The sequence below is a fragment of the Zootoca vivipara genome, chromosome 11 (genome assembly GCF_963506605.1).
Source record: "Zootoca vivipara chromosome 11, rZooViv1.1, whole genome shotgun sequence".
Classification (NCBI taxonomy): domain Eukaryota; kingdom Metazoa; phylum Chordata; class Lepidosauria; order Squamata; family Lacertidae; genus Zootoca; species Zootoca vivipara.
The window spans coordinates 45,236,888-45,372,632 of NC_083286.1; the positions used below are offsets into that span (position 1 = coordinate 45,236,888).

Below are 135,745 nucleotides of genomic sequence, written 5' to 3' on the forward strand. Positions count from 1 at the left end.
CCTATTCAGCATAAGGGAAAATCCCTTTAAAAAAGGGATAACTTGGCAGCTATGGTGTGTGTGTGTGTGATGTCATGTGCGTGGTGTGCATTTCACGTTGTGGGTCCAGTGGCCAGCTACTCTGGAGAGCTCATCCTCCTCTGTCGCACACGCATTGTGCCTGTGATGTCTGTCACATGCATGTGACATGCACTGGGGCCCCTCAACCTTGGAGGCAACCTGGGGCCTACACCAACCCAATGGAGAAGTCTCTTTCCCATAACAGAACAGCCTAGCTCTAACAGTCTTAGCTGTCATGCCTTGATGGCTCATCCTTGACCGCCCCTTCCCCCTGCATGCCATTTCATTAAAATGCAACTACTGCTACCCAAGTTGCCCTTGAGAGTTGAATTCCCAGTCATTCTGAGAAAACCCCATTTTCCTTACAGAAGCCTCCGGCTTGTGCCTCCCGGACTCTCCAACCTCCCCCCTCAATCTAGCTATTCATCATTTTCTCTTTATATCCTAAAATATCAGGAACTGTCCTTGACCACTATGTTTCAGTCATGGTCCCCTGTCAGCAGCTGGAGCGACATTTGGCAAAGAAGATCCTTAACTAGGTCTCCTTTTGCTTTAGATTCAGCTTTATCTAAAAGAAGGCACTCGGCTAGCCGGTCTTTTTAATTGGCACCGGGCCGTGGTGATTTAGATTTCTGGAACCCTTCCAAAGAATGGTCTTAGCGGATCAGACAGGTGTCTCCTAAGTGCAGCAGCCTGTTGCCAGGAGAAATCTCTCTGGCTGGAGAAAGGCAGTTGTTTTTAAGAGAGATAAAGTTGAAGATGGTTTGGAAGAAGCACCGCCTTCTGTGTTGTGTACGCTTTTTTGGGGGGGCCTGTAAGTCCAAAAGGATCTGGGGAATTATGAAATGATACAACACCCCTGCAAACCCTGTTTACCAGAGGCCGACATGGAGTGTGTCTGCTGCTCAACTGTGGGCTTCTGCTTCTAATTGGTATCCTGCTTTCTAAGTTCAAGTGTGTGCTGCCTCTGCCCCCAAACACCCGGCCAGTTCAGTTTCTCAGCTTGCGATTAGGGCGAAAATCAGATCAGTAGAGTCAAATGAAAGTGTATGCAGGTCCCCACTATCCAAATGCTCATTATACAAAAAACCATTATACATTATACATGCACACCACAGATACCCAAACAGCCAGATCTGCAAGTGATACTGTAAACAAACAAGAAACCTTAAGCAAGTCTTACATTTTTGTGCATTGCTGGTCTGAAGTGGCTGTTTTGCCAGAAACCATGGTGTGAGTGAGTATTGGGCGGGGGGGGGGGCAACATTTTTTTCCTTCCTTGTTTGACTTTTGCAAAGTTTCAAAGGGTTTTCCTGGGGGTCCCCCACCATCATTTTGGGGTCAAAATCCTGTGGTATGGAACTTATTAGAAATTTCCCCGTGGGAATTGTTGATAACCGTTGACTTGTTATGCAAATGCTCACCTAACAAACAGTTTCCACACAACGCATTATGTTCATGTAGCGAGACTTCAGTGTATACCAACAGTTCTGAAACATGCCAATCACAGTGGTGATGAATGGTGGATTATTTCTCTTAGTAAAAAAACACATGCCTGATAAGCTCTAGTTTCAACAAAGACAGCGGGGCGACTCCAAACTGTCAGTATTTTGTGGGAGGGATTCAAGCACGTACTGGAAATTTAGGTTTGTGCCGCTGAAGTGGTTTAAATGCAACATATATACTTAGGGAGCCAGTGTGGTTTAGTAGTTAGAGTGTTGGACTAAGACCTGGGAAACCAGGGTTCAAATCCCCACTTAGCTGTTTACTTATGTTATTTCACAAAATCTATACCCTGCCTGACTGTATATATATATAAAACCTACCTCAAAGCAGTCCATGAAGAGAACCAAAACAGTTTACAAAGAGAATTTGGCCAGTCACAGTGCCTCTCAGCCTTTCCTACCTCACAGGGTTGTTGTGAATATAAATGCAAAGAAAGAGGAAAACATGTTCTCCTTGGAGGAATGGTGGGATATAAAGGAAATAAATAAAATAAGAATACAAACTGACTTTTGCAGCTGGGGAAATGACGGGACCCAGTGAGGTTGCAGGGGTAGGGAGAGATAAAACTGCATGGTCTACTGCAAGCACAGGTTAAAAGCAGCTACTGAGAGTCTGGAAGGCCAGAGTCAGGCGTGTATAACCCAAGGGCCAGATTTAGGGTGCAAAAGCAAAGAAGCCCAAGATTTCAGAAGGCAGCAGAGGCAAGACAGGTGGAGATTACCCATAAGAGCCTATACTGGCTACTCTGGCAGCTAAGGAGCTAGGTCAAGCCTAACTTCATTCTTCTATAACAGGGGTGGCCAACTCCCAAGAGACTGCGATCTACTCACAGAGTTAAAAACTGGCAGTGATCTACCACTTTTGGGGGGTTCAGGTCAAAGTTGTTGAGCTTTTTTTTTTAGGAAGGAAAGCCCTATTTTGGGGGGTTCAAGTCAAAGTTGTTGAGCTTCTTTGAGGGGAGCCAGTGATTTAACACAGACATGCAGTGATCTACTGGTAGATCATGATCTACCTGTTGGACGTGCCTGCTATATAAGGTCAGAAGGGCCTTGATTGGCTCTGTAGGTCACCTGATCCCTCTGCGCTTGCCAGCTGCCATCTCCTTTTCTGTCAGTATCAAGGTGGTGCCGAGGAGCAGCGAAGCCCAGGCCAAACATTCTGCCTGCCTACAAGCCGTTCTGGTGGCGCAGAACAGGAACATACCTGGACCCTGCTGTCAGATTCCCTGGTTCAAGCCCACCATCACCTTGCATAGGTAGTCGTCAGTGGATCTAGTGAAGACTAGATGTTATTTTTTTCAGACACTTACCATGCCTGCCAGAGGTGTGAGCTTGACTATCCTGATACAGATACCTTAGTGTGGGTGAAGCTTTTTAATATCGTACAGGGTTTTTATTATATTTTAAAGGTTATTTGCTAATGATGAATCATCCCTATCTAACACAGAACAGCCACTTATATTATTTCCCTGCCTTTGCTTCGTTCCTTAGTTGTCAAGCATAACTACCCTCTAAAATGGCTGGCTACTGCATATGCCCAAGGTCAATAGTTACACATCACTGTGAACAATGTCCCTCCCCCCCCCCAACCACCAATCCTTGATGAGTGGTGGAATTCTTCCCAGCCTCTGCTGTATTATATATAATACTTTACGCCAGTAGTTCTTACAACACCGCACAGTATCAATATCGGGGTGCCTTCAGGGTTCATGCTTCTTCCATTTCACAACAAATAAATGTTGGGCCAAGTGAAGCCCACTGAGCTCATCTTTTCACGCACTCTTATTTTGTTATTGTCAGAGGCTGTTGTTGCGACTACTCTAGAGTATCGACGCTCCACATTCTTGTCTTTAGACAGTTTTATTTAGTGCAGTCTATTTACAGTGAAATGGGGGTGCAGAAACATGTCTGCTTAGTCCGAGCCAGAACTTAGTCCGGTATACCTGAAGGAGTGTCTCCACCCCCATCGTTCAGCCCGGACACTGAGGTCCAGCTCCGAGGGCCTTCTGGCGGTTCCCTCACTACGAGAAGCCAAGTTACAGGGAACCAGGCAGAGGGCCTTCTCGGTAGTGGCACCCACCCTGTGGAATGCCCTCCCACTAGAGGTCAAAGAGAACAACAATTACCAGACCTTTAGAAGGCATCTCAAGGCAGCCCTGTTTAGGGAAGCTTTTAATGTTTGATGGATTTCTGTATTTTAATGTTTGATGGATTTCTGTATTTTAGAATTTCTGTTTTGTTGGAAGCCACCCAGAGTGGCTGGGGGAACCCGGCCAGATGGGCGGGGTATAAATAATAAATTATTATTATTATTATTATCCGGGAATGGTGCGCCCCTCGTCTTCTTCCAGCATAAGAGTCTTGGGACGCCAAACCTTCTTCCCCGCCTTCTCCTGCGTAATTCCGGAACCGGAGGAAAAAGGGGCCTGCACTCCATGTTTTTCTTCTCCCCCTTTCCCCCCTCTCTCTCTTCCTCCCTCATGTGTAGCAGGGGCTCTTCTGTGTTGCCGGAGCCCTGCATCCCTCTTCCTCCTTCCTCACTGGACCCCTCCCCCTCCCCGCTGGCATTGCTGCTATTGGAGGAGCTGCTCTTGATGATGGGAGGGGGATCTCTGTATTCCCTTCCCCTTACAGTTATTATCCCTTTTGTATTCATTTGCCACTCATTCAATGCTGTGTTTGTGTGTGTATCTATCTTATCTATACATCTGGGTTACTCTTTATGGCAAGCGGAACAACTGATTTTGGTGCATGCTATTTTATTTTCCCAGATTGCTTTGAATATTTCTTCATTCTTGGGGCGTTAGGCAGGGAAAAAATTGGTCAGTAAGGGATATTATGGGGAAATAAAACGCTATCTGACAAAATCAGCTCTGCTACTGCCAGTAGCCACCAACCAATTTTATGGAACTGCCTTCCAGCTGAGGTCAGACGGGGGGGGACGCTCTCTACTGAATTTCCAGTGGCTACTTTTTTAATTAGAGCAAATTTATAGTTTTAGCTAGTGTCCAGAGCACTGTGTAGTCCTGTTATGCTGGATGAGTTTCAGTTAGTAAGGCTCTAGGATGTCGACAACCGCTTGGGTCCCTTGAAGATTCCCTAGGACAATACGGGGACAACGACGACAGAGATAGTCCTAGTAAGCAGGAACCGTTTGCACAAACGTTATTCTTATCTTCCTATTGCAGACTGTTGGTGGTATTGGAGGGGAGAGGTGGCCGAGGCACTTTGCCAGAGATGGTGCTAATCAGTTTCAGGGAAATGCTGGGCTCGTATTTTGAAGGCCGTTCTGTAAACTGTGATAGCGCTCTGCGCACCATGCACACAGATGTGGGGTGTGACTCAAACTTCATTTTGCAAAGAAAAATAGCAAGGCCATTAAAAAAAAAGAATAGTGACAAATGAAGAGGAGGTGGCAAAAGCGGTCAAGGGCTGCATGTAGTCCAGGTTCAGAAGCTATGGCCTGGTGAATGAGAGCAGCTGTCGGGGACAGGTCCTTCAGCACCCTGGACAGATCTCTGAGAGCTAACGACACACTACTTTTTCTGGCCTGCTCCTAAATTTAAGATCTAACATGGGTTCAGGGGCATTTGGGTGAGTGACTAGTTAAGGTGAACAGGCCAATGAGCTTTAGAAAGAAGAATCAACTCTTTTCCCTCCTCTCGGGGACATCACCTTTGCATTTTTTATTTGTATTTTGGGAAAAGGTGGTCCCCACAGACAGTGAAGCTCCTTCCCTGTAGGGACAAAAGAAATATATTTGGGGACCAAAGAAACATATTAGTCACTGTGTTTGTACAATGTGTCATAGCATTTCCCAGATTAGAGAAGGGTTTGTTATGTTACTGCTTCACTTATGTTTCTATTTTCTCCGTTCACAGCAATAGCACGATTTGTATTTATACTCTGAATCATATTTTCTCCTCACCTCTCTGAAGGGTGAAAGGAAGGGGGGGCACCGGAGCCAATTTTGGAGTGAGAAATAAGAAGCAGGTATAAAAAGGTGGGAGGGGAAGCTGGGGTGATGAGTAAGGAGGGGGGGCGGGGAAGGAATTCACGGGTTATGCCTTTTGATTCCTGATTCTTGGTTTCTTTAAAAACATACTATGGAAATGAATAATACAGGCAATTTGCTTCCCATTCGGCATGTATTCTAGGTTTTGGGAATCCACGCTTGGGAGTATGCACAGTTTGCAAGGGAACAGAACAAGAGCTCTTCTGGATCAGACAAAGGACCTGTCTAGTCCAACATTCTGTTTCATGCAACTTTTTTTTTAAAAAAAATGCTTCTTGCAACAAGAGCATGCAAAATTTTAACATGCTGCATTAAAAAAGACCCACTATTTTTGTTTCTTTCCCAGGAGGTCTGGCCTCCTCCACAATGGCACCTATGGCTTGGCCACTGGGAGAAGAGGATGCTAAATGAAATGGGCCTTTGGTCTGATCCTGCAGAGCTCTTATGTTCTTCTTAGGTAAAAGCAAAGCAGAAACGATCTTTTTATTCCTTGCAAATGTACACAATTAGTTGGTGTGAGCTTGTTATGCTTTATTGTCCACAATTCTGTCAACGGGGTGACAGACCTGCTGTTGAAAGCTTTTGAACATTTCAGTATTTGGGGAATTTGGACCACACACCAAATATGAAGAGCACCTGACATCAGCTCTTGGTTTTAAACCAAGCTACGGCCCTTGATTGTAAGGGGATTTTATTTGGCAATAGGTCAAGCCTTCTGTACGAGTGTGTGTGTGTGTGTGTGTGTGTGTTGTCAAAGTTGTCATCCATCTCAGTATAGCTCACCAAGAGGATACTTTTCTTTAAGCTTTTTAAAATCCCCATTGAAGTTTCTCCATTCCTAGGCTGCTGAATGCAAAAGGTCACTTGCCACAAACTGTATTTCTTCTGCAGCTCATGGAACACAAGGTGTTCCCCATGAGATCTGGCACTTACCTTTGCAAATCCCTGGCTGCTGCTATTTTCTCATGAGCAAATAAATAAGGACACAAGCTAAGTTAAAATGCATACATACATAGATAGATAGAGTCAGGTCTATAATTTGCTGTGCCAATTAATATACTGCTGACTCCTGGAGGGAATGCAAGAGAGCCGCTGTTGCTTTTTTAGCTTTGTGTGTGCAATCATTTATTGTAGGAAGGTGCTATAAATAGAGTGTGGATGGAATGTATGAATGATTTAATGAGGAGAAAGTAGGGTTGATCCAGAAGCTGGGTCAAGCCAATGCTTGAGACTTTAAGAAGTTGTTGTATTCCACTCATTAAACAAAAAACAGCCTCAGCTTCACAAATATCTAAACAAACAAAGCTCACAAATAAGAATGCTAAATACTAAAATACACTTCTGATGTTGCAGGACTATAAATCCCATCACCCTTGGCTTTTAGGTATGCTGACATGGGCTGATGGAAGCCCAACCACACCTTGAGGCTCCACAGATTTTGCACAAAAGTGACAATAGACCAATGCCTTTTAAAAGGCCAGATAAAAACCGCACAAGAAATGAACAAGATTTTGAGTTCAGTGGGCATCTTATAAAACTTAAAAATTGGAGTGTTTTTTTAAAATAGCTTTTCAGTTGTTTGACAGGGAAAGTGTCTATTTTGTGGGGGGGAGTGTTGCCTACTTTTTTGTCTATACTTTTTTTTCTCTCTCTCTCTCTGTGTGTGTGTTTGTGTGTAGGGGCTTTGCTTGCTAATTAGAAAAAAAAAACCCCCAGAGCATTGCCAGTTTTTCTTCAGTGAAATGAGTATTTTGTGGTGCCCACATCAAATTCTTAGATTTCCAGATATGACCTGGGCCCAAAAAGGGCTGTGGACTTCTGCGTTAACATACAGGGAATGCCAATCTAGCATGAAGATCATTTGGATCATGTGGCTAACTCCTCCCATGGGGCTTTTTTCAGATCAGGAGACATGGGCAGCTGGGCAGGATGCAGAATGTTGAAGAGATCTTTACTGGAAAGAAACACCCACACACACCCACACACCCTCTAACCTTGGTCACCTTGCAACAGTAAGGTAAAGCCCGCATCAATTCAATTCCAAAGAAATGAACTGGGGATGATTTCGATGTTGCAAATAATTTCAAAGTGATAATTCCATCTGGCAAACATTCCAGTTTACCAAACAGAAGAACCTGCCCTCTCCTTCCTCTGCGAACTGTTTCAGGGGTTCTCCTGACCACCCCGAGCCAATTTTGTGGGTTGCAGGGGTGCATAGGGGAATGAGAGGGGGGAAAGCCCTGTTGTACCAGTGGCAGCCCTTGCATAGGGTTCCTGCAGATGCATCTCTTTAGCTGACTCCTGCCCTGAAAATTAGCCAATGCAATTCTGGGCTGCATCAATAGGAGTATAGCATCTAGATCAAGGGAAGTAATAGTACCACTGTATTCCGCTCTGGTCAGACCTCACCTGGAGTACTGTGTCCAGTTCTGGGCACCACAGTTCAAGAAGGATACTGACAAGCTGGAACGTGTCCAGAGGAGGGCAACCAAAATGGTCAAAGGCCTGGAAACAATGCCTTATGAGGAACGGCTTAGGGAGCTGGGTATGTTTAGCCTGGAGAAGAGAAGGTTAAGGAGTGATATAACCATGTTCAAATATATAAAAGGATGTCATATAGAAGAGGGTGAAAGGTTGTTTTCTGCTGCTCCAGAGAAGTGGACACGGAGCAATGGATTCAAGCTACAAGAAAGAAGATTCCACCTAAACATTAGGAAGAACTTCCTGACAGTAAGAGCTGATCGGCAGTGGAACTTGCTGCCAAGGAGTGTGGTGGAGTCTCCTTCTTTGGAGGTCTTTAAGCGGAGGCTTGACAGCCATCTGTCAGGAATGCTTTGATGGTGTTTCCTGCTTGGCAGGGGGTTGGACTGGATGGCCCTTGTAGTGTCTTTCAACTCTATGATTCTAAGAAAAAATAGGGGGGCTTTTGAAAAACTGGAGGACAGATTTTAGCAAAGCACTTGGGGGGGGGGTATGTGGGAGAGAACAGGAGGGTGAGTGGATTCAGCACCTGGGTCAGCAACATATTATGGTACGGTAAATATGCCTTTTAAAAGGATGTGCTTAAAAGGGGTCATGGCCATTTTCATTCTGAAAAAAATGCAGGTGTAGGGCACCTAAAGTGATGCATTCCTGATCTTCATTGGGGGTCAGCATTGGTTGCTTGCAGAAATCTCCTCGACTGTTTCTTGCCCTCTTGGGGGCAAAAGCAGCACCTTCAAGGGGATGGTGGTAGCAGAAAACAGCCGGTCAGAGCAGATAATATTAAGCTAAGCTACACCAATCGTCCTTCCTCTGGTCCTCTGAAAACAGAACTACCACCTACCAATGTTCATTCAGGAAGCTCAGAATAGTTGGTCTAATTCATTCAAGCTGAGCCAAGAGATGTACTCCCAACACTAACGGCGAGTTTGTTTTTGGCACGAATTTCCGGTGCTTCTCTCCAGATAGGTGAGCAAGTGAAGAAAGGCGCTGCATGTTATCAAAGTACCGGTAGCTATTTACACATGTGAGTAAAATAATTGCAGAGCTATTTCTTGCCATTTCCCTACAGACATCGGGTTGACCACTGTGATGCTGGACTAGACGGGCCATTGGCCTGATCCAGCAGCCTCTTCTTATGTTCTTATGGCTAGTGGAAAAGCATACCAAAAATGAACGAAATGAAATATGCAAACTTGGGATTCATTTATGGAAATGAAGTAAAAGAGGGATCAAGAGAGGTTGCTATGCAACTGGGTGTTTTCATTAAATTAAAAAAAAGGGAAAGTATGCTCTTGATAATATATTTGGCCTAAAAAGGAGCAAGTTTAGAACTGGTAGTAATGAGGGATTCCTGTTATAATTATATTATTTCTAGCTGAGCTGCGGAAAGATTTGGCCATTATTTTACAAAATAGAACTAGTGCTATAGTCTTTAATTACAAGAGCTTTGGCAGCCAGGAATGAAGCTAGCCAATGGAAAGGAAAAGTAATAAGTGGATGTATTTAATCCATTGCAAACACAAGGGTAATAAGCAGTGTGGGAAGTATCCATAGCTCTCAACCTTCAAGATCTGCTCTTATGCAACCCTAAGAAAAATGGTTTTGAAATGTGCTGCAAAACCCTTTGGAAAGGGACTTGCAGCAGGGGAGTTCCCCGGTGGATTGGGCCCTGTGTTAATATTCTAGTCCTAACACATTCATCTCTGTCAGGAAGGTGTGATGTTCAGCAGATCAAAGAAGAAACAGCAGCTGCTTTGCATGAATAACAACAGTTTTAAACATGTTTTCATTCAAAAACTGAAAAGACTGATTTAGTATTCCGTTGCAGCTTTGACTATACAGCACCAAAAAATGAGAAGAGAGGCAAGAGAATTAAAACGGAGCAAGGCTTTGGTGTCAAAAGGGGTCATGACAAATTTGCTGCAGGTTTAGATTGACAGACTAACAGCAGAATCCAAACCAAGTCAGAAGTAATGCTTGTTGGACTTAATAGGGTCTTGCTGCCTATTTTAGCTGGATTTCTGAGATGCTATTGCCATTGGAACAAATGGAATAAAATGCATTTTTAAAAAAGCATTTTTTTAATCATTGGGTGTGTGTGTTTGTACGTTTTCAGAACTAGAGAAGAGTAATATTGCTTTCTGAACATAAGAAATGCCTGCTGGATCAGGCCAGTAGCCAATCTAGTTCAGCATCCTGTTCTCACAGTGGCCAACCACTGTGCCTGTGGGAAGCCTGCAAGCAGGAGCTAAGCAGCCTCACTTCCTGTGGTTTTGAAGCAACTGGTACTCAGAAGCCTTCATCATAGCTAGGAGCCATTAATAGACTTATCCTCCATGATTTTGTCCAGTCCTCTTTTAAAGCCATTCAAGTAGGGTGGCCACCCCTGTCTCTTGTGGGAGGCAAGTGAAATACTTAGAGAAGTCCCTTTCAATTATATTCCTCTGTTGGGTGCAGCCTGGAAGCTGCAGCTAGAGAAGAACCCCAGCTGCTGACTGAGATGTCTCCCAGACAAAATAAGACACCTCTGCTGGGAGAATTGCACTGGCTGCCAAGATGCTCCTGGGCTCAGTTCAAGGTTTTCCTTTTAGCCCTTTACATCTTGGGGACAGGTTACTCGACAGGCTACCTGAGGAAGTACCTTGCTCCATGTACCCCAACCTGGCAATGCCATTTCTCTGATGGGGCATATTAGGAGTTCTTTATGCCCCAGAGGTACAACTGACACCAGCTGGAAACCAAACCCTTAGGCTTGCACTCCATATCGATGGAATCAGCTTCCGGCTTAACACAGAGAATCACTGCTTTTAGGTAGTGATTAACAACTTGAAATCAGCCCTGAGCGCTCACTGGAAGGACAGATCATGAAGGTAAGGCTCCAATACTTTGGCCACCTCATGAGAAGAGAAGACTCCCTGGAAAAGACCCTGATGTTGGGAAAGATTGAGGGCACTAGGAGAAGGGGATGACAGAGGACGAGATGGTTGGACAGTGTTCTCGAAGCTACAAACATGAGTTTGACCAAACTGCGGGAGGAAGTGGAAAACAGGAGTGCCTGGCGTGCTCTGGTCCATGGGGTCACGAAGAGTCGGACACGACTAAACGACTAAACAACAACAGCAACTTATTTTGGGTTTTTTTAAAGGACTTCCCCTGAAGAAACTCAGCCATTTTGTATTGTATATGATATATAATTTTGGAATTTGATGCTTTTAAGATCTGTGTTTTAGACTGTTACGTATATTTCACATTCTCTCTCTTTCTCGTGTGTGTCTGTCTGTGTCTGTGGTGTGTGTACCTGTTGTTTTGGAATATTTCTGTTGTTGTTCAGAAACACTTGCTGGGAAGAAGTTTATAAATCCTTAAAATAGATCGATAGCCACACATACCATTATGCAGACTACAGAGAGTTTTTTTAAAAAAATTCCTATGTTTGTCTGGCTTATCTCTTGGCTAAGATGCTTAACACTGAACGACATCCCCTCAAGGAGCCACAATATCATGTAATTTGTTGGGTGTCTCACATTCTCTCTCTCTCTCTCTCTCTCTCTCTCTCTCTCTCTCTCTCTCTCTGTGTGTGTGTGTGTGTGTGTCTGAGCACCATCTTATTCTGTTAAGAGTTCCACCCTTGGCCCAGAAAAAAAAAGTGCAGGGGACTGGTGAATTGTGGGACCTGTAGTTCCTTAGCACTCTTCTTTATCTGTGTGACTGAGGGAATGAAAAGACCACACTCTTCTCCTTTTAATTCCTCAGTTGCTGCCACCGCTGCTTCTCTGCCACTGACAAGGGCAATGCAATGCTTGAGGGGAGAGCATTCTGGGAGCCCTGCAGGGATGGGTCCTCTGGTGCTATGCAGAAGGAGTGGAGACCTGCAGGAGACAGGTATTCACCCCTCAGTGCTACAGTTTTAGATCTGAGCAGAGGAGCAGTACCAGGGATTGGGAGATTTCCCACTCCTTTTGGGACAGGCTTTCCAAACTACCATGGTTCTTCTTCAGGCAAATTGTCTCTAATTCTGAGATCCTGCTGCTTTGGAATGGGGATGTCCAATTTAGCTACTCAACACGGACAAATCTATATTTGCCTTTATAAAATGTGTGGTGGAAATAGGGATTATTGGGTTGTCTTTTGTGACGGATTGGGCTGGCTTGAGTAGAACTCCAGGGTGTTAAGTGTTAAACCCAGCCTCTTAGTTGATTGACGGCATTCCATTCCATGAGGGGCGGGACAGCCACAGGTTTAAAGAGGATGGGTAGCCGTTAATTCTGGGGGAGAGAGGGTTTTGGGAGCGTGAGCGTGTGGGAGGTTGTGGAGTAGGTTACTAGAGCAGGTGTAGATGAGGAATTGGTTAGTGCACTGAGAGGGGGAGGAAGAGGGAGACTGGTTCAAGGGAGACACAAAGTTTCCTCGGGAGGGAGGAAAGCTTCACAGTAGGGAAAGCTCAAGTGAGGAGAACCCCTTACTGGTGTGTACAATAAGAATAGTCTCATATTCACCCCAGAGCTTAAAAAGATATCGGGCCACGTTTGGGCTGGAAAAATACTCTCATTTTGTTTGTAAAACCCACAAGGGATAGGGGGATTACAATAAGGCTATAGGAAAGAGTGGAGAGGTTTAGTGTTACCTCAGAAATCCCTATTAGTGTTTTTTTTTATAATTTGAGAGGTTTGGAAACAAAAGGCGTAAGGTGGAGACTTCTTATGTCGCATCTTTGTTTTTATTATGTGTTTTCTATATTGTGATTTTATGTTGGGAACCACCCTAAGATCTATGAGGACACGGTGGCATACAGAATGAATGAATGAATGGAAATATTTTTGTCAAAAACAGAAGGCAAAGACAGTTCTAAGATAGTGACCATCTGAGTAGACAATTCCATGAAATGAAGAAAGACACAAAGCTTGTGTGAATGATACTTTCCCCACTCTTGCTAGTAGAAATTTAATGGATCATGTATTCACTGAGCACAATAGCGCTACATGACAACAGCTTCGTGCTGTCTTTCTTTGTTGATGCTAAATGCTCCCTCACTCAGCTGAAACACATTCTACCTGAATGGAGAGACCGCTTGTTATTCATCACTGTCAGCAGGGTATAGAGAACTGTGGGGTAAATTCTAAAGTGACACCTCTAAAGAATGTCAAATGTCCCGATTTCGCTTTTGTGTTTGAGCCCAGGGAAACGTTTTCAAAGAGCAGTCCCCAAGGACAAGCATATTTCTTGTATTATTATTTTTTAAAAACCAGACTTAAGGGAAATTGCAGAGGGCATCCAGAGCACGGAAATTACCTTTATGAGTTGCATTAGGCTTGCCACTTGAAAGTGACTGTCCTCTCCATCCCAGATTGACAAAACCGGTTTAAACAAAACAAGACAAAAAAGAACCCTGGCTCTTATATATGCGATTTGTACTGTTGTACTTCCTACAGCTGAAGGGACAAGCCCTATTTACTCTCTTCTGTGGCTTGCCTCTTCAGCTGCAGGATCACTCTGTCACCAGTGTCGACAAAACTCTGGCTATGCCTGAGATTCTGCCCCATCTCTCACTTCTTTGGATTAAAACTCTTCTATTTTAGCCCTTGGATATCTTTACTCTAGGATTGTCCAGATATTACACTGAACACAAGCACAAACTGTTGCTACACATGCAACAAGCATTTGTGTGAAAGGGTTTACACTTGTTCATTTGTACAGCTCAACTATGGTGTGCAGACACTGTACGGTTTTTGAACGTAACATGTAAAAGTACAAGGGTTCAAGCTATTTGTGTGCACAGCTTGTACGCTACTGGACTGCAGACACCCCACAAGAGATTAATGCTGCCATTACCTCTAGTTTCCAGTGGTCTGGCTGCATCCCAAATGTTTATTTAGTTCATCCTCACACCAATTCTGTGGATTTCAATAACTCATGTTAAAAATAGGAAATGAGGCCAGGCAATCATGTATGCTTATGGTCAGTCACTCAGCTGTTCATGATGCAGACTCAATTTCATAGAATTTTAGAGTTGGAAGGAACCATGAGGATCTTCTAGTCCAGCCCCCCTGCAATGCAGGAATCTTTTTGCTCAACGTGGGGCTCAAACCCATGACCCTGAGATTAAGAGTTTCATGCTGTTACCAGCTGACCACAGATCCATAGCAGCTCTTAATAACCATGCAGCACGACTAGAAACATTTGACGAAGACAGGCTGTGAAACAGCATCTGCCAACCAATAGACCTTTCTCTGCCCTTTTCACCTGAGATCGATTTCACCCTTAATAAAACAAGACACTGTATGATTCCATGGGGTATCTTTTGAATGTCTCTTGGGGGAGACATCTAAATACAGCAATGACATCAATCAATAATGGGCATCCATTGATATGATTTGCTAAATGAGGATGTGCGTAACAGAGAAGGTACAATATTAGCTTAGTAAATGAATACAATGTTATTGACTACTTGGGCTAGGACTAATAAGAGGCACCTGTGCACAGCTCTGTGCCTTTTGACAAGAGGATCAGAAAGGAAATTATTCCTCTCTTGTGTTAAAAGCACAGATAAATGGGCCAGTTTAGTGCATTTATTAAGACTGTTAATTAGATGTATAGAATTACAGGGGCAAAGAAGGATGCTTTAGTGCTGCCCAGGGATATTTTAAGCAGAGCCTCTATGGCCTTTTACTGGCTAAAGTTCTGCTATGGGTCCTTGTTCTTACTACAACTTGTTGTCGTTTAGTTGTTTAGTTGTGTCCGACTCTTCGTGACCCCATGGACCAGAGCACGCCAGGCACTACTGTCTTCCACTGCCTCCCACAGTTTGGTCAAACTCATGTTCGTAGCTTCGAGAACACTGTCCAACTATCTCACCCTCTGTCGTCCCCTTCTCCTTGTGCCCTCAATCTTTCCTAACATCAGGGTCTTTTCCAGGAAGTCTTCTCTTCTCATGAGGTGGCCAAAGTATTGGAGCCTCAGCTTCAGGATCTGTCCTTCCAGTGAGCACTCAGGGCTGATTTCCTTCAGAATGAATAGGTTTGATCTTCTTGCAGTCCATGGGACTCTCAAGAGTCTCCTCCAGCACCATAATTCAAAAGCATCAATTCTTCGGCGATCAGCCTTCTTCATGGTCCAGCTCTCACTTCCATACATCACTACTGGGGAAACCATAGCTTTAACTATATGGACCTTTGTTGGCAAGGTGATGTCTCTGCTTTTTAAGAGTACTACAGCTAGGGGACAATAAAACTAGGTAGGATCTGATTGCTGATGGCTGCAGAAAGCTGTAGCTGATGGATGAATTGACAAAATGCATATGGCTTAAAATCTGTTGCTGTTGTTATGAAAGTCACTGTTTATTCAGGCACAGGAGTCAAACCTTGATGAGAAAACCCCAAAGCAATTCACAGTCAGCATGCAAACAACAACAACACACAGTTAAGAGGACCCCATGTGAGAGGTGGGTAAGGGGAGATCTCTCCCTCCTTTCTTTCTTTGCCAGTGTTAGTGCTGGGTCTCCCTTTTGTTCCCCTCATTGACTCCATGATATGGCCACAAGGAAGCTTGCGCTCGGAATGGCTTTCTTTGCCCGGAGTGGGGGGGGGGAAAAACCTCAAGACACTTTATCCTTTCAACCAGCAGTCTTACAAGACTGCACTCCACTGCTGTTTATACCAAACTCCCAACAGTGTGGAGGGCTAGAGGCAGGGCCGGTGCTAGGGTTTTTTGCGCCCTTGGCGAGATCACCTTCTGGTGCCCCCCCCCAATAATGATAAATAAATAAATATAGAAAATAGAAAAAATAAAAATAGAATGTAGAAAAAATAGAAAATAGAAAGACCATAATTCTCAGACCTGATGATTAGCAATTTAAAGGGGGGCGGCTGGAAGAAGGGGTGGTCTAAAGTAACAATTCCTAATAATTAATTAAGCCCAAAATGCTGACAGTCTGTTTAGTTAAAAGTACAGTGAAAACACAAAGAGACTGCATCACATGAAGCTAACACTTGTAGATGTGTTGACTCAGAAGAAAGACTCATTAAGTTTAATGGGACTTACTCTCAGGTAAGCCTGCCTAGGGTTGGAGCCTAAGGGGAGTGAATCCCTAAAGAGAGCGTGGAAGGTGTTAGCCAGTGCATGGAGCGTGTTAGCTTGCACTGAAATGGCAAGGGGTTCAATTTCACTCTTTGCTCTTTGGTGTTTTCCATGGCTGAATGAAGCACATGCAGATAAAGAGGTAAGATAGTTTTGTTGCTCATTATTAAGGAGGAGGGTCAATATCAAGCAACAACCTTTATCCCAGCACAAGCACGCTTTTAAATGCTGAGATCTCAATGGAACTGGGTCTCCTGAAGCAGCCAAAATATATCTGGCTCCTCTCTTGGTATGCTCACCAAACCTCCGAAACAACACTGGTTGAATGTGGATCTAGTTTATATGAAGGGTGATGAAGACCACCACCTCTTGGGAGTTCTTTGGGCACTCTCTATTATCACTTAATCATTATCACATCTTTTTAGTGGGGGGAGGATTATTCTTACCTTTGAAGACTAGGCTACCTCCTAGCCATGCAAAAGCTACACATGGACATTTCTCCACCCAGACAGGCAAGAGGCATTATTGCAGCTCAATGACCAGCGAAAGCACTTGAGGGCGGTTGCTTATGGAGAGCTACTGAGCCTGAGTTCCTCTGCCCCTGCTTCAGACATTTGCTCTGGGCATACTGACACCAATGGGAGGGGCTGCCCTGTTCGTTTTTTTCTCTCTGGAACCTTAATGTCTGAAAAGGGGCTTTTGTCTTATTTGGATCAAGCTCTACATCAGGCCCAGTATCAGGGGAGTTCACTGCGCATGCTGCAAGCATCGATTTATAACTCCCTCGTGCAGCTTTTTGTGTAGTTTAGGTACAAATCTGTTTTTATAAATATTTCACTCTCATCAAACAAAATCCCCTTAACTGTCTCTTTCCACTATATCACTCCTACCAAAACTCGGAACATCTTAAGGCAGTAATCCTTCAAAGCGCGCTCTGTAAGCCTCTGTTTCAGTTTGGGGAGCTGTCCTTTACCAAAGAAGAAGAGAAAGGTTCTGAACACGGAGAGAAACTGTGTTGTATTTTTCCACATCTGCCAGCTGGATTAATAATGGAGTGCTGTGGCATTTTTTCAGAGACCATGTGCTCCATGAAAGATACCACTAAACCATATCAGTCTGTCTTGCTGATTGAATTGTTGCTGCAAGTTTCGATCCAAGAGCATTTGAAAAAAAATGCTTGCAATTTGCCACTTTAATGGGCCAATACCAATGAATGGTCGCTTTAAGATAAAGGCACATCATAGATCAGGAAAGCACCGATTCTCTAGCACAGCTGCACAGACTCCCTCCAATATATATTGCTGTGGGTTTCACTTTTGCTTATTACTCCTGACTTTCACTTACACTCATGCCTTCTACGTATTATCAGCCCAATGTCTGCGATGGGCCCAAGGCCACAAGAGGGCAGGAAAATGGAAGCCTCTTTTGTGAGGGAATACAGCTTTTGAGCAATTTTAGGACAGGTTGCAGCACAGCACCAGGGAACTATCTTTCCCTGTCTTGGCTAGCTGGAGGTAGTTTGGGTCAGGAGAGCAGCTAATGCCTCTCCCTTGAGGAAATTGTAGTTCCATCAAGCCTTAAAGTGCCTCTGGTTATATCTATATTGTGTAGACCAGGGGTCAGCAAAATTTTTCAGCAAGGGGCCCGTCCACTGTCCCTCAGACCTTGTGGGGGGCTGGACTATATTTTGAAAAATAAATAAAAATGAATGAATTCCTATGCCCCCAAAATAACCCAGAGATGCATTTTAAATAAAAGGACACATTCTATTCATGTAAAAACATGTTGATTCCCGAACCGTCCGCGGGCCGGATTTAGAAGACGATTGCGTCGCATCCGGTCCCCGGACCTTAGTTTGGGGACCCCTCTCCATCTTGAAGAATTTCCTGCCAGTGTTGAGTATTCCATTTTTGGACTAGGTGCCTGGCTATGTGGTAGCAAGTCAGCGTCAGAGGTTCTCAGATGAAACAGATGCACATTCCAGTCCAGCTTCAGGAATGATTTTTTGGGGGGGGGTTGGGGAAGAGACAACTTCAGCCATCCTGGTAGATGACCTCCGGTGGGAGAAGAGAAGAGAGCTGTTGTATTCTCCCTTCCCAGTGCTCCCCACTTTTCTCATTTCCAACTGCATCACATTTATTGGATGCAAAGGCAACATTAAGAATTTATGAAGGAACAAATGAGAAAACTTGAACACACAATTCTTAGATAAGGAAATGCAGAAATGAGAAAAGGGAAATACAAAGGCCAAGTGAAATAAGGAATGCAGGAAACGGTCTTATTTCAAGTCCATCTAACTCAGTAACAACTGCACTGACCGGCTGTGGCTCTCCAGGGTTTGAGACTCAGCAGAGATTCCTAACCCTACATGAAGACTCTGAGGACTGATCCGTGGTCCTGAGGCAAGTTTGCTCTCTTCTGCCATCACTTCTCTGCCATTATTGACCTTCTGATTGGGAATAGACTTTTAAAGCACCTCAAAGACATTAGGAACATGAGCACAGGAATTTCTCTTATATTGAGTCAGACCGTTGGTCTCCATGTAGCCCAGTCTTGTGACTACAATAACTGGTAGCTGCTCCCCAGGGCTTCAGACGGGATGCATTTCCAACATTGCTTGAGGGTGCCAGGTTTCGAACCTGGGACCTTCTGCATCCAAAGCAGATGCTCCACCACTGGGCAGTGGTCCTGAAGCAAGGGTGCTCTCTTCACTGCAGCCATTTCAGGACACTGCAAGATAGGCAAGTCAAATTATTTGTTCATATAGCCCAGTAATGTCTGCTCTGACTGGCAGCAGCTTTCCAGGGTCTCAGGCAGACTTTTGCCCATCACCTGGTCCTATTAACTTGTGGTAGCCAAGGTGGAACTTTCGATCTTCTGCATACCAAGATAAATAAGACTACAAAAGTTCTGCAGGATCAAACAAAAGCCTATCTAGCTTAGCATTCTGTGCCCATGGTGGCCAGCCAAATGTGGATTGGAAGCTCACAAGCAGGATATAAGCACATAAGCCCTCAGTGCCCCCCCCATCACTTAGCTATAGTCTCTCCCATCCCTCTCCCTTCATTGCAAAGGTTTGATTGATTGACAGAGGGACCAGAGGACCAAACTAGACATAGCATTGGGGTTCATTTTTAGGTTGCATGTGCGTGCACAGATTCAACCTGCCATCTCAGTTTGTTCTGAGATGGCATTCAACTGCACTGCACTCTGCCTTTCCCTTTTCGCTTTGAAAGTGAATGCAAGGAAGCCTGGGAGTGAAGCCTGCCTCTGAACTTGCATTGCCAAATTGGTCCCCGAACATCTGTTGGAATTTCTGATGGCTCAAAATTCTGCAGAGTATATTTATTGATTTAACATGTCTGACACTACTCTTTAGAGCTACACTTTAACTAAGCAAAGTTCAAAGGCGTGAAAGACAAGGGGGGAAATTCAATGTAGCACTAAGGAGACCACTCCATCAGTGAAAATATTTCTATTTGCCTGATGGTGTGATCTCCCCTCTCATACAACCTGCACCCTGTTCTGGAGGTTCCAGGAAAAACTCTCAAGGAGGTTACATATTCAGGCCAGTGAAGGGTGAAAATAGGGAGGTTCCACTCCACAATGATAATTTTACTTTTTATACCCCACACATCTTACTGAGTTGCCCCAGCCACACGTGGCAGCTTCCAACATATATAAAACATAATAAAACATTATTATTATAATTTTTTATAAAAAAACTCTATACAGGATTGCCTTCAGATGGCTTGGGAGTCAGATAACTCCATACCTTCCAACATTTCTCCAATGAAAATAGTGACATCCTAAGGAAAAGTGGGACATTCCGGGATCAAATCAGAAACTGGGATGGCTTCTCTAAATCAGGGATGTCCCTGGAAAATCATATCTTGGAGGGTCTGGTCCCGAGGGACAGAAAAAGAGATTTGCAGAGCCACTTTTGTCCCCTTGGTCTGAGGTTCAAGACTCTCTGATTTAGAGCTTTGAAAAGTTAAGTCCAGCACTTTGAAATTGGTTCCAGAAACTACTGGTAGCCTGTGCAACTGGCACAAAATTGGAGTTGTGTGTTCGGTATCTCCTGGCCTCTAACAGCAGCCATGTTTTACACCATCTGTAGCCTCCGGACCATCTTCAGAGGCAGCCCCACAAACAGCTAAGGCCATTATCCACTCTACATTATCCACTCTAGCCAAACAAGTTTTACAAGTAACCTTTGGATGGCCGCTCTCTAAGAACGCCCAGTGCCTCTTTTTTTTACACATGCTTCCATTACATACTTGAACTCTGTGGTGGAGATGACATGGGCAATATTCATTCATTCAGTTAACATGCACTTAAGAAACTGAATGCCTTTAATTAAATGAAGGTGCTATGGAATGTCATTGTAAAGACAAGCCTTTTATTTTCTGATGATTGCTGCAGAGAGGACCTGAGCTTTCAAAACAGTGTGTTAGAAGAGCGCTTTATAGTCTGCAAACCATCAAGGACGATGCTGTTGTCATTGTACAAGAGAGCCTTCTTAGAACTATCAGAAATAACAGGATTCTTCATTTGAATTGTTCTGAACTTACCATGAGCCATAAAGATAAAACTTTCTCTACAAAACTGAATACAGTGGTACCTCTGGTTAAGAACTTAATTCGTTCCGGAGGTCCGTTCTTAACCTGAAACTGTTCTTAACCTGAAGCACCACTTTAGCTAATGGGGCCTCCTGGTGCCGCCACGCAGCAGGAACATGATTTCTGTTCTCATCCTGAAGCAAAGTTCTTAACCTGAGGTACTATTTCTGGGTTAGCGGAGTCTGTAACCTGAAGCGTTTGTAACCCGGGGTACCACTGTAGATCTTACATCATCATGATGCGGGGGCAGGGGAGAGAAGTAGTTACTCTGAAATGCATATAATATTTTCAGTGTATAACACACCCCCCCCCCACGTATAACACGAGCCGTTTTTGGGGACTCAAATTTAAGAAAATGGAGGGAGGTGCCCCAGAGTTGTTGAGCTGCTTTGGGGGGGGGGCAGGATGACGAAAATCACCAACCCGATTGACAAATGCTGACAATTGCTTGCATCGCCGAAACCAGCAAGCCACGCCCAATTGTCACAGCGGCAGCCAATCCACAGCAGCCCTTGCCGCAGCAACCAGCCACCCACCAAATTACCTCGACAGCCGCCAATCAAAAGCAGCCCTTGCAGAACCCACAAGTAAACCACCAAATCACCGCTGACAAGCTCCTGCTCATGGCTGCAACCAATCACTCGTCCCCCCCCCCCCACTATCCATGTATAAGATGACCCCCGTTTTTTAATGTTATTTTAGAGTAAAAACCCCTCATCTTATACATGGAAAAGTACGGTAATTTGCCCCCCTCCCCAAGACTTGTATCAATATGGGTAGCCATCATGGTGGCTTCTCAGTGTTTTAGACTACAACTCCATTCACCCCTGAGCTTTGGGCAATGCTGGCTGGATCTGATAGGGACATAAGAATATAAGAAGAGACTTCTGGAACAGGCCAATGGCCCATCTTGTCAAGCATCCTGGCCAACAGGATGCCTGTGGACAACCTGCAAGCAGGAGCAGAGCACAGAAGCCTTGCTGCCTCCATTGTTAGAGACAGAGCATAGCCATCAATAGCCCCTTCCTCCATGTATTTGTCCAATCCGCTTTTAAAGTCATCCCAGTTGGTGGTCATCACTGCCTCCCATGAGAGTGAGTTCCACAGTTCAACCATGTGCTTTGTGAACAACTTTCTTTTTTCCTGTCCTGACTCTTCCCACATTCAGCTTCTTTCGATGTCCAGGAGTGCTGGTGTTCCAGTCCCTTAGAGCAGAGGTGGAGAATTGCTCCAACATCTGGAGAGCGTACCATTGACTACCTCTGATCTAAGAGTTAGCTAATTTGTTTTTGATACTCTACACTTGATGCCAGTATTGGGCTGTATCCAGCTGGCCACTGTGAGAATAGGATTAGATCAGGCATCCCCAAACTGCGGCCCTCCAGATGTTTTGACCTACAACTCCCATGGTCTCTAGCTAAGAGGACCCAGTGGTCAGGGATGATGGGATTTGTAGTCCAAAACATCTGGAGGGCCGAAGTTTGGGGATGCTTGGATTAGATGGTCCACTGGCCTGATCCAGCAGGCTCTTAGAATCATAGAGTTGGAAGAGACCACAAGGGCCATCCAGTCCAACCCCCTGCCAAGCAGGAAACACCATCAAAGCATTCTTGACATATGCCTGTCAAGCCTCTGCTTAAAGACTTCCAAAGAAGGAGACTCCACCACACTCCTTGGCCGCAAATTCCACTGTCGAACAGCTCTTACTGTCAGGAAGTTCTTCCTAATGTTTAGGTGGAATCTTCTTTCTTGTAGCTTGAATCCGTTGCTCTGTGTCCGCTTCTCTGGAGCAGCAGAAAACAACCTTTCACCCTCTTCTATATGACATCCTTTTATATATTTGATCATGGCTATCATATCACCCCTTAACCTTCTCTTCTCCAGGCTAAACATACCCAGCTCCCTAAGCCGTTCCTCATAAGGCATCGTTTCCAGGCCTTTGACCATTTTGGTTGCCCTCCTCTCATTATGCTCTTATACAATGCTAGTCCTACTTAGAGTACACCTGTTGAAATTAATGGATTCATTTCAGGGGCTCTACTCAATAGAATACTCCATCTCTACCTGTTGGCTTCCTAGGCCATCATCAACTGTACATCCACATTTTATGGCTACTGAGCATGGCTCAGTCAATTTCTCGCTGGGTTCCCCGCCCCCAGAGGGGGGATCATGGGCGTACCCAGGATCAAAACTGGGGGGGGGCAAGGGGAGGGGCCAAGGCACGGAAGTGGAGGGGCCACAAAGTGGGTGGGGAAAGTGCAGTCAGAGGCGCCGGGCTGGTGGGCGGAGACAGAGCCCAGCCCAGCCCAGCGGAGCGCGAGTTCGGCGTTCCCGCCCGCCCCGCCGCGCTCTCTGGTTCCCCGCCGCGCTTGGCCTTGCCAGAGGGCGCGACAGGGAGCTGGAGGGAGGGCGCAGCGCAGCAGGCGGGAACGGCGAACTCGCGCTCCGCCGGGCTGTGCCCTTCCCTAGAAGCAGGGCTGGTGGGCGGAGGCGGAGCCCAGCCCAGTGGAGCACGAGTTCGGCGTTCCCGCCCACCGCGCCACGCTCCCTGGTTCCCCGCCGTGCTTGGCCTTGCCTGAGGGCGCGCCGGGGAGCTGGAGGGAGGGTGCGGCGCGGCGCGGCGGGAATGGCAAACTCGCGCTCCGCCGGGCTGTGCTCCGCCTCTGCCCACCAGCCCTGCTTCTAGGGAGGGGCAGCCTGCAGCCCCCACTTGCCCTGCGGTGGGTACGCCCTTGTGGGGGGGGGCAGCTGGCTTCTAGAGTAGGGCAGCTGCCCTAACTTGCCCCGTGGTGGGTACGCCCTTGGGGGGGATTCTAAGGTTTCTCTCTACTTCTACAAACTTTGAGGCTTCTCAAAGCCTGCTGATACCCCCTTTTTGGCACAAATGGTGCTGTGCTGATCACTTAGGTATCCACAACTGGAGAATGAATTTGCTGTTAGCTTAAGATACGGGTTCTTAGTTGACCGGTGCTGTATTATTCATCGTGTAGCTGCTGAGTTCTGTTTTCCTCCTTCTGTTATTTTAAAATTCCAAACAAGATTCTTACGCTTCCAGGGGAAAGCTTGAGATGTCTCCAAAGGTTAACTTCTTATTTAATCCATGCCTCCTAATAGCGGTAAGTTTACTTTGCACGAACCGATAGCTGCAATTTGTAGCTCAAACTGAGAAACAATAATGAGATCCAATCCCATGGGGACTGAGCTCTTTATTAGCAATTCATCCCTTATTTTGTACAATGTTATTACAGTTTCAACACCTAATTATCTGTATAATCCAAAACTATTCTGCATGTAATGAAAATATTTTAACATATTCATCGGAGCTTTTGCATATAACGACAACATCCCCCCTCCCCTTTCTTGAGAAATGCAAAAGGAAAAGTTCAGTATGAAATGTGCACATAAATTATTTTTAGGATGAACAGGCAAATGTTATTACAGAAAATAAATAGCCAGTTTTTAAGGAAACAGGATTTAGAGTCAGGTGAACACAGCTTTATCATTAACCATGGTTCAGGAAACAGGGAGCATGGAAATTTCTGCTAGAGATGAAGCTAGCAGAAGCTAGAGATGAAATGTTTGCATCGGTGTGGTTGGTCCAATTTGTGGAGCACAAGAGATATGATGACAACTGCACAGAAGCCAATTGTTAGGGTGCCAACAGGTTGGCGCGCTGACGGCATCAGTCGGATGCAGAGGGAGCCTAGGTCCACAGTCCGGGTCAGGAGAAGCCAAAGTCAGGAGCAGTCCGAGTCGGGAACCAGCTGAGGTCAGGTATCAGTACCGGGAGTCAGGAGAAGCTGAAGTCAGGAACACTGGAATCAGGAACAGGACGAGCAAGGACAATCACGCGCTTCAGCACAGCAGTTGCAAGAGCTGGCGAAGGAAACAGCTGGCCTTCCTTAAGTAGCTGGCTCATCACCACGCCTCTTACGAGCTGCAGCTGCCTCCAATTGTTCCCTACGTTTCTCAGCTCTATGCTCTACAGCTGTGAAGGGAGGAGGGGAAGGGCCCCGCCGGCTCCTCTCCTAACAGGGGCCTGATTCTGGCTCGACTCCTTCCTCCTCCTGTTCTGCTCTTCCCTCTTCCCTATCTGATTCGTCCTCTTCTGAGGAGTGCCGCCACCAGTCTCCTCCAGGTATGAACTCCTCTATTTCCCCAGACTCTCCCGTGGTTGCCGCCTCACCTAGGGGCCCTTGCCACCACTCCTGCTTGTCCGGCGCAACCCTGACACCAGTGTAGTGTCTGGGTTTAAGTGTTTAACCTGAGAGACCAGGATTCAAATCCCCACTCGGCTATGAAGCTCACTGGGTAACCTTGAGCCACTCACTGCCTCTCAGCCTAACCTACCTCTCAGGGTTGTTATGGAGATTAAATGAGGAGGGGTAGAACCATTTATGCTGCCTTGAGCTCCTTGGAGCTAGGGTTGCCAGACTCAATAGAGGACAGGACTTCTGTGCCTTTGATTGCCCTGCTCTCTTTTGAGTCTGGAAACCTTAAAGAGAAACCAGCAGACCCTTTGTTTAATTTCCAAGCAAAGGTTTCTCTTTAAGGTTTCCAGACTCAAAAGAGAGCAGGGCAATTAAAGGCACAGAAGTCCTGTCCTCTATTGAGTCTGGCAAAAACAAAAAAATGCAAAAACAAAAAATGTAGAATATAAGTGCAATAAAATAAATAAAAACAACACCTCGATATTTCATTAGTAAATCCCTTTCTTTTATCCATTTTAAAAGGTTTGAGAAGGAATTGTTGGGAAATAATGTGAAATTACTTTCTAAAATGTACAAATTTTTATTGGAATGGTATACTAAAGTGGAAGAAGTCCCCCCCCCCAATTTTTTAAATTCATTTTATAATAACACAACACAAGCAAATAAAAACATAATACAGCACAATGAATACTAACAAATAAACAATACAACAAAGAAAGAACCAAAATTTTCTTAATTATCAATCTTTTCTTATCATTGTAGGGTGACTTCCTCAGGTCCCCCCTTTCTGTGCTTCACTGTAAATCATCTTTAGTAATCTCATAATCATCTTTTTACCATATTATATATTTTATCCTTATCTCTTTTCTTACATTGTCCTTATAATTCATTTCCATGAATTTTACTTTCTCAAAAGATGAAGAAGTTAAATTGGTAATGATCCAACGGGCAAGGTATTTTGGATATAATATATATCTGTCAGCATGGGAAAAACTATGGAGAAAGGATTTAAAATTTACAGCATGTTATACATTAAAAGAAAATTACATGAAAATGATGTACAAAATGTCTCTCAATAAAGTGGAATACCATTGTAAACATTTGAACTCTTTAGCAGGTCTAAAATAACTATTGTAAGGTAACATAGACTTTGGATACAATGGATAACTGAAAAATTGGAGCGACACATGATATGCAGTAGAAAAGGTTAAGCAAAGAACCCATGGAAGGAAGTCTAAAGATTCAGAAGAATCTTGTTTATTTGTTCTTATTTATGATTGTGAATGTAAACAATTTGTAAAATTGAATAATTTTTTTCTGAAAAAAATAAATAAAAATAATAAACTCAGGGGACAACCAGAGATGCTCCTACAGAAGATCTCAGTGACTCAGCTGAGACATAAGGGTTCAGGAGTCTAGTCTCTGCATTCTGCACCAGCTGAAGCTTCTGTGCCAGCCCCAAGGGCTGTTGCATGTAGTGTGTTGCCATAATCCAGCCTCGAGGTTGCCAAAGCACGGACAACAGAAGTCAGGTCCCCCATTTCCAGGAGTTGGATAGATGCATATATTAACCACCACAACCACCACGAACTACAGTCTTGCATAATCAACTTGATTAGGTCCCTCTGGTTTTCAGGGCTGCAAGATGTGCTTTGTAGATGGTAACATAACCCGCAAACTGTGCTGTGGACCGAAACCAGCATATTGATTTAAGTAATTTTCATAAAATCTCATTAGGCTCATTGACAGCTCTCCAGACCTTGGGGGAGTGCTTCATTACCATGTAAATAGAGATAGATCCTTTGGGCATCCAAAATTAAGAAACAGTGGAAGCTCGTCAGGCGAGAAGGAAAGCTTCTGTGGAAAGGTACCAATAAACCAAAATGAGATTTATTGCAGCAATCTGTGTTCCCCAGCATTTGCATGTGTTGCATTTTGAATTTCCCGAACTCTTTACGATCTTTACGTTGTTTCAGAAGAGATAAGAAGGAGCTGTCTCTGTAATGTTTGATACACGTGGGTGAGAACTTCCAGGGAAGATCCTCAGGGGTCAGTTTCCTCTTGGAGGAGAGAACAATAGAGACTTGTCTTATTATATGATATATTTGTAAGAAGAGGAGTTGTCATGCGGCTGGAGCGAGAGAGTGAAGTGAGCAGCCTGGTGGCATGAGTGAGCAGGCCAGCAGGGTGAGCAGGTGAGCAGGCAATTGGATGGCCCAGGCAAGCTTTCCCACTTCCCTGAATGAAGATGAGAAAGTCTTTCTTCCCTTTGCTCTGTGCCACCAACAGAAGGAAGTGTGGCAGGAATGGGGGGTGGTTAAAGGAGTTGTGAGGTGATAATGGGTTTGGGCGAGATATAAAGGGAGAGGGTTGACAAGGTGGTTGTGTGGGATAGCCAGCCTCATATAAGCAACATGCTTAAGTCTAATTAATGCATGAAGGAGTTAAAATCATAGAGTAAGCTGTCCTGCCAGGCTTAGCTAGGCCACTTCCTCTTACCTTGGGAGGAATTAGGTAGTCAGGTCTATTGCTTACTGAGAAACACAGCATGTGAAGAGACTTTGTGGCCGTCCCACAATGAGTGGATACCTGCCACGGAAGTACAAGAGGAATTTTTAGTGGAAGAGTTCCACGCCCTTTTCCCCCACAGGCCCAAGCCCTGGCACATGGAAAGGGAGGGAGAGGGGGAGGGGCGGGAGGAAGGGATCGCAGGAAGCAGCTCTCCATGGAGATGGGAAGCGGAATTTGAGGATACGGAAGAAGAGGTGTGGGTTTCACCGAGGTCGACTACGTCAGAGGCAGGAGAGGACTGGCAGCACATTTTTACTCCCACCAGCTCTGACGCCACAGACTTTTTGGGATTCCCGTCTTCTCAGGGGGAGGGGGAAAGATCGCCGGATTGGGGGAAAATTTTTACACCCACAGACTCTGACACCACGGACTTTTTGGGGTTTCACTCGTCCCCAGCAAGCGGAGAGCCCCTAGGGAGGGGGGAAGGGGAGCCTGGGAGGGGGGTGGATGTGAGGGACAAGGGATACAGGGAAGTCCCTCCCATCTTAAGTTCCAGCCCAAGCGCTGGGGAGAGCAGGGAGAGCTCTGCCTCCAGCGGAGAGTCAGGAAGTGGTGTCCGAGGCTCAGGCAAGGTTGCGGAGCCCATGCCCCAGGTAGGACAGGAAGGTGTGAGCACGGGGGGAAGGCCAATTCCCCCAACTCCGGAATTGCGACGCAAACGTAGGGGGAAGAGGTTGGGTCTCCCAAAGCTTCTTTGCTGGAAGAAAACGCGCCAATCTCCATTCGGAGGTTCTGACACCTCACCGTAAGCATGTATATAGATCGTTCTGACCACTGTAAATAATCAGCACTTAATAAAAGTCTAAAAAGACTATGCTGCGAGGAGTCGTTACTCTAGAGTAGCCACATCAGCGCCTCTGACAGCAGCATTTCCTGGTTCTGTAATATCTGACTGCAGTACGGTATTTGCCAACCTACAGGTTGAGCAGGGATGAACAAACAACGATAGTCCCCAAACAGTAACATCAAGGCCAAATAATGGCATCGCTCAAGCCTTTAAGGCTCCTATACCTTATACATAGTTGAGACCATTGCTGCCTCTAGCTCAGTATTGTCTGCACTGACTGGCAGCAGTTTTCCAGGGCACCACAATCCCACTTCCTGACTTTTTTTACCAGGAGATGCTGGGGATTGAACCTGGGATCTTTGCGTGCAAACCATGTGCACTTCCACTGAGCTATTGCCCTTTCCCCTAATGGGCTATGACCCTTCCCCAATCAATTGTCATCTGTAGCAAGAGCTTTCCAGCTTTTGTTGAGCGCATGCAGCTGCCTGTAATGGTCTGCATCTATTTTTACCAGAGGGTTGATCTTCACTTCTCTGAAAAGTACAAGGCAGCCTTTTCATTAATGGACCTTCAATCCTGCCTCAAAAGACCAAGAAGAAAGAACAATCCATTTTGTTATTAATTAAGCGGCCTTTTGGGTGTGCCATTTTGTTCAATAACATTTAGTAGGTATAAGTGAATCCCATGTCAAGTGTCTTTTATTGGCACCAGTGAGACTCCATCTGGCTACGCCTCCCTCCCTCCACAATTTCACAACTAAGATAATAAAACAAGGATTTCTCTGGAGGTTTGGCACTGCCTTTCCAATGACCCTCCAATAAAGCAACCAGAAATGCATAAATAATCACTGCTTAAGTAGCATTCAGCCTTAATTAAGATAAATTACAAGGTGTGGCAGCAAACATCTTGTGATAAAACCCACAATGGCTCTCGTATATCAAGAACGCCACTTCCATAAATATGGAGAACATATCAATTTTGAGCTTAATTTAATAGGAGAGAAATCCTCTGTCTATAGCAAAGTCTCTTCCTAAAGGACTTTTGTCACTTAAGCTTTAATGTTATAGATTGCAGCTCTGGAAAATGGGGCCCAGTGGATCAATCAGAGCATAGACTTAGGACACTTGAACATAGACTTAGGGTATTTCCATTTGCCTGTTGCTGCCGACCCAGGACATTTTGCTGCCTGAAGCAGACCCCAGATGGCACCTGCCCAACCCTTACCAGGACCAACCCTTAAAAAAAGTATTGAATGACATGCAGGTACCAATTCCTGTTTTCATTTATTCATGGTGCAGCCTGAAGCACGTCTCTTTACTGCATGGCAGGCAGGGCCAGCCCATCCATGAGGCAAGGTGAGATGGCCCTCTCAGGTAACAGAGCCACAGTGGTGGCAGATCTGGCCTCCAAGGAACACATCGTCCACCACTGCTGCCATAGTGGCAGTGGTGTCTGCAGCACACTCCTTGAGGCCGGGTCTGCCTCCTCCTCAGCAGCCCCTCCATGCCGCCTTCACAATGGCCTCTCGGCAAATGGGAAATGGGAAATGGCAGGGGTCTCCCTCTTAGTCTCCCGGTGTCAGGGACTGTGCTGAAGAGGGCTGCACTGAGGAGGAATGGCGGGAACCTCCCCCTCCCCCTGCTCCTGATCAGGATCCTGAATCTTCCCAGGAGCAGGAGGACAGTATAGATTTGGAACAGTGGTTTGCAGAGGGGCATAGTTCAGAAGGCAGAAGCTGGGAAGAACTGGATGGGGAACAGCTAGGAGGAGGAGAACTGAGGGAGAGAGAGAGTTAACAGACTCACAGTCTCTGGAAAGCGTTCATCCACTCAGCCCATGGTCAAGAAGAGCAGATAAGGAAGGTGGCAGCCATTTTGAGGGTGGTGATGAAAGGGGTACATTGGGGGAAGGAGAGAGAGAGAGAGAAAGCCTCGGTGCACAGATAGAAACCCTTGCGAACGGCTTCCGCTGATGTGGTTCACTAGGTAAATCCCATCCCATTTATGTCTTTCCTTCAAAGGTAAATAGCAATTAAGAGTTGGGGATGTGTGTGGACTTGATGGAGAAAACAGGTGACTAGGGAGGAAGTGGGTGGAACCCTTAATTGGGAGCATCTTCATTCCTAGGAATGGATTCTTTGTTCTTTCTTGCTGTGATCATTAAAAATTCTAACTGGTAAGAGACTCCTTTCTCTTTGTTCTGCTTATCTACTGCCAAAGGGGGGGGAGGCCAAGTGCCTGAAGCCGGACACCTGGGCCCTGCACTTGCCCAGTGTGATTCAGAGTGCCCCCCCGATTAGCTTTGATTCCCAGTTCAACCATCGGGTAAGGTTGATTTGACCACCACCACTGTTCCTAATGTAGATCTTTATTCTCCCTTTGTTCCCGATGTTGATTTTCACTCACCCCTTCTTTCCTGGTGTGTGTGTGTGTGTGTGTTTTTTGGGGGGGGGAAACGACACACATACCATTTTATGGTTTGCCTCAGGTGCCAAAATGTATTGGGTTGGCCCAGATGGCAGTGCTGTCCTGGCAGCTGTGAATAGTAGGCCTGATCTGGATCAGGACCATGATGGTGTGGGCGGGAGTTTTGACTACTGCCCCCACCAGTCCTGTGTCATTTACCAAGAAAAATCAACCCCCCCCAGCTGCTTTTGCCTGGGAGGAAAACAACATCAATGACAACACCACTGGAGGAATTCAGGAGGGTGCTGTGGGATGGAACACTGGGGCAGACAAGTCACAACAGTTCCTAGAGTGTCCACTAAGAGGAACTCACCTGGAGGGACACCTGACTAAGTTCAGTTCCTGTTCCTCCAGATATGCAGATGAGATGGATTAGCTGGCAGAGAAAAGCCCCTAGCCAGCAGCCATTCTCTCTCTTAGCCATTTCTCCTTCAATGGGAACACATCTCCAGAGAATCTACAGTTAGGATGGTTCTCCCTCTCGGCCTGCTGCCAAGAGAGAGGCCAGTGGTGTTGTCTACTAAGAAGACTCCAGATGTATATATTTGTAACTTTTCTACGTAAGCCTGCCTTTCTGAGATTATGCTGTTAACTCAGGATGTCATGTGAGTAAACTCTATCTTATTTCAATACTATTGTGTCGTGTATTTCTTTTAAGAGGGAAAAAGGGGATTTGCCAGGAAGTATAATATTGAAGTATAATATTGTTGCAGAGGTTCTAACAAACCTAACACTCACGTTTTGCTGCGCACAAAAGGGGAATGTTACTCTGCTGATATTGGAAGCTTGCTAACACAAGCTTGGATAGGATCTATCTAATAATATATCCTAATCCACATGCCTAACATTCCCACAGGTGCTATGTTGAATGTGCAAGCATATCAGTTTTCCAAGGGGAATGGTTCCTCTTCCTTCCCTGCTGTTATAGGGGTTCTCCTGACTCCCTGGAGCCATTTTGGGGGTGGTGGTGAAAGGGATACATGGGAGAAGGAGAGAGAGAAAAAACCTCATTGCACAGATACAGTAGAAGCCCTTGTGAACGGCTTCCGCTGATGTGGTTTTCTAGGTAAATCACATCCCATTTATGTCTTTCCTTCCAAGGTAAATAGCAATTAAGAGTTGGGGACGTGTGTGGACCTGATGGGGGAAAACAGAGGGAGGAAATGTGAAATCTTCCTTCTAGCTGTGCCATGGTCCCAGACTGGATCCAGGTCCCCTCTAGCTGATATACACATATATTTAGAAGTCTAAAAAGACAGAAATGGAGTCACATATTTCTCGTCTGATGTAGTTTGGCCCTCAGACTACAATGCTAAGCATGCTTATGGAAGGATGAGCAGATCTGGTACTCCAAGTAAGCTTAGATCTGGTTTGGGATATTTAGGTGATTGCTTTAGTTGCCACCCATTCTCTTCTTCATGGCTTCCTTCTGCTGCTTCACTTAATAAATGCACATTATTATTATTATTATTATTATTATTATTATTATTATTATTATTTTAAAAAAGAAATCTGGAGTGAGCCAAGTGTTGCAAACCTCCCTGAAGTATTGACATCAGAGTTAAAGTGAAATGTAAAACAGACAGAGTGGAGAGAAAAAACACACATAACCTCCTCTAAGTCCCATCTCACACATCCTCTTGGTGACTGTTTAAATGTGACACCTTCATGTTTAACCGAACACTTCGGAGATAAAAATACTTCATTGGGTTCCTTTTAGCTGTGCTGAACAACACTGCTTTTAAAAAAAGAAGAGAGAGAGAGAGAGAGAGAGAGAAAGAAGAATTCAGATCATTGTTTAGTAACACCCAAATGAGGTTTGACTTTGCCCCCAAACGGCAATGAAGACTAGCAAGGACTGGTGTTTGTGTCAGAGTCGAGATCCATAGCATCTTCTCGACAGGTGCAAGAAGGCGGTGGCTCTAAGCGCAGGGTGCAGCAACAATAGCTGAGGCAAAGTGGGTGTGGGTCTGGTCAGGGCCTGGATGATGCTAGACCTTCTGGATACCCCATGTATATAACCCAGAATTCCATCATGGAAGAAAAGTGGGGTATAAATGTTTAAAAGTTGAGGTGTTTGAAGTGATTCAGAGGAGAACTATGGGCAGTGTAAGAGTTTAGATTTTGAGAAGTGGTGTGGTGTCGTTGTTAGAGTGTTGGGGCCAGCACCTGGGAGAGCAGGGTTCATATCCATGCTCAGCCATGAAGCTCGCTGGGTAACCTTGAGCCACCCTCTGCCTCTCAGCCTAACCTACCTCTCAGGGTTTTTATGGGGATTCAATGAGGAGGGGTAGAACCATGTATGCTGCCTTGAGCTCTATGGAGTAAAAAAAAAAAGTAGGATATAAGTACAATAAAATAAATAAAAAACTGGGTGCTTTCAGAAGTAGCTGGATGCTCAAAGACTCAGAACAGGCAAAGGAAAGTACTTCACCAAGCAGCACTTAATTAAACCATGGAACTGGAGTGACAAATTCATGAAGGATAAGGCTATGAGTAGCTACTGGCTGCAATGAATATGTCCTTCCTCCATTATTGAAGGTTGTATACTCTGAATATCAGGGGATCACAAGAGGGGAGAATGTGGTTGCACGGTAATTCTGCTTGTGGGCTTCCCAGAGGCACCTGGTTGTGAGAACAGAAACTTGGACTAGATGGGCATTTGGCCCGAATCAGCATGACTCTTCTTGTGTACAGTCATACTTCGGTTTAAGTATGCCTCGGTTTGAGTACTTTCAGTTTATGTACTCCGCGGACCCGTCTGGAACAGATTAATCCACTTTCCATTACTTTCAATGGGAAAGTTCGCTTCAGGTTAAGTACAGACTTCCGGAACCAACTGTGTTTGTAAACCGAGGTACCACTGTATTTAAAGTGGCTGAAGGCTCGGTCTTGTGTTGATGTCAGATGAGCATTGGCAACTCAGGGGACAACCAGAGATGCTCCTACAGATGATCTCAGTGACTCAGCTGAGATATAAGGGTTCGGGAGGTCCCTAAGGTATCTTTTTCCCAAGTTGCTAAGGGCAAGGACCTTAGACTTGGCTCAGTCAAACGTGGGAAGTTAATGCAGATGCTTAAACAATTGTGTCACACATTTGTGGCTGTCTGCTGCCATCAGTCGTCTAGTTCAGCCATGAAGCTCACAGATGCCAAGGGAAGCCCATGAGCAGGACCTGAACTCAAAATCGCTCTTCCCACCAGCCGCTCCCAACATGGGGTATTCAAAGGCACACAGGCTACATAGCCACTGTGGCTAGCAGCTGCTGATAGATTTATCCTCCATGAAATACTAAGACACATGGATTATATATATATATAATATATATTAAGCAGGCTAGAAATAAATGTCACGTCAGATGGAAGTTGCACTGCACATCTGTCCCCTCACTGAAAAAGGGGGGTTGAGATAGATGTCCTCCAACCTTTCTCAATGATCCCATTGGAATTCCCACTCCGGAGCTGTGATTTGGCCCGGGGGTGGGGGGTGGCAGGGAAACAGGCTGATCAGAGGGGCTTCAGCCTTCGTTGTTTTGCGACCCGGGCCCTACTCAAAAGAAGAGCGAAGTCTCCCATTTCCTGGCTGGGTTCTCTCCCTCCAGCCCAAAGGCTTTTGCGGTTGCTTTGCAGGTTACCAAAAACAAGAGAGGCAGAGAGACAGACAGAGAGCTTAGCAGCAGCAGCGCTCCAGCCCGCAGCTTGTTTCTCTCGTTGCGCGCAGCCCAATTCGAATTCGCCTGTGTCTGCGCCATCATCGGGTGGGTGTGGCGCAGCGTGGCGCGTAAACTCCCGAGCGCAGCGGAGGCTGGCGAGGAGCGAACAGTCTGGGCTTCAAGGAGTCAGGTGGAGGAGAAGGAGGAGGAGGAGGAGGTCGCTGTTCTTGGTACCTCTGCCGCCGCCGGCTGGGACCAGAGAGCAGCCGCAGCTGCAGCTTGCGGGGTTGAGTGAGCGAGTGCGTTTTTGCGCCCCTCTCCGACCTGCAAGCATGGCTTCGTCGCAAGGCAAGCTGGAGCTGAAATTCGCGGACTGGATGGCAAGTTTGCCCGAGAGCATCCACAGCGTGCCCCTGACGAATCTGGCGATCCCAGGTAGGCGACTCGAGGGTTGGGATTTGGGGAGGACTGGTTGGTTTTGCCTCAAAAGTCCTTTATAAAATGTGGATGAGCTCTTGAGCAGCCACCAGACATGGGAAAGGTGACATTGCCAGAGAATCTCTTCGCTTCGCCTGCAGGGAGATAATGGCTTTTCTTCTGGGGAATGGCTGGCGTGTGTGATGGAGGGCTGGGAGAAACTGGCTTGTATGTGACCCCCTCGGCGTTTCATGTGTGTGTGTGTATTGCATGCGCATCTGTGCACATGCTTTCCAGAAGGGTAGCTGGTATCAGTCGCGTTGCACCAAGCAAACAACAAAGACTCTCGTGGCTCCTTGAAGGCGAGTGCATTTGCAACGCCATCCCGTACATTGTTTACTCAGGAGTAAGTTCCATTGTGGCCAACGGGACTTACTCCCTAGTAAGTGTGGTTAGGGGTTGCAGCCTTGCTGAGGCATAATCTTTCACGGGCTGGAGACCGTATATAATATATATGGCATACGGGAAGAAAGTGGATTTGAGTCCCAGAAAGCTTATGCCGCAATAAAATTGGCTTTTGCTTAGGGTGCCACAGGCATATAAAGGGTTACTGCAACAAGGAATTCACTCTCTGGAAATGTTTGTGTGTAATACTAAAAATCCTCACCTTCTCCACCTGCCTCTGTGGCCAGAAGATCTGTGTTTGACTTGCATTGGAAGGCTTATGGCTTCGGATAATTCCCCTGCTGCCTGGCATCCAGGTTCTTAATATTCTCCTCAAGTCTCTAAAAATGAATCTCTAGTTCCAAGAAAAGGAGGGACAAAAGTTCAGACTAATGAAACCATTTCATTCTATTCTCCCTCCCTCTTCCATTCCACCTTCTGTTAGAAGCTCTATGGCATCTTGATGTGTGTCCCATATAGATCATGCATTTCCATGATCTAATACATGTGGCAGATCTACTGTATCTGGCTTGGTTCACACATGCATGCCCCTCTCTTCATTCCCTGCCTCTGACTGCTGCATCTTGATAAGTGACAAGCAAGGGTCAGTTTAGATCGGCACCACCAACTTCTTGCTGTTAAAATCGGGCACACATGGTTGTTACTACATTTTATTTTTTTATTTGACTTTTCTCCAAGGAGCGCAAGGTTCTACCTCCCCCTGTTTTGTCCTCAGAAACAACCCTGTGAGGTAGATTAGGCTGAGACACAGCAGCTGGCCCAAATTCAGCCAGTGAGGTTCATGGCTGAGTGGGGGTTTGAATTTGGGTCTCCCCAGTTCCTAGTCCAACACTCTATAACCACTAAACCTCACTGGCATGCATGCATGCCTGACCCCATCCCACCCCTTTGTTTGCATAGTTGAGGTAGTTATCATCTTCAAGTCCACAGAATGGCCACCATCGTGTCTAGTGGTCCCAAGCTTGTGAACTGCCTAAATAGCAAAGCATTGCACCTTTCAGGTGATGCGAGATGAAACCAAAGTTTAGCCTGGGTGGTTTTTGCATCGTTGACGTTGCATGCATGCAACAATATGTTTCCTGGCATTGCATGAGCTGACTCTTGTAGGTAGGAGTATGTGTGTACATGTGTGAGCAACCATCAGAGAGCCATGGAGAATGGGCAGTTCAAGACCAAGAACTAAGATCCAGGGGTCAAGATGTTTGCATGCAGCAGGTAGAGGGAAGTCTGTTGGGGTTGATGTGCCTCACTCTCCATTGCTGATAGCCTTGCTCTATAATGGGCTGGGTAGCCCTAGTCCTAGCGGATGTTGGATTCTCAGCTCTCATCAGCCCCAGCCAGAATGGGCAAAGGGCAGCGATGATGGGAGATGGAGTCCAGCAACATCTGGCCACAGGTTCCCCATCCCTGCTTTGTAAAGTGGGAAACTCATCTATCATTTGAAATCTACCCAAGAACAGTGCAACTTTTCAAAATGATCTGCCTCATTCCTCTGTTGCAGAGTCAATAGTTTGTAATGGATGGCAGAATTGGGGTTGTAATAGGGAAAATTGAAAGGTCAAAGCCTATCTCAGCCATGCCTCTCATCTGGTGTGTGTGTGTGTGTGTGTGTGTGTGTGTGTGTGTGTATTGAGCAAGTTGTCTCAGCCTTGACTTTGCCTCTCAGCATTGTGACGATAAATTGTATAAGTCTTTGATGTCCTTGGAGGAAACAGCCACTGGCACTACTGCAGAACACATGAGATATTTCTGCCATGCCCCCCCCCCCAAAATCCAGTTTAGAACAAGTGCCTTTCTCTGGTAAAGCAGAATAAATTTATTTATTGGGATTAATAATAAGCTTTTTTAAACAACAACAACCCTCCATTGTCATTTACTATATTGGTGCTGTTTTCCTACTCAAGACTGACATTGCCTTTCAACTTCTTTCATGCTGTTTGTGTGAATACCTGGAAGCTTTTGTTGTGCAAGACGAAGCAGATAAACATTCTAGCCAGGGTAAGATTTCATATTCCCATTGCAAAGGGAGAAGCAAGGAATGTGTTTAACCATTCAGCCCTATTCCTATTCAGAAGCAAGCCGCACTGAGTTCAGTGGAATTTGTTCCCTAGTAAATGTGCCAAGTCCCATTGAACTCCGCGGGGCTTACAGAGAGGATTGCGCATTTTGTGAAACCGCTCTGTGCACATGTCGCTAGACCAAAATGCCAAACACATCCTAATGCCTGTAGTCTTGGGAGTGCAAGGTGTGTGTGTGCAAAGGAAGCAGTTGTGGGGACACCACTTGGCTCTGGATGACCTCGGACAAAGGACACGACTTGAAAATGTAGAGTTGCTTTGTGGAACAAAAGATATCTTCTAATTTTGGGATATTGTTGAAGCTGCTGTGCGAAGGAGAGCCTGTGCAGATTGCCAAGGTTATTCGGAATTTTCAAGAGCAAGAGAGAGGTGGTGCCTGATCATTGCAGGAATCAATGATCAATTTGTCTGCCTCTGAACTCCTAGCTCAGCCTTTGCAAACCTGGTGCCCTCCAGATGTTTTAGACTACAACTCACATTGTTCCCAGTGAGCGCAGCTCCCTGGCTGGAGCTGATTGGAGTTGCAACCACAACATCTGGAGCATCCTGGTTCATGAAGGCTGCACTAGTGTTTAGGGTGTCAGCATGAGACAGAACAAAGGTAAAAATTAGGCGGCTTCTTGGGAAAAAAAAAATTCTAATATGTTCTTTCCATAATTGTCTGAAATGAAAATAACTTGCCCAAAATAACATTTTGGAGAGGAGGGGGAGAAAGGGAGGGAGGGAGAGAAATCCTTTGTATTCTCTGCAGTACAAAGAAATGGATTCTCTGCTAATTGCTAATTGAAATCTAATATATGCTAATTGAAAACTAATGCATGCAAATAGGTTAATTGCTCTGACATAGAAAGTGGATGGCTTGCTGATTGGAGATGTGTTTATCCGGCTAGTTAAATTTAAAAACAAGAACACACAATTATTGCTCTCTTTACACACACACACACACACACACACACACACACACACACACACACAGTTTTTCAAGCACCTTGAGTGCTGAGCAGATCTGCCATGGGAAGTGGGTTGGAATGCCTGTGGTTAGATAAGCTTTCTTGTTATACTGAGCAATTTAAAGGCAGAAGCCAGAACCCATAGTGGAGGGCCAAGATTATGGAACAGCGCAAACTGCTCTTGCAATAACAGATGATGGCTATCTGTGGGTGGATGGCATTTAATCCTGCTCTAGATGCTTCATAGCACAGTGGTCGATTACATGCTCTGCATGCAAAAGGTCTTGGGTTCGTGCCTGAAACCTTAGAGAGCCTCTGGCAGTCCGTGTACAATACAATGGTGAGCAAGACGAACCAATGACCTCAGTACAAAGCAGTTTCCTAGAGCTGTACTGTAGGCTTGATCTGCCTTTGGAACAAAGTGCTTTGCAGCTCAGTGGTGATCTGATTTAGTATTGATAAGGGTGGGCGTGTGAATCAAGCAAAATTAAATAAATGCAGGGGATTGCTTACTAGTGCTTTGCTGTTTGCTTTCTTGTTCTTCTTGTGGACCAATTTCCCCAGCCTTTCCTGCACTAGATTGACTGCTGGCTCCATAATTTCTGGGGGGCTTACTTTGGACAGGTAACCTTAGGGAACATGCGGGGTCCTCTTGTTGCATCTGCCAACCACATGCCCATGCGAAGCTCTCCAGCAGCACATGAGCATCCTCACCACTTGCATTCCCCAGCAACTGGTATTCAGAGGCATAATGCCTCCCAAACCAGTACAGGTAGAACATAGGTAAAGGGTAAAGGGACCCCTGACCATTAGGTAGAACATAGGGAGGCTTTTAATGTTTAATAGATCACTGTGTTTTATTTTTCTGTTGGAAGCCACCCAGCCAGATGGGCAGGGTATAAATAATAAATTATTATTATTATTATTATTATTAATTATTAACATCATGGCTATTAGACATTTATAGTCTTGCCCTCCAGGAATTGGTCTGATCCTCTTTCAAGGCCATCCAAGTGGGCGGCCATCACGACCTCTTGTGGGTGAAAAGCCTTTCCCTATCTGCTTTCTTTGCACCGTGCATAATTTTATGTGCCTCTGGAACACCCCCTCTTACTTTTTTCCTACACTGAACAGCCCCAAATAATGGAATCACAGAATTGTAGAGCTGGAAGGGACCCGGGGGGGTCATGTAGCCCAATGCCCTGGAAATGTAGGAACTACAGCAGGCATCACCAAACTTAGCCCTCCAGATGTTTTGGGACTACAGTTCCCACCATCCCTGACCACTGGTCCTGTTAGTTAGGGCTGATGGGAGTTGTAGTCCCAAAACAGCTGGAGGGCCAAGTTTGGGCATGCCTGAACTACAGCTAGAGAATCTCTTTGCATTGCAACTTTTTCTCTTAAGGGAGCTGCTCCAACCCCCTAGATCATTTTGCTTGTTCTTTTATGGACCTTTTCCAAATAGTGGGCCTCACAGAGGCACCTAATTGAAAGAGATTGGTGTGTGTGTGTGTGTGTGTGTGTGTGTGCAAATGAATTCCCCCCCCCCCTCGTGTTGCCTTTGACATTGGGTTTTCTTTCCATATCTTGCCAGGGACTGTTGGGACCCCTCCTGCAAATCCCAAACATGCTACCTTATAGAATATAGAGGTAGCTTCTTTTTCTTTCAGTGCCTGCCACTAGGGTTTGATTTGCCACCGCTTGATCTGAAACGACCTTGGCAGTATTGATTAACGCACTCCAATTCCCTTTCTTGGAAGGTGGCAAAAGATAATATTCTTTTGTTGTAGGAGTTGCAAGGGGATTAGTATCCCCAAATGCTCAGAACTCTTGGAACTCCTGCCATTAAAATGAGAGATAGAGAGAGGAAAGGGAATTAGAAATGCACCAGGGCTGCTTAGGCTGGGGCTGAAATCATATATACAAACCTCATGGAACAGAGTGGCACTTACTTCTGAGTAAAAAATGTACAGGGTTGCTCTGCACATAGATCTAAATGCCCAAACATGCTAAGTATATCATTCTGATTTGGCTCGGATCCACTGAGTTTAAACCCAGCGAGAATCACCAAAGGTTAGGTTAGTTGACCAAACTTAGCAGTTGACAACTCATAATAATAATAATAATAATAATAATAATAATAATAATAATAAATTTATTATTTGTACCCCGCCCATCTGGCTGGGTACAACTTCCAAATACATCAAAATGTCACACATTAAAAACTTAATGTCAGTTTAGGAAAAGCGTTCCGTCCTCATTAATTGGTTAATTAATACACTAATCAGTTAAAAGCATGGCAGGGTAATCTCGGCAGCAGTGTATATTTTTGTGGCTGGATATGAGCCAATGCTGTAGTACAGTGTTCCCCAAACTTGGGTCTCCTGCTGTTTTTGGACTACAACACCCATCACCCCTAGCTGGCAAGACCAGTGGTGAGCAATGACGAGAATTGTAGTCTGAAAACAGCTGGAGATTCAAGTCCGGGAAACCCTGCTGTAGTAGCTTGTGTTGATAGAGAGCCACAGGCAGAGGCTATCAAGTTAGATGAGCTGCTGGCCGGACTCAGTTTTAAGGCAGCTCCATATGTTAATTTCAAAGACGGGCTAATGAAGCAGTGGACAATATGACCGGCGTAACCCCCAAATTCTGTTATGTTGCGCTAGAGCAGGGTTTCCCAAACTTGGGTCTCCAGCTGTTTTTGGATTGCATTTCCCATCATCCCTGAACACTGGTCCTGCTTAGCTAGGGATGATGGGTATTGTATTCCAAAAACAGCTGGAGACCCAAGTTTGAGAAACCCTGCTCTAGAGCAATGCTGCAGAACCTTTTCCAGCCTGAGGGCCACATTCCCTTCTGGGTAACCTTCTCAGGGCCACATGCCAGTGGTGGGTGGGGCCAGATGCAAAAGAGGGCGGGGCCATGAGTATGAATGTAAGGTTGTGCAGTAGGCTAGTTTCTGCACACTGATTCCCCTGCTTTCCTCCATCCAGCGATGCAGGTGTTATCTGAGTTCAAGGACACATTCCAGACAGGCAAAAATGTTTAGGGTTGGGAAGGGCATGGGACCTGGGTAGAGTTCAGACAGAGGGTCCCATTGGGCTCTTGGACCTGAGGATCCACATCCCTGCCATCAAGAGTGCACCTAGGGTGGCCACATAGCTTGACAGAGCTCTGACAGCAACTCCGTGTTTCTTTCTCTCCTCTGAAGCCCTGAATCCAGCTTGGTGAGTTGATTGCCAGGCCCACTCATTCCTCTCATGGTGACCCTTCTCAAAATTGCTTCAAGGCACCATTTTGGGGAAGTCAGTGAGTGCTGTATATTAATTGGGAACACTGCGTTCAATTCTTATGTGTAAGCCTTTCTCCAGAAATAAATACCTCTGCCCGTGGGTAGATTTTTTTGTATAACTTGTTCTTATCACCTTCATTGAAATATGAATCAGTCTGGACCAATGGCAGAATTTAAATTTGTTGTTTCCTCCCCACACTCCCGGTAGGAAGAACGTTGATCTTGATGTTGGCATAGCAAGAGTTTGAGCTCAGAATGTGTGTGTGTGTGTGTGTGTGTGTGTGTGTGTGTGTGTGTGTGTTCATATAATAACTTATCTTCAGTTTCCTAAAGGGCTTGTGCGCTTGACCTTGCTATGCCGTCGTGTGTCATCTGTCATTGGGACAGGGGCATGGCAGGAATTTTCCCCACTTGGCTGATTGACTGGTGCCACTTGGGTTTTGCTTGCCGCATAGCAAATCGTCACAACTTGTAAGGTTGCGGATAGGGTCTGGTTCAGGTGATAGGCATGGGGGAGTGCTCTCGCCATCCCTATGTTAAGGGTATTTCCTTAAAGGAATCCAGGGACTCTATGGTTTGGTCAACCCTGTGAGGGGGTTGTGCCCATGCCTGAGTCCAGGGGGACATCTGGGTGGTGGACATAGCATGTCCCTGGCTTTCCGCTTATCCAGGTGTTCACCCTAGGCTGACCTATGGTAGAGCCCTGGGTCAGCGCTACCTGCAATGGTGCAGGGAGCTAGTCAAACCAGAGCCTATGAACCACTCACTTGCTCTAATCAATAAAGTTGTGGGCTAAATTCTGCCAAAAATGAAACCAAAATTTGAGTCTTGTCGGAATTTATTTAAGGGGGAGGTTCAAAGGTCTAAACACGCAACATGTTTTGCTTGTTCTTTGTGCATAGAATGAGAAAGAGTCACGTGGCTCGAGCTAATGTTTGCTTTTAGGGGCAATCTGCTGCTAGTGACACTGTGGAGGCTCGTAATTAGCCCAGCCGCACTGCACATCTCGCCTTTTCACAATTCCCATACATGTAACAAAATGTGATTTTGATGCGCCCAAAATATAATAGTCTTGCAACTGAGAAATGAGATTTATCATGAACTAATTTGATTCTGTGCTCCTGTGTGGTTTGCTTTGGGACTGGCATAACGAAGCAGCCCAGGTAGGCCAGGCTGAGAGACAGTTACTCATCTATGGTGAGCTTTGTAGCAGAGTGGAGTTTTGATCCTGGGAATCCCTAACCCTAGTGTAATACTCCTGCTACTACATCACACTTGACTTGAAATTCAAACTTTACCGCAAAAGAAGAAGAAAGAATATGTTTCATTTCATTTTTATGTTCCAGTTGCAATGATTATGCCAATAAGAACTACTTAGAGCCTATTTCTCCCCAATGTGTCCATTTCTTCTGCCTGTATTATCTGTTAATGGATCCATTTCTGTGATGTCCAGTACCTTAATTGCCCATTCAGTTGATGCAGATGTCAAGTGCTGAGCGGGAGAGGAGTAGATTTGCAGCTCCTAGGAGAGTTTTTTTTTTGTGCATGTGTGCAATAAAAATAATTTGATTGGCTCTTGATAATCCTCTTCGAGAGAGTTCAGTCTTAAAGTTAATACATCAGACATCAGCCTTGACACTCATCATTGAAACAATAACCTCGGCAATCTGGATCCAGGAGGCAGTAATGGGGCGGATGACATCCTCAGCAAAAGGTTGATCCAGTGCAAGGACCAGTCACTTGCCCAGGATTAGGGCTATGATGCCAGTGTGGTTAAGAGCAGTAGACTCGTAATCTGGGGAACCGGGTTCGCGTCTCCACTCCTCCACATGCAGCTGCTGGGTGACCTTGGGCTAGTCACACGTCTCTGAAGTCTCTCAGCCCCATCCACCTCACAGGGTGTCTGTTGTGGGGGAGGAGGGGAAAGAAGATTGTTAGCCGCTTTGAGACTCCTTCGGGTAGCGATACAGCGGGATTTAAAATCCAATCCAAGCTCTCTTTTGAAGGGGCTTGGAAGCAGGATGCAGAAAAAATGGGAAGTGGGCAAGCAGGCAGGTAAGGAAGGAGATCCTGGATCGGGCTGGGGACATTGTGCCAAAGACTCAGGGCATGGTACCCCTTGGGCTGAAGTCAGAGAGCCCTACAGTAGGTGGGCCCAGAGTTAATGACTCTCAGAGCTGACTGATTTGAGATTTGACCCCATCTTCCTCCCAGCTGAGTTCTTCAAAGGGCAACACTCTTTTTCCCAGCTGAGTTCTTCAAAGGGCAACACTGAAACTAGTCAAAGGGCAACCACTGAAACTATACCAGTGTGGTATAGTGGTTAAGAGCGGTGGACTCGTAATCTGGGGAACCGGGTTCGTGTCTCCGCTCCTCCACATGCAGCTGCTGGGTGACCTTGGGCTAGTCACACTTCTCTGAAGTCTCTCAGCCCCACTCATCTCACAGAGTGTTTGTGGTGGGAGAGGAAGGGAAAGAAGAATGTTAGCCGCTTTGAGGCTCCTTAGGGTAGTGATAAAGCGGGATATCAAATCCAAACTCCTCCTCCTCCTCCTCCTCTTCTTCTTCTTCTTCTTCGAATAGCATAGAATAAGAATAGAATAAATCTTTATTGTCATTGTCCCTTAGTGAGAACAACGGAATTTCTCGATTGCTGTATCAACTCAATTAAGACACTCCACATGAATTAAAATACTAATAAGCACAATACAATACAGAACAATAAACAAATAAAATGAATTCAAAGTCCAGAATTTCCATTTAAAGCCAAAATTGCTCTAGGAAAGAATCTGTTCTTGAGACGGCTCGTTCTCGCCTTCATTGTTCTATATCTCTGTCCCGATGGCAGAGCTCAAAGAAGCGATGACCAGGATGTGATTAATCTCCTGATATGTCTAGTCAGTGCCTTTCTATGGCACCTGATGGTAGAGAGAGAACAACCAATGATACCCTCTGCTGTTCTGATAATTCTGCACAACACTGTCCTATCCCGACAAGTGCAGCTTCCGTACCACACGCATGAGCCATACGTGAGCACGCTCTCAATGGCACAGTGATAGAAAGCAAGCAGCAACTTTTGCGGAAGGTGATTTCCCCTTAAAATTCTCAAAAAATACAGTAAGGAGAGGAGGAATCTGGCAGGCAGTGCCCCTTGCTGGAAATGGTCGTAAGTAAAAAGACAGGAGTTGCTGGCTGGGGGTGGGCAGAAGTTGGTGGGGCAGTGCCCCCTTTGCCCTGATTCGCTAGCTTCTTTTGCAGAAAGCAAGGTGGTTGCTAACTGTCGCCCTGCAAATGCTGCTTTACTAGATAACCAGCAATGTAGCAAGAGTGGGTGGAAAGTGGGTCCTGCCATGGGTGCCACCTGGACAGGGCAGAATGAGCACCAAGGATGGATTTCTGGACTATCAATTTTTCTTTTAAAGCAAAATTATGTAATCCACCCCCCCTTCAGGGTGGAAATAATTACAAATGTTTTCAAGTTGCTTGATATCAGGTGTCAGCTTATTCCGGGGCTTAGTGGGGGCAACAGGCTTGGAAGAGCAGCATGTGCAGCTCAGAATGGACTCTGTGACTGCAGCCTGACACAGGAAAACACATTCAGGGTGCTATCCAAGTTAGCAATTTGGGGCAAGTTTACCTGCAGGATCATCTTTCTCCTGTATCCACTCACTTGACCACTTCAGTCTGTGGAACTGACACAGCAATTGGTCCTCATAATACCTATTCCGCATTTGTAAGAAGAAATCAATCTTTCAGTGTGGAAGAACTTTCCCTCCCTGCACCAGGCAGACACATGCAATGTACTCTTTTTAGTGCCTGATAAAAACATTTTGTTTAGACGAGCTTGCCTTGACATGTAGAATGTTGGCGTGTGTTTTTAATCTGCTTATTGCTGATTTTGTCTTTTGACTGTTTTAAAGAGTTGTTTTTACTGTTTTTATTGTTTGTTGTTTTTATTGTTTAATTGTTGTCTTTATTGTTGTGTTTATTGTTTTGTTCTCTTTGTAAACGGCTTTTGGGTCCCTTTCTTTCTTTCTTTCTTTCTTTCTTTCTTTCTTTCTTTCTTTCTTTCTTTCTTTCTTTCTTTTACAATCAAGTGATGTATTAAACCAAATGAAATAAACAAATAAGTTAACTTGGGAGTTCAGTGGGTCTTCCTCCTGAGCAGGATTGTGCTGTTTTGCAGTCATTAAATACTGCTGACCGGGGAAAGGAATGTGGAATTCATTTTAAAGTAAGGCAACCTTCCTTTTTGGAATGCGCCACATTTTTTTCAAGAATTGCTGTGTCCATGGATAAGATTATGGGTTTGCTAAACCAAAATGGGCATAGATGTTACTCATATGCTGGACAGCTCCACACTGCTGATTTTCAAGCAGGTTTCGCCTTGCTGCTATTGCAAACAAAATGAACCAGAATGAAAAACTGCTACACAATGTGAATAATGGGTTATTTGAATGCATCCTCTCATACCAATAACTGTGTAATTTCATGAGCAGCTTGAAATGCCAGTGAAATGTTCAATTAGCCACCAAATAGCAGCCCAGGGTTGTTGTTGTTTTGTGTGTGTGTGTGCGTGTGTGTGTGTGTGTGTGTACGGTAAGAGATTTCAAAAATGTGAAGCATGTTTGGAAGTCGTCACAAATCCCAGTATTGTTTGCATGATATTAACAGCATTTTGGAATTCTTTCCTTATGTTCTTTTCTGGCTGCATCTCCATAATAACATTTCAAACTGTGGGTTGTTTTGAGCAACTCCTCTTGAACGTCTGGGAGATTGGGGGGTAGGGCATCAGAATGATAATCCAAAAATTGAACAAACACGAATCAGTCACACAGGTTTCTCTGAAAAGAGGCTGCATGAGATACGTTCCTGCAATTCTAGCATGGAACCACTGCTGTCTCTTCTGCAAAGCCTTTTGCTTAAACCCTCCGCCCATGACAGAAACACGTCTGCTTGCACTTATCTCTTACTATTCTTCTCTCTCCATTGTCTTGCTCCTACAATCTCTTCTTCACTGTCTAAATTTAGTCTGTAAAGCTCTTTAGAGCAGGGACATATATTTGGCTCCTGTTGCTCTGTAAATCAGGGGCCGACAAGGCTTACCGGGCATGGGCTGGATCATTCCCACGGAGCTCCTCCATGGGCCGGACTGGCGCAGTATGACACCGAAAATTGCATCTGCGCATGTCTGCGGCGCCGAAAATTGCTTCTGTGCATGCCCAGTCGCTGAAAATCATGCCTCTGCAGAAGCGATTTTTGGTGTCTGGGCATGCGCAGAAGTGATTTCTGGCACTGTGGACATGTGCAGACATGATTTCCAGCGTCTGGGCATGCGCAGAAGCGATTTCCAGAGCCACAAAAGAGAGTCCCCACACCGCACCGGTTTAGCACAGCTCGCAGGGACTCGCCAAGCGGGTGGCTTGGTTTGGGAGCAGCTCGTGGGCCAGCCAGATGGGCGGGGTATAAATAATAAATAATCTGTGACAATTATTGAATTATTATTATTATTATTAAATGGCCTCCGTGGGCCACTTCTGGCCCATGGGCCACAGGTTGGGAACCCCTGCTGTAAATCAAAATGCACAGTGATGGCATAATAAATAAATATCTCCACAATTTGAAGGGTGGCCTGTGGATATTCTTATGAGCCCATTCAGAGTGAAGGCAATGCTGATCCAGGACACTGTGCCCTCACTCTCAGTTGCCTTTCTGACATAGCCAAATCTTATTCGCTCTGTAGTCTTGCAACGTTGTTCACTTCATTACATTTTAGATTGTGTTATGGCTGATGTGTTTGCCTCCCCTGGGCTCCTTTGGGAGGAAAGGCAGGGTATGCAATGAATGAATGAATGAATGAATGAATGAATGAATGAATGATCCTTGCTTGTCTGGATGGATTAATCTTAGCAAGAAGGGCTGTAACCCAAAAGGCCAAAGGGCCTCAGGTGCAATCCTTGGGATATCTTGGTATGGTTGGAAAACTCTCTTGTTTAAAATCCTGGGGAGCCAGATGAATCAATGGTCTTCCGAGAGAGAGAGAGAGAAAGTTTGAAGGAGTTCTGAAAATAGCCTCCCCTGTGAAGCATTGTTCTCCCACTGGCCCCTAAAGAAAAAGGCAAATATAGGGTCCAGCCTTACATTTGCAGTGGTGCCTCGACTTACGAATTTAATCCGTTCCGAACATTACAGATTTAAGAGCAATATTTGGCTGGTAATGCTGAATTAGTTGGTATGGCCCATGCTAAGCATGTACAACATGTCCAATAGTGCAGATCTGTGCTTGTTGACTTGAAAGTTAACCCCATTGTTCTGAGGAGTAAGTTTCCCAGGTAAGCGTGTAGTCTTAAACTTGATCTGTAATCAAGCTTGGTTATTATCATTGCCATTATTGTTATCGTTGCTTATGAACTACTAGCAGCACAATCTTACTTCCGGCTACTCAGAAGTAAGTGTGACTAAATTCAATGGGGTAAGTAGGATTGTAGCCTAAGGTAGGAAGGGAGGCCATGATAGAGGTGTTTGAAATGATGCACGGTGTGGAGAAACTGGATAGGAAACCCCTCTCTCTTTCATAATACAGTGGTACCTTGGTTCTCAAACACCTTGGTACTTGAACAACTTGGAACCAGAAGGCTGCAAACCCAGAAGTAAGGGGTCCGGTTTGCGAACATTTTTCAGAAGCTGAACATGCTCCGTTTTGGGTATTATGCTTTCGATTTGAGTGCCACACTTTTGAGTGTTACACTGATGTCTGTCTTTGCTATTTTTTGTGTTTTTGCAGCTTTTTTGTTTGTTTTTGTGACTGTGTGGAACCCAGTTCAGCTCCTGATTGATTGATTGTGTGACTGCAGTACTGTGCATTGTTTATTGCTTTCATTTTGTGGATCAATGGTCTCATTAGATAGTAAAATTCATGTTAAATGGCTGTTTTAGGGGTTGTTTTTAAAAGCCTGGAACGGATTAATCCATTTTGCATTACTTTCTATGGGAAAGCGCACCTTGGGTTTGGAACACTTTGGTTTTGGAACGGACTTCCGGAACGAATTAAGTTTGAGAACCAAGGTACCACTGTACTAAGTCCAGGACCTCTGAGGAAGTTGAATGTTGGAAGAGTCAGGACAGACTAAATAAAGGACTACGCCACACAGTGCATAGTTAAATGATGGGGTTCACTCCCAACGGGAGGCAACGATGGCCACTAAATTTGCAGGATTTAAAGGAGGATTAAACAAGTTCATGGAGGCTACAGCTATCAATGGCTCCTAGTCCAATGGCTGTGATCTGCGACCACTGTCAGAGGTGGTATAGCTCTGAATATCAGCTGCTGGGTGTCACAAGTGGGGCGAGCACTGTTGTGTTCCTGGCTTTCTATAGATAGGTGTTGTATCTGCTTGGCCACTGTGCAGAACGCTGGAACCAGCAGGGCTCTTAACGTTCTTCCTGTACACACCTAGCAGTCAGTCTCATTGAACTCACTGGGATTCGCCCCTGGGTAGACATGCATTGGAATGTGTGGCAAATGTTGTACGTGATCTGTATTCCAATACCTTTTTTCTGTTGGCTTATTATCCTGCATATTAGTATAGCAGTGGAATATTTTTCTTTGCATAAAATTCTACCATCATGACTGGTGTGTTTTCTCTCTCTCTCTTTCTTAATGACATTTTAATTCTAGCCCTCCTCTTGGCATCTACAAATTGCTGGTGTATATTACCTCTTAGGCTGACATTTCTATATGCTTATATTTGGCCAAGATGAATTTTTTCTTGGAAAGTTTTAGGAACATCTGTTTAGCCATTTGGGGGCTATTGAAGCATGTAGAAATTATACTATTCAGCTGTTTAAATTTTGCTAAAGTACTTCTTCCTATTTTAGCATGGGCATGAATAGAAAATGGATCAAATGCAATAACTGAGAATTTCAAAATGGGCTTCCTCTGGGGCTCTTCTCTCTCCTTTCTCTCTATCCTGATTGCAGCTACTATTCTGCACCTTAGACTATTCCATTTCTGAGAGCCACTGCAGGTATGAAGAGTCTGGCTCGGAGTGGAAAAAATTGGGTTCAAACTCCTGGTCGGTCATGAACCTTGCAGTATGACTTTGGGCCAGCCACTATAGGCCAATTTAGACATGAATGCTAAATGTTACTTTGGATCATGGCCTCCTACTTCCACCTGCAGTTTTGGTGTGGGCACAAGGAAGAGTTCAGAAGCTGAGGCTTCCTTTTTCAGTTAAGCGAAGTTTCACATTCTGTCCAAACTCTAGGCTGTTGTTCAGCTAATTATGGTTTACCACAACAAGCCAACTTCATAAACCACAGATAAAAGATCTCTGAGGTTCCCCAGGATTGTTTGAAAACCTTTTTGACCAGATGTGTGAGTTGGACAATGGAAACATGTCTGCAGATGCCATGAGGGACAACATCCGTGTTGTGCTACTTTTAGCTCTCTTATAAGTTATTGTCTGTCTCTTGTCTCGGACTCAATCTCAGCCAGTTTCCAAGGAGGCACTTCTCTGACTTCAGTGGCTGCTTGATTTTAAGAATAGTAACCTTGGTGGCTTAACCTTGAGTGATTAATTGCTCTTCTCACATTTACAAATTTGTCTGCCAGCACCACATCTGCCTGTTGCTTGTGTAGCTCTTGATTTTAATTTCTCCCAGAAAAAAAGACCCGGGCTGCCTGTAAAGGTAGAACAAGGAGTGGAATTTAGATATGCATTTTACTCAGATTAGACACATTTGTACTAATGAACATGACTAACAGGTCTACTCGGAGTAGGAACTTAGTTGAATCCCACCCCAGGAGGTTGGGCATCTGTTAGAGATACTGTAGATTCTTCTACTGAGCAGGAGGTTGGAATGGATTGAGCATCATCCATGTGGTGTCTGCATGCAGGTTCAGAGGTCAGCAGCTGTGAAGCTCTCACTGCAATATGATGCCCTTTTGTTGACTTTCTTAAGACAATCTAACATGATTTTCATCCTCCATTGACTCATGGGACCTTATGGAAAGGCGCTTTCATTGGAACTGCTTGTCTCAAACTACAACCATTGGCTGCTATTTATCATTCTCTTTTCTGTATTAAGCTCTGTATGAGTACATTTTGTTACTTCACATTAAAAACCAATTGAAAATAATTTAAAAATTGGAAAGAACATGCCTTTAAAGCAGTCTTATACCACTTTAATGGCCATGGCTTCCCCCCAAAGAACCCTGGGAACTGTAGTTTGTTTTGAATTGCTAAGAGAACCCTATTCCCAATACAGAACTACAACTCAGAGCTCTCTGGCAAGGTGGATTGATTGTTAAACCACTCTGGAAATAACCAGGGGAGGTCTGTGATGGGTAGAGGCGTCTCCTAACAACTCTCAGCATGCGTAGTAGATTACAATTCTCTGGATTCTTGGGCGGAAACTGTAGCTGGTTGGAGAACAAAATCCACACACATTTCCCACTTCTGTAAACATTTTTGGTCGGAGCACAAAATTCAAAGAAGTGCAATTTTTTTAATTAAAAAAACCGCCTGCATTTTTATTTGTATGTTGTTTCATTGCAAATTAGATAGTTTTACATTGTCTTTCCCATTACTATTCCTTGCAATAAAATCTCACTGCTATTGATAGGTTCTATGGGGGACAAAATATATGGAATTATTCTTTTATATCTCCTTACTTCGTTTATTTTCCATTTACCATTAAGTCTTGACTGGAAAACTTTCCCCATCTTCTCTTTCTCTCCCTGCAACTACAAGATTTTCTAAATGCACCATGTAGAGACCATTTTCTCTTTCATATTTCACAGACTTTAATAGCAGCCAAAACTATATATCGGCCAAGAACATCCGCTTGGCTAAACGGTCAAGGAATTTACAAAGGGCATTTTTGCTGTCTTGTTGCACAGCTGTGAATGTGTCATACCTCAAGATGCTTCAAAAGTTTGAGCTCAGGGCTTCTTGTGAAATTGTTGTTAGACATTCTTGCTTGTTAGCATTGGGGGAAATTGGGAGTCCAGCGTTTATGCTGGATCCCTTGTGGATAAGTAATAAGGAACCCAGCACTCCAGGTACCCCTTTAGTTGAGGTTCATTGAAGATAAAACCAAACCATCAGTTTGTATCTTAGAAGCCACTATTCCTTAGCAAAGCAGGCTGAGGTCTCCACTTTGGGCTAGTGATTTGCTAAGGTATAGTGGCTGCTTCAGTACAAACTGAAGCCAACATACAGTAATTACTGAGCTCGTGAACCACCCTAAGATCTGCAGGTATAGGGCAGTATATATAATAAAAATAAATATATATATAAAAGAAAAAAGAAAAACAATAGCCACAAATCCAGATTAAGCCCAGTTCATGATATATCCTAATTCCTTGAGAGTTATGGTATTTGAAACCTACAGTGGTGCCTCGCAAGACGAATTTAATTCGTTCCACGAGTCAATTCATTTTGTGAAAAATTCATTTTGCGAATCGCGGTTTCCCATAGGAATGCATTGAAATATCTTTTTTTGCCCACAGGAACGCATTAATTAAATTTCAATGCATTCCTATGGGAAACCGTGATTCGCAAGACGATTTTTTTGCAAAAAAATTCGTCTTGCAGGGCATTCGTCTTGCGAGGTACCACTGTACTTATTGATTGTGTTTTACGTTCCACCTTTCTTCTGTTGAACTCAAACTGCAGCCTAGGAGTTTCCAAGCAACTGTGGCAAACCCTCCATCATTTCTTTGATTCCAATGAATCAGAAACCCGGACAGCTTCTGTAAATCCAGGACTGTCCTGGGAAAACAGGGACACTTGGAGGGTCTGTTGTGGTGTCTCATCCATCCAGACCAGACCAGATGCAGACCTGCTTAGCTTCAGAAGGCTTGCTGCCTCTTGTGCCCCCAGGGGCCGTTATTGTGGCTTGAAGTGCCCCCATCTTGTTGTGTAAAGGCTGTTCAATCTTTCTTCCACCTATCTCCAAGCACTCTGGGAAGAGTAAAATACTCTCCGCGGTGTCAATTTCAGACTAAGCTGCACTTGATACGTGGCACTACATCTGCAGATTAGCTGAGATGTATGACACACACACACACAGGCTGCTGTTGCTAGGGAGGGAAGAGCCTGTTGAGGAGGTTTATTGGATTACAAAATTTGCTCTTAAAAATGAGACCGGGAGGAAGTGGAGCTATTCCAGCTTTCGAAATAATTCCTGTAATACAATTTTCTGAAGCAAGGTGTAGCTGGAAAAAGAAACTGATTGTGGCTCAAAATCACCGGGGAGCTAGAATCTGAACTTGGGATCTTGGCGGAAAGCTAGGCTTTATTTTCCTGCCTTTTGACAGTATATATAAATCTAACTCTCATTTTGCAAGATGACCTTTGTGTGAACAAGAGATTTGAGTTTAGTGGCGGCATACTTTCAGCACAAGCACAAAACAGGACAATAAGCTAGGGTGGAATTCAGAATGGCTCATTTTGGGAAGTGAAACCAAGACGGTTGTATCCTGCTGGGCAAGCAGAATTCCACTTGCATGCCCATGAAATATGCTGTGGAGGGTCCCTAAATCCATCAGAGCAGATTTTGAGGGTGCACAGAGTACGGACTGCAAACTGAAGGAGGAGGGGGAGCGCCATTGTGCAAGAATAAATCTGTTGTTTGAGTGGAACAGCAACCATGCTTACAACCTAAAGAGGTACTTCCTGAAGAGATGGTCAAAGCAATGGTGAGCAAACTTTATTTTGCTGTTGGTGGCCCAATTTCCTTTGGCGTAAGATAGAGGGCTCGTGATCAGTGGCGGAGCTTCATGTTCCAGCACCGGGGGCGGAGAGCAGGTGGGGGTGGGGCTGGCGCACGTCCCAGGGCGGAGTGTGCCATCCACATGGGCGTGCTATTTGATTGATAGGTTTGTGTTTTCTCAAACGTATACAGCATAATGACACAATAGTCCATAAATCATTATCACATTCAACTTAATAAAACAGCTTTGCAAATTATGGCTCATGCCCCAAGTGATCAACCTCTCAATCAATATTACTGTGTACAAAGACAAGGAGGGAGAGAGTCAGTTACTGGAGGTGAAAACATTCCAAAGGGTGCATGCATATTTTTATTAAATATTTCAGGTTTTGGGTTTTTGGGGGGGGTACATTTTTCATAAGCCACTAAGATACACAATTGTCCTAATGGCTCCCATTTGTATTTGTATTAAGCTTTCAAGGAATGTGTTTCTTTCTGAAATTGATACCCGCTTCTTCAGTGACCATCATCATTCCCTGGATGGCTTATAAACCATAGAAGAACAGAGTAAACCTCTTTATAATAAGAAAGTTCTCTTGCATCTGACTTTGATTGAGGTTAAGGTAATCTCCCAGACGAGGAGGGAAGCATTATAAAGTGGCATGCATAAATGGAAGGGGACCATGTTACTATAATTTTATAAGTATCATGACAGAAAGATGAAAGTGGGTCACAAGCTGGAACATGCGTGGAGGAGGAGGGTGACCAAGATGATCAAGGGTCTGGAAACCAAGCCTTATGAGGAACAGTGGAGGGAGTTGGGTATGTTTCGCCTGTTAAAGCGGAGACTCAGAGGAGATATGATAGCCATCTTCAAATAACTCAAGGGCTGTCACATGGAAGAGGGAGCAAGCTTGTTTACTCCTGCTTTGGAGGATAGGACTCAAAACAATGGCTTCAACTTACAAGAAAGGAGATTCCAACTTAACATCAGGAAGAATATTAGGAAGAACTTTCTGACAGTAAGAGCTGTTTGGCGGTGCAACAGTCTCCCACCGGTGGTTGTGGATCTTCCTTCCATGGAGGTTTTTAAGCAGAGGTTGAGATTTGTGGATCACTTTGCGGGGTGTGTTTGTGTTGAACTAGAAGACCCTCGGGGTTCCTTCCAGCTCTACAATTCTATGACTCTGTGATTCTTATCAGAAAGCTTAGGAATATTGGAAGCTCCTAATACTATCTGGCAGTGGCTGTCTATGGCTTCAGACCCAGGGGCGTAGGAAGGGGAGCGGGGGGATGGACCACCCCAAGTGTCACCCTGAGGGGGGTGGTGACAAAATGGCAACCGGCCGAAGGTTACACTCACTGTAGGGTGGCCGAGGGCATGCACACACTGTCGTTATGGGCGCTGCTCGAGCGATGTCCGTATTGGTGCCACGCATGCGCTGCTGGGAGGTTTTCCCCGCCCCTGTGGGCGGTTTTCCCCGCCCCTCAACACCCCGCACCAGGGGCCGCTTTACTACTCGGTCGCTTTACTAAGTTCCCGGGCAGCGGAGGAATCGCGTCCAGAGCTCTGCCGGGCTGCTAAGCCACTGGAACGCTCTTTCCGGTGTTTTAATGGGGAGTTCGCTCGTCCTGCAGTCCTCCCCCCCCCTCCGCGATGCCAGAGACCTCGGAGCTCGAGGTCTCTGCGTCCTCCTGCCAGCGCGGCAGACCGGAAGTCCAGACCAGGAGCATTCTCAGCTGTACCTGAAGGTGTTGGGAATTGAACCTGGGAACTTCCACATGCAAGCAGATACTTTTCCTGTGCTAATAAGATCCTTCCCACTGACCAACAGACCTTGTGCCGGTAACACACATCAAGAAGAGCTTGACTCTGGCCCTGATAGGCAGGTGGTTTTGGTGTCACAGATTTGGCAGTTGTGAGAAGAGAGCCGGAAAAGAAAGAATAGGAAAAAAGAGGAGTGAAAGGAGTGTTGAATCTCAACCAAGTGCCCAAAGAGAATGTATTAATACAAAGGATTGCTTAGTGCAGTGTTTCTCAACCAGTGTGCCTCCAGATGTTTTGGGACTACAACTCCCATCATCCCTAGCTAGCAAGACCAGTGGTCAGGAATGATGGGAGTTGTAGTCCCAAAACATCTGGAGGCACACTGGTTGAGAAACACTGGCTTAGTGTATCAACAGTTCTTTTCATCAGAAGCAGCTGCAGGTGTCAATAGACCGAAAGTAAAATCGATGTAAGAACAGAGCTACCAATCTGTCAAAAAAAGAAGTTTGAATAACAGTCACAAGCAAGCCGCCAGCATACAACTTGCATAAAACAAAAAATTAATATGTTGCACATAATTATCTTGATACTAATGTCAAGCTGACATCTAGATTCTCTTTAAAAAATACTGTGAACAGCAGATTTATGAAACAAATAATTAGCTAACATGATATATATGAGAGGGAGGGAGGGAGAGACAAGCCTGATAGTTGGGGGCTAAAATCTCCAGCTGCGTTCAGAATACTCCAACCCACTGACTACAGTCTGAAGCCATATTCAGTTGTTCCTTCATATGCATCCAAAAAAAGGGCTTGAGACTGTTCCCTCCTGCTTCTGCCTCCACTGTTCCTGAACATTGGTAGCCCTGCTCTCATTGCCTGCACACTGAAGGGGGAGTTTGACTTTACCAACATCCTGGGTCAGGACATTGCAAGCACTCTGTGCATCAGCACTGGTACCCAACCACATATGGTGGCAGATGATTTTGTCCACCTGGGTTCCACCATAACCAGCAACCTCTCAATCGATGCTGAGCTAGACAAGCATATTAGCAAGGCAGCTACAGCAATGGCTCACCTCTCTCAAAGGGCATGGGACAACGTGATGGTTAACATCCAATACCAAGATGAAGGCCTACCAGGCTTGCGTGTTGAGCACATGGCTTTATGGTAGAGAGTTGTGGGCCACTTACAACTGCCAGGAATGACGCCTCGATGCCTTCCACATGCACTGCGTCAGGGAGATGGCAGGGCAGAGTCCCAAGCAAAGATATGCTCTCCCAAGCCCACGTTCCCTGCATGTTCACACTCCTGTCTCAGTGACATCTGCATTGGCTTGGTCATGTCTACAGAATGGAAGATGGCAGGATCCCCAAGGATGTGCTCTACAGGGAGCAGGCTTGTTGGCAGTACAAAGATGCCTGCAAAAATGGCATCAAGGCTGGCAACATCAACCTCGCCATGTGGGAATCTCTTACAGATGACCGCAGTGCCTGGAGACAGTCAGGTTGTAAATCCATAGTCATGGCTAGAGGAGGAATGAACACTGGGAGGACTGCAGAGAGAAAAAACAACACAGTGCAACTGCAGCACCGCAACCAGGTGCCTTCGTCTGCCCCAGCTGCAACAAAACATGTCTCTCCCATATCAGTATCTACTGCCACAGCAGGAACTGTAACCTTCCAGCAGTTTGACTTCACCCCCAAAGGCGCACTTCTCCATTGTCTCCTGAGAATGTGCGTTCAGATCCTGCTATGTTTAAACTAGGTGGGGCTACAGGTGAAACTCAGAAAAGTATATGACTGGAAGAGATTGGCAGGCAGAGAGATGTAAGAATAGAAGGAGATCTCTTTATGGAGATCTGAGGTGGGGCAGTAGCTCTGCTGCCTTGCAGTCTGGGCCTCTTCTTCTGTATCTAGGGTGGAGAACCACTGACTTGTGGGTCAGATATAGTATCTTCTCCTTGCTCTGAACAAAGCCTTCAGTTGGAGCCAACAGGATATGTGTTCTGATATTGTAGCCTCCTCATGGGCAGTGATCACCCTCCCACTGAAAATTTTATCCTGCACCACAAGTGGGTTTGGAAAAAGCCTTCCATTGGTGTCAAGCATAATGATCATAGTCTGATCTTCCTGGAAATGACGTTGGGAAGGGAAGGGTAAAGATCACCTCTCTAACTTAATTGCTGGGGTGGAAGTGAGAGTGTGGTTGTCTCTCTGTGTTTGTTGGATTAGGTTTAGCGTTAAGTGTGTGGTATGGAGACCCCTATCTCCTTCACAGAGCTCCAGTATTCAAGAGTTCCCTGGGAGGAGGGATCAGGGATTGATTGTTAAACTACTCTGGGAATCGTAGCCCTGTGAGGGAAATATGGGTCTCCTAACAACTACAAGCACACTTGGCGAACTACAGCTTCCAGGATTCTCTATGGGGAAGCTATGACTGCTTAAAATGGAGTTGTTGTTGTTGTTGTTGTTGTTTAGTCATCTTAGTTGTGTTTGACTCTCCGTAACCCCATGAACCAGAGCATGCCTTGGAAACTCTCACTTTCTTCTCAAAGCTTCTCCTTTTTTATGTCCATTGAGTTTTCTTGGCAAAATACTGGAGTGGTTTGCCAGTTCCATCTGCAGGTGGATCACATTTAGGCTAAACCAGGGATCCCCAAACTAAGGCCCGCGGGCCGGATGCGGCCCAATCACCTTCTAAATCCGGCCCGCGGATGGTCTGGGAATCAGCGTGTTTTTACACGAGTAGAATGTGTCCTTTTATTTAAAATGCATCTCTGGGTTATTTGTGGGGCCTGCCTGGTGTTTTTACATGAGTAGAATGTGTCCTTTTATTTAAAATGCATCTCTGGGTTATTTGTGGGCCATAGGAATTCATTCATATATTTTTTTCAAAATATAGTCTGGCTCCCCACAAGGTCTGAGGGACAGTGGACCGGCCCCCTGCTGAAAAGGTTTGCTGACCCCTGGTCTAAACTCTCGACTATCACCTGTCTGTCTTGGGTGGCCCTGCATAGCCGATATTGCAGAGGATGTGAAGGATTAGTTGCAGGTGTGAGGGTATTTGGTGGCGAGCCTTGGGCTCTTGTGGCGGTTAGGCATTGGTTGATCTTATGATGGGGGAGGGGAGGTGTGGCCATCACCTGCCCCTCCAAGCTTAAGGGTATTCCGTTAAAGGAATCCGGGGGTGTGGATCTTGTCCAAAGTCCGGGGCTGGGCTAGGGCCATGCCACGACCCCGTCGGGAACCCAGGGGGAGCTCGAGTTGGTTTGCATTGACGGGGCTCCCCCTACCGGTGGTTGACCCTTACTGGACTCCCTGCATGACGGGCAGGAGTCAGATATAGTTGGGTCATATCCAATGCCTAAGCCAATACCGCTCACATTCTGTAACCAATAAAGTTGTGGCCTAAATTTGCCCAATAACATTAACCTATTATCTGTGTCCTTGTGTCTTATTCATCAATGAGGGGGTAGTCTTGAGGTCTCGACACTCAACTCTCACTTTCTTCTCAAAGCTTCTCCTTTTTTTATGTCCATGGAGTTTTCTTGGCAAAATACTGGAGTGGTTTACCAGTTCCTTCTCCAGGTGGATCACATTTAGTCTAAACTCTCGACTATGACCTGTCCGTCTTGGGTGGCCCTACATGGCATAGCTCATAGCTTCTTGGAGTTATTCAAGCCCCTTCGCCATGACAAGGCAGTGGTCCATGAAGGGGGAAATGGTGTTACACCACTCTAAATGTATAGTACAGATGGAGTTTTAAAGGATGTTTTATAGATATTTTTGGAGGACATTCTCTGATCAGTGGATTGAACCTGGAGCTTGGCTGTCGTTACTGTGAACTTTTTTTTTTAAAAAAATGTGCTGTGCATTTGTGGTGGAACATTTAAGTAATGAGCAAACATGTGATCACCTAATAGAGAAAAGTGGTGGAGGATGCTCTCCAGGTTATTTTCCTGCTAGCCCATTGTTCAGAAAATGGGGGGGGGGAGCAAATGCAAATTGTTCAGCATGGAGAAGTTCTCTGCAAAAACGCCCTTTGCAAGGGTTGTGTTAGAAGAGCTGCCTCTCTCCACCTCCATTAGAGCTTTGTGCTAAATGTTTTTTGAGGCTGTGCCAAGTTCTGGGTGACCTTGATGGTTGCCCTGCAATGGAAAGCTGAGACATGTATGCTCGGGAAAGGCCTTAATAATTGACTTAAAAGCTGGAGATTGCCAATCGTAGAATTTACCACTATAAAACCATACTATTGAGAGTGTTGTTGGGGGTGGCCAGGTGTCAAGACTAGAAATGACCTGATATTTGGGGGACATTTTCCCCCTGCCCATTCAGGAAGAGAAGCAAATAGCTCCCTTGCCCATTTTAAGAAAGAGCGGGAGAAATTCAGTGCCCTGTGGCCTGTCGGTTTCTTGCTGAATAGCACCATGAGAGAGGCGGGGGACTTGGGAATTCATTCAGACCTGGGAAATATTGTTTAAACTTTCCCAATTGTAATGCTAGCACATTTGTCATGTTTTCTAATGTTCCTTTCACTGCAGTGCCTGTTACATTATGGAACAGTGGCTCTTTGATCAATAAACTTGCATATCATGCTAAATTTCATCCGTACCACTGGTTGTGCTGTGACACAACAATGGGTGTTGTTGGACATTGTCGCTGTCCCCACCCCCCTTTCCACCCATGCATGCTTCATATTCCCCCACAGATCACCTGGGAAAACCTTAAGAATGAACGATATGTTGGTAAAGGTAAAGAGTAAAGGGACCCCTGACCATTAGGTGCAGTCGTGACCGACTCTGGGGTTGCGCGCTCATCTCACATTATTGGCTGAGGGAGCCGGCATATAGCTTCCAGGTCATGTGGCCAGCATGACTAAGCCACTTCTGGCAAACCAGAGCAGCACATGGAAACGCCGTTTACCTTCCCGCTGTAGCGGTTCCTATTTATCTACTTGCATTTTGACGTGCTTTCGAACTGCTAGGTTGGCAGGAACTGGGACCAAGCAACGGGAGCTCACCCCGTCACAGGGATTCGAACTGCCAACCTTCTGATCAGCAAGCCCTAAGCTCAGTGGTTTAACCACAGCGCCACCTGGGTCCCTGGATATGTTGGTATGCCACCCTAAATTCCATCATTTTATTCCTGCAGTTTTCTAAGTTAATGGACTTGCAGTTAATGGAAGCAATGAGCAGAGAAATGAGCACTAAACTGCCACCAGATTTCTGTAGGTAGCTTCTACATTGTGTGAAACCTCAAGTAAAATGCAGAAATTAACAGTAAAGAAATACAGTAACGGTAAAGACAGTAACGGTAAAGAAATACAATGCTGTGTGGATTCAGCCTGAATTAGGCTGGTGGACCAGATCCTTATCTCTCCTGCTCCTCGTGAGGCAAGTTTGGCAGGGGGGCCAGAGCCACCCACCTGTCAGTCACCTGGTGTTGCAATGTGCTGATTTCCACCAATCCCAAAATGCTGTGTGCAGGACTTCAGGGGTGCCACTGGTCAGCAGATTGTCAGTGCCTACAAACCCGCTTTGGTCCAGCTGCGTCCTTGCCTGCCCTATCCCTGATGCCATACTGTATTTGATGTTAGGTATAGTGCAAGTGGTGGTGGCTTCCATTGGAATGGCTGCCATTCCACAGTGAGCTGTGCCCCAAAGCAGATGCCCCTAAACATCCACGTATCAAAAAAGAAAGCATTGGGGGTAGCTGAGAGAAGCCAGCTTACAAAACATATCCATAAATTCAAGCAGGGGGAAAATCAACAACTGAACAAACATAATAAAAAAATTCCTTCCAACTAAGTTTGTCATTGGTACAAGCTTTCATGTGCATGCACACTTCTTCATGCACACGAAAGCTCATACCAGTGACAAACTTAGTTGGTCTCTAAGTTGCTACTGGAAGGAATTTTTTTTTATTTTGTTTTGAATACGGCAGACCAACACGGCTACCTACCTGTAACTTGAACAAACATAGAGTAAATTCCATATTACAAAAGAAACTCTTTCTCTTTGGTGATCACTTGTAGCTGGGTAAAATTGTCTTCCATAAACACGGTTTTAAAAGTGAGTCCGTAAGTGACTGTGGAGGCCAATTCTGGATCTACACGTCCCCCACAACTCCGGGTGGGAGTTGATCATGGTGAGGGTTTGCCAAGCGTGCCTTCCTCTTGTTTCTCCTTTTCGTCCTGACTATTCAAAGCCCATGGCACCTTTGGTAAAGGCCAGGCATCCCCAAACTTCGGCCCTCCAGATGTTTTGGACTACAATTCCCATCTTCCCCGACCACTGGTCCTGTTAGCTAGGGATCATGGGAGTTGTAGGCAAAAACATCTGGAGGGCCGCAGTTTGGGGGTGCCTGGTAAAGGCTGTTCTCCAATTGGAGCGCTTGCAGGCCAGTGTTTCCCAGTTGTTGGTGTTTATACTACATTATATCTTGGTGAAACACATCGTTGAGGAAATGGCTCACAATACCTTGTGAACCCAATTATACTTTTCTTATGTTCTCAGCTGCCTGAGGTCATTTCAACTGGGAACATCAGACCAAGTCAAGGGCCTTCCATATGTTGAAGCTGGTGCTTGATCAGTGAGCTGCGGTGGTCTCTATGCCAGAGCATCACAATCCTAGGCAGCTCCTTCAGGCTCCTGGCTGCAACCTGCCGCTGCCTGGCTCTGCTTTAAGACTTGTTGCTGTGAAATTCTACAAGCAGCAAAAATAGCAATCTTTAAAGAACTAGCTCGCATTGGACAGCTCTTTTTTCAAAAACCTGTTCAAAGCAGGAATTCCCCGTGTATAATTTTCTTTTGAGTTAGAAGCCACTGTTTAGCTCTCTGAGTGACAATAGTGATTCTTTGTGCCGTAATGTAGAAAACAGAGGTTCGGCGGGGTGTTGCTATCATTTAAACACCAATTAATGCAGTAATTTCTTGGCTGCAGCAGTAAAGGATTCCTTTTCATTTTTAATTTGCACGATTCTTGAAAGTGTGTACTGCTATGCTGGTGCTTAGCAGGGAGTCATTAATGGGTGGGATCGCATTACCACCCTCCCCCTTCTTTCCCTGGTTTCGTATGGTAACCCCCCCCCCACACCTTTGTGGAAAATAAAAAGGGGGTAAGCTCCACCCAAGCCATTACCACTCCACATGCGTTAATGTTCCTGCTATTCATCCGGCCTACACAGACATGCCGTTCCTAATATACTCCCTGTGCCCTGCGGATCTTGAAAAGCATTATGCATTGTGATGAAAGTTTGACGTTTATGTACATGGGGTGGCGTTGTTGTTTTTTGTAAGAACTCTGTGATTTCTATTATTTGGCACGCCACCACCAATAATCTAGCTTCGTAACAAGAGTGTGTTAGAGCACATTGTATGGCAGAGTGAAAGAAAAAGGGAAAACAAGGACAGATCTTTAAAAAAGCAAAAGAAAAGCTAGGTTGCTTGAACCAGTGATTATGGAAAAGGCCGCTTTGTCCCTCAAGAAGCACATTCCACAGTGAGACAAGAGTCTTTTTCAGGCGCCAGCCTGAAAATCTCCCAGAACACTCAGGAACCCATCAGATTCCATCAGTCTTTGAGTCTCTCCTGCAGAGTTGAGTAGCTACATTTAGCCTAAAACTCACCAGGGAACGGTCCGTCCATGACAAGTGACTCACACTGAGCCTCCCCCCCCCAAAAAAACTCCACCCCAGTCAGTGGAGTATTACCAGTCTGCTCTGAGGAAGAGACCAGGTCTATATTAGGTGTAGGGGAAGCGGCTGTGGTTTGGAGAATATGGCCTTATGAGTCAAATTGAGACCCATGCTGAGCCAAATTAGTCTGGAGGTTCTCCAACCTCGCAGTAAATGAGCTATGCTGGATGCAGAAGAGCAAAAGAATGCTTCCGCTTTCCTCCTCCAGCCTGTTCAATTCTCCAGCATGGAATCCAGTGTTCTCACCTGCATGGAATTCCCTGGTACCTATAGCTACCAGGTGAATGTTTCAGTACACAGCTGCAGTATAAACAGACTGCTGTGGTCAGACCACTTCGAGCAGTCAATAAAATAAGCCATTTCCTACAAAAGCTGCTGTGGCAATAGCTTATCTCTGATGTGCCACCTGACTTTTCAACTTCCAGGCACATCACTCTGTTCTGCTTGGACTATGCCTCCTTCGGCACTAAATTTTATGTATTGGTTTAACATTTGTTCCCCACCTTTCTTTGAAGGTGCTCATGCTCCTCCCCCCCACTGATATCATAATGCCGTGGTGCAAATATGTGACCATGTCTGGAATACTGGAATACACCTCTGGTCCTCTCGCCTCAAAAAGGAGATTATAAAATTGGAAAAGCTTCAGAAAAGGGTCACTTTTGCAGCTTATTGGGACTTTTTAGTTTAGAGTAAAGGTAAGAGGTGACAGAAACAGCATTTCTGTGCGCTGCTCTGGTTCGCCAGAAGCGGCTTAGTCATGCTAGCTACATGACCTGGAAGCTATATGCCGGCTCTCTCGGCCAGTAGAGCGAGATGAGCGCCGCAACCCCAGAGTCGGTCACGACTGGACCTAATGGTCAGGGGTCCCTTTACCTTTTAAGAGGTGACATTATACATGGCATGGAGAAAGTTGCTGGAGAAAAGTTTTTGCCCTGCTCCCATAGCACTAGAACTTCAGGACAGAGAAAATAAAATACTTATTCACACAGCACATAATTAAACCTGCTCCCGCAGGAGGAAGTGGAGTGATGGTCATCAACTTGGATGGCTTTAGAAGGGGACAAATTCATGGACAATAAGGCTTTCAGCGGCTATAAGCCATGATGGTTATGCTTGGCCTCCACAGTCAGAGGCAATAATGCTTCTGAATACCAGTTCCTGGGAACCACAGAAGGGGAGGATGCCCCTGTGCTTAGGTCCTGCTTGCAGGCTTCTCATAGGTATCTGGTTGTCCACTGTGAGAACAGGATGCTGGACCTTTGGCCTGATCCATCAGGCTCTTCCAATCTTCTCATGTTCCCTTTTCCCATTTTATCCTCACTACAACCATAGAAGGTTGGTTTGGCTGAGAGACATGATCTGGCCCAAGATCACCCAGTGAGCTTCATGGCCATATGGGGACTTGAACTCAGGTCCCCCAGGTTCTCCTAGTTGAGCACTTTAAGTACTACGCCACACTGGCTCCAATTCTAGTTCTGTTCATCTGGACAAGAACAGTTTCTGGCAGAATTTTCTCAGTTAGTTCATTATTGGGTATGTGCATTTCTTGCCGACACAAGTATTCCTATCTTCCGAAACCACCCAGCAGCATGGGATTTGAAGTGTGGAATGGAAGGCATTAATAAGCTTTGCAACATGAACTGACAGCAAGGTAAATGGATTAGTTTGTGGGATGCAAATGAGTATGAGGAATCATAGAGCTGTAAGAGTTGGAAGGGACCAGCATGGTCATCTAATTCAGCCCCCTGCAAAACAGGAATCTTTTGCCCAATGTGGGACTCGAACCCATGACCATGAGAATAAGTCTCATGCTCTACTGGCTGAGCTAGCCAGATGCTTTCATGGCAAAGGACAAAGAACTGCTTTGCTTGATCTTGAATACTGAATAAACATAGAAGCACTAGGTGGGGAAGGGATTTGTGATGACAATAACCTCTGGATGGACCAGTCTGTTAATGTGGAAAAAGCACAAAAGCAAGGGGAGAGGGCTGTGCAGAAAGCCATGTTTTAATTGCTCCCCTTATTAGCTTCCCAACAAAAATAAAATAAAATAAAACTGTAAAAAAACAGATAAACAAACAGAATATTTCAGCAGACACCTGCAGTGTCATATTGTTCTGCAGTCAGGTTGGTGAATAAAAGAAAGCAGGAACCTAAAAACTTGGGGTGGGTGGGGAAGAGACACTGCTATCTAATTAAAGCAAGGGAAAAACCAAAACAAATTAAGCTGAAGCCATCATGTTTCCTACGTGCTGTGCTGGGAATAAATTAAATGGCAAAGTTTCAAACATTCCAGGCCCTGGTGCACAACTAAAATAGAACCATAGAATTGTAGAGCTGGAAGGGACCCCCCAAGGGTCACCTGGAAATGGAGTTCTTTATTGCAGGGTTTGGAGGAGCTGTTCGAAATGGGAGATGGGAATAATAATAATAATAATAATAATAATAATAATAATAATGTGCACCCAGTGTTCTTGCAGCATTAAATGTGCCTTGGTTTGGCACCCACTTACTTTGCAGATCAACCATCACGACGCTGGTGCCTGCCAAAAGTTTTGGATGACAAGTCCCATCAATCCCAGCTAGCATGTCCAATGATAAAGGAAGGTGAGAGCTGTAGTCCAATATTAGTTCAAGGAAACATTAGGAAGAACTTCCTGACAGTAAGAGCTGTTCGGCAGTGGAATTTGCTACCAAGGAGTGTGGTGGAGTCTCCTTCTTTGGAGGTCTTTAAGCAGAGGCTTGACAGCCATATGTCAGGAATGCTTTGATGGTGTTTCCTGCTTGGCAGGGGGTTGGACTGGATGGCCCTTGTGGTCTCTTCCAACTCTATGATTCTAAGGGCACCAAGCATTTTTGTTAATATAAATTCTCCACAGTCTATTTTTCAAAAAAGAAAGAAAGAAAAAGTTGTGTGAACATTTAAGGTAACATTTTCAGACAATTGCTCAGAATAAGCATAAAGGTTTCAAAGTAGCTTAAAATAAGTTGGCTGTACCCCAGTGAGTCCTCTTGGCCACATGCTACAGTTTTCTGGGACTTGTTGTACAAGCAAAGCACTTTAAAGATTCCACAGCAAGGAAACTAGGTGGTTCTGACCTAACAGATGTTTGGTATCTTTGTTGAAGGCAGTTTGTTCCAGTATTTTCTTCTTTGGGTTTCAGAAAGGGGGGGGGGAGCTAACAATTTTTATGGCACATAACATACTCAACTAGCTAGCTAGATACAGATATATTGTAAGCAATAGAGACTCTGATACGTCCTGGATATAAAATATTACAAAGGGTCAAACAAAGATGGGCAGGATCCATAGAGAACTGGTCTTGTTGGTTGCTTACAACAACAACCCTATTTAGATGTCATACCCAGAGTGAGTGATGAGAGGATCTTTGCATGTTCAGTGTAATAGTGTGTTCAGTGTGTGTTTGAACACGAGTAGAAGACCTTGTACTTTATCAGTGTCCCCAACAGTGCTCACATTCCTTCTTTCTGATTGCTTAGCAACAGTGATTTATGGACCTAGCATCCTTAGCAGCAGTAGAGTAGCAGTAGCAGCCCATACCTGCCTAATAAACCTTGGAACTTTCCCTCCACAGTTTGCTTTCTAACTTTCGTTATATATGTGCGATTGACTTACTTATTTTTAAAATGAATGTTGGAGCAAAGGAGGCAGGAATGAATGTAAAGATGAACCAAACCTTGTCCTACTCCAAAATGAACTTAATTTACCTTTAGTTTACTTACCAATGGGAATTGCTTTCAGGTATGCCTCAGGAATTTTTGAACTATAGCCCGCAACTTATTCACATTTAACTTCTGCACGTTCAGCTTTACTCACATGGCAATGAAATTTAAAGGGGTGGAAAGGGAACAGGGTTCCAAGAAAAATGACCTTGGCAATCCTGCTTTGACTGTATGTGATTTTGGCTTTAGGTGTGATCCCCGGAATGTAACCCCTGGGTAAGTTGCAGGCTTACTGTAGTTCAAAAGCACTGCCCCAGGACTGTATGGAGGTTTCTACTCATGATCAAGCAAGAATGAGTGCAGATTCCCTGGCTGCAGACCTTCCTTTCTCAGTGCAAGAGAGTTTGGGGACTGAGACACACACCAAGGTGATAGGAAGTAAGGCTTGCATGCACACACCTCCAGAATGCGGCAGCTAGACTGGTGACTGGGAGTGGCCACCGAGACCATATAACACCGGTCCTGAAAGACCTACATTGGCTCCCAGTACGTTTCTGAGCACAATTCAAAGTGTTGGTGCTGACCTTTAAAGCCCTAAATGGCCTCAGCCCAGTATACCTGAAGGAGTGTCTCCACCCCCATCATCCAGCCCGGGCACTGAGGTTCAGCGCCGAGGGCCTTCTGACGGTTCCCTCTGTTAGCATTTCACTCTTCCATTGCTGGATGTGTGATTGTATCTGAAGAAGTGTGCATGCACACAAAAGCTCATACCAATAACAAACTTAGTTGGTCTCTAAGGTGCTACTGGAATGAATTTTTTTTATTTTGTTACATCACATGTCTGTGTTTACTTTCTAGGCTTGGAAACCGTGAGAACGGAAGCAAGTCTTATCTCTCTTCTGCTGTACTTCTCTCTCTCTTTCTCTCTCTTTGTCCTGTATATATTGCTTAAAAAATACTTAGAATCCACACTCCTACGCTCCACAATCGTTTCTGCTCTGCTCTGCTGATTGAGCATGCACATGTCTTTTGATATGTGTTGCTGGTGCGCACTGGGACTGATTTGTGAACGTCCCGGACTGCACTTAATCAGGAAGATGCCCGGAGAGGTCTGTCTCATTCTGGGGGCTGTGTGTGCCCACCCCAGGTGTGTTCCGACACCCTCCCTGCGAGAAGTAAGGTTACAGGGAACCAGGCAGAAGGCCTTCTTAGTGGTGGTGCCCACCCTGTGGAACGCCCTCCCATCAGATGTCAAGGAAATGAACAACTATCTGACTTTTAGAAGACATCTGAAGGCAGCCCTGCATAGGGAAGTTTTTAATGTTTGATGTTTTCTCGTGTTTTTAATATTCTGTTGGGAGCTGCTCAGAGTGCCTGGAGAAACCCAGCCAGATGGGTGGGGTATGAATAATAATAATAATAATAATAATAATAATAATAATAATAATAATAATAATATTTCTTGACCCACAACTTTAGTTCAGGACAGAAGTCTGAGCACATCTGCATATTCAGGTACACACATTGGACCCCCTACTTTTGACTTGTAACCCAGCTTTCCAAAGCAGACATTCAGTAGAAGGTGAATAGGAGCTTCCTCCCCATCCCAGCCTACATTAATTCACCCTGGCTATACCATTTAAATAGAACAACCAGAACTCTACAGAGAAATTTTTCTAATCCAGTCATTTTGCAGAAAGTTTGGGACATTTTTGCACAATGTGAGTCTGAGGACCTGAGATTACAATGGCAGAGGGCTTGTGATTTTAGTATCCTTTGGTTTTAATTATTATTATTATAAATTCATTTATAGCCTGCCATTCTGAGCACTGCCCACACAAAGTGGCTTACATATCATAGAAGCACAATGCAATGTGCAACGCAGAACCGAAAGCCGAACGATTTCTAAGGCGACGGTGCAAATGTTGCTTAAGAACAATTAAAAGCCAATTAAAAGCAGGAAAATTTGGATTTGTTTTGCAAAGAATAAAATGCACATACTGAGCTTTCTACATGTTACAGGCAATTAAAAACATTTCATTAAAAATTGAAGACCTGTGTTGAAAAGATTCAGCAGTACAGTTTTTCTATTAGGGCTGTCAACTGATGAAATCCTTTTAACTGATTAGCCATCTGTTGGTGAATTATTAACTTTATGTAAGTTTGTATAAACACAGAGAAATGGGTATACATAGATAGGTGAAAGCCAGTATTTTAAGTGTAGTTTTATGAGATTCATGAGCAGGAGCAGGGAGAGGGGGTGGCTCTCACCATTCCTCTTCAGTGCAGCCCTTCTTAGCACAGTCCCTAACAGTCAGTAGAGTATGATACAATCTCAGGGTTGTGTGTTCAAGCCCCATGTTGGTAAAAGATTCTTGCATTGCATGGGGTGGACTAGATGAACCTCATGCTCCCTTCCAACCCTACAATTCTATGATTCTAAGGCCTTATTCTTACATGAATATGTATATAGAACTACTCCAGCCTTAGTCCTGGTGACTGCTGGTTAGATATTCCTGATCATCTTGATAACAGGGTAAAAAAACAACAACAGCTCCCCATAATTTTTTTCTCCTCTGTTGGTATAACTTGGTCATTGGAACAGGAGCCTCAAAATTTCAGGGTTGTGGATTCGAGACCCACGTTGGGGGAAAGTTTCCTGCAGGGGGTGGACTAGATGACCCTCGGGATCCCTTCCAACTCTACAATTTTATTCTATTCTACCTTTGCTCTTTGCTATGAGTCACTGGAGAATAAACTCAGCAAGTTTATTTTTACAGTCTTAAGTCTCTGCCTGCCTCTGTGTGTGTACATCCCAAAGGGTATGTGTTTGTGTGAAGGAAGAAACCCAAAAATGACATGGAAAAGAAAAGCAAACCCTATCAAGGGCCATCACATGAAAGGCAGCACTTGGAAAACTTGAAGAATGTGCCTAGAATTGTCTCAGGGATACTTATTTTCCTTCCGAGACTGTCTTGCTGTTAGCATGAATATCAAATTCAATGCCGAAAGCATTTTCATGTGCGTTTAGTTTCAGCTTGATTAACACAGAACAGGTGAATTGTTCGTCTTCTTCATTAGCACATTTTACAAATGTATCATTATAATTATTATTTCTATGCTTAATTTATTAATCACCCTTCTAAACCACTGTCTCAAGGCAACTTACACATACTATAGTTAAAAAGAGTTTAAAACAATTAAAATGGAGAGATTTAAACACAGCTTCTGGAACCACCAGAAAAAAACCTCTCCCTCCCCATTCACAATTTAGCTTAACACAGCGTAGATAAATAAGTCATTTTCTTCATTAGCACATTTTATAAATGTGCACAAAGTGATCTCAGTACAGCTGGGAGTGGAGATAAGTTCTTAGTTGCCACCAGGAAAAGATATTCCTTCCTCTATGATTTATCTTGATTGTTGTTTTCTGTTGCCACCAGAAAACCCTCCTTGCCTATCCTTGATTTACCTTGAATAACACATCCTCTTCATTAGCACATTTTATAAATGCATGGCAGGATGGGGACGGGGGACGGGGTGGTAGTGGAGTGAGATCCAGCTGGAAACAGAGCTAAGTTATTGGTTGTCATCAAAAAATCCCCTCCTTCCCTTCTCTCCACATTGTATCAGTCTAGTTGCTTTTTTAAAAATCATGTGTCTCACCTTGAAGGATCAAATTCCTTCTAAGGTGTCTTACAAGTCAACTCAAAATGCAATAATAAAATTTCAAAATGTCTAACTCTCTACACATGTTATTTGGGTGGAGATGGCAACACAGGGGCAAGCTCTCACATCCCTCTGCCCCTGGAGGTCCATGTGTCCCAACAGCAGAAGATGACGTCAAGTGGAGGATTTGGAAAGTATTGGTGGGTGTCAAGCGCTGGACTGAGGAGGAATGGTGGGAGCCACCCCCCTTTCCTCAACCTTCCTAAGGGCAGGAGGACAGTATTGATTTAGAGCAGCGGTTTGCAGAGGGGCATAGTCCAGAAAGGAAAAGCTGGGAAATACTGGGTGAGGAACAGCTACAAGAGAAAACACCAGGAGAGAGACAGCTGGCAGATTCAGTGTCCTTGGACAGCATTCCTGGCCTCCCTTTGCCTAAGACTAGACGAGCTTTGAGAGTGATAGAACAGAGAGCACAGCAGCAACAAGCTTAGATTACCCAATGTAGGAGTGATGTAGATTAATGGGGACAAAGGGGGGTAACCCTTTACTGGGAGCAATGCCATTTCTAGAGAGATATGCATTCTTTTGTCTCTCGCTGTGATTATTAAAGAAACTAACTGGTAAGAATGCTTCTTTCTTTTGATCTACTTATTTACTGCCACCAGGGGAGGGATCCGATTCCCCGAAGCTGGACAGTGGACAACTTCCAAGTCTGCCCCTGCTCTTCATTCTCACGGCGCATTATTTAAAAACTGGGCTTGAACTGGGCTTTAAACAGATGGCTATCATCTGTAACAGTAGGTGCATGGCCACTGTAGTTGGAAAGGACAGAACTTCCATTTCTCTCCCTGTTGCTGGGAGGTCACTCTCTTCTCTCAAAGTCCAAACTGTTGGGTTTCTGCAGCACCAACACTGAAAAGTGATTCACGGGAGGAAGAAGAAGGAGAAGGAGAAGAAGAGGAGGAGTTTGGATTTGATATCCCACTTTATCACTACCCGAAGGACTCTCAATGCAGCTAACATTCTACTTTCTCTTCCTCCCCCACAACAAACACTCTGTGAGGTGAGTGGGGCTGAGAGACTTCAAAGAAGTGTGACTAGCCCAAGATCACCCAGCAGCTGCATGTGGAGGAGCGGAGATGCGAACCCAGTTCACCAGATTACGAGTCTACCACTCTTAACCACTACACCACAGTGTTGGTGTTGCAGAAACCACACTGGCTCTTTTTGCACAAACTGGGAGTCTTTGCACAAAGGTTAAAATAAGACTGAGGTGCATTTTGGGTGAATTAAATTGCTGATCATTGGATTTTTCAGAACTAGTGGTGGAAAAAAACCTTCTGGGCTCAGTGTGGGACAGGGTTTGTTTGTTTGTCTGTCTGTCTGTCTGTCTGTTTGTTTTAAAGCTGTTTTCGTGAGGGACTGGAAAAATACATTGATTTTTCTTAGCCCCAGTTAGGGTACATGACAGAGTCTCAGATTCCCCAGCTTTGCTTTGGTGGGTGCTGCTAGGCAAGGACAAACCAGGCCAGGCCAGGCCAGTAGGTAGACCAGATCAGGTAGTTCTTCCCCAGTTTGGATTAGAATTCAAGCCAGAGAAGGAGTAGGGGGGGGATTGCATGACTCAGGATACAGCCATATTTGCATTTTGTTTTTGTTTTCAAATAATTTTTATTGAAGATTTTCCATTTCACCATTTTTCACATCATCATAACATAATCTATTAACATCAAAAAACAATACAGAAAAAAGGCACAAGAAAAGAAAAAAAGGAAAAAAACAGAAAAAAAGGAAAAAAAGAAAAAATTCTTTAAATCTTGTCTAATATTCATTATCCTAACTTTGGCTTCCCCGTCCCTCCCTCCCCGAGTTCATTTTACACCCCACTTCAGCAATTTTCACATTTCAAATACAATACCTAATATTAATTATTACTTAACCCATTATTTTCATCTTACATACAATTTTTATCCAAAAATATTCAATCAAATCTCTAAATTAAACCCCTTAGCCTATAATTTCACTAAAAAATATTCCCAATTTATTACATATTGTAATCACTATTTAATTTATTAAAACATTTTTTAACTTCCCCCTCCTTCCCCTGCTTAGCGATTTTCAGCAAACTTTGGCCAGATCCTTTTACAGTCCGTTTCCAAACCGTTTTAGACATCCCATGTTTAAGTTCATTTTGATTTTTTTCACCCCACTCCGTGCCTTGTCCACTCCAAACCCCCTCCCTCTTTCCACTTTTCCTTCTGTTGTACAGCTCTCTTTCTCCACTTCTCTTTCCCAACTTTCTTCGCTATCCCCCCCCCAAACCCATAGCTTTCTCCCAACTTCTATCTCTAACTGAATAACCTTGACCGGAATCTGGACTCCCTCTCTCACTGAGAGACCAACATTCCGAGTCACAGCCGTCTGTATAGAATCAATGTCCTTTGCAACTTCTCCCACAAGTTGCTCCGGTTCTTCAACTTCAGGCTCTTCTGTCTCATCTTGTAGTTTCAAAGTATCGTTTGGGGGAAACCTTTGTAGCGCTTCTTTGAGACATTGTGTCTGCCTCCCATATTTCCGGACGTCTTCTCCCAGCTCTTGAACAAGCTGTAACAAGAGTTGCAGTTTCTCTTTGCCCAGCTGGGAAGTCATTGTTATGTCTATCCAGTTCCTTTGTGTTCTCAAGTTACGATGAAGAGGGCATGGTTTCTTTTCTCCAAAATGGCGCAGATTCCAAATCCTTTATTTATTTATTTGTATAGTCCAACTTGAATTTTCCCAATTAAAGCATTATTGTCCCAAAGTTCTAATATATCCGCACCTGATTTGACAGCTCACAAACTTGTTTTGTTAAATATCTTCTTAGCAGATGGGAGCGCTCTATCAGCTGGCTTTTATTTCCAGAATTTCGCCTTCAGGTTTATGAAGGGTTCGTTCTCAAATTCAAACTTTTATTTTGCAGAGATCTACAAAAGTTCTCCTTCCCTTGGCTCTGCCCCACAGGGAAGGGTCTAGCTTAATTTGTTAATGATTTTTAAAGTCCCAATCCAACGTTTTTAGCTGCGGGCTTGTTAATTGCTCTTTTGTCTCGGTGGGGGGGGGGACGACCTCCGTTTCCTTTTTAGATTCCCCTCCCCGGACCAAATAAATTCTTCTTAATAATCCAACAAAATTTTACTCACAAGTCCGATCTTGAATCAATTTGGAGGTATCTGACGCTCAAATTGTCAACGGCACGGAGCTTTGCTTCCCAGAGGTAGCAATCGTCCCAAGGCTCCGTCCCGCTCCGCCAGCTCTCAGCGCACCTCAAAAGGTGCAATCCGGGCTGCGGACGGAACTCCACGGAGCTCAGCTGGGTTCCCATGGTCCCGGAAAGCCAAATCCGGGGGTTCTCGGAGGGGTCACGGTGCCCTCGCGACTCCCCCCTCCTCTGGGTCGCTGGGGACTTTGGAACCCCGAAAATCCCCCGCCGATCGCAAATGGCGCCAAACCGGAAGTCGCCATATTTGCATTTTGAGCCAGCAGTCCCCAAATTCAGCAGTGTCGCTGCTCAACGCTGCATGACATTAAACCAAATGAGTGAAGGGGCTCCATTTAAAAAAGGCTGTTTGTTTGAGGCGATACAACAAGTGGTATCTGTGGACCCTGGTGCTTGTATCTGAGCTGGCTGCGTTCACCCATGCAAGTCGTCATATGTTGATGCTGCAGTTTGTCATCAAGTGATGAGCAATGTCTGCGCAAACAGGTGGATCATGCAGCAAAGACTTACAGATGGTAGTCCTATGCCCACTAATCTGGGATAAAGCTTTGGTTAACTCTTTGAGTAGGCGTATCAAGGATTGCATTGCACAGGGGTTTGCTGACACTTCAGGCAGTGAGTGATTCAGGAAATCTTGCCAGGACAAAGACGGGCAATGGGCACCATCTAGCACAGCCTTCCGCAAGCAGGCACCCCCCCCATGTGTTGGACTACAACTCCCATCAGCCCTAGTCAAGGCTGATGGGAGTTGTAGTCCAACACATTGGGAGGTTGCCAGCATGGGGAAAGTTCATCTAGCGGGATGTTTTCCGGCACAAAGTAGTAGATTATGCCCAAAGCCTTTTGAGATGCGTTGTCTGTTCTGATTTCTGGCCTTGAGCTAAGCAGCACAAATGTAGGTACAGTTGGCAAGCCATTTTTTTAAATTAAATTAAAACAAATTTAAATTTAAGCTTTATTTAAATTCATAAAATATAAACACCCATACACCCCAAACATTATATATATATATATATATATATATATATATATAGAGAGAGAGAGAGAGAGAGAGAGAGAGAGAGAGAGAGAGAGAGAGAGTTGTTTATTAAATGGAGCAGATACTTTGACTGGCATTTGATTTGTTCTTTGTTTTGTTTAAAGCTTTTGACTTTTCCTTAAAAACATGAATTTCATGTCTTCATAATTACCGTAATTATTATAGTAATTATTCTAAGCATCATTTTTATGACGCACAGAAATTCCCTGTCCTGGATTTCCCAACTCTCAAAAGAGATCTAAGAAGTTACCAGGTTCCTCTTATTTGTGCTTTCTTTAAGCCTCCCTTCCTCCTCAAATATAGTTGTTATTTTAATCATATTTAACTGGTTGCATACCTTCTTAATTAGATCTAATTTACTGGGCTTCTGATATTTTCTGTATGCCTTTGTGCAAAGTTTTCTAGCTTGATCTCGATATCCGCAGCCAGGGGCGTACCCAGGATCAAAACTAGGGGGGGGGCAAGGGGTGGGCCCAAGGCATGGGAGGGGAGGGGCAAGGGGAGGGGCCAAGGCACAGGAGGGGAGGTGCCACAAAGTGGGGACGTGGGTGGGGCTACAGAGCCCAGGTGAAACTGACTCCAGTCTAATAACACCAAAAGGGGGGAAATCCAGGGAAATAATAAGGAGGATCAGAGAAAGGTCAGGACAAGCAGCTATAAAAAGGGACATTCTCAATGAGCCTGCTGAGGACCAGCTGTGGTTACGCAAGAGCAAGGACAAGGCATATCCCATACTACGCACATGGGCACTCATATTATGAATGAACATCATCCTTTGACAGCCTGGCACCTTCCACGTGCTTTGGACCACAACTGCGCTGCCAGAGGCAGATGGGAGTTGTAGTCCAAAGCACACGGAGGGGAATCAGCTTAGCAAATAAATAAATTAAAGTTTGCCTGCTTTTGCCTTATCCCATCTTTTGCCTTATCCCATTCTGGGCTGCATCAATAGGAGTATAGCATCTAGATCAAGGGAAGTAATAGTACCACTGTATTCTGCCCTGGTCAGACCTCACCTGGAGTACTGTGATTCTATGATTATATGAAAAGTATTGAGGGAATGGAGGAGGGGGGGCAAACTGCAAGTTTTAATATTGTTCCATGCCACCCCAATATCCACAACAGTGAGATTCCAGGGGCCCAGGCACTTACCCAGGGTTCATATTTCCACAGTGGAGATAGCGGTGTCTTTATGATGTATTGCTTATTTACACATATTTATAAGCTGAGCCTACAATACAGGCGCTACATAATTATACTTTGTCCATAATAATTTTCACACAACCATCTTAAGAAATCAATCTATGCCTAGGTAAGCCTGTATAGGATAGCAGCCTGAAGCACAGAAACTATCTACAGCCGCTCCTTTCACTTGAACCCCTCACAGAAATCCTGTAGAGCTGGCCTGAAAGGGACCCCAGGGTCATCTAGTCCAACCCCCCCGGTAATGCAGGAATCCTGCCCACAGCAAGACCGACCCCTTTCATACGTCCGGATTCCTGTAAGCCTAGCAAGCTGAATACACCAAGGTCCGGACTCTTCTGCCCTGCGAAATGCAACCCAATTGTCTGAATGGTGGACAATGTCAGCAAAACAAATAGGCAAGTTTGAAGACATGGCAAACAGTGGCAAAGTTCATTATGAGAAGGAGATGGAAAGTTATATCCCTCCTAAAGGAGAGAAGAAGAAGTAAAAGGACTCCAATTCCCCCCAAAGTCCACCACCTGCTTTCTTCCTGTTTTGTTCTGAGCATCGCCCAAAGATAAAAAGCGACTGTTAGGGCAAAATTCTGGGTGCGAGAATGCTCAGCCACCCAGCTCATCAGGCAAGGGCCTGTGGTCGTTGCAGAGTATAAAAGGAAGGAGTCCAGCCACGATCCGGAGCAAACAGCAAGGTTTATTACTGCGCAGCAGGTTCAATGCCAGACTGAACACCATGAACAGGGCTGCAAGAACTTTTAAAAGTTCCCACCACCATCCCATAATGTACATCGAAAGCATCATACATACATCACTTGTGACAGGGTAAAACGTCAGAAAAGGGGAAGGGGCAAGGGGCATTAGCATACAGGTAAACAGGAGGTAAACAGGATTAACATACGGTAACAATGCGCAATGTCCCAGAACATTGTTAAGCAAGTACCAGTAAGTATCTGGGAGGGGATCCTTGAGTACCTGGCCGGGGGGGGGGGGGGGACAATGGGTCCAGGTGTGAGTATTGCCTCTGGCTTTGGAGGGTTGGGAATGGCAGGAGATGGTACCTGAATGGATTATGGATATGCAGAGGAGCACCACCCTGGCTACCTGACCTCTTGCTTAAAGGATTATGGCTGTTCCCTGCATCCCTGAGAGCCCTTGGCCAGAGTAGCAAAAGGGGGTTTCATTTAGAAATAAAGATACACTGTATTCATTCATAAAGAAATATGGTTACATAGAGTCTCAGGCAACAGAGAAAGGGTAGGAAAGGGAGCCTTTATTACACAGGGCTTGATCTTGAGGGGGTTCGTGTTGGTGCGATACTAGAGTGGTGTTGTAGGATCAAATGGGGTCCCCTTGAGGGCATTTGTGCCAATCTTGATTCCCAAATGAAGCCTCGTTTGGGTGCCCCCCCCATAAAATTCCCTAACAGTGACCACCCAGGTTTTTCTATTGGTGAGACAGCAAAGAAACTAAAAACCGTAATACATAACAACATAAAAAATATCTGTTGTCAATGCCAACATACCATCGCTTCCAATGAAGCTACATGCAGACTCTTTATAGCAGGGGTGGCCAACTTCCAAGAGTTAAAAACTGGCAGTGATTGATCTACCCCCTTTTGGGGGTTCAGGTTGAGGTTGTTGAGCTTTTTTTTAGGAAGGAAAGCCATCCATGTTTTAGCGGGTTCAGGTCAAAGTTTAGCTTTATTTAGGAAGGAAAGCCCTGTTTTGGGGGCTTCAGGGCAAAGATGTAGAGCTTTTTTTAGGGGAGCCAAAGTTGCTGAGCTTCTTTGGGGGGAGCCAGTGATCTACCACAGACGTCCAGTGATCTATTAGTAGATCATGATCTACCTGTTGGACATGCCTGCTTTATAGCAATAAAGGGGTGCTGGCCCTTTAAGGCTGAAAGAGAAAACTGAGACATCCATGCCCACCCTTTCTAACACACATCTTTTAAGATCACATCACACAGTGGCTGCCCAAACAGCTTGGATGATAAAAGACACAAAGGAGGGAGGACAATTGGGAAAGATATAACACCATTGCATTCCCATGCCTTCCAAGCCTCCTTATGCAAAACCACCCAGTTAAAACGGAACTCCTTTCACACCTCATTATCGCTGGAGGTTTCATTAAACTGATAAAGATCCCCCCTCCCCAAGGACAAGAGTAAAAGCTGTGGTGCCGACCATTTGCTACCTGAAACAAGGAAACAAATTGTATCTTAAATACTGGCACAGGAGCTTTGGAAGGCTCGCCCTGTCCAGCCTCCTCTCTTTGCGCGCGCGCGCGCGCGAGAGAGAGAGACTTCAATCCTTCAGCAGCCAGCTTCAAGTTCTCTCTCTCTCTCTCTCTCTCTCTCTCTCTCTCTCTTCCCCCCTCCCTCCCACCGCGATCCCTGGGAGGAACATTCGAGTGAGTGTGGTGTTTTACGTACAGTGTTTTAATCCACACCCCAGCTCTTCCAATTCTGGTTCTCCATTCCCCCCTCCTTGTTTGCTCTAGTAAGAGCAGCAGCAGAATGAGCTGAACGAGCGAAGGCTGTGGGGAGGCAGCCCGGGCGAGCTCCAGCAGGAGAGTGTTGCGCTCTCTCCCCTCCTCTCCCTCGCTGCGTCCTTTTGCTTCTAGAGAGGGGCAGCTGCCAGCTGGCTTCTAGAGTAGGGCAGCTGCCCTAACTTGCCCCATGGTGGGTACGCCCTTGTCCGCAGCTTGAGCTTACTCTGAGGTTCTTTATTTACCTCCCAGCACCTCTTTGATCCTGCCATAACTTCCTTGCTATATTTGCCCACTGCAGGAAGATCCACCCACTTTGAAAGCTGTGGATTTCTAAACATCTGTTTTGGACTCACCCGGCCTAGTGTGCAAGAGCATGTCTTCCTTTTGGTTTGGCATCAAGCAGGAGAGAGAGAGAGAAAGAATGAATGAAAGAGAACCCCGTTTCATCCAACCCCATTTATTAAGTCCTTTGATTCAGCAGATAAGAGATTGCTAAGTAAAGTTTGCATTCTAGCCGACGCATCAATCAAAACAGCATGTTCTGCAGAGAACTGCTTGACTTAACAGCGTTTCAGCATGCCTATTATAGTAATTATTCTAAGCATCATTTTTATGACGCACAGAAAGGCAATTTTAAGTACTGTATTGTGCCCCACTCCCCAGTCTGTAGGTCGCCCCCCCCCCACTTCCCGTCGCCACACGCTTGCTGGTCTGCATAGCAACTAAGTTGGTAGGTAGAGCTGGCAAACTTCTGCACTATAGAAACGGAAGATAGTTTGATTATGCTGTGTGTACACACACATATGCACACACATAATACATTATGCAAATTGGGTCTAAATTATGCAATCTATGCTGCCTAAATTATGCAGAAATGATGCTATTTCCCCCAACTGATGTAAGGAAGATGTGTAAACAGTCTATATTAGAGCAGAACATTGCGCTTAGATAATTACAGTGATCATATGCACCATAGATAGGCGCTTTGGGCAAATTTATTTGTTTATGTTTTGGCACCAAAGCTGAAAATTGGAAATGCTGTAAAATGGAAATGCTTTTTTTAAAAATAAAAAACACCCCCCCTCCCCCCAAGAAACAGCAAGTTGAATTCTGTGTACAAAACAGATGAAATGAATCAATACAATATATACATGTTTGGGGCACAACTGTTATTGCCATTTTATTTTGAATACTCTGAAAATTGGGTAATACTTTACACTGGAAAGCTGGAGAGCACACTCCTTACATTGCTTAGCTGAGAAAAGTCTCAGGAAGCCTTACTTAATTCGCTTCTGCCTTTGCCAATGAGGCAAGTAGGCATATTGAGATCAAGCTTCAGCTGTATCATAATTTGAGGCTGTAGGTAGGTTTTGATACTGTATTAGATTGTACGCTTTATTTGTTGCACAGGGCGCTTTGCAACATAATAGCCATGCAACACAAGAACTTTAAAACTATTATTTCTGTATAACTCATATCAAAAGCCGCAGTGTCAAACTATTCAATGAATTGCTGCAATCACTGTCGCCTCATTCCAAAGCCTGCTGTGGAAGAGGTGTGTCTGTTACCCGTTTCCTAAAACCACAATAGATTTGGGAAGCAAATAAATACTGTAAGTAGTTGTTAGCTGGGAAGCAATTCCTTGCATGTAGAAACCCAACATGTCAGGGTGATTCAGCCTAGACATCTCCTGCATGTCTTACTTCAACGTATAGGGAAGTGTGTGGGGTGTGCATGCATGCTGAACATTCAAGCAGTCCCCCCACCTTGTAGCCTGAAGTACTTGTTGTTTAGTCATTTAGTTGTGTCTGACTCTTCGTGACCCTATAGACCAGCGCACGCCAGGCACTCCTGTCTTCCACTGCCTCCCGCAGTTTGATCAGACTCATGTTGGTAGCTTCGAGAACACTGTCCAACCATCTTGTCCTCTGTCGTCCCCTTCTCCTTGTGCCCTCAATCTTTCCCAGCACCAGGGTCTTTTCCAGGGAGTCTTCTCTTCTCATGAGGTGGCCAAAGTATTGGAGCCTCAGCTTCAGGATCTGTCCTTCCAGTGAGCACTCAGGGCTGATTTCCTTAAGAATGGATAGGTTTGATCTTGCAGTCCATGGGACTCTCAAGAGCCTCCTCTAGCACCATAATTCAAAAGCATCAATTCTTCGGCGGTATCTGAAGAAGTATCTAAAGAAGTGTGCATGCACACAAAAGCTCATACCAATGACAAACTTAGTTGGTCTCTAAGGTGCTACTGGAAGGATTTTTTTTTATTTTGTTTCGACTACAGCAGACCAACATGGCTACCTACCAGTAACTAATTCTTCGGCAATCAGCCTTCTTTATGGTCAGCCTGAAGTAGAACACTGCAGTAATCATACCTTTAATTATCCTAAAGATATAAACTGGTCCTTCATAACACAGCAGCTTTGCACATCTGCATGTAAGAGGGAGACCTTCAGAAGGCTCACTCTGACAACTCAAGAACTCCTTGTCTGCACCGGTTTGGGCCAGGTATCCTCTCATATATACCTGAGTGGGCCTTCAGATTATTACCACCAGAGATCCTTTTTAGGTTCCCCACTTAAAGAGATGAAATTGGAGGTTACTAAGGACCTGATACCTACATAAACGTCTTTTGGGCACCTGGTAAAGACCTTTGTATTTTCAGTTTTTTTGCAGTCATCATCATAGCTGCCAAGTTATCCCCTTTTTAAAGGGATTTTCCCTTATGCTGAATAGGCTTCCTCGCGAGAAAAGGGAAAACTTGGCAGCTATGGTCATCGTCATCATCATCCCTCCGGCTGGGATTTAAATGCTGTTACGCTGCTTGTTCTGGTTTTTTATAAACTCTCATCTTCGTGGCTCCCATTTTTGTTGCATAAGGAATTAAAATGCCTACAAAGTCTCTCTTCCCTTCCTTTCTGGCGACAAGCCATTTTGCTAATTGTGCTACTGGCATGCGCTAATTAGATATAACTCATATTTTGTAAGAACTGTTTAGAATTCTTTTCGATGCACTCGTTGTGGTGGGAGATTTATGTCTGTACTAGCATATATTTGTTAGCCTGCAAATGCTGCAAACACACTCCAAGGGGTGCATCATGAGTTGCAGCAAGAGACAATTTGCAGCCTGGAGCCTTAGTCTGCCCTGCCCCTTTATATAGCTCCTAATCTGGGCTATCCCATGCAATAGGTCAGGGATGGGGAGCCTTTTTCAGTCTGAGGTGGCCATATTTCTGTGTGTGCAACCTGCCGAGAGCTGCATGCCAGAGGTGGGCAGGGCAGAGGCAAAAGTCAGCAAAACCAGAAGCAAAAGTGGTGGAGCAACATATGTAAATTGGCTACCTTCCTTCCATGCAAAAGCCATTATCTTCTACACACAACCCACATGCTCATCTCTCCATTGCCCAGGAAGAGGTACCAACACAGTTCAATAGTACATTCCAGCCATGCAAAAGCACTCGCAAGAGCTCTCTTTTGTTGAAATGCAAAAGCAAGCATGGTTCAACGCCTCTCCACCTTAATTAGAGAGAACTAGGATCTTTCCTCTGAACTTGTAATTTTTTATTTTCCAAAACTCGGAGTCTCAGTGTGAATGTATCTAGGGCATGCATCGGCAAACTAAGGCCCACAGGCCAGATCAGATCAATTGCCTTTTCAATCTGGCCCACAGGCGGTCCGGGAATCACTGAGTGGATCGCCAGCATGTGGATCACCAGCACGCACGTTCTTTCCCTCTCCCTCACATGACTCCGGCGCCTCCTCCCTCCCTCCTGGGTTCTTCCCGCCCTGTCTAGAGGAGGAAGAGGGCTGGGCTTTGTTGGTGCCAGCCCCTCTCTGGAGCCCTTTTGTGTGCCGCTCATCGTCCCTCCCTATGTGCAGTGTGCAGAGGAATTAGTTCATTTTTTCCTTCAAAATATAGTCCAGCACCCCACAAGGTCTGAGGGACAGTGGACTGGCCCCCTGCTGAAAAAGTTTGAGGACCCCTGATTTAGGGTAAAGTGTGCTCCTCCAACAAAGATCAGGTATTCAGTTCAGCTTCTGCTGAGGTTCAGCTCCAAATTCTTCCATTCCCGAGGCTATCTTGAACTTAAATCTCAGAATGGGGGATGGAGGCATTTCGTCTCTAGTTGATCTATCACTAGTATAGTGGAGGGGGAACAAGGGGGATCAGAGATTGAGGATTATTATTTTTTCAGAGCAGGAGCAATGGTCTCATCTGCTGGAGTGCCAGGGTAATTGATGGACCATCCTTGCTCTGGCAAGTGAATGAGGTGAAATTGAGGCTTTCACGTTTGTGGCCCAGAGGAAGACAGAGAATGAGGAAAATAGCCAAGCAGAGGCCGGGTACTTCTATCCCTTTCTTTCATGGGATTCTTTCTTCAGGCTCGCTGTTTTGTTGAAGCCTTCTTTGCAATATATATATACCACCAGAAGGCCCAGTAAACCTGAAGGAGCGTCTCCATCCCCATTGTTCTGCCCGGACACTGAGATCCAGCACCGAGGGCCTTCTGGCGATTCCCTCATTGCGAGAAGCAAAGCTACAGGGAACCAGGCAGAGGGCCTTCTCGGTAGTGGTGCCCGACCTGTGGAACGCCCTCCCATCAGATGTCAAAGAGACAAACAACTACCTGACAGTTAGAAAACATCTGAAGGCAGCCCTGTTTAGGGAAGTTTTTAATGAGTGACATTTTAATGTATTTTGATCTTTGTTGGAAGCCGCCCAGAGTGGCTGGGGAAACCCAACTGGATGGGCAGGGTACAAATAATAAGTTGTTGTTGTTGTTGTTGTTATTAAATAGTCTGCACTTCTTATTAAAAGCTAAAGGTTGCCTGTCAGCAGGATGAAGAAGTTTTGCTGAAGCTTGATGCCCTTTGCAGGTTGAAGTTATGAAGTCAGAAGTAAGTGCCAGTGAGGTCAGTGGAGACTGTACATAGGGATACCGTTGTGCTGGTCTTAATAAATTAAGTATTGCTCCTCTTGGATGGTGACTGTGTGTGTGTGTGTGTGTGTGTGAGAGAGAGAGAGAGAGAGAGAGAGGTGATCAACACAGCTGCCTGCATTTTTGGACTCTGCCTGGGATTGTGGCTATGGGGGCTGTTGTGATGGGGCTCTTGCACTGCGAGATTTACCACTCCACTCTTGGCATCTGTGCACATTATGAACGCCTGGGCATGAACATTAAGGCACCGTGCAGTGCACAGCTTGATATGTCACACACTGCAGCTGCTGAGGTATATTTTGAAGCATAGAGAACACATTGAAGGCAATTTCAGGACCGTCCATCTCTCTCCCCCCCCCCCCGCTCCGGATATCTTTAGGCAAAAGAACAAGCAGCCTCTGCCAGCTTTTAAATTCATGGGGGACAGGTTATTGCAGAGCAAACAAACATATATAGAGCAGAGTCAGGTAGGGGTCTCTGCCCTTGGTGTTAGGACTGGGTGGCTGAGTGGGTACAGTTATCAACAACAACAACAACAATAATAAATTTATTACTTATACCCCGCCCATCTGGCCAGGCCTCCCCAGGCACTCTGGGCAGCTTCAACATAATATTAAAAAAACAATAAAATATCAAACATTAAAAACTTCCCTAAAGAGGGCTGCCTTCAGATGTCTTCTAAAAGTCAGATAGTTGTTTATTTCCTTGACATCTGATGGGAGGGCATTCCACAGGGTGGGCGCCACCACTGAGAAGGCCTTCCGCCTGGTTCAATATTACTTAAGTCCTATTCAGGCATTGTGAATAATTTAAGATTAGAATCGCATGAGTGGAATCTGGCCCTGCGTACCCCACCACCCATAGGACTTTTGGAAGCTGCCTTATACTGAATCAGACCATTGGTCTATCTGGCTCGGCTCAGTCTTCCCTACACTGACTGGTAGCAGCTCCCCAAGGATTCAGAATGGGGTTTTCTCCCAGATGCCTGGGATTGAACCTGAGACTTTCTGCATGCGAGGAGATGCTCTGTCGCTAAGCTGCAGTTTGCACCTTGACCGCTATGTCCATATGTTGAAAGCGGACACTGTGCTCTATGCATGTAGTCCAATTTAGAACCCCAATTTAGAACTGCCCAATTTAGAACCCCAGGCGTAGAGCAGGCTGCCCGCTTCAGCTCTACAGCCCTCAGTGCATCGAGGATGGCAGGAGTCCTGTGATGTCTCAAGGTATTTTGCAGCCGGGGCAAAGGGCAAGATAGCACCCGCTTCCCCATACAGAAGCCAGCTGAACCGCCCTTTGACTTTTGATTTCACTATTAGCAGTGGGACAGTGCTCTCTGTTTCACCTGAGGGCTGCAGGGTATTAATTTATTTTATTTCATAAAAAAAAAACTTGATTGTGTGTGTGTGTGTATCCCCAAAGCAGTGGCATCGCAACGGGGGGCGGTTCGCCTGGGGTGCCATGTCTGCGGGGGTGACAAGAAGGTACCCCGTGGGGGCTTGCGGCGGCACGAGCAGCCATTGCGCCGCCGCTGCCGCATGTGGAGGGTCCTCCGTTCGCGGCTGCAGCCATGAGCAGAGGATCCTGGCGCCAGCGGCAAGCCGCTATGTACAACGCATATGCAGCATCGCTACCTACGGCGCATGTGCTGCACGTAGCGATGCCGCACATGCGCCCTACATAGCGACGCCCCGCCCCGGGTGTCACAGTGCTTTCGTTCGCCCCTGCCCCAAAGCAGTTTGCAAAGAGAGAAAAAATACAATTGTTGGTAAAACAGATAAAAGCACCTATTTAAAACATTTTTTAAAATATTTAAAATCAGCAGTAAGCTAAAAAGAGATTAAAACGCATGGTCTGCATATCTGAGTAGGTTTGTCTGAAGCAAAATGTTTTTTAGCAGGCAATGAAAACAGTGCAGTTAAGGTGCTTGCCTGATGTCAACAGGCAGGGAGTTCCAAAGTATTAGGTGCTGCCACACTAAAAAAAACTGATTTATTTTTTAAAAATGTGGAACAGGTGTTATATGGTACCTGTGTAACAGTGCTAGTTCTGCAGATCAAAGTGGATGAATGGGCATATACTGTATGGGGTAAGACGATCTCATAGGCAAATTATATACTAATAGTAATACCTTGAACTTGGCCTGGTAACAAATCTGCAGATCTCTGAGCACAGATGTTATATGCTGATAAGACCTCACTCCTGTCATCAATCGCGCTGCACCCAACTGCAGCTTACAGATCAAGAGGAAGGGAAGCCCAGGCTTGAAGGAATCGATGCATAAATTACTGTGGTCAAACTTTCCTGCTCCAGGAATGGCCATAGCTTTCGTACTAATGTCAGTTTGTAAAGGTAGTTATGGGGGTGCAGGAGAAACCATCTAGCATGGACAGCTCTGTCCTCCAACAGAAGGGTATGCCCCCCCCAGGAGGACCACCACTGCCCCTCACTGGCCTCTGCAGCCTGAGGCAGTGGCAGCAAAGTGCCTAATGCTAGGGCTGGCTAGGTTTCTGGTGGTTGATTTTTTTTAAGGACAGAATATGAAACTCCAGCATAGATTCTGGATTTTTTTTTTTTACAGTCTTAATAAAACCTATTACACAAGCAGCGGGTGAAAGTAACATTGAAAAAGTCTGCAGGGAGTCTAAAAATATACATCCAAGTCCGCCTTGCACTGAGGAAGGACTGTACGGATTGTACTGGGGGGAAATCATAGTGGAAAAATAAGCCAGCGATCCAGAAGGTTTCTTTCGCTGATGAGCTCCGGTAATTGGCATGAAGACTGTTTTTTTTCTTTTCTCTTTTCGTCCAGCAAGCGTGTTAGTACTGTGAAGCACTGTACTTCAAAGAAAGGTTTCTCCCCATTATAAAATCTATTAAGTATTGTTGTTGTTACAGATAACACCAATCAAGAGACTGCTCAGGACTTTGATTTCAACTTCCTTTTACTAGAAAGTGTTGCCCTCATTCACTTAATAATGTGTGCTACAAAGACCTTTAACAGGGACCATCTAGAAATTTCACCACCTTCTTTTCTAATACAAACGATTCTCTTTCTAAATTGCTTTTATCAGCAGACGTGCCAGGATTATTCCAAACGCAAATGATGATGGGGACATCGTTGCGTAGAAAAGATGCTGGCTCTCATGCTCAGTAGCATGAAAATGCTCGAGGAATTTTGCTTTACGGAGGAAATTGCAGGTGGGAGGGGGGTGGAAATCAAGCGCCCAGGTTTTGCCCAGCAATGCAGGCTACTTTAGACATGTTTCACCTGAGCAAGCTGGTCATTGATGAAATTGCATGGAATCCTATTCACTTTTCTCACAAAAGCTGCTAGACCATTTAGTTGGTAGGTTAATCAACTGAAGATCAAGTTGATTAATAATTTGTGCTGTAAGTTAAGGACTCACTTGCTTATTGTTGTGGCTGTTTTGGCTCTGGGGTGCTGCGTGCTTGATGGGAGGATCTGCTGGCAGTTATGTTTTTGGGGATCTGACTCAGTTTCACAGGGGTAGAAGCATGAAGGACGGTCAATGGAAGCAACCCCAAGAGTGAAGGCCCAATGGATTTGGGTAATGTAGTCCAAACCATGGAGGTCAAGTTGCAGAATCATCAGCTGAAAAACAACAACACAGCAAGTAAACTCATCCAAGGCAGGAAGCAATATGGAGGAAGGGAACAGGAACAAATCTAGATAGGGGTATCAGGTTGAGTCAAGTGGTGAAAATGGAAGATATAACTCAGCGGGTGAGGTGTGTTTCAGCCAGACTGGTCCATTGAGCCACATGAAGATGGGTGATGGGGATTGCATTGCAGTCCAAATGATACCTTTGAGCAGGAATAGCCAACGTAGGGTAGCCAGATGTTGCTGGACCACAATTCCCATCATGCCTGACAATGAACCATGCTGACTGGGGCTGATGGGATTTGGAGTCCAGCAACATTTGGAGGGGAACACGTTGGGTGCTCAGCCTTTGAATAGCACAGTTCTGTAAACGAGGCAAGTGCAGGTGGACTCCATAAATTGTGTGTTGTGCAAATAAGTAATTTTGCCTGTCCCAAACCTTCTGCCACTTGGTTTCATTTCCTGCCTCTGCGTTCAAGTATTAGATTATGAAAGAGAGAAAATTAGCTCCATCCATTAGCATCCAACTCCAGCTTTGTTCATGGTCATAGCACAACACACCCAATATTTTAACATCTGCCTTTGTGCTGAATATTGGTTTCCAAATGTGCAATGTTTTCTCTTTATCTTTACATAGTCGTTGCAGACTAATTTATCCTGGAAAGAGTTATTTTTTTAAAAAAAGCTGGCTTCCTTTACTTGAAGAATGAGTTTTTAAAATCTGTGCAGTCAATATGGGCAACTCTGAGCAGATTAACTGCCTGGCAATTGATCTCTCTGCCTTTATATATGTGACTTGGGAGAAAGAATTAGCTATTAACCACTGATTTATTTTTGTTTTGATGATACAACGCAGATATTTTACGCTGGGTAAATAGATTTATTTAAACCAGGGCTTTCATTTGACTGATGGTTTCTTCAATAGAAATACCATTTGCATCACAAAAAGGTCTCTGAGGGGAAAAATTGAAGCATGTGCAAATGGTATGCCCCACCAAAAGTAATGTCATTGTATATTTTGATATTGCAATAAAAGAAGAGTTTGGATTTGATATCCCGCTTTATCACTACCCAAAGGAGTCTCAAAGCGGCTAACATTCTCCTTTCCCTTCCTCCCCCACAACAAACACTCTGTCACCCAGCAGCTGCATGTGGAGGAGTGGAGACGCGAACCCGGTTCACCAGATTATGAGTCTACCGCTCTTAACCACTACACCACACTGGCTCTCAACAACTTTAGTTGCACCTCCTCAAGCTTGAACAAGAAAGTCCTGTGGCCCAGGCACTGGTTCCTTACACCCTGACATTACCAGTTGTGGAAGGGAACTTCAACCCAGTTTGTGCCAAGATGAGAACAGCTTGTTCTGCAGGGAGCAGAGAGCTCACCGTGACTACTAACAAAGAACAACACCTTGATTGTTCCTCCCACTCCCCCCTCCATTTGGGGAGGCATGGGGGGGCACACAGAGGGGGAAAGGCTGTTGCACAAGTGGAAGTCATTGCACATGGCTTCCACTGACAGGACTCATTAGTTGAATCCTGCCCTCTGATCTCACTGGAGCACCTGAAATTTAGAAGAAGAGTTTGGATTTGATATCCCGCTTTGAGACCCAAAGGAGTCTCAAAGCGGCTAACATTCTCCTTTCCCTTCCTCCCCCACAACAAACACTCTTTGAAATGAGTGGGGCTGAGAGACTTCAAAGAAGTGTGACTAGCCCAAGGTCACCCAGCAGCTGCATGTGGAGGAGCGGAGACACGAACCCGGTTTCCCAGATTACAAGTCTACCGCTCTTAACCACTACACCACACTGGCTCAGAGGATGGCATTAGGACAGGGGTAGGCAACCTAAGGTCCGTGGGCCAGATGAGGCCTAATCGCCTTCTCAATCAGGCCCACGGACGGTCCGGGAATCAGCGTGCTTTTACATCAGTAGAATGTGTACTTTTACAGTGGTACCTCGCAAGATGAATGCCTCGCGCAACGAAAAACTCGCTAGACGAAAGCATCTTGCGATGTTTTGGGTGACTTGCAAGATGAAGTTTTCTATGGCCACGCTTCGCAAGACAAAGTTTTTCGGCGTTTTTTTGTTTGTTTGCTTGCTTGCCGCGGCAACCCGTGCTTCGCAAGACAAAATTATCGCTAGACGAAGCGACTTGCGGAACAAGTTAATTTCATCTTGCGAGGCACCACTGTATTTAAAATGCATCTCTGGGTTATTTGTGGGGCCTGCCTGGTGTTTTTACATGAGTAGAATGTGTGCTTTTATTTAAAATGCATCTCTGGGTTATTTGTGGGGCATAGGAATTTGTTCATTTTTTCCCTTCAAAATATAGTCCGGCCCACCACATGGTTTGAGGGATGGTGGACCAGCCCAGGGCTGAAAAAGTTTGCTGACCCCCGCATTAGGACAACCTCAGGCCAGAGCATGGGCATAGCCAGGATTTGGTGGGGGGCGGGCGGGGAAGGACTTGGTTATATGGAGGGGAGGACTTTTGTGTGTGGAGGGGGAAGAACCGATGTGATTGGTCAGTTAGTTAAGTATTTCTATTGTTTTACTTGATCTAGAGGGGGCCACTGCCCCCTGCCCCCCCTGGCTATGCCCGTGGGCCAGAGTGGCATTGCTGCCACAGGCTTTTCTTGTGGAAATGCAGCTGGGATTGGGGCTGAACTTCTACAGTAGTGGGGGAGAATGGTATCTGCCTAACTCCTGCCCCTTAATATGTTTTTTGGGGGGTGGTGGTGGTAGGTTTTTGTAGGCTCTAACTCTGTACCCACTAAATGCAGCCGGATTTTACATCTGAGTGGAAATGCAGACCATCGGTTTGCAAACCTTTTCAAGGCAATGGTGGAAACGGTTCATTAATTAATTTTTGCAGAGAAGTAGGGATTGCTTTAAACTTCAAAGGGGAAGTCTTTGCTGACTGAAGACTCTAGTATAGCATCTAGATCTAGGGAAGTAATAGTACCACTGTATTCTGCTCTGGTCAGACCTCACCTGGAGTACTGTGTCCATTTCTGGGCACCACAGTTCAAGAAGGATACTGACAAGCTGGAACGTGTCCAGAAGAGGGCAACCAAAATGGTCAAAGGCCTGGAAACGATGCCTTATGAGGAACGGCTTAGGGAGCTGGGTATGTTTAGCCTGGAGAAGAGAATGTTAAGGGGTGATATGATAGCCATGTTCAAATATATGAAAGGATGTCATATGGAGGAGGGAGAAAGATTGTTTTCTGCTGCTCCAGAGATGCGGACACGGAGCAATGGATTCAAACTTCAAGAAAGAAGATTCCACCTAAACATTAGGAAGAACTTCCTGACAGTAAGAGCTGTTCGGCAGTGGAATTTGCTACCAAGGAGTGTGGTGGAGTCTCCTTCTTTGGAGGTCTTTAAGCAGAGGCTTGACAGGCATATGTCAAGAATGCTTTGATGGTGTTTCCTGCTTGGCAGGGGGTTGGACTGGATGGCCCTTGTGGTCTCTTCCAACTCTATGATTCTATGATTTCGAGCAGGACCTGCAAAACAGAAAGGGGCTTACTTTAGAGTAAGTGAGTTCTCCCATTGCAGTTCAGAAATGCTTGTCCATCCTTGCATTGCTGTGAGGACACAGCATTATAAGATTGCAGTGAAGAAAGCATGTTTTGCTAAGTGTGGGCACAGAACACCACAATCTGCTCGTGGTGAAAGGAACATCTCATATAGCGTAGTGATATGAGATCAGGGTTGGGGAGCTGGTCGTCATTTCTGGTCATTGCCCATTCTGTCCAGGACAGATGGAAATCGAAGTCCAGGAACATTTGGAGGGCAACAACTTCCACATCCCTCATTTCAACATAGAAACTAGTTATTTACCGGTACTTTTAATCAACACAGACATTTCTCCTAACAGGGGACCTCTTTTCAGTGACTAAGGCAAGAATAGATTGACAGACGACAGTATTTGCACATGAATGAACAGACCTGGGTTTGCAAAACATAATGATTGTGGGTGTAAGAAAATCTCAGATCATCAGATAATTAACTGAGAGAATAGTGAAGTCTGCCAGATTATTTTCCACCCAGGCACAAATATATTTAACTTTATGTGCTTACATGGTTGACTTTGTAGTAAGATCTGAGTAAGAATGCTTGCAGGAAACATCGAAGATTGGTATTTATTTATTTTTTAAAAAGAGAACTTTTTAGCAGGAACTACCGTGTTTCCCCTTTTTTAAGACGTAGTCAGAAAGTAAGCCATGGCAGCATTTTTTAGCATTAGTGAAATCTAAGACACCCCCCGAAAATAAGACATACCTCCATGCGAGACCGCCGAGCGCCCCAGCCAGCCAGAGGGGCCTGGAACCGGCTGCTGTTGCTGCAGTGAACGCATGGAGCGCCCTGCAGCGCCTGGCCTCTTCTTTTCTTTTCTTTTTTTTGGGCTGCCCGAGGCCTGCTGCCCCGCCACCGGAACCGGCGGCTGCAGAGCGGAGCGCTCCGAAGCAGCGAGCGCTCGGAGCGCCCTGCAACGCCTGGCTTCTTCTTTTGTGGGGGGGGGAGCTGCCTGAGGCCTGCCGCCCCCGCCGCTGTAACCGGAGGCTGCAGAGCGGAGCGCTCCGAAGCGCCGAGCGCTCGGAGCGCCCTGCAGTGCCTGGCCTCTTCTTTTTTGGGGGGGGGGAGGAGCTGCCCCAGGCCTGCCGCCCCGCCGCCGGAACCGGCGGCTGCAGAGCGGAGCGCTCCGAAGCGCCGAGCGCTCGGAGCGCCCTGCAGCGCCTGGCCTCTTCTTTTTTTGGGGGGGGAGGAGCTGCCCGAGGCCTGCCGCCCCGCCGCCGGAACCGGCGGCTGCAGAGCAGAGCGCTCCGAAGCGCCGAGCGCTCGGAGCGCCCTGCAGCGCCTGGACTCTTTTCTTTTTGTTTGGCTGCCCGAGGCTGGCGGCTGCAGAGCGGAGCGCTCCGAAGTGCCGAGCACTCGGAGGGCTCTGCAGCGCCTGGCCTCTTCTTTTGGGGGGAGAGCTGCCAGAGGCCTGCCCCCCGCCGCCGGAAGCGGCGGCTGCATAGCGGAGCGCTCCGAAGCGCCAAGCGCTCGGAGCGCCTTGCAGCGCCTGGCCTCTTCTTTTGGGGGGAGAGCTGCCCGAGGCCTGCCCCCCGCCGCCGGAACCGGCGGTCTGCAGCGCCGAGCGTCCGGAGCGCCCAGCAGCGCTGGGCGGAGCGCCGAGCCAGCAGCCTGCCGCCTCGGTGCCGCGCAGAGCGCCCAGCAGCACCCCGAGCCAGTGGCCTGGCCCTTCCGAGGAGGCCTTAAGGTACAAGACATCCCCTGAAAATAAGACACCGTCTGTTTTTTTGAGTAAAAAAAGTTATAAGACGGTGTCTTAAAAAGGGGGAAACACGGTATTTCAACGGCGGCTTAAACACTGGTGAAATTTGTTGTCACGAAGAACGAGTGCCGGTTCATCCATGCACACTCTTAGCTAGCCAGCATTTGATGATTCACCATAATATGTCTAATCCAGCTCCAATAAAAGACACTCTGTTTGAGGTGACGTGAAGTGATATCTGTGGCATTTTGATTTATGATGGCAATCCACGGCTCAGTGCTTCAGTCATTATATGACAAACATTCGTGAGTGAATCAGCCCTCAAAAACAATCTGAGGTCTGGATAAAATAGAGTTCTTCCCCAAGTGGAATTAGGAACATAGGAATCTGCTTCATACTGTGTCGATCCATTCCTCCACCTTGCTCAGTATCTCCCCATCTTATATGTAGTCCTCAAAGGATGTACATATGTTCTAAAGATAGGAGACTTGGGTGGGGTGGAGTGGTCAGCTGGTTTAACCCTTTCTTTGCTATTTTTCTGTGCGGAATCTTATCTTCCCCTCCCCTTTACTGGTTTTCTTCCAAAGAGTTCAAAGTTACAGATCCTACCCCTATCCCCCCCCTACAGTGACAAAACCAGATAGTGCTGGGACTGCTGTTAGCATAATTATTTTATTTTATTATTAGGTTTATATACCACCCTTCAGGGCAGTTCATGAGATAAAAACACAAGATAAAAACACAAATAAGTTGGGAGACTCCGGGACCAGGGGCAAGAATCGGTGGAAGAAGATTGGAAGAAATTTAAAGTCTATTAGGAAAAGAATTGTAAGATTAGTAGTTTGTAGCAAAAGATTCGGAAGTAAAAGGAGGTTGTAGAAGAGTGTTAGTTAATTTTATTACGTATTAAGATTTAGTTAAGTGTTATTATTGTATCGAATTTTAAGATTTACTAGAATAGAATTGTATTTGGAGACAAGTATAAGAGATTTATAGGATTGAGAAGTTACTAAGAGTATTATTAGGTATAGATAATTGATAAAAAGATTGTAATTAAGTTTTGGAAAATACTAAGGAAGTAAGATAATGAAGCGTAATTGGGAGGGAATGGAGGAAGTTGATTAAGATTGGTGATATAAGATTGATTTGATAGTTCTTTTTATGGTAATGTTGGTGTTTTGTTCTGTTGTGTATATTCTGTGTTTCTTTTTCTGTTTTCTTTGTCGTGTTTTTATAAAATCAATAAATATATATTAAAAAAGATAAAAACACAAATAAGTAATTAAAACAAAACCAGCAAAACAATGAGATGTTCCCCCCTCCTCCCCCTGCATGCCCCCCCCCCGGCCATCCGTAGATCTGCCTTGGAGGATTGGGAGAACACCCAGAATAGATTTGGGGGTGGGGAAAACATTCTGTTGTGCAAGGATAACCTCACGCTTAGCCCTGCATTGAATGCAACCCTTTCTCTTACCCCTGGGCTTGAGAAGCACTCTAGCCACTCAGATTCCCTTTAAGGATTGGACTGGGAACATCACTGCTTTGCCTGCTTTTACCTCTGGCCCCGCCACAGATGTCAGGATTAGGCGTTAGGACTAAGCCCTCTCTCATATAATTTAAACAGGTGTTGGATTCATATATTTTGGCCTGATATCAGCTGGAGTTATTCCTCATTGTCAGCCTTCAAGACTAACGGTGTGTTCCCTTCAAGACTAACAATTGCTACTCAAACACATCGAGGACTTGCAGAATGAAAACCAGACAATTGCCAGTGCCGAGTCATAATCCGTGCCAGAAGCACGACCCGGCAGGGACTCAGCACACCACTGTCTGAGCCTGAAAAGTTAAGTCATTTCCCCCTCCCAGCTAACAGTATGCTTTGACCTCCAAACACTCAACATAGTACAAACACAGCTATCCCTTTCATTGACTCTGCGAGGTGCAAACTAATGCTATCAGAATACCATCGCAAGTGTGAAGCAATCGGGTGCCTTCTGAAAATAACATATTTTGTGATTCTCTTGCTACACAGGTAGCGACATCTTTCCAATGCTAAAAGAACTGGTATTAAAACAGAGAGGAAATAAGTGATTTGCGTTGTAATTTGAGCTCTGGAATATTTTCATGCAACCCTGAGTATCAGTATTCAAATCAATGCAAACGTGTTGTTTTGTGTCATTTTTAGGCTCTCATGACTCATTTAGCTTCTACATTGATGAAGCCTCACCTGTTGGACCTGAACAACCTGACACCGTTCAGAATTTTGTCTCTGTGTTTGGAACTGTGGCTAAAAAGCTGATGAGGAAATGGTTGGCGACACAGACGATGAACTTCACAAGCCAGCTTGGAGCAGGCATACGGTATTTTGATCTTAGAATCTCCACCAAGCCCAGAGACCCCGACAACGAACTCTACTTTGCACACGGTTTGTTCAGTGCCAAAGTCAACGAGGGCCTCGAGGAGATCAGTGCCTTTCTTGCTGACCACCACAAGGAAGTGGTCTTTTTGGACTTCAACCACTTCTACGGGATGCAAATGTGCCACCATGAAAAACTGGTCCAAATGCTCAAAGACACTTTTGGGAATAAAATGTGCCCGGCTATATTTGCTCACGAAGTCTGTCTCCAATATCTGTGGGAGAAGGATTATCAAGTGCTGGTTTTTTATCACAGTCCAGTGGCTTTGGAAGTTTCCTTCTTGTGGCCAGGGCAGATGATGCCAGCTCCGTGGGCCAACACGACAGATCCTGAAAAACTGATCCAGTTTCTCCAGGCATCCATCATTGAGAGGAGGAAGAAGGGCTCCTTTTTTATATCTCAGGTGGTGCTGACCCCAAAGGCTAGCACTGTGGTCAAAGGCGTCACTAGTGGTCTCAGAGAAACCATCACAGAAAGGTGAGTGCTTTACAAATCCAGGTGTGCTTGGATATACGGCCTAGGATATACGTACCTATAGGACTGCCTTTCCTGGTACTCCCCACGGTCTGGTACTCCCCTTACGGTTTGCAAATAATAACACCTTGGAGATCCTGGGCCTCAAAGAGATTAGGCTGGCCTCAACCAGGGCCAGGGCCTTTCGGCCTTGGCCCCAGCCTGGTGGAACTCTCTGCCACAAGAGATCAGGGCCCTGCGGGATTTGACTTCTTTCTGGTGGGCCTGCAAGACAGAGTTGTTCCGCCAGTCCTTTGGTCGGGGCTCAGCCTGACTCACCTTTTCTTTTTGTGTAAGAACTAATATGAAAGAGGCCTCCCAGCATTCTCACAGGCCCATATAAGAACAGCGTAAACAGTTGGGCCTGATGAACATTTACTGTTCCCAACCCTAACCCTGCGGAAAGCCATCTAATTAGACTTTAATTTGATCTTGACCTGTTTTTAGGAGGTAATTTAATTATAGTTTGATTTTATACCAATGTTATATATCTGATGTTAGCCGCCCTGAACCCAACTTCGGCCGGGGAGGGTGGGATATAAATAAAAGTTGTTTCTTATTCTTATTCTTATTCTTATTACATGGAAGTAAGATCCTATGGGACCCAGGTGGCGCTGTGGGTTAAACCACAGAGTCTAGGGCTTGCTGATCAGAAGGTCGGTGGTTTGAATCCCTGCAACGGGGTGAGCTCCCGTTGCTCGGTCCCAGCTCCTGCCCACCTAGCAGTTCGAAAGCACATCAAAGTGCAAGTAGATAAATAGGGACCGCTCCGGTGGGAAGGTAAACGGCGTTTCCGTGCGCTGCTCTGGTTCGCCAGAAGCAGCTTTGTCATGCTGGCCACATGACCCGGAAGCTGTCTGCGGACAAACGCCGGCTCCCTCAGCCTATAGAGCGAGATTAGCGCCGCAACCCCAGAGTCGGACACGACTGGACCTGATGGTCAGGGGCCCCTTTACCTTTAAGATCCTACTGGAGTTGTCTTCCCTTATTCATTTATGATGGTCAAAAAATGTTGAAATATTACAAAGGAAGCAGAAACAACAATTGTTACTGTTACTTGTGGGCGGGAGCAATTGGCCAGAAATCAGATAATGACTGTTTCCTTCTTTTTTGGTCTGTATTTGTAAACATACATGCTTATTATCTACAGGTGATGGGTTTAAGTATTGATTAATGTCCTTCATGCAGCTTGGGTCTAGGTCTGAGGATTAGGTGTGGCCACCATGCAGAGAGGAAGGAATGGGTGACCCAGATGTAAATATGTAGGGATAGATTTGCAGTTCAGCCAACTTTGTCATCCTTTCTGAAATGAGAAAGGGAAGTGGGGACTGAGCGTAAACAAAACAAAACAACAACAAAAACCAACAAAAAATACAGTGCTCTCATGAACCAAGGCAGAGCCAACCCATGACATTTTCTTGCCTGAAGTTAGGGATGGGGAAGAATACCAATTTATTTCCAAAAACGATTCTTCCCAATGGTTTTTATTCCTGTATTAAGTAGCAAGTCACGATAAAATGATGTGAGCTAAAGGGCGCCCTACTCCAGAAATTTATATTGTTTGTATTATATATTACGCCAGTAGCTTTCACCCAAAGAATCCTGGGAAATGTAGTTTGGTAAGGATGTTGAGATTTCTCTGTTAGAGCTCCCTAGCCCTTGACACAGAACTACTATTCCCAAAGTTCCCCAAAGAGAAGGAATCATTGTTAAACTGATTTATTTTCTAAGTGTAAATGCATCTCAAGGGATGCTTCTTACCACTTGCTTTACTTATGTCAAAGGGGATTCGTTTTCAAAACACTTTTCTTATTTTCTTTTTCTTTGTTTTAGGAGTAATTAATTTTTTCCTTGAAACAATTCACTTCAAGGACTACTTTGAACCTGATTGTTCTAGTAGTGCAAAACCCATCTCTGCATCTTCTGTTGGGACAATACCTTGAAATATATTTCCATTCATACAAAGGTTGCCAGAGGGATTAGTTTTTTCTTACCATGCAGGATTAGTCTTTGCTCTTTCCCACTTGAAATATTACTCAAAGAAAATAGGGCAATGATCAAAGTTCAGCTGCCTAGCTTGGGTTGGAAAACACCTAAGCCTTGGAGGGCTTCATTATATCACTTAATTGTATGTTTTCAGTCTGAAATTTGATCTTAGTGCTAATGCGTCCATTACAAATCCTAATGAATATTTGTGTAAGAGTTATCTGAAGACCTGGACTTGCTTTGGAATAACCGATATTTCAGGTTTTAACTCTCTCCCCCCACTACCCCTTTCTCTCCCCAGCCCCCATTTCCCAAAAGCTGTAAATTTGAGGCCACATCTCAACCCTTTCTGTTCACCTATGGGGTTTTTTTAAACATTCATTTAAAGAAAAAGTGAAAGCTGGCTTGTGCCCTTCCCCCATGGTTCAGTAGAATCAATATATTCATGGGTGTGTTGCTTTATGTGTTTATAATGAGCACCTTTATAAAAAATATATCTTTTAAAGTAATATTGTGTTACAGATGGAAATGACTCTTCTAAGATGTTGTCTGCTGTGAAACACAGCATGCACCATCTAACAAAGGAACGATGCTCCCCCCCCCTTTTAAAATAGGGGTGGGGAATCTGTGGATTTCAACTCTCATCAGCCTCAAATGATGGAAGTTGTCTTCCAGTCATATCTGGAAGCGCCAGGTTCCATAACCTGTTCTAAATTACTGTTAAAAGCATGCATAAATTTGTGCAGATACAGTTAAACAATGGATGCATTGATTAAAATGCATACAATTAATCTGCTCCAATTTCTTTAATTGGATGATCTGACTCATATATGTACTGTATATGTATATGTGTATATGCATATGTTTATGTATATACACACACACACACACACACACACACACACACTTGGAGAAAGGTACATATTCAGACCCTAACCCTCCAAATGTTAATTCTTTGGGAGGAGATGTTCCACTGGAGGCCTGAAATATATGCAGCCAGCCATAAGGTCTTTGAAGACTGATGAGTTCACTGATGTGGCACATGAGTGCATGCCCACAACAAAGCAGCTTGTGCTGACGCCGCGCATTGACGCACAAACACCGTCTCACCTGCCACAAAGCTATTTTTCTAATGCAGACGGGAATTACAAGGGCGCAGTTCATCTGTCCTCCTCAGAATGAAAAATGGCTCTGCTCTCCTCCCCACTCCCCTTCCCTCGAGCACCACAGCAAATGTACAATAAGACAGCGTTGTTGTCATCCAGATAAAAGCGAAAGGAGTCTGCAGGCCTCCCCTAAAACACAGCTCAATAGCAAATACGTCATGTCTGCTTCTGGCTGATAAAGTTCAATGAAGAACTTTGCTGCTTGATACCAGAGGCACCTAGTCCCTGGTGTCTAAAAGAAGGTGGGGCATGTAATAATGTCAGATTCCTCGAAGCTCTTTTCTGAATTCACAACTCCAACCTGGATTACTGTTGTATCCACTGATGGAGGAAGAGGGATGCGGGGGGGGGGAGCGCACCACCCCGGCAGCGCAATCGCGGCAGGGTGCCATCGTGATTGCCCGCCCGCGCTGGGCGCCCCGCCCCCTCAGCCAGCGCCAGCGCCCCCGCCCCCAGGACACCCCCCCAGGACGTGCGCCAGCTCCACCCCCGCCTGCTCTCCGCCCCCCGGTGCTGGAGCATGAAGCTCCGCCACTGGTTGTATCCAGCAGCGGTTGGCATGGGTGGGTAAATGGGAAGACTCAGGTGAGCACTTGCCTGTTATTTTGTCATTTTCAGTTTTCTTAAGAAACATGGAAGGCTCGCGGCAACATCAGACTTCGCATGTTCTCCTGTACATGCCAAGCTCCCTTCTTCGACTAGCAGGCAGCTTGTGCCAAATTCATCATGATCCTGCTGTTCTATACCCTCCCTTTCCATCCTGTTATTTGCCTTTCTTCTCCCTTTTACAAATTCAGCAGCCCCATTGGCTGGAACCAGAGGCTGGAGGATAAATGGCAGTCAGCTGTGTGTTCAGCTTTTCAGTTCTAAAAGGGATCTGACGGGGCCATTATTGACAGTAAAAGCTGCTAGTAGTTCTTATGCTCTTAATTCGTTTGAATGGATCCTCCTTAAATCTAACCAACAAAGTTGCACACACACATACATACCCTAAAACTCCCAGGGGAAAGATGGAGATCCAGGTACATCGAGGCCCTCACTCTGCAGTGTTTCAGAATTTGGGGTGACCATTGGTCAATGCCTCTCCCCTTCCCCAGTCTGGTGGAGCTGTTGATGAATACTGGTTCTGTCCAAAGGAAGCCATCTGTCACCTGTGCCCTGATAATGAATGAGGGAGCTCTGACCTGCTGTGCAGAACTGAGACCTGGCCAAATGAGCTGGCCTTGCTTCACCTATGTACTTCCTATGCTGGTCTAGCTGTGCCTGCCTGGGAAGTCAACACAGCTCCAACCAAGTCAGAGGGGTGAGCCTAGGGGCAGGGCCGTCTTAAGCATACCTGGTGCCGTGGTGCGACGGATCCCTCCAACGCCCCTGCCCCACCCTGTTTCCCAGCGCGGTGGGCGGATGGGTGCAGCGTGGCTGCCACCTGGAGGGCCGGAGCCCTGCGCAACCCAGCCTGGCCGTAGGGCCGGCCCTGGGCCAGGGGGCGCTGCCCACCCCCTGTTGCGACGCCCCTGTGTACGACGGAGGCGGCCTGAAGCCGCTGAACAGCTGAGAGACGGCCCTGCCTAGGGGGTTGAACTCAAGCGGAAAACCCCATTCTGAAAGTAGAAAAACCCCATTCTGAAAGGCATGGAAAAATTGAAAGCACTTACTTGTTCCCACGGATGTTCCTGGACATTACCAGGATTTCAAAGGCAGAATTGATGTCCCGGGGGGGGGGGCGTGAAAGGTGGCACTTTCTCCTGGATCTTATTTTTCCAAGAAATTTATTTTTTTGTTCTCAGGTTGTAATTTTACAGTCACCTATCCAACATACAACACACAACAATGAATCTCTTGGACTTCCTCCCTCCCCTTTGTGGCATAGCTGCCAAGTCTCCCGCTGAAAAATGCGGGATCAGCAGCGGCGCGGCACCGGAAGTCACTTCTACGCGTGTCTGGACATGAATAGAAGCAACTTCCGGTGCTGGCGCTGCCCGATTTCTGGTGACCAGACATGGGTAGCGCGCACCGGAAGTCGCTTCTACGCATGTCCGGGCATGTCCGGGCATCGGAAACCGGGCAGTGCCAGGACCCAAAATGGAGCCTCTGGCAGGTAGGAAATCCGGGGGATTTTCAGGATTTTTTTTTTCCATTCGGGAGAACAGCGGGAAACGGATTAAAATCCGGGGGTTTCCCGTGAAAAACGAGAGACTTGGCAGCTATGCTTTGTGGGTCCTACTGCTAATCATTTCCTCCCGCATCTTTTATAATACAGTAATCCAAATCTTTTATCTCTCCATTCTATTCTAAATTCACCATTAAAGTACAAGTGATATTCCAATCCTACTAACAATTTTACCTATTTACAATGGTCTTTAAGATAAGTTATAAATTTCCCCCATTGCTTTCTCCTGGATCTTAGGCAAGCCAATCAATTTTTTTTGTTATTTTGGCTTTTTCTGTAAGCTCAACTTTGGGGGTGTCGTGGTTTTTTTACTTTTCGGAATATGGCAGCCCTACCATGAGTTTTCCCAGCTCTCAACTTCAGTCTTCAGGACACTGCTCCAAATGCCCTCCCGGTTTTGTTTGAGCCTTCTTTCTTACCTTACAAGAACAGGCAGAGATGATCTCTCTCCAGAGGATCTTGCTCTCTGGCCCAGATTTTCTAACTTTTGTGCGCACTGGTTTTTATCTTCAAAGGTTCTTACATCTCTTTGCGTTAGCTGCTCCAGGGTACAGCTGTATTTTTAGAGTTGGCAATGAGGATTAAATAACGACGGCTCTAACTGAGCCCAGTGAGTTAAGGGAGCTTAGCCGCAAAACTTGGCGGCAAATCCCCCACTAACCTTCCAGGGTTTTAGGGTGCTGGGGCAAAAATGAAGAGGACTCCACACAAGCTATCTATCCTGAGTTGCTTGGAGCAGAGGCAGGAATTAAATGTGAAGTACCAGGAGTCATCACCATTGTGGAAGCAGTTGGGAAAAGCTCTAGGCCAGGCATCCCCAAACTTCGGCCCTCCAGATGTTTTGGACTACAATTCCCATCTTCCCCAACGACTGGTCCTGTTAGCTAGGGATCATGGGAGTTGTAGGCCAAAACATCTGGAGGGCCGCAGTTTGGGGATGCCTGCTCTAGGCCAGCAGTAGTGTGGCTGGAACTGCCACTAAGATTTTGCCCGGCCCAAACCGAGACTTTAGAAAAAGTGGGATTTTGAGGAGTAATTTGCGGGAATCAAGAGAGATGGCATGGATTATGGAGTCAAAAATCTCTAATAGGGATGGGGGAATCTTGTGAATGTTGGTTTCTTTCATCTTTACACTTTTACAAATGGAAGTTCACTTCTCCATATTTCCACATCTTGATTTAAACAACAACAACAACAACAACAGTGCAATCTAGGTATGGCCAAACACCCACCCACCCATACATTTAAAGTGCTATGATACAACTTTCAGCAGTCTCAGCTTCTCCCAAAGAATTATGGGAGCCAGCGGCGGAGCTTCATGCTCCACCACCGGGGGCGGAGAGCAGGTGCGCTGCCCCCAGTGACATGGCACACGTTTTGGGGGCGGGGTGCACGTTTTGGGGGCGGGGCATGCCTTTTGGGGGCGGGGCAGGGCGGGCAGCGGCGATGGCGCCCCTGGGATCGCGTCGCTCGGGGCAATCCGCCCCCACCGCCCCTACCTTCCTACGCCCCTGATAGGAGCTGTAGTTTGTTAAGAGTGTTGAGAGTTATTAGGAGACCACCACCACCCCAGAGCTACAGTTCCAGAATGGTTTAGCAATTAATTCTTCTTCACAGGGAACTCTGGGAATTGTGTCTCTTTGAGGGGAGTAGGGGCCTCCTAACAACTCTCAGCACCCTTAACAAACTACAGTTCCCATGATCCTGTGGGGGTAGCCATGAAAGTTTAATGTGGGGGTCATGGTGCTTTATATGTATGCTGTGAATCGCCTATATCTACTCAGAAGTCTACTCAGAGTTTTATGAGACTTAGCCTAAGCTAACTGTGTAGAGCAGGCATCCCCAAAATTTGGCCCTCCAGATGTTTTGGCCTACAACTCCCATGATCCCTAGCTAACAGGACCAGTGGTTGGGGAAGATGGGAATTGTAGTCCAAAACATCTGGAGGGCCGAAGTTTGGGGATGCCTGGTGTAGAGCTTCACAACCCAAGTCTGTTGCAAGAAAAACAACAGAGAGTCCTGTAGCGCTTGGAAGCAGACTTCGCAAACCTGGTTCCCTCAAGGTTCAAAATGTTCAAAGCAGGAGAGCTCATTTGCTAGACTTATTCCTAATAAGAGACCTCCACTCTCTGCCCTAATTCCAAACCAATCAACTCATTTAACTCAGACTCTCCAAGTGTCCCTATTTTCCAGGGACAGTCCTGGATTTACAGAGGTCGTCCCCATTTATGATTTGATCCTGGAATGTCCCGCTTTTCTTTAGGATGTCCCTATTGCCATTCGAGAAATGTTGGAGGGTATGTTAACTGGCGAACTGCAACTGCTTCTTCCCAAACTTCCTGTCCCTCCGCAGACTCCTGCCTCTTACTTTAACATATTCCATCCTCTCAGCAGCTCCCCTGTTCCATCCAGTCTCACACCAGAGCACAGTTCATGACCATAGAATCATAGAGTTGGAAGAGACCACAAGGGCCATCCAGTCCAGCCCCCTGCCAAGCAGGAAACACCATGAAAGCATTCCTGACAGATGGCTGTCAAGCCTCTGCTTAAAGACCTCCAAAGAAGGAGACTCCACCACACTCCTTGGCAGCAAATTCCACTGTCGAACAGCTCTTACTGTCAGGAAGTTCTTCCCAATGTTCAGGTGAAATCTTCTTTCTTGTAGCTTGAATCCATTGCTGTGTCCGCTTCTCTGGAGCAGCAGAAAACAACGTTTCACCCTTTTCCATATGACATCCTTTTATATATTTGAACATGGCTATCATATCACCCCTTAATCTTCTCTTCTCTTCACATACATCCCACCCACCATGACAGCAGTCATTTTGTTAGCAAATCAATAAAAAGCAGGCAAGACAGAGACTCACATTTTGCCTCAATGCATTTGCATCTCAGTGGTTCATGAAATATCTCTGGAGCCAGCGATTCACTTCTCATTTTCTTCCCTGTGAAAATTATTATAATACCCCATCGAGGATTTGTGAGGCTGAATTCATTAATGTTTGCAAAGCACTTTCCACGATTCTTCGTGGCTGGAAAAAGATGCAGACTTCATTTTGAGCAGTAGGATAAAACACAGTGATTTCTTTATTATTATTACCGGCAGTGGTGTTTTTTTTCTTCCTTTAAGAGCCATTATTCCGATTTGATTGCACTTTCTTTGCAAGGGGGAAAGGCTTGGCAAATTCAGTGTTAGGCCTTGTGAATTCCCACTTGACTGTATGAAGTCAAATTTTATTAGCGAAAGAAATAAAAGGGGGTCTACGAGGAGTTTGTAATGGAGATGGGATAACTTTGGGCTTGGGAAGACACATTACACTTGAGCCAAAACAGATGCACAAGCTGCTATGATGAAGCTATCCCCAAACTACATGATTTGAGCTTGTAGGTGAATCATATAGCCTTCAGCACATCTCTGATGAAAATGGGGCATCCTATTCCATCATCATAATAATTTTATTACTTATACCCCGCCCATCTGACTTGGTTGCCTCAGCCATTCTGGGCAGCTTCCAACATATATAAAAACATTAAACTTCCTTTTTTTTTAAAAAAAAACCTTCCCTATGCATGGCTCCCTTCAGATGTCTTCCAAAGGTTGTATAGTTACTTATCTCCTTGGCTTGGGGTCGCATAACTCCATACCCTCCAATATTTCTCTGAAGAAATTACGGACATCCTAAGGAAAAGCAGGACATTCTAGGATCAAATCAGAAACCAGGGTGGTATTCTGTAAATCCAGGACCGTCTCAGGGATACTTGGAGGGTCTGGAATGAACGAGGAAGAGGCGGCTGTAAAGATGGGTTTAAAGTGACCGAAGGATGGAGCACACAATGGGCTTTGACCTTTGGGGAGATTTTAAAATTGTAGAGCCGTCTAAATTTGAGTTCTGGTAGCTAAGCAACTGTCATGTAGAATATATTACTGCTTGATAAAGTGGCTTTAAGGACTGAAGCAAAACTGATTGGTGATGAGCAGTTTGGAGCCTTGGAGATCTGCCAGGTCCATCCTTTGTTTACTGAGTTTCATCAGAGAGGAGTGTTTCGCCTCAAGAGCCTTAAGACAATTGCAGTAATATTAGCATAGTGTGAAGCATTAAATGCCCAAGACCAACACAATCTGGAATCTACCTATAAATTCACAACAGCTCCTTAATGTGGGATTACCACAATGGGTTCCTTATTTTCAAAGGCTGCCTCTCTTTTTTTGCTCGTTATACCTTACTTCAGGGGGGGGGGAATCACTGTTGGCATTAATTTCATGGGGGAGCTATGTTCATGATCTCCATCTAGACACTTTTGATTGGACTGCCTATATCCTACAGTAGAACCTTTTAGATATGATTGCTAAGAGAATCACTTATGGTGTCTCAATCATGTATTTTACTTTGTAGCTGCTGTGGCATAACAATAATTATTTTGCTGTACAATGTAGGAATGTGTCCTTCCAGAGGTCACAAAGATTGATCTAACCCTGGTCATTTCCATTTCTGGCTGTCTTGAAGAAAAGCTGTGCTGGTTACATTTTTTTAGTGTCATTTTTCAGCTGCAATGGGATGCAAGCATGTATTAAATCTAGCCATTTGTTACTGAGCATTATTATCAGTCATTTTATCAAGACGTTTTTGAGGGAGCGGAGAGATCTATGCTCTTATCCAACTTCCCAAGTTTACAAATATTATAATATCTATAAATGAAATGTGCAAAATGGAGGCAGGGCAGCAGATTTCGTTAGCAGTATTCTATATATTTAGGTCAGTTTTGCCAAGAGGAGAAAATCTGATTTGTTGAGTTTGTTTCTTTTGGGTGCTAAATAGTACCAGTTTTCAACCTATGAGGCTGGGTTCATGCAAAATTGTTGCCAAGTTGATGGTGACTTTTTACAACATAAAAACTTTCTGACTGAGTTCAAGTCAAAAACATATGGAGGGCACCATGTTGGGGCAAGGGTGTGCTAAACAGGTGCCCTGCCCAGGGGAACTTAGTTTTCCGAGTATCTAAGGATACCAGCATGTCTAAGCATAATCAGAAAAGAGCTGTTTTAATCCATTGGCTCTAGCAAAAACAAACTAGCAAGATTTTACCCTGTGGCAATGGCCCAACAAAGAAACTTAAGGTGTCTCAAGGGATTTCTTCATTGCTCCAAGACTGGTTCTTACATTGCAAAGAACCAGATTTATAGTGTTGAAGAAATGCCTTGAGCCACCTTAAGGTTTTTTTTTTTTTGCTGCACCATTGTCCCTGGGTAAAATCTAGGCTACCTTGGCTCTCCCTTTCTCCAGTCATGTCACTTGTCTCATCATCTGTCCCCCTGCTGTTTCTTTATGTAGCTCTTGATTGCTCAGTGACACACATGCCTTGGTCCCTGAGCTAGCTAGTTTCACTTTCCTGGGTTCTCACATCAGTGCTCCATTTCACAGCTGCACGGTTAACCATGTCACTTTGGCTCCTACTCTCGGTTACACTCGATGAATATTCCATCGGGGAAATGCATCCAACAGCGCTGGGATGTATCAATTCATTACCGGCTCGCGCTGCAGAGAAAACGCTGCCTGTTCGATGCGGTTTTGTTTAAGGAGATAACATATGGTGTGTACAGGAAGGGCAGATCAGGGCTATTGTAATTGCCTGGAGTTGAATTACCTCCAGCCGTGTTCTTGTCAGATACCATAAGCGGAGGCAGGGTAAGCCTGGTCAGTATTTTCTTGGGTAATCTCCAGTGGATACACAACTGCCACAGGCATTGGTGCTGGAAATCAGGATCAACAAACAGCCTTTGTGATGGGGTATGAGCTGTAAGGAATCTTGTGTTGCATAGCTAGGTCACATACACTTGTGCAAGGTTCATACACTTGCCTTTATGTTCCCTTGTATATTAGAAAAGTGGGGAAATGTGCAATCATGGTGCTGTTACAAAAGCTGGGTGCCATACCTGCAAGATTCCAGGGGGGTCCAGGCACTCACCCAGGGTCTGTGTTCCTTTGAGAACCGAGACTTCAGAGACTGTTGTATCTTTAAGAAATATGGTTTATTCATCAGTCTCCATGGAGGGAGTCCTCCTCATTTCAAGAGGAGCTTGTCCCCCACAGCAGTGTAGCCATGGAGTCCAAGGCATCTCTCCTAGTCATCCTTCTGCCAGCCTGCCCAAGATGGATCCCAGTCTTTGTTCCTCCTCCTTCACAGAACACCCTGCTAAAAACTCTCTTTTCCTGTCACCTTGCACCCAGTTATCCTGGCAACCTTCCAGACCACAGTCTCTGTTCACACCTCAGGGCAAGGGGGGAAAGGACAGTTCCCTTGCATTGCCAATGGCTCTCAATGGCCCTCGCTTGGCCAGGTCGTTTTGCATAAGCTAACTCAGGGATTCATCTGCAGCTTGTATTTCTCCCTTTGCACCCCAAATAATCAAAATCCTACCATTTATTAATTTCTAGGTTTGGTGGGGGGTCCCCCCTAATCTATAACATACCTTTAAAGTTGCAGTGGGCAAATTTGATGAACATTTCCTCATGATTGGCAAGGAAAAATAGGAGGAGGGCTAGGGGACAAATTCAATTCAGTCCACATTTAAATTATTATTAGTCTTAGTAATTAAGTTCATATTCTGCTCTTCATCAGAAGATCACGGGGTGGTTTACAGCATAGAAATACAAAATGAAAACACAAAATACATATAATAAGAACAACAACAGCAGCAACAACAAAAACCCAACAATAATCCCCGTCCCGCAAACACATTTAAAAGGCCATAGCATGTTCAATCAGCGAAATGCCTGCTTATAGAGGAAGGTTTTTGCCTGGTGCCTAAAGTTATGTAGTGAAGGTGCCAGGCAAGCCTCCCTGTGGAGAGCATTCCACAAACAGAGTAGAAAAGTTGTTGTTCTCATGTTGTCACCCTCTGGACCAGGGGTTGGCAACCTAAGGACCATGGGCCACAAGTGCGCCACGCTAAACCAGCACAGAGCAGAGCGGGGACAGCCTTCTGTGACGCTGGCTGGCTTCCCATTGGCTGCAGGATGCTCCTGCAACCAATGAGAAGCTGCGTACGCCTCCTCCGTGCTGGAAGGAGCGCCGGAAACAGCGTGTGTCTGCAGGATCGTGAACCAGCCCAGGCTACAAAAACTTGGACCGTTTGTGGAGGGGGCGCTGAAGATCATGATTTCAGAGTCCAGGTTGGTTTAAAGGCAAATCTTCATAATCCCCCCTTATACCACTGACTCACCTTTTACCTAAACTAAAAAGTCCCAGATGCTGTAACCTTTATGTGGGGCTTAGAGGAAAAATAAATGCCACCTTCATTAAATCATCCTCTGAATACTCCCTGAATATGAATAGCATGTAATGCTTGTTACAACCTCTTACAATGGATGAATTATCTAACAGCAAGGCAGTTAAATAACTTTTTTAATAAGTCTGGGTAGCAGTGTCAAATGACCTGCGTACCGAGGCCCACGGTGCTCGCTGTCGCTCGTCGGCGTCTCCCGAACCACATCAGCCCAATAAATAGACAGAAATTACCGTAATTGCTCCACATGGAATTCTAGGACTTGCTGGCCTTGAATACAGTCAGCCAGCAAGGAGGCTTTTGATGCGATCTCTCTACTATAGCAGAGGCCAGTTCAAATGCTCCAATTAAAAGAGGGACGGAGACTCCGTATGGGAGAGGAAGGCAAATTCCCCAGCCAGCAAATAATATAAATGGTGGGAAGGGCATCTGTAGCAGGAGTGCAGGGTTTTTCACAACGGCATGCAAATGCATGTAGCCTCCAGCGCCTCTCCCTCGCGCCTGTGGGAGTTTGAACAGAGGGTTTATCTTGTCACCAAAGAAGGTCGATGGGAATAGACACCACAGAGCCAGGCCCTCTGTGGTCTCCTATGAGACTGTTTGACTGTAACAGAAGGTATGCCTTGGCAGCCCATCTGTCTGGGAAACACAACAGACCTCAATGACTAGGCAGCTAGCCATCCTTCGTTAAACCTTTGGTGTGTTTTGAAGCTTCCTGCAAAAGCCAACCATTTCTCTCATGCGTAACTAAGATGTACTTCTGGCCTGGACCCTTCCGCGACACTACCGCTCGTCTAAATGTTCAGCTGTCTTTAAAATTAACAACATCAATAATACGACTCTTCTTTAGTCATGGAGAAATGAGAACACAGGCCAGTTACTGTAAGACAGGGGCAGGGAACATTGTGGGCACATGCCAGGGGTAGGTGGGGCAAGAGCTAAAAGTGGAAATGTGGTTTCAACCCACTTGTACTCCACACATACATTCTGCATCCAAGCAGCAGGAGCCGTGATCACAGGTCAAAGGCACATTCAAGCCTGTAAAAAGCTCTCGAGGGGGGTCTGGAGCAGAGCCAGTTATGGGTGTGTCCTGAGAAGGGGTGTGGCCTGGGGAGGGCATGGCCTAGAGAGAATCCTGAGGGCCACTTTGGTCCCTGGGGCTGAAGTTCACCAGCCCTGCTCTAAGAACTGCTTTGGTTACTCTGTGTGATGACTTCTGTTGGGGGAGAGACAAGGGAAATGTGTCCCTGTTAATTCTCCGCAACCTCTCAGTGGCTTTTGATACCATTGACCATAGCAGCCAGTGTGGTGTAGTGGTTAAAAGCGGTAGACTCGTAATCTGGTGAACCGGGTTCACGTCTCCACTCCTCCACATGCAGCTGCTGGGTGACCTTGGGCTAGTCACACTTCTCTTAAGTCTCTCAGCCCCACTCACCTCACAGAGTGTTTGTTGTGGGGGAGGAAGTGAAAGGAGAATGTTAGTGATAAAGCGGGATATCAAATCCAAACTCCTCTTCTTCTTCTTGAGTGGTTATCCGAGTTAGATAGCCGCTCAAGCTTTGCGGTGGTAGCTGTCCTGCCTGGATGGTCACTTCCAGAGAGTGTTGCTTGGGGAGTGTTCTTCAGCCTTGTGGAGCCTTCAATTTGGGGTTTCTCGGGCTTCGATTTTATCCCCTATGCTGTCTAACATCTGCATGAAATGACTGGGTGGGTTTATCCAATGTTTTGGAGTACGCTGTCGGCAATTTGCTGGTGACCCACAGCTCTGCTTCTCTTTTACATTTGTGGGTGAGCCAGTGGACATGCTGGTCTGTTGTCTTGCCTCAGTAATGGACTGGGTGGTTCCCTAGACCGGATGGTTGGGAGGCTGGCTGATCTTGATGGGGTTACGCTCCCTCTGGAGGAGCGGGTACATAGTTTGGAGGTACTTCTGGATATGTTGCTTTTGGAAAAGTCCCCACTCCATTACAGAACAGGGCACTGGAAAGTAATGTGCAAGTCGCTTCTTGGTGATGTGGATGATGATGTTGGACTTCACCACCCATCAGCCCCATCCAGCATGGCCAAAATCAGGGATTATGGGAATTGTAGTCCAACAAATTCTTGAATGCCACAGGTCCCTATCCCTGACATAGATTCTTTGCTGAACTCAGGGCACCAGCCATGAGAAGTTCTTCATTCTTATAGGCATCTGACTCACAGGAAACAAGTGGAAGTAACTTTTAGAAATTTATGAATTCAGCTTTTCTAAATTGCCATTCGGCAGCCATGGAATTCATTCTGCTGAGATGCTTATCTATAATTCAGCACTCTCCAATTGCTGGATAAAATTTGGAAGCATATTCAATCAGATGGCACAGTTTAACATTTTGAGGCTGGAAGAACATTTTAATATGATTGATCACTACCCGGTAGTTTCTCGGCAACAACCACGAGCTGATTACTTCCCCCATTCCTCACCCCACCCCCCAATCAGTTCCTTTTAATAAGAAACCATCACCGACTTGGAGGACTTGTGTTTTTTGGTGGGGTACAACAAACAAGCTCAACCAGTGGAAGCATGTGCAAGCACTTCCACTAACACAATGGGCCCCCTGCATCTCTCAAATAGGCTTCAGGAGGGGGTCAGAAGATCCCCTGAGCAGTATGCAGGGGGAAGAGAAGTCAGGTCATTCCACCAGGCAAGCAGAAGTGCTTTCAGTGATAGAGCAGTCTGATAGCACTATGCTGAATTCCTCTCTCTGATTGCAAAGACCAGGCTGAGAGATAAGGAAACAGCATAATATAGTGGTAGCCAAAATGGAGCCCTCCAGATATTGTTGGACTACAGCTCCCATCATCCCTGACCATTGGCCATGCTGGATGTGAGTTGTAATCCAAGAACATCCCAGGCTTCTTCAGTGGCATGCCTCGCCTCTGCTTCTTTGCCCCCCTCAGCTTCAGCCTCTGCTTCAGCCTCTGATTCTGGACTGCTCTCCCAGCCTCTTCCTGCTCACTAGACCCTGTTGCATCTTCGGCTTCTGACTCCTTCTCCTCCCAGTCTGCTCCCTCTTCTCACTCATCACTGTCCCACCACCAATTCCCTGGCTCTGAGTCTTCTTCCCTTAGGGGTTCCCCTGCTGATGCCTCCCACCACTCCTCAGCATCCAGCCAGTCCATGACACTGTGTCTCCCAATCCAGGCCAAGGCCACAGTGTAAGGGGACAGGAGATGTAACACTTGGCCTGCCATGCCACCAATCTGGATCTCCCTACTGGTAGCTGTTTCGCTCCATAAGAAGCACTGTTTTCCTCCTAAAAAGTAAGGGGAAATGTCTGTGCGTGTTATGGAGCGAATGCATGGTCCCTGGAGCCGAACTGCCCAGGGGCGAAAAGTAGATCGTGTTTTTTGTTTCGTTTTGTTTTTAAGAAAGAGCTAAAGGCTAAAAGAGGGAAAGAGGGGGATGAAAGGAAGCCGCTCAGCAGCTGATTGCAAGAGATCGGGGAGGGAGATAAGGGACGGTAGCTCCCTTTCCACCCCGCCCCCTTGCCCAGGCCTCCATTGTTGAATGGAGGCTGTTTGTTTCCCCAGCAACATGTGACTGGCTGATTGGATTATCTGGCTGATTAGATTATCAGAAGCTGCAGAACTGTGAGCTGAACAGGATTTTTTCCCTTTTCAAAGTAAGCTCAACAACTTTGAGCTGATCCTCAAAAAACGGGGCTTTTCCTCTTTGCAAAAGAAGCTGCACAACTGTGAGCTGATCCCCCCCAAAAAACGGGGCTTCCCTCCTTTCCTCCTCTGAAAACTAAGTGTGTCTTATGATCAGGTGCATCTTGTGGAGCGAAAAAATACAGTACTTACTAGGGCTATGTACTGGAACTGGCTGGTTCTCAGATCCTGAACTGGAGTGGGCTGATTTGGGGCAACCCAGGATTCAGCCAGATTGGGTTGAGGCAGCCCAAGATTGGCCTGGGCCAGGTCAGATTCACCTGTAGTGATTGGGGGATGTCAAAAGAGCTGGGGGTGATTGTGATGAGGAGAGGAGAAGGAGAAGGAGATTTACAGGCAACCTGTGTGTTTCTCCTCTCCCCCTGCAACTGCATGTTTCACCATGTTTAAGTGGTCCAGGGGGGAGAAGAAAACATTTGTCTCCTTCTCCCCGTCCCTCTACCACATGACTGCCCAAGGCCCCCAAATTGGGTCGAGACTCAGATCTGCATACTCTAAGCTCCAGATCGTCTTGGGTCAGATCAGGGCCACTCTGTAGCATTGGAACCACAGCCCTGTTATTTATCCCAAGAGAGGATAATTGGCGCTTGGGGTGGGTGGGTATTTTGATGCAAACTTTGAGGAATCATTAGGAACATTACAGGGATGGAGAGATCTTTCTCTGACTCTTAGCTCAGCTAAGACCTTAGCTACTTGCAGGTTTTTGTATTGGGAAAGAGAAACACATTGGGCCAGACACTTTCTCCCCCCTTCTTTTTTAACAGCCAACCAGAAGGTGTTTATTGCTAATGTCAGGGTGTATAATGTAGCTGTTTTGTGTTTCTAAGAGCATTCAGCCATGTGGGTATCTGCTATGCCACATGGGCTGTGTTTTCCCTGAATAAACTGCTTAATGAGGCCAATTACAGGGATGGAGGCACTGGGAATTACAAGGAATGGTAAACAAGACAAGGGACAAGGGACAAATTTGATTTTGTTTGAATTCTAATAAGAAACTACCTAATCCTCACTTCTCAAGCCAATATGGGAACCAAAGGACATCTATCTGTTGATATTCGCCCTTTTCCAAATTTTGCAATGCAGTTCTCCAGCCAAACAAAAATGCACATATTAGGGGAAAGTGTGCATAACACGCACATTCAGTATTAGTGAAAATGACTTTTAGAACGCATAATATTAGTGAAAATTGATAGCAATAATGTGCATAGTAGTCCAAATTGCATATAAAATGTGCTTTATTAGAAGAAATTTGCACTAAAATGTTAACTCATTTACATGAGGTGTTTGCTTTAAAAAAAAATCAAATTGCTGCAGAAATGTGGAGAATTGAATTTATTTTTTTGGGAGAAATTAAGAAACCCAAACTAATGGATCTATATGTCCTTAAACCAATTTGTCCATCCTTAAACAAGACACACTTCCTCCAGCCCAGGGAAAACAGCAACTTGGTTTTTTCTTCTCGTTGCCATGTACTTATGGAATATTTTCATTAAACCTTAAAAATGGTTCAGATTTTGGTTGTGATTTGAACTTTGTGATTTGAATTTTAAGATTATCTGTGGAAGGAAAAAGATACTTTCCTTTTTGCAAACTTCTCCTCTTGAGGAGGATTAAATGAAGTAGACTTTTGTTAAGTTGGATTCTCTTCTGCAAGTTTTCCAATGGTATTTGCTACCTCCATTTTTATTTTATTTTTTGAGACCTGGCCCATCAGGGTGGGGAAGCGTTGGCCCTCCTGATGTTTCTGAACTTCAAGTCAGAACATCAAAACCCAGAGAGCATCCCAAATGAAACAAAAAACAAAAAAAGGACATTTCTCAAGATGCTGAGAATAAAACCCTTTCTCTCTCTCTCCTCCACCACCCGGCATCTTGAGGTACGTTGATGGGAGTTGGAGCCCAACAACATTGACGGGAGTTGTCACCATGTCTAAAACCCTGGGAAGCCAAAGCTGGTCAGTGTAGATCAGGCATCCCCAAACTGCGGCCCTCCAGATGTTTTGGCCTACAACTCCCATGATCCCTAGCTAACAGGACCAGTGGTTGGGGAAGATGGGAATTGTAGTCCAAAACATCTGGAGGGCCGAAGTTTGGGGATGCCTGGTGTAGAGAAATATATCTACACTGAATATATTTACTGAATACAAGAGAACATATTCTTCTGCTCCGGAGAGTCAAAAATTGGCAAATGGCCTGAATCAGTTTTATAGCAAAGTCAAGCATTATCAACTAGAGCAATTCACTCGGCGCCAGAGGCACCAACAATCACCTCAACCTGTTCTGAAGTCACTGCAGGGACAGAAGGCAAAAGCTCCAGGCGCAGTCCGAGTGGCTTCTCTTTGCTTGAAATAGTGTTCTGCACAGGGCCGGCTCTAGGTAGACCCCTGGTGGCGCGGTGTGCCAGGGCCGGTAGGCAAAGCCGCGCGGAAACCATGCTGCACCCTGCGAGGGCGGGGGCGCCGGAGCGATCTCCGCCCCTCAGCACCAGGGCGCGCGACCTGCTCAAGACTGCCCTGGTTCTGCACACTCCGATCCTCACACAGATATTCAACAGATACTTTGTATAAAATACGTTTACATTGTAAAATTAGCCAAAGCAAATTCCAAGTATGTAAGTACTTGGCGAATAAAATTCTATTCTATTCTATTCTATTCTATTCTATTCTATTCTATTCTATTCTATTCTATAATACTTAGCTAGATGGACCGATGGTTTGACTCAATGTAAGGCACCTTCTTACATTCCAGCAAATTTGATGGTTTCAGTGGTGGATAATTCTTTCTCTTCTTCCTCCCCAGAGCTCTCCCCGCCATGATGCAGTGGGTCCAGACTCAAACACCAGGCGAAAGTGGTGTCAACATTGTCACTGCGGACTTTGTAGAACTTGGTGATTTTATCAGCACGATCATAAAACTGAACTACATCTTGGCTGAAGGCGAAGCTGATACGACTTGATAGTACCGTAATGTGTCCGACATGCTCTAAAGTGGAACTCATCTCCCTTAGTTGTGTTAGGTTGTAATCTTGTGGCACAGATTTTGCAAGCACATGCTGAATATTATTCTTTTCTTTTGGACATGCTGAGGACTTAGAAAGGATGGGGGCGGGGAGAGAAAAAAATGGGTTGTTGTTTCTCTACTTGGTCTGATCATTTCTTGACATGGATTAGCTTGTGTCTCAGGAAACCCAACCAGGTTTCATTTACACAGTTATCTTATTCAAGAAAGCCATTCATAAATATTTCTCCAACAACCACATGTCATTTTGGCCATATTGAGGATCACTCGCTATGCTTAACTTGTAACTGGCGTTCATGAATTTCCCTTTGTCTGTGCAGTAGATTCTCATTGTCTTTAGTAATTCTGCTGCTGAACAAGAACATTGTATAGTCTTATCCAGGTGCTCCATCTATATATGTAGATGTTTCAGAAATTGATGGCATCAGGTTTGTTAAACTCAGGTGGGAGGGAAGGACATGGCATCATAAAGAAAAGACCAGTCAAAAGTTAACAGTTGCCGTTACAATGCCTAATAACGTGTAGATTTCCTGAAAATTTTAAACAGTTCAAACATATGTTATGCTATTGCTTTTAAAAGAAGTTCCCCATTGTGAGTCTAATTCTGTCTTCTCCTGTGAGGGGCAGAAGGCTTGTCATAGACTTCTGCACAGAGTTTCATTATGCAGTTTTAGAGGGTGACTCTACATTATCATTTGGAACCATGGCTTCCTGAGAAGTCAATTTAAAAAAAACCCATTATATTGATTTGTCATTTTAGTTAGTTAGTTATAAAATGCATTAACCGCCTTTGGGGAATACAATGGAGTATGCAGGGAAAGGGCATGACTGGAATCTTGAATGGAAGCACTCCATGCTGCAGCATTCTGTTACAAGTCCCACTTGTTAAGCTAAAACCAGCTTTTCTTGTGTGAATGAATGATGAAAAGCTATTCCTTCTAGAGCAGGAGTTTCCAAAATGTGGTCCATGAACTTCATTCATTCATTAACAACAACAATAATAATAATAATCATTTTTATTAATTTTCCAATACAAGCAGCCAATTAACATGCAATCATATTCCAATTAAAAACAATAAACTAAAAAAAAGAACCAAATTGTAGTCCAAATTATTAATTTTTTTCCCCGGGCTTCCCATAGTCTGGACCTCTTGAAGAATATCTCCCATGTCTTGTTCCTGCCTTCTTCTGTTCTCCTATTTTCCACATTCCGATTTTATCACTTTAAAGTTCTCCATCCCTGACTATGGGATTCTCAATCATGTCCAAAATAATATATCCTTACATCCATCGAGTACAGCTTTATTTGTAATTATATATTTTTCCAACTGTCTATTTGCCAGCACAGCTTTTCCTGACTTCATTCCAATCTTCCGATCAGGGCTGTTATCCAAGTCTTTGTTTAGAGTTTAATGACACAGCAACTCCCATGTTGTTAAATTGTTAAGTTATTCCCATTTGGGCTGTTGTCCAAGTCTGTCTTTGAAGTTAGGCATACATACTGTTTGCATATTACAATGTAAATGAACTGTATTCCACAGCTATAAATCATTTGACAATCGATCGGCTAACCCCCTCTCCTGGGCCCTAGGAGGGGGGCTGCTAGACATCCATTTAGCATTCTCTCTTGCACAATGAAGAAATTCTGCAAACAGATGCAATGAATATTGTCCCAAATTATTGTCTCAAATCACTACAAAGTCAGCCAGCAAGCATCTCCCACTTCCTTCATTTTTCTGTGCTGCGTCACAAGCGCCATCTTGTTTCTTCTTTTCTTTATCAAGTCTTTCAAACAAAGTAAAGCTGTGCAGTTGAATACTTAATTATAAATACAGGTCCATATGTGCTCCTCAAAATAAATTAAGTTTCTTAATGAGGCTTGGCATAGAAGACCAATTGTAAGTGTTAAGAAGAAGAAAAAAGAACATACCAATCCTCCATAATCCAAACACCATGATGAGAATCTCTTTGAAGTCCGAGCTTAAACGCCAGGGACTGTACAATTCTGCAGGTTTTTTCTCAGTCTTTTTCAGTCCATACTATGTCTGTTTATTGTCCAATCTGATTATTTTATCAAACAGATATTTCCAGCTATGAGAGTGGCTTCAGAGAGTGCCGGCCATGTCATGCTCTGGGACCCAGTGTCCTGCCTCTTGCACAATGCAAGCTGGCAATCTCGGACAATCTGCGGGTCTACGAGACAGTCCTTCCCTACCCTCGGGAGTCTGCCAGGGCTAATTACCCCCTCTCAGTTCTATGAGCATTGGCTACTCAGGCGCTTGCTTCAATCAGCCTGAATTACTGGCACAGCTGGGGTCCATATCAGCCCTGAATTACTGGCACAGCTGGGGTCCGATCGTATGGGAGTCAGCCATTTCTCACCGCTGGAAACAGGAAGCCCCGAGTCCAACAATTTCTGCAGGGTCACAGGTTCCCCCATCCCAGGTTACAGGGATCAGAAGGGTTGGTAGAAATCTTTGCCTCAGACTCTGCAGAGCCTCTGTCAGTCACAATACTGGGAAAGACAGACCAATGCTGTGACAGTAGAGAGTATCCTAGTCATATATGAATGGATAGTGCTCAGGATTGCCCTGTGCTCATGCACTGCAAGCAAGTATCAGTTGTGGAGCTGGTGGGAAATCAGCCAAAGGGGAGTTTTCCCAAGTCCACCATGAGTAGTCTTTTGAGGAACCCCTGATAAACTTCCAAGGAATCCCATGGCTCCCTAAACCATAGTCTGAGAAAACCTTGGCCTTAAGTTAATGATGACAAGAGAGATTAGATGCTGAACATCTATGGACTAATACTGTCAAATGTCCAAAGATGGCTAATCACCCAACATTGCCGAATGGAGCATATGAAACATCTCACCGCCACATGACACCAATTTTTTATGGGAAGAAGTGATTGGGGGAGAAAGATCAGTTGTTGGTTTTTTTAAAAAAACACACACACATGATTGGGAACAAACTTTCCAGAAGCATGGATTATTCCGATCCAACACAGGAGCATAAGCAGCCTTCCATAACAGTTGCTGACGCAGATATGCTACCAAACGTACAACTGGATGGATTTCTCCTTCCACATTGTCATGCATATCCAACACCTACGTTGAGACATCATTGGATACCAATTAGGAATCTGCACCCAGAATTATCAGGTGTTGCACATAGCTAAAGCCAGGGCTGTTTTTCAGCTGCAACTTGTTGGAATTCAGTTATGGCACCTCTCAGGTTGGTGCCATTGCCATTATAAGAGAACAAGGGAGGCAATAATGGTGAGTTCCAGCACCTCTTTTTCTAGAAAAGAAGCACTGGCTAAAGCCAATATGTTTAGGGATGGGTATCTTTTCTGTGTGTTTGTGTCTGTTTGGCCGAATCCTGTATTTCCATTTCAACACCCATTTAAATCCAGTGTGATTCTTTTTTACTGGTTCTGTGGAATGTTCATAAATATTCCCGTCTGATCTTGTAGGACAACAAATCACAGCCGCCTATTGTGCACCTTAGAAGAGGGTTTGGGAACCTTTGGCCCTCCAGATGTTGCCAGACTCTGGCTCCCATCAGCCCCAGACATCCCATCAACCCAACATCAGGGTTGACTGACTCCCCTCAACATCAGGTTCTCCATTTCTCCATTTCTGTCTCAGGCTGCGCACACATTACCAGCTTAGAACGCCGGTCATTCTTTTTCTCAATGTAGATTGAAGCTGGTTTAGGGGAGAATGCCTCAAAACACAGTATGTCGTTAGAAATGACAAGGTAGATAAGGATCATGTCAGTAGCGTCTTAAGGTCATCGGGCGCCCTGGTGCAGGGATCCCTCGCCCCCCCCTTTAACAAAAAGAAAAGGGAAAGCTCTTACCTGGCGTGCCGGGCGGCGGGAGCCTCACAGCGGCCCCCGCGCCTCACAGCGGGGCCACGCTGTGCCGGAGGCCGCCCGCCTGTCCGATGCCAGGTTGAGTGGGGGAGGGGCCGCCGCTGCTCCGCGCAGCCTTCCTCCCTTCTCCCAGCAGAGCAGGGTGTCTGGGCAGGCCGGGCCACAGCGGGCTCCTTCCTGCCAACAGGGCGCTGCGTTTCATTGGTAGAGGTTTCATTGGTAGGGGCCGCGCCATGCCAGGGCCTTCCCGGCCGTCTCCCGCGACTCTGGCGCTTGCTGGGTCCACGGCCGTTTCCTTCCCGCCAACAGGGCAATGCGTTTCATTGGTAGAGGTGCTGCCATGTGGCATCGCCTCTACCAATGAAACGCAGCCCCGGGGTGAGGGATGACCCTGTCGCTGCAGAGCGGAACAGGGTCCTAGTGCCCCTGCTCCACTTGCTTACCTCCCTGCTCTCCCCTGAGCTCTGAGCGGCGCGGCGTGCAGGAGGAGGGAAAAGGAGGCTGCTGCGCACCTTCCCCACTTGCTGGGGCGCCCCTCGGCACCCTGGCGCCCCGCGCCACTAGAGTCAATGGGCAAGCCGCCCCTGGAGCATGGGTACACTGCTTCCCCAACCAGCGGTGAGAGCAGACTGAATGCAGAGTAAAAGCAGGAGTGTGTACGCAGCCTTAGAGAAAGCGATTCTGAAGATGGATTGTCAGTCTGCTTTACAGAACAGCTTCAGTGTACTTTATTTCAAATAGGACACCTGGAGGGACAAGCCCAGCTGCCTGAACGCTGTCCTTTGTGTGGACCGTAAGAGCTCAGCCGATTACTATCTTAGAAGTCTAGCTTCTTTTACAGTGAAGCAAAAGCTAATTGTGTATTATACAATATGTGTGGCATAACTCTGCAGTAGCTTCTGTGTTTACATTGTTCTGAACTGTTCCCGTTTACCTGCCGACAAAAAAATGAAAGAAAGATAAAATGCGCTGTATACTATGTAAAATGTATTGATTACCAATTTGTTAAGAGTTCAGTGATTCCTTCTCCCCCCAGCTCATAATTTTGAAATTGTGCCAGTGTTCCTGTAAGTTTTCACGTTTGTGTTTGTGTGTATGTATGTGTTCAGGGGTGTGGGGTGTGTACTACATTGTACAATATATGAGAATTAGCAACTTCAGCCTCAATGGAAAGGGTAGTTGTGTTCTCTTCCTTAACGCTACAAATGTTCCAGCTTGTGAAATCTTGAAGTTTCATGTGTGCTTGAGGATTAATTTGGGGCGAGATCTAGAGAGCTCTTTAATAGAAAGACTTCTTTAAAAACCATTGAGTGCATGGACTTCTTGAAGCTCCCTAGATCTCACTCCTAGGGTTCGGTTGCTTTCCTTCTTAGTATGCAAGTTTTAACTGTAAAAATTTAAGAAAAATGAATGTTTGCTTTTTTATATAAAAAAAACAAAACAATGTCAAATGTACAACCACAAATCTTACAACGGAATGAATTTGCAAGGATTGATTTGCAGGTTTCATGATAATTAAATTTGAAATTCAGCATAATCTGTGTTTCGCTTCCAGGTTTCAAACCCGGAGAAGAGAGAGGGAGGGCAGGTTTTGTGACGCTGAAACCAAAGTCAGATACCCAAAATTCTAGTTTTATTCCTGAAACTTGGGATATAATATTTTAAAACAAACATAAATACATGCCAACATTATGCCAGGTTTGTTCTTCAATGTTCTGAATAGAAACCAGTTATTATAGATTGGGGGGGGGATTTGTCAAATTTCACATTGAATGGAAAAAATTACTTCCACACTAATTTATACGGCCAATTCACACAACCTCTTTAAATAATTCAGATGCTGTATTTGTCACAAACAATGAAGGGAATCACCAAACAAAAAAGGAAGCAGTTTTCATTCTGACACATATCAAACACTGGTGTTCTGTCCTCATCACTGAACCCATTGCCCCTCTTTCAGTGGGTGATAACCAACCAAGTCACATACAAAGCAGACCCGTTTAAAATCAATAGACAACTTCATTGATTTCAGTGGGTTTACTCTTAAGTAACACCGGGTACCCCACAGTATGCGCTAACTTCTCTTTACCTAAATAAAAAAATTCTTTCAGTAGCACCTTAAAGACCAACTAAGTTTTTATTTTGGTATGAGCTTTCGTGTGCATGCACACTTCTTCAGATACCAAAATAAAAACTTAGTTGGTCTTTAAGGTGCTACTGAAAGAATTTTTTTATTTTGCTTCGACTCAGACCAACACGGCTACCTACCTGTAACTTCTCTTTACCTAATTCAAGTACTCTAGCAACATTTTAGTACCAAATGCCCCCCACCCAACGTTATCAAGTCTGGAGTGGGTGGGAGTGGAAGTTAGTTGACCAGCCATTTCACTGAAGTTCTGAGCACAAGTGAAAACTGAGATTGGTGTTTCTTTCACAGGGAGAAAAATCGATTCAGGCTACAATCCTAAATTCACTTACTCAACACAGTGGGACTTGCTTCTCTATAAACACCCACTTCTAAGTAGACATGACTAGGATAAGATTACAATCCTGTGCATATTCACATGGGAGAAGACTCTGAAACGCCCTCCCATCAGATGTCAAAGAGAAAAACAACTACCAGATTTTAGAAGACATCTGAAGGCAGCCCTGTTTAGGGAGGCTTTTAATGTTTAATAGATTACTGTATTTTATTTTTCTGTTGGAAGCTGCCCAGAGTGGCTGGGGAAACCCAGCCAGATGGACAGGGTATAAATAATAATTATTATTATTATTATTATTATTATTATTATTAGTATCATTAGTATTATTAGTATTAGTATTATTATTGATAATATTTACTTCTAAGCGTAGGCTTGTGGTACACCTATTTTTTTGAACAACCCACTTCTCCAGTTAGGGGTAAATATTGTCCTGCTACCAAAATTCAACTGAAGATAATGCCATTCTTATTTGCAAATTATTATTATTATTATTATTATTATTATTATTATTATTATTATTATTTTATTATCAACACCATCATCTTTCTTTATTGCCCACTCTTCACCCTAAGGACCCAGAGTGGGTGTCAGTGGGTTATAACAATTAGAATACAACATTAAAAACAATTAGAAACACCTTACAATCACAGAAACAAGATGAGTCCTGTTGTGAAAGCATTCATTGAGGCCAATTCAAATTTTGGTAGGTGGCAGCAGTTGTCACAGGGTAAGTACTTTGTGTGGGGCTGCACACGAGCGCCAGGCAATCTTCTCCCCAGCTATTAGAAACATATGAAAATAAAGGGATGCCCTAGCATGGAATTAACCACCACCACAATGGCTGACCACAACTGCAGATTGAAGCGCCATTCGCGCACCTAGTCAGGTACCCTTGCTTTCAGTGACCTTAAGGAAGTCTTACTTCATGTAGGGTGGTGGCCTGGTTCTTAAATGGGTTTGCTTCATAAGCAGGAAATTATGTGGCGCTGCCATGCTTTTGATGATAGAATCATAGAATTGTAGAGTTGGAAGAGACCAAAAGGGTCATCTAGTGCATTGTTTCCCAACCTTGTGCCTCCAGATGTTTTGGGACTACAACTCCCATCATCCCTAGCTAGCAAGACCAGTGGTCAGGAATGATGGGAATTGTAGTCCGAAAACAGCTGGAGGCACAAGGTTGGTAAACACTGATCTAGTGCAACCCTCTGTCCAACGTGGGGCTTGAACCCACAACCTTGAACTTAAGAGTGTCACGCTCTACTGACTGAGCTGCCGTTTCCAAAATGGGGCTGTTCTATGGTTGGATTCCAACTCTCACCAGTCTCAGCCAGCATAGCTGATGCTTGAAAATGACGGGGCTATTTATTACAGGCAGAAATACCTGCTAAACCACCATTAATTGCCATTAAGAACATTGGTCCTGGACAAGTTAAAGACATGTTATATGTACAAGTACTCTGGGAGCAAGTCCTATTGAGATTTGCTTCCAGCTAAATGTATCAGGCCAAGTGCTGCATTGAAAGTGGTGAGACATGTCAGTTGCACATCTTGTGACTGCTTTATTGCATTCAATGGGACGCAGCTGCAATGAACTGTAGCTGGGTTGGGGTCATAATGATTGACACCATCACCAGTTTATTCCAGGCAACAGACCAGAAATAAAGTATACAGGTGAAACTCAGAAAATTAGAAGATCGTTGAAAAGTGCATTTATTTCAGTAATGCAACTTATTATTATTTACTTTTCTTTTAATTCTTACAAATGCTTTCTTTTGGAAATTCCACAGCAATAAAACAAATAGTTACAATAATACAAAAATAAGCATTGCTATTGCATTTCATTAATTACATTCCATTTATAATTGACCCGCCTAATGACCAATCATTACAATTACAACAAATAAAGGCTTGACATATCTTGCTTCGCATGTCATGCATCTATCTCATATATTGGTTTCACCTTTTAAATTGCGTTACTGAAATAAATGCACTTTTTGACGATATTCTAATTTTCCGAGTTTCACCTGAACATTGCACCATGCAGTACTAATTATTGTCAACAAGAAAATCCAAATGGATTTTTTTCTTTTTGACAGGACATCATAAATCCCTAAACCCCTTATTTTCCTTCTTTCTCCAAGAAAACACATGCTAAAAGCACCAGAGTGACTTGATTTTATTTGGATGAGAATTGTGGATGTGTTAAGTTGGCTCAAATTGCAAATGTGTACCAAAGGTTCACACGGCTGCACCTGATTTTCTCATTCTTTTAGAATCTGGGTACTTTAATAAATGTTGCATTTCTTAAAAACAAAAACAAAAAAACCTCCGCGCCTACAGTTCTGTATAGCAAATGTGGATTTTTATTAAAATAATGTGTATTTAATGTAAAGACAATGGCGACAACCAAGTTTATTTGTATTCAGTGAAATGTTAATAAAGCCCTGGTACCCATCAGATGGCTTTGGGTGGTTTCTTCAGTTCTTAAACACAGCAAAGTCCATATTAATATACATAGCTGCCAAGTACCCCGTTTTCTCCGGGAAACCCTGATTTTACTTACCTTTTCCCGATGGTCCCCCGTATCACTTCGTCTCCTGTTTTTCTCCGTTATTTTCTCCTGCCGGCGGCCATTTTTTTTCTTTCCGATTTGCCCTTCTATGGGCACCAAAAATGGCCACCGCTGGCTTCAAAAGTCACATCTACGCATGTCCAGAAGTGCATAGATGCGACTTCCGGTGTCGGCGGCAGCCATTTTTGGTGCCCATAGATGGGCGGAGCGACACCGGAAGTTGCGTCGACGCACTTCCTGACATGCGTACAAGTGACTTTCGAAGCCGGCGGCGGCCATTTTTGGTGCCCATAGAAGGGCAAAGCGACACCGGAAGTTACGTCAACGCAACTTTCGGTGTCACACGGCTGCCAGTCCCGGATTCTGCAGTCCGGGACTTGGAAGGTAAGAATATATGATATACTTCACTTTACTCTGTTTAGACATTCTTGCAAGAGAAACAGTCAAAAAGCCATTGGGATGTTTCTCTTAATGTTAACTTGATGTTTTTACTTCATCTGCAATTTCCACCTGTTCAACCCAGCCCTCCCTTCTGGAGCATGTTTGGACCATATTCTACATGGCAGCCCCTCAGATATTGGAAGACACCTCTCATATGTGCCCCATATCTTCTCTTTGCCAGGCCAAATGTTTTAATGAGTCCTCTTGCTGACTAAGATCTACCAACTCTTATTTGAAAGGTACATCTGCACCAGGTGATCTGCTCTGTGTTATGTATTGGTTTAATTTGTGTACATGAGTTCCTCTGCTAGTCCTGTAACTACCTTTCCTGCTCCAGGGCGATTCAAATGGGTGCGGTGACAGTTGCTATTGGTTAACTTGTTAGCACAATTTGGATCCTCACTCTGATAGGGTCCCGCCAAAATCTAAATGTATCCTTTCCCCCAACCCCTGCTGCTGAGAGTATAAAAGGAGCTCACCCTTTCCCTCCTGTTAGTCAAGATTCCTACTGCAATAAAGAAGACTGCTCTTGTTATACTTGACTCCTAGCAGTTCCTTGCTAGTATGCTGACTCACTACTCAGAGCTGACTTCACGAAGAGCTGAAATCGCACTCACGACATAACACTCTGTATTTTTCTTTCTTTCTTTTTTTACTACCCAGAATTTACTGCTCCAGAATTCTAAGAAACCCCCCACCCCGAAAACTGAGGTTTTTGAAAGGTCCAGTCCATCGTTTTGATTCAAAATGGTGTCCCATTGTTTCCAAGCAATGATTTCATGTTAAAATTGATGATGAGGTGTCCAAATGCCTAGAAAAGAGATAAACAAAACAAACAAGTTTCCAAAATGCAGATAAAGGTTTTGTATGCTGCATATATCTATCATGCCTTTCACTCTGGGTGTTTAAGGTCCTTTACCTTTGAAAATACTGATGCACAAAAGTTTTTCATATGCCTCTTGCATACTGCACACCATGGTTTCCTCATTTTTCTGTCCACGTACTTCCCAACTGACCCCCACAATAATGAGGAAAAAAATTCGATATACACGCAAAATGTGCAAAAGTGATGCTAATTTGCACACACATGCTCTGCAGAGAACTCACGGAGCCTCGTCTGCCATACTTTCCACATTTTAATCTAGGTTGCCATTTTTGTCCGAGCAAAGAAAAACGTAGCAAGCATTAAGCACGAAGATTATCTGAAAGCAAGAGGAAAACCACTTCAGCAGAACTGGAGCACAATTATATGCTCTCCTTTGCAATGCACATCTACAGAAACACACACACACACACACACACACACACACAGAGAGAGAGAGCGCTTTATAGGTCATTGCACAAAATGTAATTGAATTGTTTCCATCACTTGCTTTTGTCAAAGTGATGGGTCTCACTCCCTGTTTGTGCTCTCAAGTTCATGGTTTCAGGCCGCGCTTTAAAAATGGCTCTGTTATGAATTACGAGATGTGGCAATTTGCTGGTGGCATTGATTCAAGCAATCTCAATGCAAATTAGCTCTGGTGGCAAAAGGTGAAGGCGAACTAATAAAGCGGCCTGGCTGCCCACTTCTTATCGCGCGGAGGCTGGTGGTGCTGCATACAGATGAGGCCGCCGAACGTCGATAACAATGTTCTGCTGTGACTAAATTAATTAAAACCTGGTTTTATAGCTTTCTCCCGGGATTAGGGAGGAAATTGATCATTGTTCAAATTCATAAATTCCCAAACAGCTCAGCGAAATAATATTTAAGCATTTAATCTTCTGGCCGTGGCGCTTTGGCATTTCTTAGCCATGTACAAAACTGGGCACTGCAAGGTGGTGCAGAAGAGTGGCTTCCTGTAGCCATCTTCAAAACTCTTGAGGGGCTGCCTTGCAGGAGATGGAACAGGCTCCAGGGAGCAACAACGAGGGGAAGTGGGGGGGGGGGGCAGAGCTGTCTTCCTGTCACCGCCATTGCTGCGCTTATTATTGCTGTTGTTGGTTTCCTAATCATGCTCTGTCATTAACTGTCAGGGCAATGGGGATGAAAAAGAAGATCCTGAAAGTGTGATATATTTCAGTCTATAGAAGCTACTGAATTGCATCTAAAATGGATTTGGGGGTCAAATTTTGTGTCTCTGCTGTTGAAGAGCGTGCCTGGGGAGAATTGCTTTCCACTAAACCCATGATGCAGTGTAAATGCTTCTTCTTCTTTCTTTGGCGATCACTCGTAGCCGAGTAAGATTGTCTTCCATAAACACAATTTTAACAATGGGCCCGTAAGTGACTGTGGAGGCCAATTCTTGATCCACACGTCCTTCCACAGTGGGGACATTGGTTTCCAGGCGGGAGTTGATCACGGTGTGGATTTGCCAAGCATGCCTTCCTCTTAGCACGTTTCTCCCTTGCATTCTGAGATCGAGTTTCTTCAAAGCCCATGACACCTTTGGTAAAGGCTGTTCTCCAACTGGAGCACTCGCAGGCCAGCGTTTCCCAGTTGTCAATGTTTATACTACATTTTTAAAGATTTGCCTTGAGACAGTCTTTAAACCTCTTTGGTTGACCACCAGCATTATGCTTTCCATTTTTAAGTTCAGAATAGAGTAGTTGATTTGGAAGACGATCATCAGGCATCTGCACAACATGACCAGTCCAACGAAGTTGATGTTGAAGAATCATTGCTTCAACACTGGTGATCTTTGCTTCTTCCAGTACACTGATATTAGTTCGCCTGTCTTCCCAAGTGATGTGTAAAAATTTTCAGAGACACTGTCGATTGAATCTTTCGAGGAGTTGGAGATGGCGTTTGTAAGTGGTCCATGTTTCACAAGCATATAGTAAGGTTGGTAGTACAAAAGCTTTGTAAACAAGCATTTTGGTTTCCCTGCGAATGTCCCGGTCCTCAAACAGTCTGCACTTCAATTGTGAGAAAGCCGCACTCGCAGAGCTCAGGCAATGCTGGATTTCAGCATCAATGTTGGCCCTTGTGGAAAGATAACTGCCTAGGTAGGAGAAGTGATCAACATTGTCCAATGTTACACCACTGAGATGGATTTGTGGCACTGCAGAGGGGTTATTTTGTACTTGTTGGTGCAGCACTTTGTTTTTTTGGATGTTGAGTGATGGGCCAAGCTTTGTTGTAAATGCAAGGTAATATGAACACATATGAATGTTGTGCTCCTACAGTGGTGCCCTGGTGGCAGGGCACAAAACCCTCCCGGCTCTGCTTTGGTGTGTTGTGGCTCACATGTTTGTTTCAAGCAATTTTGATAAAGGAATATAAAGCCATTTCCATTGATGAAAGTGTTCTTCAGAACGCACTGGGGATGGTGCCAGTTTGTGTAACTGTTTCTGTGTTTCATACTGGTGGCGGCAGCAGAACCTCCAAGCGTTAAAGAATTCTCATTTCAAAAGGTGGGAGAGAGATGGCAGTGAGTTGCTGTTTCCTCATAATATGGCACAGTTCAGCTCTGCATTTGCTCTGCATGATGAGGCACACTTGGCAACGTCTGTGATAGCCTAGCAGAGTTGAAACAAAGGAGGAAAATGTGAAGGATCATGTCAGTCAGAACACCATGGACCAAAAATCTTAAGAAATGGAAGGTGCTTTTCAACACAACAACACTGATATAATAATAAAAATAAATAAATCATGAACCAAGGGAATAGTCTGAACTTGAGCCCGCATGAAACAAGTTCACCCAAGTCCTTTCCAGAGCACTCTGTTTTGTGCAATTTTCATCCATACTTGTCGCAAATGCTTTGCTTGCCAGAAAACAACATGAAGACAAATATTGAGGCTTGCTTATACTGAAGAGGGAAATGGCAAAGTTATTCTAATTGTGCAGTTTGTGGGCATTTGTAGCAAAGTGTACACCTGCACTCTCGGTCTACGATCTGCATAACATTTTGATAAATAAATTGGTGTGCTCATACAGAAACAGAGGGGGGTCCATGGTCTACAATTCTCTATGCCCTGTTTCACTGCCAAACCAGATCATACCTACTGGTACATCAGCCAATTTTTTTGAGGTGAAAGAGAGAGAGAGAGCATATTATTAATATTTTTTTAAAAAAATATTGCAATCAAAATAGAGAGAAATGTCACAGGAGATGACAAGGAAGGCAGGCAACATTGCCAATTCCCACTTCTCACTATGGTGCTCAAGGATGTGAGAAGTTAATAGTCAAGACAGCTTAGGAAGAAGTGACAGCCACAACTGCCTAAGAGCCTTCCATGTGGGGATCCTAACAAGGACGAGACGACTCCAGCAGTGAAGAGAGAGAGGCAAGAGAGGAAAGCGAAGACAAGGCTTGAGGTGTTTTTAATTGAGCACACAAACCGAAGAAGGGTCAGAGAAGAGAGCAGCGCATGAGTTCAGAAACACAGTGGCAGGCCAAATTCATTCCGGCCGGTGCTGTGGTATTTTTCTGGAAAAAGAGGTGTCAGAACTCATCATGAACTCCTCCCTTGTTCTCTTAGAATGGCAATGGCGCCCACCTGAGAGGTGCTGGAACTGAGTTCCAGTGAGTTCCGGCTGAAAAAAGCCCTGGGCATAACCCTTTCATACTAGGATTGCCCCAACTATTGTAAGTTGCCCTCAATCTATGGCAGGCATAGCCCACAAGATGCCCTTGAGATGTTGTTAGACATATAATACCTTGGGCCAGGCTGGTTGGTGCTGATAGGAGTTGTAGTTCAGCAATATCTGGAGAACAACACATTGGCTACTCCAATATAGGATATAAACAGGTAGTTTATTAGTTCCGCTTACACCCTCCACTTCCTTAGGCTGAAGCAGCTTACATGGCGCTCCCAGTTGTCTATCACACAGGGATCCATCACACATTTCCACCTAATGATACAGGAACATGGGAAACTTCCTTATACTCATTGGGTCCACCCAGCTCAGTATGATCTGTGCGGATTGGCAGCAGAATTTCAGACAGAGCTTTCCCCCTGAACTACCTGGAGATGCCAGGAATTGAACCTAGGACCTTGGTAGAGCATTCAAAACTGATGCTTCCCCATTGCCCTTCCCCAGGTACTTTGGCATCAAGTGCTCCAAGATAATTCTGGGAGCCCAGTAAGTAAGAGTACCACCATGCTGTATTCTGGCTTACATGCTCATTGAAGTTCTTTCTAAATTAACTCACTACTATTTGATTGTCGCAATCTGTGAAGCAGTGTGTGTGGGTCCCTGGGCGCAATTAAAGGCAATTAACATAATTACATGGGGCTGAGTTACTTGTGATGCTCCAGATGCTCTGAGGGCTTGATGCTTCCTGATGCTATTAGCAGCAGACTGCTTCTTTACAGGGGCCTAAAGGGGACACGGGTGGCGCTGTGGGTTAAACCACAGAGCCTAGGGCTTCCCGATCAGAAGGTCGGCGGTTCAAATTCCCATGACGGGGTGAGCTCCTGCCAACCTAGCAGTTTGAAAGCACAGCAAAGTGCAAGTAGATAGATAGATAGATAGATAGATAGATAGATAGATAGATAGATGATAGATAGATAAGCGGGAAGGTAAATGGCGTTTCTGTGTGCTGCTCTGGTTCGCCAGAAGCGGCTTTGTCATGCTGGCCACATGACCTGGAAGCTGTACGCCGGCTCCCTCGGCCAATAAAGCGAGATGAGCACCACAACCCCAGAGTCAGTGGGTCCCTTTACCTTTAACACTTCAACCTCAGCTTGAGAAGTCTTCAAATATCCTTAAAGAGACCGATGCCATCTCTCTCCATCTTCTTCCAAAGGTCTTGGAGGTCTTTTTGAATAGTTTCTCAGTCAGGCAAAAAGGGGGAAATTAATGAAATTGACTAATAAAAAATAGGCTGGTTGGTGTAAGAAAGGAAAATGACTTATAAAGGATGAAGCTGACTTATCCATCATTAGTCAAAATAATGTGGTTGACAGAGATTTGGCCTTCAGCTGGGCTCATTCAACTTGGCTATAGTCGTCGCTGATGATTTTAGGGCCTCTCTAGAAGGCTTTTTCTGCATTAGTGCTCATGAGGGCAGTTATACGCTGTCCTGCTTTCAATACCATTTGTGCTTTCAGATGTTTTGGTTTAGACATACTGCTTTGTTTCCACTCAGTGAATGTCCCAGAACTTCCTACTGAAACCTGCAACATGACAGATGGTGCATTTTATTTTTCAACCCGCTTTTACTGCACCGGTGTGCAAGAGCGCCTCTGCAGACCAGCAATAACACAGTGACATTGGGGAAATCATAGTACAAGAACTAATAAAGCAGAATGACATGTGGACTATCTGGTATAAATCCATCATTAATGCAGCACCCAGCAAAAGATCACTCTCCTCTCCTCCCCTAACTCAGTTGCTCCAGAAGGATAACATGGTTGATGGTATTGAAAGCCCCGAAGTTGAGGAGAATTAACAAGGACACATTTCCCCTGTCTCTGTCCCAACAGAGGCCATCACAGAGGATAACCAAAGCAGCTTCTGTGCCAAAATCGCAATTGAAATGCATGTAGAAAATCATATACATTGGTACTTCGGGTTAAGAACTTAATTCGTTCTGGAGGTTCGTTCTTAACCTGAGGTACCAGTTTAGCTAATGGGGTCTCCAGTTGCCGCCGCGTGATTTCTGTTCTCATCCTGAGGTAAAGTTCTTAACCCTAGGTACTATTTCTGGGTTAGCTGAGTCTGTAACCCGAAGTACCACTGTATTCTATATGTGACCCCAAATTTAAAAATTCTAGGAAGACAGAGCAATGGAAATTGAAGTAATAACCAGGGCCGTCTTAAGCGTATCTGGCGCCCTGGCGCCGTGGTGCGAAGATCCCTCCGGCGCCCCCCCCAGCCCCGTTTCGCAACGCGGCTGCCGCGGCGCATTACTCCACCAAGCCTTGCCTTAGAGCCGGCCCTGGTAATGACTGACTATATTTTATGCATGGACTCTCTAATTTTACTCTTGGAACCCTACATGAAAGTGTAAATTAATACTGTGAGTAGACACACAGCTCTTGTGAGATCTCACGGAGTGCACCCAATCTCCTGAGGTCTAGCTGGAAGCCACCACTGCTGCTGCTTCTACTCTGCCAGTGGCAGAGGCAGCAGGCTGGGCAGGTGTCCTCAGGGGCACCACCTCTTGGCATTCCTCCACCTGAGGGGGCTGCCTCATGGGCGGGCCAGCTCTGCTTGTAGGCCAACTAGTCCACCCCCTGCCTGATGCAGGTACCACAGATCTTATTTGGGCTGTAGATGGCAGGGACTGAACCTGGGACCTTCTGCATGAACTTTTTGAATGAAGAGTCTACAAAGTCATGTAATAATTCAAAAAAAAAACAAAAAAAAACCACTGCCAGGTTCTAGGATTGGCAGCTTCTCCCACCCCACCTGACCCAGCCTTGCTCTTGTGCTTTTAAAGGCAAAAGGTAAAGGACCCCTGGACGGTTAAGTCCAGTCAAAGGCGACTATGGGGTTGCGGCACTCATCTCACTTTCAGGCCGAGGGAGCCGGCGTTTGTCCACAGACAGCTTTCCAGGTCATGTGGCCAGCAGGACTAAACCGCTTCTCACAACAGAACACTGTGACGGAAACCAGAGCACACGGAAACGACGTTTACCTTCCCACTGCAGCGGTATCTATTTATCTACTTGCACTGGTGTGCTTTCAAACTGCTAAGCTGTGCCTTTATTAGCTATCTGACACACAGAATATGTAGCAGATGACTTCCTCTCTCAGCTTCCTTTTCTCTAAGCCAGGAAAATCTGTACCTGTTGAAGTTCTGATATGTCGGTCTGCTTTCTTTCTTTCTTTCTTTCTTTCTTTCTTTCTTTCTTTCTTTCTTTCTTTCTTTCTTTCTTTCGCTGTGCTTCCTTCTCTTGTCTGCTCAGCAAAAGAAAAAGAAAAAAAAGCAATCAGTGGGCTTATTTTGAATATTGCAATAATATTAATAAAATGTACACGCCAAACATCCCTATAAGATGATTATGGCTTTTGCTGTTAAAAACCCTTCTGAAGCCTTTTCCATGTTTCATTGCACTGCATGAATCTAGGTGCTATGAATGCACCGGCTCCCCTGTTAAATGAGTCCCCCCCCCCGTTTCTAAATGGCAAGAGGTAAGCGTATACCTTTGCAGATAGTGAAGCCTGAAAGGGCTTGAATTGGTCGTGATGTTCTGGCGTTGTTTTCCTCCACTTCCCCAGCTGCTGCCAAATAATTTGCAGTTCAGGAAAGGCTAATGGAGCCATAAACAAAGCACAGATGCCACCGTGACTTTTTTTATTGTGCCGCATTATGGAAACGGTCCTCTGGATATTTCTGCTGCTGAGCCAGTGGGTGGGAGATGCCTGCCAGAAGTCATAGGGATAAGTTGGTGCATTTCCACCCAGAGACTTCTAAGTTGCTGGGCCCAGATGCACCAGCATTCTCTACTAGCTGCTAGTGAGTTATTTAACAGGCTATCAAATGACCATCTTTGAGTTGGAAGTTCAGAGCAGATCAAAGATCAGATCAAAGATGTTGGTTTTTAGCCAAGGCTGCTGTTTCTCTGGTGCAGCAGATGTCCCTTTGCTCAGTGGAACTTCCTCCTCATCTTCCCTACAGCTCCTCGCCACCCCACCCCACCATAGTTGCAAAGTCTCCCGTATTCCCTGTGAAACCCCTGTTTTCCAGCTGTTCCCAGCCGGGAAAAAACGGATTTTTTTGTTTTCCCCCGGTTTATTCTGGCGTGGTGGCCATTTTGGAACTGGGCGGAGCATGCTCAGAAGCGACTTTTGATGCTGCTTTGCCCAGTTCCAAAATGGCTGCAGCACGACTTCTGGTGCGGCGGCCATTTTGGAACAGGGCAGAGCAGCATCAAAAGTAGCTTCCGAGCATGCTCCGCCCAGTTCCAAAATGGCGGCAGCACTACTTCCGGTCTGCTACTTCCGGTCCAGTCCCTTATTTCTCAGGGCAGAACTTGGCAGGTATGCACCCCACCCTGTGCACTCTCAAAGTCTGCTCCAGAGGTTTGGAGGGCGGCTTCTAGAGCATACTTGGGGGGGGGGGAGAAGAAGGGGAGGTCTTGTTGCTTGACTGGAACTCTGCTTGTGTTGCATGGGATACCACCCCACTGTGCCTGTATTGCCTTTTCTACAACTCACCTACAAACAGGTTCATAATTTTCTAGAAGGTCAGTCAGATGACTTCCAAATTAAATGGCTGCTGGCTGATGCAAACCAGTTTGCTACCTTCAAGACAGCTTTATATCCCCTTGCGGTGGTCAGAAAGTGACAGGCTATTGCTTTGACCCCAGATGGTGTCAACTGCCTTTTAAAAACTAAATGAGCATTTTGCATTGGTGACTTGCCATTCTGAATATGTCTGTGCTTAATTCACTCTTGGATTGGATTGTTGCTCCATGTTTTCTGGCCATTGGCTGCAAACAGTAAAAGTCTGATGGATATAACACCGGCGGTTGGGGCCCATTTGCAAAATTATCCCTGGGATCTCCAAGCACAGCTGAGAAAGATTCCCTGCCTGAAATCTGGAAGAATAACTGCCAATCAATGTTGACAGTGCTAATCTAGATGGACGCATTGTCTCACTCACCATAAGACAACAACTTATGTCTTAAGCTTTTTTTAAAAAAAATAGTAATGATAATTATAATTTTTCAAGAGGCAGGAAGAGGCAGGAGATCTGGGGAACTGAACAAAAGACTTGGGGTTCACATCCCCTCCAATGGCCCTACCTGGTGGAATACTTTTGCCAGTGTTAACCCATTTTATGTCCTCAATCACAACAATAATGTAAGTAGGAGAGAGGTCCCAATCCTAACTCACCCTTCCTACAACCTGGGCAAATTAAGAACAGTGGTGGGCCATTAAGGAATATGCTTCTAAAATTCCAAGTTCTTTTTGCTGTTGTGTAGAAGATTTTTTGCAGAAAAGCTGCTGGCTGCTTCTGTCCAGTATCAAATTGCATCTGTTTTTCGAGAAGCATGTGGATCAGTGGCACAGGGTATAAAAAAGGTCTCAGGTTTAATTTCTGGCATGCCCAGGTAACGCTTTCAATGCACTGTGTCTGAAATCCTAAAAAGCCCCCCTCCTTTACCTCAGAGCAAGACCCGTTGAATTCAATTTGATTTACCTCTGAGTAGGCAGGATTGGGATTGCACTATCAGTTCGTGGCCCCTGGCAGATTGACCATGAGTCAACTGTGGCCCTCAGCTGGAAAAGGTGAGTCCTTTTGAGATATATAGATATAGATAGTAAATGAGTAAGTAAATAAGGTCAATACCAGCAGGGAAACAGGTAATGTGGAAGTATCCTATATTGCATTCATTCATTTCAGGATGTAATCCATGAGTTTCAATGCTTTTTTTATTAAACCAGTTGGACGATTCAGGATTCAGGAATATGTGGCATATTGATTATGGTGTCAGTTTCCTTAAAATCAATGGGACAAAGCTCATTGAGCTGCTTGCCTGATGGAAGCTTGAAGCTACCTAACTATGTTGACTTTAAACTACATTCCAATGGGTATTTGTGTTTGTTGCTTTTGATAGAAGGCCTCCTGAATATCTAGTATGCTGGTGCTCCCTAGTGGTGGAGTTTGCTTTGAAGTATAGGATATTAATTTTTCTCACAGTTATGCAACCAAATATGTATTAGTAGGCAATTATGCATTTTTTAAAACATGGCATGAGTTTTGCATATTTGCAGATCTGGTGCTTCACTATATAACAACCAGAAGACCTTAGATTCTGTCTTCCCACATGAGCAAAGTGTTGCCAGACTTTTTTTTTTTTGCTAGTCCCTAACTTATATCCCTTACAACAGAAATTACCAGTCAAGCTGTTTTTTCTGGTATGGAGGTAAACAATGAGGAATGCTTAAATTTCTGTGTGTCGGGGTGCTGTTAAAAATACAGGGCGAGTTTTTAAAACCTGGCAACCTTATAATTGAATGAAGAAACTGTTATTTTTGTTTTCTCATTTAGACCTGCATGATACACAGAGATGGTGTTAAATTATTAAAGCCTTATGTATACATAATGTATACATTGATGATTAAGGATTGGGGAACCTGTGGCCCTTTAGATGTTGCTAGACTAGACTTCACATTGTCCCTGACCATTGCTCATTCTGGGTGGAGCTGATGAGAGTTGGGAGTCTTTAGAGCTCAGTTAGAAGATGTCAGTGAAGGGGATGTATTTCGTAGAATCATAGAACTGTAGAGAGTCATGTGGTTCAACCCCCTGCAGTGCAGGAATCTCAACATCTGGGGAGGCCCTATCCAATTTGAAACCACATTGGACCCTGATTAGCTTTGTTGCATGCAACACTGTTACTGTTCCGCTGCAGTTCACCTTCTGCCAAAAACTACTTTGTTTATTTCTGTCTGCTGCGGCAAAATGATGTAATTTAATTACATAATGTATTTTTAAATTTGTTTCATACAAATTATATACCACTTGCTTGTAAAAAAAACCAACAACATCAAAACAGTTTACAAACATAATAAAGCAATAAAATTGGCTGTAAAAATGGTTTAAAACAGCTATTCCAAAATAATAATAATAATAATAATAATAATAATAATAATAATCAAATAATAGTTTAAATAAGTGATGGCACATGTAAACATTCTGTGTATCAGGGTAAAAGGTAAATGGACCCTGACCATTAGGTCCAGTCGCGGACGACACTGAGGTTGTGGCACTCATCTCGCTTTACTGGCCGGTGTACAGCTTCCGGGTCATGTGGCCAGCATGACCAAGCTGCTTCTGGCGAACCAGAGCAGCACACGGAAACGCCGTTTACCTTCCCACCGGAGCGGTACCTATTTATCTACTTGCACTTGATGTGCTTTTGAACTGCTAGGTTGGCAGGAGCAGGGACCGAGCAACGGAAGCTCACCCCGTCATGCGGATTTGAACCGCCAACCTTCTGATCGGCAAGCCTTGGCCAGGCATCCCTAAACTTCGGCCCTCCAGATGTTTTGGACTTCAATTCCCATAATCCCTGACCACTGATCCTGTTAGCTAGGGATCATGGGAGTTGTAGGCCAAAACATCTGGAGGGCCGCAGTTTGGGGATGCCTGCCCTGGTTCTGTGGTTTAGACCACAGCGCTACCTGCGTATGG

The 135,745-nt window shown here is 45.1% G+C and overlaps 1 protein-coding gene across 1 annotated transcript; it reads left to right on the top strand.

The window, feature by feature from the left end:
- Window positions 1-34,777: 34,777 nt before the first annotated feature.
- On the top strand, window positions 34,778-114,267 carry PLCXD3 (phosphatidylinositol specific phospholipase C X domain containing 3). Its single transcript, XM_035100751.2, has 3 exons — window positions 34,778-34,880; window positions 94,211-94,919; window positions 114,072-114,267. Exons 1-3 carry the CDS (start codon window positions 34,778-34,780, stop codon window positions 114,226-114,228), a joined length of 969 nt encoding a protein of 322 aa, XP_034956642.1. The 3' UTR covers window positions 114,229-114,267.
- The last annotated feature ends 21,478 nt before the right edge of the window (window positions 114,268-135,745 follow it).

What these genes read in the sequence shown, in the direction of transcription:
- PLCXD3 (XM_035100751.2), top strand. Translation starts at nt 34,778, where the DNA reads ATGGCTTCGTCGCAAGGCAAGCTGGAGCTGAAATTCGCGGACTGGATG. An exon ending in GACGAATCTGGCGATCCCAG is followed by an intron (nt 34,881 to 94,210) that starts GTAGGCGACTCG and finishes TGTCATTTTTAG; the next exon opens with GCTCTCATGACTCATTTAGC. An exon ending in AGAGAAACCATCACAGAAAG is followed by an intron (nt 94,920 to 114,071) that starts GTGAGTGCTTTA and finishes CTTCCTCCCCAG; the next exon opens with AGCTCTCCCCGCCATGATGC.